General features: G+C 43.2%; 2 protein-coding genes and 1 long non-coding RNA gene across 3 annotated transcripts; 1 reads left to right on the forward strand and 2 right to left on the reverse strand.

Moving 5' to 3' along the window:
• Positions 1-21,246: 21,246 nt before the first annotated feature.
• Positions 21,247-70,383, reverse strand: KLHL15 (kelch like family member 15). The gene is made up of 4 exons (XM_025373623.1): positions 70,337-70,383; positions 68,052-68,253; positions 48,594-49,305; positions 21,247-26,561 (listed from the first exon to the last, which is right to left on the reverse strand). Exons 3-4 carry the CDS (start codon positions 49,296-49,298, stop codon positions 25,452-25,454), a joined length of 1,815 nt encoding a protein of 604 aa, XP_025229408.1. The 5' UTR covers positions 49,299-49,305; positions 68,052-68,253; positions 70,337-70,383; the 3' UTR covers positions 21,247-25,451.
• Positions 70,384-77,904: 7,521 nt separating this feature from the next.
• Positions 77,905-78,375, reverse strand: LOC112615845. Its single transcript, XR_003117482.1, has 2 exons — positions 78,306-78,375; positions 77,905-78,206 (listed from the first exon to the last, which is right to left on the reverse strand). It is a non-coding gene; the product is annotated as an uncharacterized LOC112615845 (long non-coding RNA).
• A 16,955-nt stretch (positions 78,376-95,330) lies between these two features.
• EIF2S3 (eukaryotic translation initiation factor 2 subunit gamma) lies at positions 95,331-120,856 on the forward strand. Its single transcript, XM_025372787.1, has 12 exons — positions 95,331-95,719; positions 96,292-96,355; positions 98,338-98,465; positions 98,550-98,671; positions 100,904-100,998; positions 103,726-103,884; positions 105,544-105,678; positions 107,352-107,446; positions 110,029-110,173; positions 113,557-113,726; positions 115,109-115,281; positions 118,770-120,856. Exons 1-12 carry the CDS (start codon positions 95,651-95,653, stop codon positions 118,831-118,833), a joined length of 1,419 nt encoding a protein of 472 aa, XP_025228572.1. The 5' UTR covers positions 95,331-95,650; the 3' UTR covers positions 118,834-120,856.
• Positions 120,857-122,219: the final 1,363 nt, after the last annotated feature.

Raw genomic sequence — 122,219 nt, forward strand, 5'->3', positions numbered from 1 at the left:
TTATCTTTCTTCCTTCCTTCTGGAACTCTAGTTGGTACATATATTGGACCTTCTCACACTATGCTCCATGCTCCATTTCTCTTAACCCCTAATGAATATTTTCTGTAATTCTGTCTTTTTTGTCCTATATTGATAATTTATTTATGTCTGTCTTCTAATTCTCTTTTCTCTTCAGTTCTATCTGCTGTTTATAACATCTTTTGAATTTCTAATTTAAATAATTTTTTTGGGTGGGGGACAGAGTCTTGCTCTGTCACCCAGTCTGCAGTGCAGTGATGTACTCTTGGCTCACTGCAACCTCTGCCTCCCAGGCTCAAGCGATTCTCCTGCCTCAGCCTCCTAAGTAGCTGGGATTACAGGCGTGTGCCACCACGCCTGGCTAAGTTTTTTGTACTTTTTAGTAGAGACAGGGTTTTACCATGTTGGCCAAGCTGGTCTCGAACTCCTGGCCTCCTGTGATCTGCCCGCTTTGGCCTCCCAAAGTTCTGAGATTATAGATGTGAGTTACTGCACCCAGCCCCTTTAATTCTTTACACACTATAAATGTTATTTTATACTCTATATCTGAAAGTCTCACTATAGGTTTTTGTGTGTGCCTTTTTCTGAAATTGATATTTCGGCTTATTCTCACTAATGATGGGGTATTTCCCCATGGGTTTAGTGATTTTTTTTTAATCCTGAATTTGTAACTTTATAGCAATTCTTTTAAGTCTGTAAAGTGCATTCCTCCAAAAAATTTTTTTGTTTGTTTGTTTTTCTGGTGGTTTTCTCTACCAAGGACCACTTTGAACTCTGTTTTTGGCATAGTGTTTATTTGGGGCCACAGAAATTCAGGTTTAGGTCTGTCCGATGCTGGTGTGAGTTTGTTTGTGCTTGGCTAGTCTCGGGGAGTTTACTTCCATCACTTCCATCAGCAGCATGGGCTCTTTCCAGTTGAACTTCTCTGTTTTTGTTTTGTTTTGTTTTGTTTTGAGACAGTCGCAATTTGTCACCCAGACTGGAGTGTAGTGGCATGAGCTCCACTCACGGCAAGTTCCACCTCCCAGCTTCAAGCCATTCTCTTGCCTCAGCCTCCCAAGTACCTGGGACCACAGGTGTACGCCACCACGCCCGGCCTAATTTTTGTATTTTTAGTAGAGACGAGGTTTCATCACGTTAGCCTGGCTGGTCTCACGCTCCAGATCTCAAGTGATCCGCCCGCCTTGCCCTCCCAAAGTGCTGGGATTATAAGCGTGAGCCACCATGCCCAGCCCCAGTTGAACTTCTTGAGGATGTTGCTCTTTGGCTCTCCTGCCTTCCTGCAAGGATCTCCAGTCTGACCTCGTACAGTGCTTGGACTCTAGGCTTTATCTCCTGTCCCCCACAGGAATGACTCATTAAAACCTGGGGCCAGAACCATAGGAATCAGCAGATAGCTCCAGAGTAAATATGGTCTGCACCTCTCATGGATTTGTGCTCTCCTCTCATTTCTGGCCCCACAGGAATGTCCATACTTTCTTGCCACTACCCTACATATTAAAATATTAAAACTTCTTCTGGCTGGGCACAGTGGCTCATGTCTGTAATCCCAGCACTTTGGTTGGCCGAGGCAGATGGATTACTTGAGGTCAGGAGTTTGAGACCAGCCTGGCCAACATGGTGAAACCCCGTCTCTACTGAAAATATAAAAGTTAGCCAGGTATGATGGTGCATGCCTGTAATCCCAGCTACTTGGGAGGGTAAGGCCGGAGAATCACTTGAACCCCAGAACTGGAGGTTGCAGTGAGCCAAGATTGTGCCACTGTGCTCCAGCCTAGGCAACAGAGTGGGACTCTGTCTCAAAAACAAAACCAAACCAAACCAAACCCTTTTTTTTTTTTTTTTTTTTTTTTGGTATTTAATGTTCTGAACCAGAAGGAGTTTCTCTGAACATTTCAACAAGTTGTTGGGAACAGAAGTCCTGCTATTAAAATATAAAGTGCATTCTTTTTCAGAAATTTTTTCTATGCAGATATATAGTCTGTATACTAAGAAAACACCATGCATACTACTTTATAACCTATCATTGTGTCCTTTAGCAATATATTTTGAACATCTTTTTACATTAATAAATATGTCACTGCTGTTGTGGGTGGGGTTGCCCAGGAAACAGACTCTGAGACAGAGATTTGTGAGCACAAAATTTATTAGGTTGTGCTTTTGAGGTCGACACCTACCGTGGAAGGGAATCAAGTAGGATTAGGCAGAGGGGAAGCTGGGAGGGCGATGCAGAGCTGTCTGGAATTGAAGAAAGAAGGCTGGGCCTTTATACTCCTGCTGGGATGCTCCCGGGAAGGGATTCGGGGTTACATTGAGCAAGGCAGCGGGCTACAGCTGAGTGCAGTTCCTAGAGGTAGCTCCCAGAGGAAACAGCCCACAGCACTCCAAGTATCTGGCAGCCTTGAAAGGAGACCTGGGCAGCACATCACAGAACCCACCATGCTTAGGGACACTTTTGGCTCCAAATAACAGAAAATACGAATGACCCCCTTTCCTAACAAATACTTAATTTTTCTCATTTAACATAAAGTGTGCAGTAGATGATTGTTGGCATCGACATCTGTCCCTGTCATTAGGAAAGCAAAAATCCTTCTCAAAAGCCCCCAGTAGACCTCTCTATACATCTCAATACTAGAACTGGACCACATGGTCACTCCTAGCTGTAAGAGAAGCTGGGAAAGTGGGATCAGGATTGTCCTAATTTTGTGCCTTGAGCAGTGAACATTGCTGCCCTGAGCAATATCTGGGTGCTGTTAGCATAGAAGAGAGGAAAGGATCTTAGACCTGCAACGTACAGAGTCTGCCATAAGATAGACCTCTACCAAATTTTTTTGAATAATTGAATACAGATGTAAGTTACTAAAACAGTCCCCATATTGCTGGATGTATTAGTCTGTTCTCATGCTGCTGATAGAGACATATCCAAGACTGGGTAATTTATAAAGAAAAAGAGGTTTAGTGGACTCACAGTTCTACATGGCTGGGGAGGCCTCACAATCATGGTGGAAGGCAAAAGGCACGTCTTACCAGACGGGAGAGAATGAGAAGCGAAAGGGGAAACCCCTTATAAAATCATCAGATCTACAGGAGGCTGAGGCAGGAGAATTGCTTGAACCCGGGAGGCGGAGGTTGCAGCGAGCCGAGATTGCACCACTGCACTCCAGGCTGGCGACAGAGTGAGACTCCATCTCAAAAACAAACAAACAAATTATCAGATCTTGTGAGACTTACTCACTACCACGAGAACAGTATGAGGGAAACCGCCCCCATGATTCAATTATCTCCCATCAGGTCCCTCCCACGACACGTGGGAATTATGGGAGCTACAATTGAAGATGAGATTTGAGTGGGGAAATAGCCAAACCATATCATTCCACCCCTGGCCCCTCCCAAATCTCATGTCTTCACATTTCAAAACCAATCATGCCTTTCCAACAGTCCCCCAAGGGACTCAAAAGGCCACAGTCCCATTTCAGCATTAACTCGAAAGGCCACAGTCCCAAAGTTTCATCTGAGACAAGGCAAGTCCCTCCCACCTATGAGCCTGTAAAATCAAAAGCAAGTTAATTACTTCCTGGATACAATGGGGGTACAGGCATTGGGTAAATACAGCCATTCCAAATGGGAGAAGTTGGCCAAAACAAAGGGGCGACAGGCCCCATACAAGTCCAAAATCTAGCACAGCAGTCAAATCTTTTTTTTTTTTTTTTTTTTTTTGAGACAGAGTCTTGCTCTGTCACCAGGCTGGAGTGCAGTGGCGTGATCTCAGCTTACAGCAACCTTCACTTCCCGGGTTCAAGCAATTCCCCCTGCCTCAGCCTCCCAAGTAGCTGGGATTACAGGCACGTGCCACCACGCCCAGCTAATTTTTTGTATTTTAGTAGAGACTGGGTTTCACCATGTTGGCCAAGATGGTCTCCATCTCCTGACCTTGTGATCCATCCACCTCGGCCTCCCAAAGTGTTGGGATTACAGGCATGAGCCACCGCGCCCGGCCTGCAGTCAAATCTTAAAGCTCCGAAATGATCTCCTTTGATTCCATGTCTCACATCCAAGTCACACTGATGCAAGAGGTGGGTTCCCATGGTCGTGGGCAGCTCCCGCCCCTGTGACTTTGCAGGGTACAGTCCCCCTCCTGGCTGCCTTCACGGGCTGGTGTTGAGTGTCTGTGGCTTTTCCAGGTGCATGATGCAATCTGACAGTGGATCTGCCATTCTAGGGTCTGGAGGATGGTGGCCCTCTTCTCACAGCTCCACTGGGCAGTGCCCCGGTAGGGACTCTGTGTGGGGCTCCAACCCCTCATTTTCCTTCCACACTGCCCTAGCAGAGGTTCTCCATGAGGTTCCTGCCCCTGCAGCAAACTTCTGCCTGAACATCCAGGCATTTCCATACATCCTCTGAAGTCTAGGCAGAGGTTCCCAAACCTCAGTTCTTGACTTCTGTACCTGCAGGCTCAACACCACGTGGAAGCTGCTAAGGCTTGGGGCTTGCACCCTGAAGTCATGGCCCAAGCTGCACATTGGCCCATTTTAGCCACGGCTGGAGCAGCTAGGACGCAGGACACGAAGTCTCTAGGCTGCACACAGCAGGGGACCCTGGGCTCGGCCTACAAAACCATGTTTTTCCTCCTAAGCCTCTGGGCCTATGATGGGAGAAGCTGCCATAAAGATCTCTGACATGCCCTGGAGACATTTTCCCCATTGTTTTCGGGACTTTTTGGCTCCTTGTTAATTATGCACATTTCTGCAGCCAGCTTCAATTTCTCCTCACAAAATGAGTTTTTCTTTTCTATCGCATCTTCAAGCTGCAAAATTTTCAAACTTCTATGCTCCGTTTCCCTTTAAAACTGAATGCTTTTTTTTTTTTTTTTTTGAGACGGAGTCTCGCTCTGTTGCCCAGGCTGGAGTGCAGTGGCCGGATCTCAGCTCACTGCAAGCTCCGCCTCCCGGGTTCATGCCATTCTCCTGCCTCAGCCTCCCGAGTAGCTGGGACTACAGGCGCCCGCCACCTCGCCCGGCTAGTTTTTTGTATTTTTTCAGTAGAGACGGGGTTTCACCGTGTTAGCCAGGATGGTCTCGATCTCCCGACCTCGTGATCCGCCCGTCTCGGCCTCCCAAAGTGCTGGGATTACAGGCTTGAGCCACCGCGCCCGGCTAACTGAATGCTTTTGACAACACCCACGTCACCTCTTCAATGCTTTGCTGCTTAGACATTTCCTTTGCCAGATACACTAAATCATCTCCCTCAAGTCCAAAGTTCCACAGATCTCTAGGGCAGGGGCAAAATGATGCCAGTCTCTTTGCTGAAACATAGCAAGAGTTACCTTTACTCCAGTTCCCAACAAGTTTCTCATCTCCATCTGAGATCACCTCAGCCTGAATTTCATTGTCAGCATTTTGGTCAAAGCCATTCAACAAGTCTCTAGAAACGTCCAAACTTTCCCACATTTTCCTGTCTTCTAAGCCCTTCAAACTGCTCCAACCTCTGCCTGTTTGGAACTGGTTCCAAAGTCTCTTCCACATTTACGGGTATCTTTACAGCAGCGCCCCACTCTACTGGTACCAATTTACTGTATTAGTCTGTATTCATGCTGCTGCTAAAGACATTCCCAAGACTATGTAATTTATAAAGAAAAAGAGGTTTAATGAACTCACAAATTCCATGTGGCTGGGGAGGCCTCACAATCCTGGTGGAAGGCAAAAGGCACGTCTTACATGGTGGCAGACAAGAGAGAATGAGAGCCAAGCAAAAGAACCATCAGATCTCGTGAGACTTATTACTACCAGGAGAACAGTATGGGGGAAACCACCCTCATAATTCAATTATCTCCCACATGGTCCTTCCCACAACACATGGGAATTATGGGAGCTACAGTTCAAGATGAGATTTGGATAGGACACAGCCAAACCATATAACTGGACATTGTTTTGTTTCCAACATTTGCTGTTATCCTCTTTGCTGCAATAAACATCCTTGTCAGCCTATATCTGCAATTATTTCCTCAGGATAAAATGCCACATATGTAATTTCTGTGCAGAGAATGTACCTTTTTAAGGATTTTCATACTGATTACTGAGATGTACTTGAGAAGTCTACAAATTTGTTTCCAAGAGCAGTAAATAAAGGGGCCTATTTTCCCTTAGATCCTTGCTGACACTGGATATTAACATTCATTTTAATCAGACTTAGATTCTAAAAAAAGTACCTTGTTTTAATTTGCAATTTTGATTACTTTTTATTCATCATAGTCATTCAATTTTTGAATTATAGTCCAAAAATGGAGTTTATACGGTTTCAGCTTTTTGGAAATTATTGAGAGTCTTAGTGTCTTGCTCTTGTGCTGTAAGGGTTAATCACAGCAGGTCTGTAATTAGCCTGAGCTATTTGGATAAAGCTCCTGATTGACACTGACTCCTGGTCAAAGCATTAAACATATTGAATTTTTTTTTTTTCTTTTTTCAGACGGAATCTCACTCTGTCACCCAGGCTGGAGTGCAGTGACCTAATATCCGCTCACTGCAACCTCTGCCTCCCAAGTTCAAGCAATTCTCCTGCCTCAGCCTCCCAAGTAGTTGGAACTACAGGCTCCCAGCACCATACCCAGCTAATTTTTGTATTTTTAGTAGAAACGAGGTTTCACCATATTGGCCAGGCTGGTCTTGAACTCCTGATCTTGTGATCTGCCCTCCTCGGCCTCCCAAAGTGCTGGGATTACATGCGTGAGTCTCCGTGTCTGGCCAAAACATATTAATATTGTCTCTATGTAGCCATGAGCCTGAAGAGTTTTCAGGGCACTTTGATGGAGCTTGTCAGCATTGTTTATTGATAACAATGAGATGGAAGAGTAGCACCTGGTCTTGATGTGATACCTCTCCCCCGTAGCCTCCTTCTCCTCCCCAGGATTCTGTTGGTTATACATCAGACCTGCAAAATACAAACCACCTCCGCAAAGACATCATTTTAGTCTCCCTGGTTCTGAAGTGTTCTATGCATACATTAGTGGTTCCGGATCCAGGAGACATCTGGCCTGGCCCTACGGAGAGGATAATGGGAGGCTTCACCTGGCCTCTCCAGGCCCCTTTTTGGAGTCGTCTGCTTGGTGTATACCTTGACTTTCATGCTCTTGCTATAGTGGGTCCTTTCCCTGTAATAAAGCATAGACTTGTAAGCTTCATCATTTTGGGTCCTGTGAGCCTTCTTTAGCAATTGAACCCTGTTTTTAAGTGCCACTGTTAGTGCAGCTATATAGTCTATTTTTATAATTGTTGCGAGGGCACTAGATAAAAAAGGTTATATTGTCTGCTGTACATGCTTCTGTCCAGGAAGCTATTAAGTAAGCCTTTTTAATCGTACTACTAAGTGAGTCTCTATCCTTCATGTTTTCGCTTTATACATTTCAATGCCATTTTATTCAGGGTTTTTAAAATCTCAGATTGTACTAATTTAAGTGTTTTAGTCTTCGGTTTCCCTTAATTTGGATCTGTTTTGTATATAGTGTTTTTCCCATTCTCTAACATTGATTTTTTTTGCCACTGTTCAATTCTTTTAAATAACATATAATTGATTTTTTAAAATGCAATCTAGGAATGTTTATTTTTAAATACAGGAGTAGGCTCCATTTATATTTATCATTATTACTACTACATTTAGTTTATTATGTTTCATCTTTTTAATAGTATTTTTAATGCTTCTTTGCCATTTCTTTTGTTTTATAATTTTTTTCTCTTATAAGTATTTTTGTTGCTTTTATCTTCTTCATTACTACGGAGAACATATATTCCTTTTAGGACTAGCAAGTATGACTTTAAGTGTTCTGTGAATCTGGGGAAGAACACATATGAGATGTTTTGAGAGCAAGAAAGCTATCAAAGACTACTAGGCGATGGCAAAATGACTCAAGAGCCAACTTAAACAAGTTCCCACTAACCACAGTTGGAATAATTTGAGCATCAATAGAGATAATTGCAGTGGGACCTGGGCGCAGTGGCTCACGCCTGTAATCCCAGCACTTTGAGAGGCCAAGGCGGACGGATCACCTGAGGTCAGGAGTTTGAGACCAGCCTGGCCAACATGGTAAAACCCTGTCTCTACTAAAAATACAAAACTTAGCCGGGCTTGGTGGCGCCGTGCCTGTAGCCCCAGCTACTACAGAGGCTGAGGCGGGGGGAGGATCACTTGAACCCAGGAGGTGGAGGTTGCAGTTAGCCAAGATTGCACCACTGCACTCCAGCCTGGGCAACGGAGTAAGACTCTGGCTCAAAAATAAATAAATAAATAAAGAGATAATTGCAGTCGATTGAATCACATCAAGCAAGTGTGAGTCTGTGAGTTCATAATATTACCAGAAAAGAAACACTTATTGTTTACCTTTTGTAAAACAACATATTGTTTCCTTTAGATAAGTTTATGTCACAAACTCTATTTGGAAAACTGCTGAATAAAATATTCAAGCAGAAAAACAATAATTTTATTGTGACATATTTGTACATATTTTTGGGGTAGATGTGATCTTTTGTTACAGGCATATAGAATATGTTATAATCAACTCAGGGTATTTGGGGTATCCATCACGTGAAGCATTTATCATTCTGTGTGTTGGGAACATTTCAAGTCCTCTCTTGTAGCTATTTTGAAATATACAATATACTGTTTAACTATAGTCAGCCTACTCTGCTATCAATCAGTAGAATTTATTCCTCTTATCTAATTGTATGTTGTGCCCAATAACCAACCTCTCTTCATCCCCCGACAACTACCCTTCCCATCCTCTAGTGTCTATCGTTCTACTCTCAACCTCCATGACATTCACTTTCTTCGTTCCCACATGTGAGTGAGAACACGCAGTATTTGTCTTTCTGCGCCTGGCTTATTTCACTTAACATAATAATCTCCAGTTCCATGAGAACAACAATAATTTTTAAAAAGCATTCTGCGGCCTATATTTCTTAAATTGTCAGAATTTTAAAAATGAAATGGTAACTTTTTAGTTCCTCCTCATTTGGCTCTGTTGAGCTCACTTTTTACTTTCCTCATTCTTTGTTAATAAAATCTTAGATTTAGACACAGATTATTTTTAGACTTTTAAAATTGCCTTTGAAGTTTGCACAAGTTTCTCTTTTTTCTTTTTCTTTGAGTCAAGGTCTCCTTCTATTGCCCAGTCTGCCATCTCAGCCTCCAGAGTAGCTAGGACTATAGGCGCACACCACTACACCCAGCTAATTTTTGTATTTTTTGTAGAGACACGGTCTTGCCATGTTGCCCAGGCTGATCTCAAACTGCTGGACTCAAGTGATTCTCCAGCCCACAGCCCTCTGAGTAGCTGGGATTACAAGAGCACACCACCATACCCGGCTTAGTTTTCTTGATTTCTTCTTATTGTGGTGTATGTTTTTACTAGATTTTTTTCAAGAAGTGGGCATTGATTTTATATATATATATTTTATTTTTTTATTTTTTAAAATTTTTTAATTTTTTATTTTTTGAGACAGTCTCGTTCTGTCGCCAGGCTGGAGTGCAGTGGCGCAATCTCAGCTCACTGCAAGTTCCGCCTCCCGGGTTCACGCCATTCTCCTGCCTCAGCCTCCTGAGTAGCTGGGACTACGGGTGCCCGCCACCACGCCCGGCTAATTTTGTTTTTGTATTTTTGGTAGAGACAGGGTTTCACCATGTTAGCCAGGATGGTCTCAATCTCCTGACCTCGTGATCTGCCCGCCTTGACCTCCCGAAGTGCTGGGATTATAAGCGTGAGCTACTGCCCCTGGCCGATTATATGCTTTTTAATCCTAGCATCATAGCAATTCACAGCATAGCTCAGAAGAGTAGACTGCCTAGGCTCAATCCTGACTCTTAGGTAAGTTATCTCCTTCCCTGGGTTTTGGTTTTCTCATCTATAAAATGAGGATAATTCCTGTATTATAGAGTTGTTCATGGAGTGAATGGCTCAATATACATATAAAGCACTTAGAACAGTGCCTGTCACATGGTGTGTGTTTAATGCTTTTTAGCGATCCTGAAATTGTGAAAGACAATTTGGCAGAGTGTATGAATCTTCAGTTACAATCTTTTTCTCCAGAAAGTCCAGCTGTTGCTCCATTTTCTTCTGAAAGCTAATGTTGCAGAGAATTCTGAAACCAAATAGGCTTTGTTTCCTTAGAGCAGGGTGGTTAGGAGTCTGGGGTTGGACTGCCTTGGTTTGAGTCCTGGCTTTCCCATTTACTGGATGTGTGACCTTGGACAAGTTGATCTCTCCTGTAATGTGGGGCCACTCATAGACCCTCCCTTTCGTGGACCCTTTGCATTTGTTGGCCAAACCATCCTTCCTCCCTTTTAGTTGTTTGGGTTTTTTTCACTCCCACCTTTTGATTCAGGTGGGATTTGCAATCATAGTAGCTTCACCCCCTGACCAATATCTCACTGAACTCTGTTGGCCACTGTGCTGGATCTAAGTGTTGAGCGTGTACCCTGAAGACAACAGGAGTCCTGCTATGGGCAAACCAGGAGGGAGACTCTTTCTCCCTTCTGCGGTTCCTGAGCTAGGATTATGTGAACCTGGAGCTGCCCGGGCCTCACCTGGAAGCCTGTCTGCAGTAGGAGAGGCTCAGGCTACCACACAGAACCAACCGGAGCTGAGCAGCTGGAGAGCAGAGGGACCCCGACAACATCGGTTGAGTTCCTGCATCCAGCCAACTTCCGGGCCAGCGCCGCCCCTTTATTGGGATGCTGTGTGGTTTAAATAAGAGAATTCGTGTAAAGCACCAAGTATGTGTCAGACACAAGGCAAGTCCTCAAGAAAAGACGATCTGTTTCCTCCTGTCATCATGATTGCAGGAGTTTTTTTCCTTGTAGTTAAAAATTGTCGGGCCAGGAGCAGTGGCTCATGCCTGTAATCCCAGCACTTTGGGAGGCCAAGGTAGGAGGATCACTTGAGGCCAGGAGTATGAACCCGGACTGGCCAATATGGTGAAACCCCGTCTCTTACTAAAACTACAAAAATTAGCCAGCCGTGGTGGCATGTGCCTGTAGTCCCAGCTACTTGGGAGGCTGAGGCAGGAGAATTGCTTGAACCTGGGAGGCGGAGGTTGCAGGGAGCCGAGATGGCGCCAATGCACTCCAGCCTGGGCCACAGAGAAAGACTCTGCTCAAAAATAAAAAAGTAAAAAAAAATTGTTGCCAAATGTATGTACGTGTAGATAGCTGATTCTCCTGAAACGTGGTAAATTCCTTCAGTCTGCAGATACTGATCTTTCTTAAGTTTAGGAAAATTGTTTCCAAAGCTCTTTCATGATTGCATCTCTTGGTCAGGAATGGTAACTATCTGTGTGTTGGTGCCGCATTCTCTGTTCTCCATATCTGTCATCTCTCTCATAATCTTCTCCCTCCTCCACCTCCGAATGTGGGAATTCCTCAGGGCTTGGCCTTGGTGAAAGTATTAATTATGAGAGCAGTTGACTCCTTGTTCCACCCCAACCTTCCATCCAAGGGCCATCCAAGGGACAGGGGAGGAATCTTAAGCCACCACCTGCCTCAGCCCCTTCCCACGGGTCACCCGGGGGAATGGGTTTCTGCCTCGTCCGGGTCCCCCATTGTTTTTCTAGCAGTGGTGTTGGCAGGTGTGTGCGATATAGGACTTGGTGACACAGACTCTCTGCAAAGCCAGCGGGAAACGCAACAGCTCTGCAGGATGCCAGAGACCCCTGCTGTGCAGCCCAGCAGCTCCAAAGGCCGCACCTGAGATCCTGTTGGAAACGCAGACTCTCAGGCCCCGGCCTGGACCCCTGAACCAGAACGAGCATTTCCACCACATCCGTGGGTGATTTGTGTGCACATCAAAGTTTCAGAAGCTCTGCTCCAGGGTGCAGGCTCAGTTTAACCTTTTTCATAAACCATCTTTTGTCTACCTATGAAGTTTTTTTTTTTTTTTTTTTTGAGACAGAGTCTCACTCTGTTACCCAGACTGGAGTGCAGTGGCGCGATCTCGGCTCACTGTAACCTCCGCCTCCCAGGTTCAAGCAATTCTCCTGCCTCAGCCTCCCGAGTAGCTGGGATTACAGGCGCATGCCACCATGGCCCGGCTAGTTTTTGTATTTTTAGTAGAGACAGGGTTTTACTATGTTGGCCAGGCTGGCCTTGAACTCCTGACCTCAGGTGATCTGCCTGCCTTGGCCTCCCAAAGTGCTGAGATTACAGGCGTGAGTCACTGCACCCAGCCTCTCGAAGTCATTCTTTACAGTGAAAACCCCCAGCTCCTCACCAGACCAGATCACATAATACCGTCTTTACTATTAATACCTATTTCATTTTCATGTGATATTTTCCCTCAATATAATGTTTTTATTTTTATTTATTTATTTAATTTAAAACGGAGTCTCGCTCTGTCGCCTAGGCTGGAGTGCAGTGGCGCGATCTTGGCTCAGCGCAAGCTCTGCCTCCTGGGTTCACGCCATTCTCCTGCCTCAGCCTTCGGAGTAGCTGGGACTACAGGCACGCGCCACCACATCCGGCTAAATTTTTTTGTATTTTTAGTAGAGACGGGGTTTCACCGTGTTAGCCAGGATGGTCTCGATCTCCTGACCTCGTGATCCACCTGCCTCGGCCTCCCAAAGTGCTGGGATTACAGGCGTGAGCCACTGCGCCCAGTCAAAACTCAGAAATTCTTAGGAACAATATAATGTTATCACCAAAAAGTGAGAGGTCTGTTGCCAGGGCACTTTGACGCTTACTTCGTTTTTATGTGATGTTTTCCCTTACTCTAATGTTATTACTATGAAGTGAGGGCTTCGTTGCCAGGGCACCTAGTAGTCACGTATGCACAATTCAGAGTTCATTGAAACCTTAATTCTACTTGGTCTCTGTTACTGGGTACTTTGGCTTGCCTCTCCCTTGTGAGAATACTGAGACATGACATAGTTGTGTTAGCAGCTTCTGTTTTAGTCTTCTGTCTGTAAGAGTCACTGATTCGAATACTTTCCTCCAAGTTTAAAAAGTTAACTCATTTTGTTTGTGCCCACAAACCTTGATATATTTTCTTTCTCCCATATTGGATCAATATTGCACCCCCCAACAATAACAAAATATTACTGGCTGACATTGGTTACTGTACATCATTGACATGGCTAATCTCACTTTATCCTCACCAGATTGGAATATTCCTTTTGCAGATGAGGAAATTCAGGCTGGAGTAATAAGTGGGAGTTGGCTCCTTCTCTTTAGGAGACTTTACAATTCTCATGGGAAAATATTACTTGTACCATGATGGGTGTATGGAGAATCATTATATCATTTTACTTTTGTGTTTGACTATTTCCGTAAGGAAAAAGTACATAAAACCAAAATAAAGAAGTACTATCTGTAATAGTGGGTGACTGTCCAATGTGTCTCTCCTGTTCTGACCTCTCTTCTGAGCTTCATCCAGATTTATAGATCTAGGAGTTTTTCGACCTCCTCACTCTTGTACACCTCACAAGCACTGGAGGCCTAATGCAGCTTGTATTAGTCCGTTTTCACACTGCTGATAAAGACATACCGGAAACTGGGCAATTTACGAAAGAAATAGGTTTAATTGGACTTACAGTTCCACGTGGCTGGGGAAGCCTAACAATCGTGGCAGAAGGCAAGGAAGACCAAGTCACATCTTACATGGATGGCAGCAGGCAAAGAGAGCGAGCTTGTGCAGAAAAACTCCCTCTTATAATAACCATCAGATCTCATGAGACTTACTATCACAAGAACAGCATGGGAAAGGTATTTCCCATGGGAAATACCTGTCCCCATGATTCAATTATCTCCCACCAGGTCCTTCCCACAACATGTGGGAATTCAAGATGAGATTTGGGTGGGGACACAGCCAAACCATATCACACCTAAACCCATACTCTTGCTATTTGCTTCCCAAATTGCTCTTCTCCCCATCTTTCCTATTTTAATTGACAGCATCATCACATGCCCTGTGCTCAAGCTGGAAATACAGGAGTTGTTTTGGGTCTCTCCTCTCCAGCACCTCTGATATCCACTCTATCACCACGTTCTGCCAGTCTTAACCTCCAGAACATGTCCTAACTCCATTCACTTCTTTTTGCAGTGTCAGCCACCATCATTGTCCAAGGCATCATCACCCTTCACATTGCCCTGACCCCCTCAATGAGCTTCCCAATTCTATCCTTACCTCCCTTCAGGGACCAGATGACCTTTTAAAATGTAAATTGCAGCTGGGCTTAGTGGCGCCCACCTGTAATCTCAGCACTTAGGGAGGCAGAGGTGGGCGGATCACTTGAGCCCAGGAGTTTGAGACCAGCCTGGGCAACATGGTAAAATCTACCTCTACAGAAAAATTAAAAAATTAGCCAGTCATGGTAGTATAAACCTGTAGTACCAGCTACTCAGGATGGTGAGGTGGGAAGATCACCTGAGCCCAAGGAGGTTGAGGCTGTAGTGAGGCAGGATCGTACCACTGCACTCCAGCCTGGGTAACAGAGTCTAAAAACAAACAAACAAAAACAAAACAAACAAAAAACAAACAAAAAACAAAACAAAACACACAAAAAAAAACCCAGGTGTGGTGGCTCACGCCTGTAATCCCAGCACTTTGGGAGGCCAAGGCGGGTGGATCACCTGAGATCAGGAGTTCGAGACCAGCCTGGTCAACATGGCAAAACTCCGTCTCTACTAAAAATACAAAAAATTAGCTGGGTGTGGTGGTGCGTGCCTGTAATCCCAGCTACTTGGGAGGTTGAGACAGAGAATCACTTGAACCCGGGAGGCAGAGGTTGCAGTGGAGCACCATTGCACCCCAGTCTGGGCAACAAAGCAAGACTCCGTCTCAAAAAAATAAATGAAATAAATAATAAATAAAATTAAAGTATAAATTACATCAGTCACCTATTAGTTAGAACCCTTCAATGACTTCCCACTCTCCTTAGAATAAAATACACACTCCTCATGGCCCCTTATGTGATCCTGGATGTTCTAGCCTTAGTTCCTCTCCCATCTCATCTTCCATCACATTCTCTGTATTCCTTACCTCAACCAGATGCCCTGGTTCTCTTTAAAATTACCTCAACTAGATGCCCTGGTTCTCTTTCAGTCTCTTGGCTGCCCCAAGATTTTTTGAGACAGAGTCTTGCTCTGTCACCCAGGCAGGAGTGCCAAGGTGCCATCTCAGCTTACCACAGCCTCGATCTCCCGGGCTCAAGGGATTTTTCCCACCTCAACCTCCCGAGCAGCTGGGACTACAAGCACGCCACCACGCCCAGCTAATTTTTTGTATTTTTAGTAGAGATAGGGTTTCACCATGTTGGCCAGGCTAGTCTCGAACTCCTGACCTCGTGATCCGCCCACCTCTGCCTCCCAAAGTGCTGGGATTACAGACGTGAGCCACGGCGCCTGGCCAAAAAAAAAGTCTTTCTCCAGTTGCTCTCATGAAGGGAAGCCTGGGTATTCCATAAGGTGAACTATGGATCTGCTTCTCTCAGTCTAACTCCGCTGGCCTTAAAATTATTTTCAAGGCAGCTCACAATTTTATATGATGTTTCTGTCAATCTCTATTTTAATCGTTTTTTTTTCTTTTCCTATAAGGTCATGGGATATTTTAGTGAAAAGTTGTTAGGCATTTCAATGGGGGGCTGTAAGATCCTATTTTTTCTTATCCTCTTTTAACAAAGTAATCTGCAGATCCACAGAATATTCATGAATATGATTTTGTTTTTGCTTGACATCTGCTCCCATAGCTCTGTCAGTGAGGAATTCATCATTCCCAAAGCATTCCATATGCTTTTCCACTCTGCATTTACCCATGCAATTTCCCCTGGCACAAATCCTCTTCATTTTTGGCTGCTAGCAACTCAAGAACAGGATGTTTCGACCTTCCCCTTGTTTGGAGCCTGAGGACACTACACTGTGACTCCGTATTTCTAAGTGCAAACACTTAAATCTGAATTCTACCAACTCTGGCCGGGCGTGGTGGTTCACGCCTGTAATCCTAGCACTTTGGGAGGCGGAGGAAGGCGGATCACTCGAACTCAGAAGTTCAAGACCAACCCTGTCTCTACCAAAAATACAAAAATTAGCTGGGCGTGGTGGCACAGGCCTGCAATCCCAGCTACTCGGGAGGCTGAGACAGGAGGATCGCTTGAGTCTGGGAGGTGGAGGTTGCGCTGAGCCGAGATTGTGCTACTGTGCTCCAGCCTGGGCAACAGAGAGAGAGAGCCCATCTCAAAAAAATAAAAATAATTTTAAAAAAGTATTTATCATAATGGGGGCATGGTTAGATAAATGACAGTATAACCATATTAGGGAACACTAAGTAATCACTAAAAATACTATTTTCAGGCTGAACATGGTGGTTCATGCCTGTAATCCCAGCACTCTGGGAGGCTGAGGTGGGTGGATCACCTGAGGTCAGGAGTTTCAGACCAGCCTGGCCAATATGGAGAAACCTTGTCTCTACTAAAAATACAAAAATGAGCCAGGTGTTGTGGCACACGCCTGTAGTCCCAGCTACTCCGGAGGCTGAGGCAGGGGAATCGCTTGAACCTGGGAGGCGGAGGTTGCAGTGAGGTGAGATTGCACCACTGCATTCCAGCCTGGGCAACAGAGCAAGACTCTGTCTCAAAATATATATATATTATTTTCATTGAAATTTTAATGGCTTATGAAATTATTTCTAATATAATGTGAAAATACAGGATAAAAAACTATAATTGCACTGATCGCAATAACACTGACCCCTCAGGGGCAGTTTTCTGTTGACTCCTTATTTTCCTGAGTATGGGTCACACTTTGCTGTTTCTTTGTACATCCTGTTTCTTTTAGATAGTATGTTGTAGCAACTCTGGACTCTTCATTAACCCACTCCCAATCCAGGTGTGGTGGGGTTTGCTATTTTTAGATTTGTTGTTTGTTTAGTGATCTGCCTGGACTAATTCTGTGGCTTCTATTCCCTACTCACTCTCCCCACTCCTCAGTGTACAGCCACTGATGTCTCTGCTGTTTTTGAAATTCTTGTTTTTAAGACTCGATTCCGAGGGATCACTTCTTAGTTGGCATAGGTCAGCCAATGATTGGTCAGAAGTTGTGTTTAAACACCTTGAGCCAGTAAAGCTCTCACCTTCTGCTGATGAATGCGTGTGACCTGGGGAATGCATTCAAGTCAGAGCAGTTTCCAAGTCTATTTATTCCAGTTTTGATTTTGTTTGCAAGGTTTCACACGCAGGCAGGGACAAGTAGCTTGCTAGGGCCCTTTTAGGTCTCTTCTTGGGTGCACACAGCCCTGCACATGATGAGCATAGCCTTCTGGACCACTAGGGATAAGCAGGATCTTATCAAGCTTATTTTGCTGTCACATTCCCAAGACCTCCCTGTTAAACTGCTCGCTGCTGTCTGCCTCTCTATTGCTAACCCAAATCACTATTTGAGACCTCAGGCTAGCTGCAATGTTGGCCACACTGAGACACGGGATTCTCCACACTCTACTCCAAATAAAGTCAGCCCCCTCCCGCAGCCCTAGAACTTCTGTGACAGAGCCTGGGGAGAAGGGAGTTGGGATGGGAGCAGCCCCAGGTTAAAACATCACAGACTCCCGCTGTTCTCATAGGGGGCTTCAGTAGCTTTTCTTGAATAAACACTCCTCAATTTGCTGTATGCCTTTGGTCAACTTCCAGTCCAGTCTTAAAATTTTTTTTTTGACAAGTTTGTTCAGTTTTGTCATTGCTTTTTAGGGAGAGGATTCGCTGAGCTCCTTACTTGGCCTTCTTGGAAGCACTGCTCCTCAAACCATACGATTTGTAAAAATTAATTATACTGGCCGGGTGCAGTGGCTCATGCCTGTCATCTCAGCACTCTGGGAGGCTGAGGCGGGGGAATCACTTGAGGTCAGGAGTTCAAGACCAGCCTGGCCAACATGGTGAAATCCTCTCTTTTTAGAGACGGGATCTCACTGTTACCTGAGCTGGAGTGCCGTGGCGTGATCATAGCTTACTGCAGCCTCAAACTATCCTGCCTCCGCCTCCCAAGTACCTGGGTTGTTTTCTTTCAGTTATTCCTTAGCAAGGCTTTTTCAAGAGCATTCAGGGATCACACATATTCCATGAAAAAGAGCTGAGCTCTTGGACTGGTTTACAAATAGTCAAATGTTTGGTTTATACTGAGCTAAACAAAATCAAAATGAGTTAACAGCAGGACTTCTGGGAGCCTTTAATATGCTAATGTTGGTTAAGATTCTCCAAGAAGAGAAGCATAGTGTTTCCCAAGATTACTGTGACCACTGAACACTTCTTCCCCCAACAGAGCATTTCATGGGATTAATGTTCTGCAAAAACACCCTTTGGTCTGTCTTGATATTTTCAGCCTAGATCACAGTGAGATATTCAGGGAAGAAGTATTTGTTGACAGCTGTGAGAGCTGTATGCATTACCCTTCTAGACACAGGAGCGGTGGTAGTGGAAATGGAGGGAAATTCCTCGGGGAGGTCAACTTTGGCAGACAATCAAGCTCTCTAATACAGGTACCCCCTCACCCGGAACTTTTCATTGGCAACATTCCAAGTTTCTGGGTTCTGTTTTTAAGGAGGACTTACCATGTACCAGACATTAAGTCAGACTCTTGGAAAATAACACAGTATTCGCTCTCAAGGAGTACGGTTAAGGGTGGGATGGAGAAGACAGTGGCCGGATCTCAGCTCACTGCAAGCTCCGCCTCCCAGGTTTACGCCATTCTCCTGCCTCAGCCTCCCGAGTAGCTGGGACTACAGGCGCCTGCCACCTCGCCCGGCTAGTTTTTTGTATTTTTTTTTTTTTAGTAGAGACGGGGTTTCACGGTGTTAGCCAGGATGGTCTCGATCTCCTGACCTCGTGATCCGCCCATCTCGGCCTCCCAAAGTGCTGGGATTACAGGCTTGAGCCACCGCGCCCGGCCGAGAAGACAGTTCTAATCACGTGTTAGGGGAGATGGGGTCTGGGTATCCCCAAGTGTTATGGTAAGACCAAGGGGACAATGTTAACCTGGCCCAAGGGGTTAAAAAAAAAACCAAAACCTGACAGAGGGCATGATACCCAGGCTGGTTCTTGAAGGCCAAGAAAGGGTTAGGCAGGAATGGAAGAGGGGAAGCATGTGTGCAAAGACAGAGAGGCTTAAGAAAACACGGTCTATTCAGGAACTACAATTAGTTTGCATAGCTAGAGGACAGAATGTAAAACAAACTGAACAGGTACAAAGAGAGCAACGCACAAAGGGCCTTGTGTGGCACGCACGCTAGGGAATTTGGATCTTAGTCTCAGGGTGAAGGGAGATCAGTAAAAGGTTCCCGAGGCGGGTGGATCGCTTGAGGTCAGGAGTTTGAGACCAGCCTGGCCAACATGGTGAAACCCCGTCTCTACTAAAAACACAAAAACTAGCCGGGAGTGTCATCCCAGCTACTTGGGAGGCTGAGGCAGGACAATCGCTTGAACCTGGGAGGTGGAGGTTTCAGTGAGCTGAGATTGCACCACTGCACTCCAGCGTGGGGGACAGAGTGAGACTCTGTCTCAGAAAAAAAAAAAAAAAAGAAAGTGGATGATGGAGGTAGATGATCAGAAAGCTCCAGAAGGCCAGCAAGATGGACAAGGGTCTGAACTAGGACAGTATGAATGGAGAGGAGAGGGCAGTTGGGAATTTAAAGTGCTAGAACTGGATGAACTAAGATGTTGGGGTTAAGTGGGAGAGGCATTCCAAGGTTATACATGAACAATCATAGGCAATGGTAAAGCCAGATAATACAGAGAAGATAAAGGGCATGTTTTGGGGGAGGAGATAATGTATTCAGATTTGCACCTGTTCAGTTTGAAATTCCAATACAACACGTGAGAGATGTTCAGGAGATGGCTGGAACTCTGCGTTGAGAAATACAGATATGATGGGTATCAGAATAAAAGTTGTAGGCCGGGTGCAGTGGCTCACACCTGTAATCCCAACACGTTGGGAGGCCAAACGGGTGGATCATGTGAGGTCAGGAGTTCGAGACCGGCCTGTCCAACATGGTGAAACCCCGTCTCTACTAAAAATACAAAATTAGCTGGGCATGCTGGCGCATGCCTGTAATCCCAGTTACTTGGGACACCGAAGCAGTACAATCACTTGAACCCAGGAGGTGGAGGTTGCAGTGAGCCGAGATTGCACCACTGCACTCCAGCCTGGGTGACAGAGCAAGGCTCTGTCTCAAAAAAACAAAAGAGTAACAGTTGTAGATGAAGCCACAGGTATAGGTATGGATGAGATAGTACAGAGTGTGTAGACTGAAAAGCAGGCAGAGACAAAAACCCCAGGGCACTGTAATCTCTCATCTGAATACCTATACCATTTGTCTGTTACATACGGAATTTGTCATATGCTGCAATAAACATTTAGCTCAGTGCCTACTGTGTACAAATGCTAGATATGAGGGTACAAAGAATGAAAAATCCTTTCACCCAAGGAGACTATGATCTAGTCGTGGAGAAAGAATCATGCCCAATTATTATGCAAAATGAAGTTAAATAGAAACTGTAAGTGTGTTGAGTGTAGAAGAGGCAATTAATTCAACAGAAGAGCTAACGCAGCTTTCAGGAGGAGAGGGAAACATTTGAGTTGGACTTTGCAAAAATAAGTGGATTTTAACAAGCAGGGCAGGGGAAAGAAAGGCAAGTAATTTTAGGCTGGAAAGGAACACACGTAAAGATCACAACAGAATGGAGTGTAGGAAGTGGTGGAGAGAAAGAGGCTGGAAAGGTTGCCTGAGGCCAGGATCTAGGTGCTTGGGAATCCTGTTGCGGTTTCTTAGGTGTCCGTTTGAAAGATGGCACACATGTGCCGATGTATACCCAAGGCCTCCACCAAGTTCTGAATTTCAGAAATGCCTGGAAGACCAATGAATCAAAAATGCTAAAGGAAATCTAAAAATCACCAAACTAAGGCTTGAGGCTTGTAAACGCTTTTTCTCAGTTCTATATTTTCCTTTTGCAAGACTGCAAAACTCTGTTAGAACTTTAATTACTTGGCTTCATTATAAAATTTCCATTGCATATAAGAGTATAAATAATTTCACTCTAATGCTCTCATTTGAATCTGCGGCTGAAAGCATTGGCAGAAATCACATTTTCATGGCACTTCCTTGGCATGTTGAAGGAAAACAAAATGTATTCTGCTAATCAAGTCATTAGTGACTTTGAAAGTGATGGATTATATAAAAAAAAAAAAAACAGCAAATAATCAGAGATAAAGAGGTATATTTTAAAGATTAAAAATATTTTATTTAAACTTTTCTTCATAAACACTTTTAACATTTTTTTCAATTTAAAAACAGAATGGATAGCATAAACATGTTTGAATAGATTATATCCACGGCTTGGGAAAAATTACCTGACAAAAATGTAAAGGCTTTCAAAACAGGTATAAAAGGCAAACCTTAAATTATTCTAAGATTTTTATATCGGCCCTAGGATTATTTGACTACTGGCCCAAAATGTACCTAAAGGTCAAAATATTTTTCTATAGACAAAGTATGCCCAAGAGGTACAGGGCATATACAAGTTAGGTAGAAAATAACCTCTCCCAATCACCTCACTGGACCATTCCTTCAGAAAGCAAACACCTAATCCTTACTATATACTGATTAGTAACATTTTAAATGTAGTTGTTCCCAAAATGTAAAAAGAAAACCTAAGAATTCAAGGGAGAACAAAGCTGATGGCATTCTCCTCAATGTTACTTGTGTAATATTGAAGTTATATGGTGTACTGAAAGGATATGATTTCCATGAATTTATCTATTCCAGTCTATGCCTAGTGAATATTTGACTTTATAAACTCTGGATAAACTAATTTTTAGGACTTCCATTTTTAAGATAAATCTCTTTTTAGAAGATATTTATTCCCAAACCAACTCTAAATGTAATTGAACAAACATATGATCTCTCAAAATGTTCAGAATACAAAACAAAAATCAAAAATGTATAACAGGCAAACAAGAAAACTGGCACTAGCAGTTTTACTGCCATATAGCCCTCAATTATATCTGATTTACACTATTATCTATGTTGTATTTTACTTCAGTCTAAAACTTTAAATTATGAATTCTCAAAAGAGCTAGTCTCCTTTGAGAGATAGCTTATAAACTGAAATAACAATTTATATTATAAACTGAAATGTTATGACCTACACCCACATATACATATATAAAAATAGTTCCACTGAACGTTTGACATGTTTAGATTATGCAGCTCAAATAATCTGTTATAAAATATTTTAAAGCTTAGTTTCATGTAATTAAGACAAAACTCCATTTTTACCACTTCTCCCCACATAAAGCGTGTGTCCTTTACTATGACTCGAGCAGGCTTCCCAGAATGAGGTGTCCAAAGGTGCTGCTTTAGAAAAGATAAGTGAAGGGCTCAGTCAGTATTTCACAAATTCTAGTAACACTCACACAGAGCAGAGTAATGAGGACACAGAAAGCTGTCTCAAGAAAAGCTAGTAATTCTATTAGTTAAGCTTTGCTTTTTAAAAACCAGTAGCATTTCTTCCAACACAAAACCTTCAATGTGAGAATCTTGCATTTTAAGAAAAGGTTGTAGTGCAAGGAATTTCTTTAAAATCAAAACTTAGAAGGTCAAAGACACGGAAGAGAACAAATAGTTCTAATTAAGATGTAATTAATGAAGATCAGCTATTTTTGTGAACTCTGGCATTTAAGATATAAAGTGAAAACAACACGCATAAAGGTCGTAACAGTTAAACTGTATAGATTCAAATCTCTTACTGAATTTTTCGAAAAACTACTTTTTTGAGCGCAAAGTATATAAACAAAAATTCCAGATGAAGCACACAAAAAATAAACTTGAAAAAAATGCTATGAAAAACTTTTCCATAGTTTAGTATAACAAAAATAAATCTCTTGCAGCAATTAAACCATAATTTTAAAAGGGAATGTAAGTTAATCACGGATTTAAAATAACCTAAATTAGAACTACATATAAACAGGGAGTTTTCTCATACATTCAGAACCCAAGCAACAGCAACTATTCTTAAAGCTCAAAACTGATTACAGCTAACATCAGGTCCGACGTGACTTACGTGAAGCTGAACCCAGAGTTAGTTCAAGTTAAGATTTTACGAATTTTACAAAACATGAACTTTGATCTTGGCCTCTGTCTTTAAAATTGAAGACCAAGAATACTCAAATGTTCGCCCAAATGTCACCCTAACTAGGGCCATAAAGTCATATCTAAGCAATTAAAGAGAACCACCACTATAGTGTAAAGCCTTTGATGGGGATACCTGGCCTGATGGCTCTTTCTTGGTCTTTTCTAGCAAAAGACATCAATGAGGAAAATAATGAAGACGTTATTTTCTTTAAAGCAAAACAGCACACATACAAAGCCACTAAACTAATGTAGTAGAAAAAAAAATTAAATGGTTAACTTATTCCTAGCTTTCAAAAATAAAATAATAGTTTTTTTTAAATGTAGAAAAAGACTTTTTACCCATATTACCATGGGAAACAAGATACCAAATTTCATGTTTGGAAACTCTAAGTAAATGATAGGACTAGTTAATGGAAATTTAAGTTTCATATACAAAATTAGATTATTATTGATTTCTGAAATCAATGCCAATGGTTTTTTCAAAAGCTACTTGTGTACCTGACTTTCTTAAACCCAAATGCCTCCAATTTTGGAGTTTGAAGATCAGGTTTAATCTCATAGTATGCCTAATAACTGCCCAAAAAAACCCCAAAAACCAAAGTCTTCACATTTCCACGACTTCACACTTCCATTTTATGTTCAATGGTGGCAGCAGCAAACAAACAAACAAACAAACAAACAAACACCAAACGAACAAAGTGAAACTAGAAAATTTATACATCAGCAGCCATATAGAAGGCATTGCAATATTGCACCAATATTCTAAGATCTGGCAAGCTTTGCCAGTATAGATCTAGTCTGTATCAGATATAGACTACTCATGTGAAAATGGCATCAATTTTAATGATCCACTCCCAGGCTATTCTTGCTTAACTTTGTCAACTGTTTTTTCCTCTGCATTTAAAGAGTTGAAAGGTGCAGCTAATCCTAAAACACTTATTATAAATGCTTTTAAACAGCTATTCTTGATCCATTCTGAACTTTGTGGTTACTATCCTTCATGCTAACAGCTTTCAGTAAATAAAACAAAACTGAGGGCTTACATCCCTAGTGTCGCTGGGTATTTTGTACAAAATAAACAAGTAGATAAAACCAGTAACATTATAATTCTATTTCTTACCTCTAAGTCAAAACTGAGCTCAAATTTTCTAACAGTTTCTACCTTCCATTCAATAACAAATGCAGCAGCCTTACTGAATGTAAAAAATGGGAGTTGCACTTACTTTTAAGGGCCTTGATTTAGGAGTCTGGTATTACCTAAATGCTCTTTAAAAGTGCTTGCATGCTGCAGGGCCAGAACTTGTCATATACCACTCCGATTCTCACTAAAAACAGGGCAACGTTAAACAGACTGCAAAGAAAAACATTTTCAAAAAGAAAAGACATACATCGACAAAGAACACTAACATTTACTTTTGAAAATAAACTATAAAATGTTAGTTTTCATAACCATACATGTTTCAGAAATATAAGGAATTCAAATATTACTGAATCAGTATGGACTGAAGATAGGCTACTTTGATAGCAAATGAGGACTCCAGTTATTTTAACTTTCTAAAAATGTTAATATGTGAAAAGACGTTACATCTAAAATTCAACAAGTATGGCGAACTGTGTGTGCAAGTGCACTAGCTTAAAAATATAGAATCCTAACCACGCATAAAAGGGATGTGCCTTGTGTATTTATAGGTTGTATGCGAGTATGAATATGCTTTCACTAACACAATGCGGATAAGAGAAGGCAGCTTAGAAATAGTGTTTTGAATATAAAAAGTTAATTTTGTAGAAAATTTATATTTTTGCATTTTCAGCAAAAAGCCATGCAAAAAGGTCAAGAGTTTTAAACTTTTAAATAATAAAACCAAAAAGTGTAACAGATTGAAATACACTGAAATAAATCTTCAAAAAGGTTTCAGATAGAGACAGGGACTGAAATCACATCCAGTGACACTTATCAGGTCTTCTCTTAGAAGACACATGACTCCTACGCTAACATCTGAAAGAAATGTTTAAAGCAGAAAATCAATTTCCCAGATAAGTGGAGCATTCTATTAAACTGCTTCTGGAAGTAGTTTCAAGAGCTAGCACTTAGAATTAACTTATTGCATGAGTTTGAGGCCACTGAAAAGAAAAGAAAAAAAGGATGCTAGCACAGAATGAAAAATTCTTACGATGTTAGACCAATGGCTTTGATAGTAAAACTGGTGAGGTTTTTCTTTATATGTTTTAATTAACTACTCTGCACAAACAAATACTTTGTTTGCCTCTTTTAGGGCGAAGGATGTCATTAGTTGCAACGCCTGACCTCATCCAGTACATAGTCCGGAAAATGCAGGTTGCATACTTGTAAACCATCCAGCTTGCAGGGCATCCGAGGGTACTCATCTTCCTTCCACTTGTTTTCATCCGGATCAAAAGTGAGAATGGAATCGCTGTAATGACCATTATAACAAAGGCCTCCAAGAACCATTATTTGTTTGTCCAGCACAGTCACACCATGACCACTTCTACCAATCGGCATGGATGCCAAGATGGTCCACTGATCAGTCTCTGGGTTGTATACTTCTGTAGAAGGGCATCCCTGAGATTCGAAAGAGGCCCTCAAGATCACACAGACGCCACCGAAGACATAAAGCTTGCCATTGTAAGAAATCATCTTGTGAAAGCATCTCGCGTAATTCATCTTGCTCTTATTCTCCCAACAGTTGGTAACCACTTGAGTTCTCCTGGTCCGTTGTTCTATGGTCCCTTCTTTGCTGGGGTCAAACACGCACACTTGCTTGGAGGTGGAAGATGAGGTGATTCCACCGGTGATAAACAACTTGTTATTGAGCACTGTCCCCTCATGTCCATATTTGTTAACTGGATATGGATCCACAAATTCCCATTTATCATTGGTGATGTCATATCTCTCAGTTGAATAGAAAGTCTCATCTCTGGTTCTGCCTGCTACGGCGTAAATAAACTTCCCAATAACACCTACAGCAAATTCAGAGCGTGGTACAGACATATCTGCCATCTGCAGCCAGGAGTTTTGTCTCGGGTCATACCTGAATACTTTGGAAGAAGCATGGAATTCACCATCCGGGCCCAGCTCTTCCCCACCTAACAGGAACACAAAATTATTGACGATAGCAAGGCAGTCAGGTCGCAGAGGTACTTGTGGGCCTTCTAGTTCCCACCAGACTCTTGGTTTCTTTAAGAGAAGTATTTTACTGTTAACCATGCTATGTCCAATCATTCCTCGAAATACTGTAGTTTGTGGTTTTGCAGAACGAATGCGGCTTGACTTCATATCCAACAAAGGCTGCTGGTGAACATTCTGAAAGTAATTCAATGCTTGGTCAACTTCGTAACGGAGCTGTCGGGAGTATCTATAAAATTCTGATGTCTTAACCTAAGAACACAAGAAAAAGAATTTAACCAAAGGAAAAAGCATCAGCGACAAAAACAAATTATCAAAGCCGACTAACACGATCATCTTAGGCTCACTTTACTAAAACTGCTTTTCCTGCTAAGATCACCTACTTTCTTTTGTTTTCTACAAAGCTTTTTTTGGAGATGGAGTTTCGCTCTGTCACCCAGGCTGGAGTGCACTGGCACGAACTCGGCTCACTGCAACCTCCGCCACCACGCTCGGCTAATTTTTTTATTTTTAGTAGAGACCAGGTTTCATCATCTTGACCAGGCTGGTCTTGAACTCCTGCCCTCATGATCCACCCGCCTCAGCCTCCCAAAGTGCTGGGATTACAGGCGTGAGCCACCACATACGGCCTCCTATATTTTCTTAATTTGTAATGATCTATGCACATTCCCAAGCTTTTAAGAGTAAACAAACAATTAGGCACCTATTATGTCAAGCCCTGGGCTACAAGGAAGGAATATGAGGAAAAGTACAGGGCTTCACAGTAGAGGAAACCACATTCACAGTTTTCTTAACCACAAGTAACACCATAAAGCTGTGACTGAATCATTTGGGGAGTTAAGTTAGTGAAAATTTAAATACATGTAAAATTTTGGGGTTTTGACATAAAGACTTGGTCTGATATCAACTTCTAAAAGAATTCAGGCCAGGCTCATGCCTGTCATCCCAGCATTCTTTGGGAGGCCGAAGCAGACGGATCACGAGGTCAAGAGATCGAGACCATCCTGGCCAACTTGGTGAAACCCCGTCTCTACTAAAAATACAAAAATTAGCCAGGCATGGTGATGGGCATCTATAATCCCAGCTACCCAGGAGGCTGAGGCAGGAGAATCGCTGGAACCCGGCGGTGGAGGTTGCAGTGAGCCGAGATCGCACCATTGCACTCCAGCCTGGTGACAGAGCAAGACCCCATCAAAAAAAAAAAAAAAAAAAAAAAAAGAATTCAGTAGATATTAGGTCAAACTTTTTGTTTAATTTTTAAAATTTTATTTTAAAATTATTATTACTAGATATTTTTAGAGATGGGGTCTTTCTCTGTTGCCCAGGCTGGTCTTGAACTCCTGGCTCAAGTGATCCTCCTGCCTCAGTCTCCTGAGCTGCTGGGATGACAGGTGTGAGCCACTGTGCCTGGCAAACATTTTCCTTTTTGATTCTGGAGCTGGAGCTACCTAATTATGATGACTACCAAGATTTTATAAAGCACTTTTGGCCAGGTGCGGTGGCTCATGCTTGTCATTCGAGCACTTTGGGAGGCCAAGGTGGGAGGATCACTTGAGACCAGCCTGGGCAACAAAGCAAGAACTCATCTCTACAAAAACTAATAAAATAAAATTAAAATAAAGCACTTTTAAGTATTGTGCTAAGTGCTACAGGGAGAAACAAAATTAAGTATAAGATGTGATCCATTTCCTTAAAGAACCTAGAGTGTATTTGGGAAAGTGGAAACAAATACAAATTTACCAATAGGTAAATGAGTCAGGTGGCAATTAGGTATGAAGCCAAACAGCACATCTGTGAGTGCGGCAGAATTAGAGATAAAGATTATATTAAACTGGCCCAAGACATTCAAGAGATAATTTGTGGAAGATGTAAGAAGTAGGGGACTAAGCAGAAAAATCCTGTGTCATAATAAGACAAGGATAAGAGGGTCTTAAATTTGGGTAACAGGAATTAGCGTAGAGGTAAAATCTACAGACAACCATGACTGATTTGAAATAGGGTGAAAGAATGAGGACTCAAATGTGATTTGAGCATTTAGACTTGAGGTGATGGAGAGAGTGGTGATATCAATAGGGAAAGCAGGGAAGATGAGCTGGTTTGAGAGAGGTATTCAACTTCCCTGGTAGGATGTTGAGGTGGAAATGTCTAAGAGCCTGTTGGAAATCTGGGACGACAGCTTGGGAGGGAGTCAAAACCAGGTGTATATATTTAAGAGCTTCCTCCCCCTTCCTTCTCCTCTCTTTCCTTTCCTCCTTCCTTTCTTTAGCCCATTCATTAATTTATTCACCTTAGTCCAAAACAGTGGTCAAACAAAAAGCACCACAAATTTGTTTTAAGTATTTTGATAACTGTATTCAATATAACTGGTTTCCTTTGTAATATCAGGCATTTTATCATTAAAATCATTATTTTGAGAAGGGGTCCTTTCATGGGCTTCACAAGATCAGCAAAGGGGTAAACAGCACAAAAAAAGGCTGAGAACCCCTTGTCCAATCACATAAGAGAGAAAACTAACATTGGCCGGGCACGGTGGCTCACGCCTGTAATCCCAGCACTTTGGGAGGCCAAGGCGGGCAGATTACTTGAGCTCAGGAGTTCAAGACCAGCTTGGCCAACACGGTGAAATCCCGTCTCTACTAAAAATACAAAATTTAGCTGGCTGTGGTGGCGTGCGCCTGTAATCCCAGCAACTCGGGAGGCTGAGGCAGGAGAATCGCTTGAACCTGGGAGGTGCAGGTTGTAGTGAGTTGAGATTGCACCACTTCACTCCAGCCTGGGCAACAGAGCGAGACTGTCCCAACTGAAGAAAAAAAAAACAAAAAAACAAAAAACTAACATTGTTACTGCACTGGGTGCTTTACATGTACATCTCACATTCAATTATTCCTCCTGTGAGAGTGCAATAACCATCCCCATTTTCCTGATAAGAAAACTGAGGCTTAGAATGTGAAGTGACTTGCCCAAATTGTTTATGTAACTACAACTGGTAGAGTTGTGATCTGAACCTTGAATGAGGACAATTTTACTTCAAAGTTCATGTAATTTCCAGAACGTTACAACACAGCTTCCATTATTCTTTAGAAAAATCTTTACATTATATACTCATTTATTAAAACAACATGTTCAATGAATGAGCCTAATGACCCTTCTCAAATAAAAGACAGTAGAATTGCTCTTAATAAAAAAAAAAAAAATCAAGTCATATGAATCACAGTGATTGGGCATCCAGCCCAATTCTTCCTAGCAAAAACAGTAACTCTGGAAAAATCATAGCAAATGATGAATACTAGTAAACAAGTAACTTCACTAAAACAAATAATATAATAAAGGAAAAAAGGTGAGAACAACCTAAGATCTTCCATTTTACTACTTTTACTTCACACATAAAAAGTTAAAGTGGGCTGGGCACAGCTCACACCAACATTTTTGCATTCTTTGTTTTTTTATATATCATATTTATAAACAGAAAGAGTTCTTGCCATTCAAAAATGGTTCTAGGCCGGGCGCGGTGGCTCAAGCCTGTAATCCCAGCACTTTGGGAGGCCGAGACGGGCGGATCACGAGGTCAGGAGATCGAGACCATCCTGGCTAGCACGGTGAAACCCCGTCTCTACTAAAAAATACAAAAAACTAGCCGGGCGAGGTGGCGGGCGCCTGTAGTCCCAGCTACTCGGGAGGCTGAGGCAGGAGAATGGCATAAACCTGGGAGGCGGAGCTCGCAGTGAGCTGAGATTCGGCCACTGCACTCCAGCCTGGGCGACAGAGCCAGACTCCGTCTCAAAACAAACAAACAAACAAACAAACAAACAAACAAAAACCAAAAATGGTTCTCTATCAAAACGATTTTAAAAGCCCAGGAGTTTGAGTTGAGACCAGCCCGGGCAACACTGTAAAACTCTGTCTCTACAAAAAATACAAAAATTAGCTGGGTGTGGTAGAGCAGGCCTATAGTTCCAGTTATTTGGGAGGGTGAGGTGGGAAGAGCACCTGAGCCCAGGAGGCAGAGGCTGCAGTGATCTGAGATCATGCCACCATACTCCAGCCTGGGTGACACAGCGGGACTCTGTCTCAAAAAACAAAACAAAACAAAAAACAAAAAACAGTCCAGGCACGGTGGCTCACACCTGTAATCCCAGCACTTTGGGACGCCAAGGTGGATAGAACACCTGAGGTCAGGAGTTCAAGACCAGCCTAACATGGTGAAACTCTGTCTCTACTAAAAATACAAAAATTAGCTGGGCATGGTAGCGGGTACCTGTAACTCCAGCTACTCAAGAGGCTGAGGCAGGAGAATCACTTGAACCTGGGAGGCGGAGATTGCAGTGAGCTGAGATTGCACCATTGCACTCCAGCCTGGGTAGTAAGAGCAAAACTCCGTCTCAAAAAAAAAAAAAAAAAAAAAAAAAAGCTGGGTGTGGTGGTGCATGCCTGTAATCCCAGCTACTTGGGAGGCTGAAGCAGAAGAATCGCTTGAACCCAGGAGGTGGAGGTTGCAGTAAGCCAAGATTGCACCATTGTACTGCAGCCTGGGCAACAACAGCGAAACTCTATCTCCAAAAAACAAAAACAAAAAAACAGGCTGGGTGCGGTGGCTCATGCCTGTAATCCCAGCACTTTGAGAGGCCGAGGCAGGTGGATCACAAGGTCAGAAGTTTGAGAACAGCCTGGCCAACATGGTGAAACCCTGTCTCTACTAAAAATACAAAAATTAGCCGGGCGTGGTGGCGCCTGCCTGTAATCCCAGCTACCCGGGAGGCTGAGGCAGTACAATCGCTTGAACCTGGGAGGTGGAGGTTGCAGTGAACTGAGATCATGCCACTGCATTCCAGCCTGGGTGACATAGCAAGACTCCATCTCAAAAAACAACAAAAACCCGAAAACAAACAAAAAACAAAACCGAGCATTTTCCATTCATTTCTTCTACAAATTGACTAATAGTGTGCCTTGCCCATTTTTCTCATCTTTTTCTTATTGAGTTGTAGAAGCTCAAAACGAAATACTCTGAAAATCAGCAAGAATCATAAACCTCAAATTAAATATTTAAGTGCCTACTGTGCACAGCCAGTGGTCTGAGAGCTACACAGGTTTTCAAGTAATAGAATCCTGTCCAGCATGGTAATTAAGCACCATGTCTGGTGATTAAGGATCCAATTTAGGAAATTTCTGACTTTGGCACTCATGAGCTGTGGCAATCTTGGGCACAGAGCTCAATATCTTTAAGCCTATATCCTCAACTGTATTATTGGGATAACACATTCATAACCCTATAAGTGAGAGTACGTGAAAAGGATTTAGTATGGTGCCTGTCATGTGGCAGTGTGCAAAAAGTATCAGCTATTATTAGCTATTACTAATGACCAGGGGACATTTGTGAAAGTGTCACTCAGCTTAAATCAGTGCTTCTCATGACATGCGTTTGTCTATGTAAAAATTTAGTCTTTCAGAAGATTGAGGAGAAATGAAAGAAACAGTTACTTTGGACCTATCCTCACTGGTGAAACATGACTGGTAATGTACAAATGGGAGGAAGCTTTACAGAAAGAAGCCATGTTGTTTGGAGATCAAGAAACAAAGGAAGGAGAATGCTGCACATATTGGATAGGCAGATTTCAAGTTTTTCAAAGGAAAATTAGGATCAATTCCAAGATCAGAAACTGTGCTAGGAAGCTCAAGAAGGCTTGGAAGCTCTCAAAAGCATAACGCTGACTGCATAATTGCAAAATACACTGATAAGAGGAAGAAAAGGGGAATGTATCTAAAAAATCTGATGTGCTGCACAGAGAGCTTTCTGGAATTGAGATGTTAAAAAACCACTTACAACAGATGGTAAAAATTGGGCACATAAAACAAGTATTATAATGAGTGAAATAGAGCTATAAGAATATAGTGAATAAAGCTAAAGCCTCAGGATGAACTGTGACTTGACGAAGTAAGAGACATGGAATAAATGGCATTTTATACGTTAAAGGAAGAGTGAAGCCCACCCCCATCCCATGGGGTGGTTAATGTATTAACAAATAACAAAGAGAAACAACCCTACTCCTATTTTATTTCCATTCTCAGCTAATAATGTCTTATTCTTTCTAATCTGAGGATTAAATACAATTACTAAGAAGAAACTTAAATCCAAGATGGTTGAGAACAAAAAGAAAAACTAGCTAGTTATTCTCAGCAAGTTCAAGTCACTGGATCTCACAAATCATGTCCTGGGATCCTGAGGCTTCGTAGATAAGGCTGCTTAATTGCTTTTTGCAATCTGTGTGGAATTGTGATGAATGGGAGAGGACTAGAAGCCAGACAGATTCCTGAACTACAAACTGGTTAGCCTGAGGTAGATCCTGTATTGTTGAAAAATAGCCCTCCAAAACAAAAAAGCGCCCTACCCTTGGAGGCAGCATGACCTCACTGGGTAATGCCAAGGCTGACCCAGTTTCCTGTTTAATTTTTGATGATGTAACAGCACTGGAAGAGAATGAGAGAACCTATGACTTCAGTAATCAACAAGGTCTAATCATAAAGAAAAGAGAAACACCAGGGACCCATGAACCACCTGAAATTGCAGCAATAATTGTGTGTTAATCCATTCGGGGAGTAGGGTGAGGTGACTGGAAGTCCACAGTTTTTATCAGGTGCTCCAGGGACCCACGAACTCCGTATGTAAAACTTCAACTGACTATCCTCAAAATGAACTAAAGTGATATGGCAGCTGTAGGAACTAACAAAACTGTAAACTAAAGTAAAAGGATAGACAATCCTGGTTGGGCACAGTGGCTCACACCTGTAATCTCAGCACTTTGGGAGGTTGAGGCAGGCAAATCACTTGAGCTCAGGAGTTTGACACCAGCCTGGGCAACATGGCGAAATCCCATCTCTACAAAAAAAAAAAAATAATAATAATACAAAAAATAGCTAGGCATGGTGGCTGCATGCACCTGTGGTCCCAACTACTCGGGAGGATGAAGTAGGAGAACTGAATAGCTTGAGCCCAGGGTGAGGTTGCAGTGAGCCATGATAGTGCCACTGCACTCCAGCCTGGGCAACAGAGTGAGACCTTGTCTCAAAAAAAGAAAAAAAAAAGAAAAGAAAATAGGCAAGCCCACCCTCTCCATTCAGGTAAAACCACAACCAAGACAGTGCTAAGTTATATCACTATACTATTAAACACTGACAAAGTGGACCACATCTGGAAGACAGTGAAGGGATCCAAAGGGAGAATGGTCAAATGGGTGAGGAATGTTTCAACACAAGAGAAGACTCAGAAAGATGGCAACTATCTTCAGGACCATTAAGAGGAAGATTTTACACCAACGTAAGAAAAAGTTCTGTAGTAAGAACTGTCAAGAGAATGGATACTCATTGCATTATTGTTTGTAACAGCACAAAACCTGGGAATAACTCCAATCACCTATCAATAAGACATTGGTTGGATATACTCTGGTAATATACCATATGCAGCTGTGAAAAAGAGTGAGGTTAATCCATATGCACTAACACAGATATTCAAAATGTTAAATGAGAAAACTGGCCGGGCGCGGTGGCTCAAGCCTGTAATCCCAGCACTTTGGGAGGCCGAGGCGGGCGGATCACGAGGTCAGGAGATCGAGACCATCCTGGCTAACATGGTGAAACCCCATCTCTACTAAAAATACAAAAAACTAGCCGGGCGTGGTGGCGGGCGCCTGTAGTCCCAGCTAGTCGGAGGCTGAGGCGGGAGAATGGCGTGAACCCGGGAGGTGGAGCTTGCAGTGAGCCGAGATCGTGCCACTGCACTCCAGCCTGGGCGACAGAGCGAGACTCCGTCTCAAAAAAAAAAAAAAAAAAAGAAAACTGTAGAACAGTACGTGGCTCGTACATGGCTCATCTTTAGAAGGCACTTCTCCCATCCTTCATTTCTCACATAACAGTTTAACTATCTGTATATCAGGTACTCTCAAAGAGGTATGGAAAGAATGACATTTCTTTCATGATCTGAATTACTTTCCTTTGCCTTTCATAGGATTAAATAACTGTCATGTTTTTAAGCTTGGAAAGAATAATGTTACCACTTTTGTTGCTTTGATACTTAAAAAAATTGTATAATGAAAAACATTTTGTCTTATTCTGAATATATTATATAATTATACATATAATTTCAGTGGTCTGAAAAAAGATTTTTTAAATTTACTGATTATTTAATAAAATAGAGATTAGGTCTCACTATACTACCCAGGCTGGTCTTAAGATCCTGAGCTCAAGTGTTCTTCCCACCTCGGCCTCCCAAAGTGCTGGGATTACACGCATGAGCCACCATGCCCTGCCTGAAAATGTAAATTGGCTATTTCATCTAAACATCTTTTATTTTAATGTTAATTGTGTATGCACGTATGCATATAGTTGACAATGAAGTGTGAGAAATAATTTTGAATACAGTTCCTGTAAATAGGTATACACACACGCACACACGCATACACACACACACACACACACACACACACACAAAGTTAAAGAAATAACTAGCCATTACTGCTGGGGAAAAATGTCATGTTTCTCCATTCAGTGTCAAAATGTTACATCATAGTGAAACCCCGTCTCTACTAAAAATACAAAAATTAGCCAGGCATGTTGGCGTGCGCCTGTAACCCCAGCTACTCGGGAGGCTGAGGCAGGAGAATCGCTTGAATCCGGAAGGTGGAAGTTGTGGTGAGCCAAGATCACGCCACTGCATTCCAGCCAGGACAACAGAGCGAGATTCTGTCTCAAAAAAAAAAAAAAGAAAATAAAAAAGGCTGGCTAAAATCCTAAAATAATTCTAGACTGTAGCCAGAGTCTATATTTTTTTAATTCCAGATTTTTTCATCAAATAGTAAAGTCTGTGGAAATCCCTATTTTAATTATATTGCAAGTTACATTTTAATTCTCTCAAAATTAAGGAAGGTATATACAAATTACCTTTAAAACTTAAGAATTTGAATACTGGCCGGGCGCGGTGGCTCAAGCCTGTAATCCCAGCACTTTGGGAGGCCGAGGCGGGTGGATCACGAGGTCAGGAGATCGAGACCATCCTGGCTAACATGGTGAAACCCCGTCTCTACTAAAAATACAAAAAAAAACTAGCCGGGCGAGGTGGCGGGCGCCTGTAGTCCCAGCTACTCGGAGGCTGAGGCGGGAGAATGGTGTGAACCCGGGAGGCGGAGCTTGCAGTGAGCCGAGATCGCGCCACTGCACTCCAGCCTGGGCGACACAGCGAGACTCCGTCTCAAAAAAAAAAAAAAGAATTTGAATACCATGTGGTCAGGCTGGTCTTGAACTCCTGACATCATGATCTGCCTGCCTCAGCCTCCCGAAGTGCTGGGATTACAGGCGTGAGCCACCGTGCCCAGCCTAGCCAGCCAATTTAAGATACACTTTTTGGGAAAAAAAAAAGAAAATTTTTTTTTTGAGGCAGATTTCACTTGTTGCCCAGGCTGGAGTGCAATGGTGCAACCTTGGCTCACTGCAACCTCCACCTCCTGGGTTCAATGGATTCTCCTGCCTCAGTCTCCTGAGTAGCTGGGATTACAGGCACATGCCACCATGCCCGGCTAATTTTTTGTATTTTTAGTAGAAACGGGGTTCCACCACTCTAGCCAGGCTGGTCTCAAACTCCTAACCTCAGGTGATCCGCCTGCCTCGGCCTCCCAAAATGCTGGGATTACAGGCATGAGCCACCACGCCCGGCCACAAAATAATTTTTAAAATATCCAATATATTAAGTCAAAGAAACAAAATACCCTTTATTAGTTTATCAGAAGAGGTGGGAGTTGGGGAGCAATTCCTGAACTTAAGATGGTGCCTGGCACTATAAAAGAGGTAATCAAGACTGAGTCTTGGTTGTCAGTTTTATCTCCTCTCCACCATGATGCAATCTTCCCAAGTAGTTACTATCGTGGTGCTTTAATGCTGAAATAAACCATATCAGGTTGGGTGCGGTGGCTCACGCTTGTAATCCCAACACTTTGGGAGGCCAGGCGGGCGTATCATGAGGTCAGGAGTTCGAGACTGCCTGGCCAACATGGCGAAACCCTGTCTCTGCTAAAAATACAAAAATTAGCTGGGAGTGGTGGGGGCACCTGTAATCCCAGCTACTCAGGAGGCTGAGGTAGGAGAATTGTTTAATCCTGGGAGGCAGAGGTTGCAGTGAGCCGAGATTGCACCGCTGCACTCCAGCCTGGGCAACAGAGGGAGACTCCATCTCAAAAAACAAAACAAAACAAAACAAACAAACAAACAAAAACCCCTGTGTCAGCTACATTTGATATAATTTTGATTCTCAGTAAAACATGGAACAGTCTTTAGATGTTCCTACATTGCATGTTTAGATGTTTGCTATATTGCAAAACTATCTACCCTGGTATAAGATGTCTTTATTTGTAAAATCTTGCTCAGAACTAAAGCTTATATTGATTCACGTAAAACAAAATCATCACAAAAAAAGCTAGGTGCAATATGCCTTTAATTAATCCCTTTGTCCTGAAAAACTGAGTTAATGACCAAGGATAAAGCTATGAAAAATCAGTTCATGCTAAGCACAAATCCTTTCAGTAATACTGTATTTATAGTCAAATACCAAATGGTAAATAAAGACAAATTGTAGTAAGAATTTACTCACCCTCTTCTCTCCAAGCAGGCAAAGTCAAAAGTGAACTGAACTTCAGAAGTAAAGTGACCAGGGTAAATAGGGGTGAGGGAGAGACACCCCCACAGGGCAAGATTCTAAGAGTTTCAGCACAATTTGGTAATGTTCTCTATCCCTTCAACCCTTCTAGAGAGTAAAAAATATTTAAAAAATAAATGTGCTTACAAAATCTAATTTCCTTCCAATTTCAGTGCAATAGTAATATAACACTATTAGAAACTTAAAAAGCTGGGCATAGTGGTGTGCCCCTGTAGTCCCAGCTACTCAGGAGGCCGAGGTGGGAGGACCACTTGAGCCCAGGGATTCAAGGCAGCAGTGAGCGATGATGGTGCCACTGCACTGCAGCCTGGGTGACAAACCAAGACCTCATCTCTAAAAAAATACAATTTCTGGTCAGGCAGGGTGGCTCACGCCTATATACTCAGCACTTTGGGAGGTGGGCAAACACCTGAGCTCAGGAGTTCAAGACCAGCCCGGCCAACATGGTGAAACCACATCTCTACTAAAAATACAAAAATTACCCAGGCGTGGTGGTGTGCACCTGTAGTCCCAGCTACTTGGGAGGCTGAGGCAGGAGAATCACATGAACCCGGGAGATGGAGGTTGCAGGGAGCTGAGATTGTGCCATTCTACTCCAGCCTGGGCAACAGAGTGAGACTCTGTCTCCAAAAAAAACAAAAAAAAAAACAAAAAAAACCTTTTTTTTTTTTTTTTTTTTTTTTTAATTTTAGAAAAAGAAACTAACAAGCCTCAGCCAAGTGCCATGGCTCATGCCTGTAATCCCAGCACTTTGGGAGGCTGAGATGGGAGCATGGCTTGATGCCAGGAGTTGAGACCAGCCAAGACAACATGGCAAAACTCCATCCCTACCAAAAAACAAACAAAAAACCTTAACAAACCTCAAATGTAGAACATAATTTTTTTTGTTTTTTGTTTTTTTTTTTTTTTTTGAGACAAAGTCTGGCTCTGTCGCCCAGGCTGGAGTGCAGTGGCCGGATCTCAGCTCACTGCAAGCTCCGCCTCCCGAGTTCACGCCATTCTCCTGCCTCAGCCTCCCGAGTAGCTGGGACTACAGGCGCCCGCCACTGCGCCCGGCTAGTTTTTTGTATTTTTTAGTAGAGACGGGGTTTCACAGTGTTAGCCAGGATGGTCTCGATCTCCTGACCTCGTGATCCGCCCGTCTCGGCCTCCCAAAGTGCTGGGATTACAGGCTTGAGCCACCGCGCCCGGCCTTTTTTTGTTATTTTTTTTGTTTTGAGACGGAGTCTCGCTCTGTCACCCAGACTGGAGTGCAGTGGCACAATCTCAGCTCACTGCAACCTCCGCCTCCCAGGTTCAAGCGATTCTCTTGCCTCAGCCTCCTAAGTAGCTGGGATTATAGGCACGTGCCACCATGGCCCAGCTAATTTTTGTATTTTTAGTAGAGACGGGGTTTCGCCATGTTGGTCAGGCTGGTCTTGAACTCCTGACCTTGTGATCCGTCCGCCTTGGCTTCCCAAAGTGCTGGGATTACAGGCGTGTGCCACCGTGCCTTCTGAGACGGAGTCTTGCTCTGTCGCCCAGGCTGGAGTGCAGTGGTGCAATCTCGGCTCAATGCAAGCTCCGCCTCCTGGGTTCACGCCATTCTCCAGCCTCCGCCTCCCGAGTAGCTGGGACTACAGGCACCCGTCACTACGCCCAGCTAATTTTTTGTATTTTTTAGTAGAGATGGGGTTTCACTGTGTTAGCCAGGATGGTCTCGATCTCCTGACCTCATGATCCGCCCGCCTCGGCCTCCCAAAGTGCTGGGATTACAGGCGTGAGCCACCGCACCAGGCCTAGTAATGTATTTTTAAAAAAGACTTAGAACCATCTTTTTATTTTCTGGTTATACTAATATTTAGATAGTACAACTAAGTTCTAGAATTCACAACTTATAAGGAATTTTTTTTCCTATTTATGATAGAACAGGAAAGCCAAGTAAAGGTTTCATCCTAAAACTAACTTTTCAATGAACAATGCTTACCTATTACACAAATAATATTTTCTGAATAATAAATTTGAAAATAAAACTTAACTCATAATACTTCCCCCTTCTTCCTTTCCTGCTCCAAACCTTTTCTCCAGTCATTTCCAGACTCTCTGATCCTCTTCAATTTCTGCTTATCATCTGCTTTTTCCTTCCAATTTCTTAAAAGAGTTTTCTCATTTAAAAAAAAATTTTTCTTTTGAGACAGAGTTTCACTCTTGTCCAGGCTGGAGTGCAATGGCGAGGTCTCGGCTCACTGCAACCTCCGCCTCCTGGGTTCAAGCGACTTCTCCTGCCTCAGTCTCCCGTGTAGCTGGGATTACAGGCGTCTGCCACCACACTCAGCTAATTTTTCTGTATTTTTAGTAGAGATGGGGTTTCACCATGCTAGCCAGGCTGGTATCAAACACCTGACCTCAGGTGATCCGCCCACCTCGGCCTCCCAAAGTGCTGGGATTACAGGCTTGAGCTACCGCGCCTGGCCACGGTTTTCTTCTTTTAAATGTCAACAAAGCTGTCCCTGTTCCACACCTTCCTTTTTAATTTCCAACTGTCCTATGCTTGTTTTCATCTATCTTTTATTTAAAAAGAGAATCAGCAAGTAAGACTGAATTTTTACACTCCGATTTTCTACAGGTTCCTGTTTGTCTAATACACTCCCCAAGATCCTATCTTTCCTAGGACACTAATATAGTCAACACCTAGATTACAGGCACTCTTCAGGAATCTGTGAATCTGGAGTGAATGCAAGTAAAAGGCAGAAAATAAGAGCACTCTACATCTACACATAAAAGGCAGAAAACTTCAGAGAAGAAAAACACCTTGCGTGATTTCTAAAGAACTGAACATGCATTAATTACAGTCTTCCAAGTCCATGGGGTTGGGGAGGAGTTGGCAAAAAGGAGTCTGATGCAGAAAAAGACATTAAGTTAACTGAGAAAGTACACTTAACCCACTGACCTAGTTTCTAACAGAAAACCTGCTCATCTCTATGCTTTCACTCCAAGAGGTGAGTTGTTAATTTAAGCAATTTCAAGTTCTAGCTGTGTATTATCTGATATCTGAAGGAGATCTGAAACTTTTTCAAAAACAACTCAAGCTTATTAGAAATTCGAATCAAATTTCACATTTGAAATACAGGTTACTATCTTTAAAAAAGTTGGCCCAGCTGGGTGCGGTGGCTCACACCTGTAATCCCAGCACTTTGGGAGGCTGAGGAGGGCGGATCACGAGGTCAGGAGATCGAGACCAGCCTGGCCAACATGGTGAAACCCTGTCTCCACTAAAAATACAAAAATTAGCAGAGCATGGTGGTGCCCACCTGTAACCCCAGCTACTACTCAGGAGGCTGAGGCAGGAGAATCGCTTGAACCAGCGAGTTGGAGGTTGCGGTGAGCCGAGATTGCACCACTGCACTGCAGCCTGTGAGACTCCATCTCAAAATAAATAAATAATTTAAAAAAGTTTGTTACTGTCAAACACAGCACTGCTTATATTTCTCACGTACTTCTAAAACTGAGAGCTTATATTTCTCATGTACTTCTTAAAAACTGAGGGTTAGAGGGAAATTTCTACTTCTCTAGATTTATCTGGCTCTAGCTGAAGTCATTAGATATAAATGAACTGTTTTTCTCCAAAGAGTTTTTGGCTAAATTATGGTAACACTGCAGGTGACAGTTTGGTTCCTGGACAGAAATTTTGCATTGGTCAAGTGCTGGATTAGTCAAAACATGTTCCAATGCCTAAGTGAAGGAATTCTGGAGGGGCATACAGCACCTACACTTTACATAGATGTGGCTTTGCCCAGGCAGTTTCATTTACCAAATGGGTTGTGCCTCAATTAACCAGAACAGCATACCACCTAAGCATGAGATTATATTAAGAACAATATATGTCCTTATGTGTCATAGGCTATTGTTAATACTATATAGATCAACTATGCTCATAGAGAAAATATGTGGAAGATTATTAGTGTTTTGTGAAGACCAGTTGTGAGAGCTACTGCATTCTAAGTAATGTGTACTTTGGATGCCTAATTTGTCATTTTTTAGTTCTGTCAGTTTCAAGGTGAGTCCAAGACACCTAATCCTCATTTTAAAATGTAGCACTTAAAGCCACATATTCAGCTTGGGCAACATGGCAAAACTCCATGTCTACAAAAAATTAGCCAGGCATGGTCGTGTGCACCTGTAGTCCAAGCTACTTGGGAGGCTGAGGTGGGAGGATCGCTTGAGCCCAGGTGACAGAGCGAGAACCTGTCTCAAAAAAACAACAACAGAAAAAACTAATTCTGCTCCCTAAATTAGATATATATATTTTTTAATGTTAAAAAGCTTTTCCGGCCAGGCACGGTGGGTCACACCTGTTAATCCCAGCACTTTGGGAGGCCGAGGTGGATGGATCATCCGAGGTCAGGAGTTCGAGACCAGCCTGGCCAACATGGGTAAAACCCCGTCTTTACTAAAAATACAAAAATTAGTTGGGTGTGGTGGTGCACACCTGTAATCCCAGCTACTAGGGATGCTTAGGCAAGAGACTTGCTTGAACCCGGGAGGCGGAGGTTGCAGTGAGCTGAGATCACACTACTGCACTCCAGCCTGGGCAACAGAGTAAGACTCCATCTCAAAAAAATATATAAATAAATAAATAAATAAAAAGCTTTCCTGAGGCATTAATTTTTACAGATGCTTAGGTTTTCCGAAATAGTGAAGTCATCTTTATCACTTATCAAAATTATCTCAAAGTTGTGAATATTCTCCTAACAAAATCTCTGTAAGTTACGGAAATCCAATTTTGGGGGGATATACTGAATTACATTTAACAGACAGGGGGAAAAAGTACATTCGGGGGTCTATCATGAGCCAGTTTATAAAATAAAATATTTTGAATAAGCATGATGGCTTTATTTAAAGCAGAATACTTCTATATAATCTATTTCCTTAATAGCCAATGAAAAATGAACTATAAAATCCTAAATACAAAGCTGAACTAATGTGTTTTTTCTCTTTATAGGATTTAAAATAGATTTCTTTCCCTTTGAGAGATTGAAAGATTTTATGATTATGAAGACACTGTATTTTACATATTAATACAATGTCTAAGGGGATCATTGGGATGATGAATCTTACCTTATGCATATTTATGATACTGAAGATACCCTGGGTTCAAAAATATTAAAATGTCACTGTACTAGAGAATCAACATATGGGTATTTTAATGAATAATTTAACAATTTTCTTTAAAAAATACTTTATGCACAAAAAGTCGTATAGGCTGGAAGCGGTGGCTCACGCCTGTAATCCCAGCACTTTGGGGGGCCAAGGTGGGCAGATCACTTGAGGTCAGGAGTTTGAGACCAGCCTGGCCAACATGGCAAAACCCCGTCTCTACTAAGAACACAAAAATTAGCAGGATGTGATGGCACATGCCTGCAATTCCAGCTACTCGGGAGGCTGAGGCAGGAGAATCGCTTGAACCTGGGAGGCGAAGGTTGCAGTGAGCCAAGATCACCCCATTGCACTCCAGCCTAGGAGACAGAGCGAGACTCCGTTTCAAAAAAAAAAAAAAAAAAAAAAAGGAAAAAATATGTATCTCCAAAAAAATTAGCAGGGCGTGGTGGCGGGCACCTGTAGTCCCAGTTACTCGGGAGGCTGAGGCAGGAGAATGGCGTGAACCCGAGAGGCGGAGCTTGCAGTGAACTGAGATCGCGCTACTGCACTCCAGTCTGGGTGACAGAGCTAGACTTGGTCTCAAAAGAAAAAATAAATAAATAAAAACAAAAATAAATAAATAAAAGTCAGGTATAATATGCATTTTGCCAAATATACATTTACTTCATACAATGTTTTCAATAAAACAATAATTGTTTTTTAAAAACCAAAGACCAAAGAAAGCAGTTTCAACTATTTAAATCTTCGTATCACTGAAATTCAGAATGACAAATGTCAGGCCTTATCTGTTAACATGTGCAAAGACCATCAGAGCTAGTAAAAAATACATGCCATAGACATTTCCGTAAGTAAAAACTGAAACTGTAGTCTAGTTTTAAAACTAGGAATCCACTATAGATCAAATGAGTCATTAAAAACCCTTAAATAACTATGTCAAAAGGACAAGATCCGTAAAATTTCAATTTGATTATTTCAGTGAAAACCCAAGATTTGTGCTTTCATATCGAAGTTTTCCCACACTTTATATATATTTTTTCAGTGCCATTAAATTTCCTAGGCTATGTTTTCTTTTTTTTGGGGGGGGGGTAGGGAGGAACAGGTTCTCACTTTATCACCCAGGCTGGAATGCAGTGGCACAACCATGGCTCACTGCAACCTCGACCTCTCCGGCTCAAGCAATCCTCCCACCTCAAACTCCCCAGTAGCTGGGACTACAGGCATGCACCACCACAACCAACTAATTTTTAAATTTCTTGTAGAGACAGGTTTGCCTATGTTGCCTAGGCTGGTCCCCAACTCCTGGGCTCAAATGATCCTCCTGCCTAGGATTCCCAAAGTGCTGGAATTATAGGCATAAGCCACCCTTCCTGGCTCTTCAGCTATGTTTTGCTCATGTAAACACTTAGAATTTTTACAACTCTGTAACATACACCTGCCCCTTAGGCTATGTTTTGTTAATGTAAACAGCTTAGAATTTTCATAGCTTTGTAACAACTTCTGAATGACCCAGGCTGGGCCACAGGTTAACAGCATGCTTCTGGCACTTTAGGGTCTTCTCCCTATTCTATTAGCTGTAACAGGAAGTCCCAGATTGGGAAGCAAGCTGCCCTGGCTTTCAGCCTAGACAGTGCCACTTGGTCTGGAGTAAGATCCTTAACCTTTCTGTGCCTGTTTCCTTATCTACAAAATGGGGATAACATGTAGATGCTACCTGTATGTACAGTAGAGCACTCAGTGCATGACGTAGCATAAATGTATGTGTGTGTGCGTGCGCGCACATAGTGTTCAGATAAAGAGTATTGCTGCCTCTAAGGAACTCAGGAAATTTGGAAGCCTTGGCCTCTTCAGGGATGGTTCCACAGAATACTTAGTACAAAAATTAAGACAATCTGGCCAGGCACGGTGGCTCACATCTATAATTCCAGCACTTTGGGAGGCCGAGGCAGCAGGATCACTTGAGGCCAGCTCAAGATCAGCCTGAACAACATAGGTGAGACCCTATCTCTACAAAAAAATATTAAATATTAAAAAAGAAAAAAAGTATACTAAAAAAAAGAAAAAAAAAGTTAAGACAATCTTATCTCACCTAAGGAGAAAATCCAGTAGAGGACTACATAGATACCGCAGAAGGATAAACCCAAAGATTTCAGCACAGCTAGAGCACATGACTTGAGTCCCTAGAACGAATGGGGGCTTTTCCTTGGGTAAAGGCAGAATGCCCCCTTCCCTACACTATTAAGTCACTGCTCAAATCTGTTACTACCAAAGGAAGAATAAAGAATCTCCAGCCAGATACGGTGGCTCATGCCTGTAATCCCAGCACTTTCCGAGGCTGAGGTAGGCGGATCACCTGTGGTCAGGAGTTTGAGACTAGCCTGACCAACGTGGAGAAACCCCATCTCTACAAAAATACAAAATTAGCCGTGCGTGGTGGATCCTGACAAAAAGATGCTATACTCAGTAACAGTTATCTTCACCAGCCAATCCACAGAATCATCAGGTAGGTTAAAGTTCATTTAACACTAACTGTACATAACGTTTCTAAAGGCTAGAAATCTGGGAGAAGGGTTAAGTATGTGAGAAAGGCTATTTACCGTATGCACATTCAGACAGTTTCTACTGAACAACACATCTTAACTTCTAGAGCAGGGCTGTGAGATAAAAATAGAATCTGAGCCACAAATGTGAATCAAAGATGCAATTTTTACATTTTCTAGTAGCCACATTTTAAAGGTGAAGTTGATTTTAATAATATAGTTGTTGAACTCAATATATCCAAAATATAATCTCAACATGTAATCAATGTAAAAATTATTGAGGTAATTTACATTCATTTTATCATCTTAGTCTTTGAAATCTCAATTCAGAGTAGCCACATTTCAAGTGTTCAAGAGCCACAAGTGACGACTATATTGAACAATGCAGTTCAAGAGTCACTGACACTTTAGCTAGTTTTAATCCCAATACATTAAATGGAAGTGTTCTAAATCAAAAAGAGGGAGATTTTAGGAATCGAAAAGAAACCTAATACCGAATAGTATGAACAAAATTCTTGATTTTAGTCCTAGAATTGGGCTACTTTGCTTCATAATACAAAGTTCATAGAAACTACTTAGCTACTTTGATTAGAGTAGTTTTCCAAGTTTTTCTCTGGCAGTCAACATTTTCCTGTAACTGTTCCTGAAAAACATGGTGCTAAAAAGATGTGTTAGTAGGAAATAAAGGGAATAGAAGAAGTTAACACCAACACAAGGAAGTTATCAGAGACATCCAGAATGTAGGACACACTGAGGCAACTGGTGGTCTGGTCTCAAAAAAAAAAAGAGCGAAGAACTGTTCTAGATGAAGAAAGATTAGATAACCATATTAGGGTCTTGCTAATTTTCCTAGGTAGAATAGTATTTTAGTATTGTACTTAAGTAGGAAAAAGTTCTTACGCTTAGTTAAGTATTTAGGAGGAGGTGTCATGATATTTATAACTTATTTTCAAATGTTCGACCCAGAAAAAAATCGATATGAAGCAAATACAGCAAATGTTAACACTTAATCTTGAATCTAAGTGATAGCTGTACAAGTGGTCATTATATTATTTACTCGACTTTTTGTATGTTTGAACATCCTCATAGATTAAGAGAGACATAGGCCAGGCATGGTGGCTCATATCTCCCAACACTTTGGGAGGCCAGGTTGGGAGAATCACTTCAGGCCAGGAGTTTGAGAACAGCCTGGGCAACATAGTGAGACCCTACTTCTTAAAAAAAAAAATTTGTTTTAATTAGCCAGGCATGGTTATGCATACCTGCAGTCCCACCTACTCAGAGACTGACGTGGGGGGATCACCTGAACCCAGGAGAGGGAGGCTGTAGTGAGCCATGATCGTGCCACTGCACTCCAGCCTGGGTGACAGAGCGAGACCCTGTCTCCAAAAATAAAAACAAAAACAAAAACAAAAAACAATTATCTCTCTGTGGCTAGGTCCTTACTAAATTTTCCTAAGAAAATAATTCCAGAAGGAAGCCTTAACAACATGTTTATTCTGATAACTCCCAATGTCTGGCCAATGGGTAATAACCACCTCCTATGCTGCACATGCCAAAGGAATCCACCAGTAGTTATAACTGACGTTTTTTACAATTTGCAAAATTACCTGATAGTCTAGTGTTAATTTTCAGCTACTGTCACTTTTGTTTGCCTTGAACTGATCACTGGACTATAAGAAGGCTTTGAAGCTCAGCACTTAAAATAATTTACTATGGCCGGGCACGGTAACTCACGCCTGTAATCCCAGCTACTCAGGAGGCTGAGGCATGAGATTCGATTGAGCCTGGGAGACAGAGGTTGCGGTGAGCCGAGATAGCGCCACTGCACTCCAGCCTGGGTGACAGAGCGAGACTCCATCTCAAAAAAAGAAAATCTACTGCTATCAATTATCTATCATATTGTCTGACAAGAGGGAAAATCTCACCTTTTATTTCATAGTACCTTCCATCTAGACTGAGGTTGGAGGGGTTTTGTTCTAGTAGTGGGAAAGAATTTGCATTTAATGTATAAAGACAAAACAGGGGCCAGGTACAGTGTCTCATGCCTGTAATCCCAGCAATTTGGGAGGCCGAGGCGGGTGGATGACTTGAGGCCAGGAGTTTGAGACGAGCCTGGCCAAGATGGTGAAACCCCGTCTCTACTAAAAACACACAAAAATTAGCCAGGCGTGGTGGTGGGTACCTGTAATCCCAGCTACTCGGGAGGCTGAGGCAGAAGAATCGCTGGAACCCAGGAGGTGGAGGCTGCAGTGAGCCGAGATTACACCACTGCACTCCAGCCTGGGCGAGAGTGAGATTCCATCTCAAAACCAAAAACCAAAAACCAAAAAAAAACCCAAAACAAAACAGGATTCCCCAGGGAAAGAGAGCAATAAAAACAAAAGGAAAAAAAAAATCAAAACATCAGAGACAAATGATTTACATAATTGATGTGGGGCTGATTATCACTAAACCAAAAATAATTAAGAAATATATTCTTGGCTGGGCGGGGGGTGGCTCATGCCTGTAATCCCAGCACTTTGGGAGGCCGAGGCAGGTGGATCATGAGGTCAGGAGTTCGAGACCAGCCTGGCCAAGATGGTTAAACCCTGTCTTTACTAAAAAACACAAAAATTAGCCAGGCGCAGTGGCGGGCACCTGTGTAATCCCAGCTACTCGGGAGGCTGAGGCAAGAGAATCGCTTGAACCCGGGAGGCGGAGTTTGCAGTGAGCCGAGATCGCACCACCGCACTCTAGCCTGGGCGACAGAGCAAGACTCCATCTCAAATTTTAAAAAACATTATATATATATACACACACATACTTTAGTTTCAATTATTTTTGCTATATCAATACATTCTGAGAATAAAAGATAAAAATCCACAAAACTGAATTCTCAGTTTCACAGCATTTTGGAGGAAAAAAAATGTCAGGCTGCTGTTATTCAAAGGCGCAAATGGGTTTATTTTTCAAATGGCATAAACAACCCTCCTTTGCAGATATTTTTATAACCAGGTCTAATAACTAAAGCTGAGGAACTATTTAACATGAAAGGTGACCAACCAAGTTTTCAGTGTGCTTTCTAGAAAAAAGAGAAGATGCAAGAAGTAAACAGAGCCCCAGAGGTAACCATGTGATTAGAAACCAATTAAGTTATTAAGCAATTACTAAAACTGCTCTATGACCTTTGGGCAAGAAAGGATCACAAGTGAAACTCTGATATAAAAATGAACATGCTTACATGCAAAAAAAGGGCAAGGCTGTTTCAGAGAAAGACTATTTTTAAGAGATGGTAAAATGTGCCCAGGGATGGTTGATCAATGTAGACAGAGGATTTATAGTCTACTTGTTTAGAAATGCCAAAATGATGTTTTTAGACACATAACATGTTTTCATTGTCAAATTTAGTTACTATTCACAGTAGAACAGGGAAAACCAGAAAGTAAGAGTAGGGAAGAAAATCACCATTAGGGCCTACTGGTTTTCAAGAGCTATTTTGTATGTCCTTGCTATATTTTAGAAGAATAAGAAACTCTATTAATGTATACCATGCAGAACTCTTCTCAATGCCAATTTCTGCATGTATTACTTAAATTTATTTTTAAAAAGAGATCTAGTCTGACTCGGTTCTGATTTAATTTGTGAAATGAAAAGCTACAGCAAACATGTAATATTTTGCATAAAATAATTATGCTTCAACTTTTAAAGTACTTTTAAAATAAAACTATTCTACTACCTACGTGGTTTATCTTTCACCCACAAAATGTATTTTAGAAAACCTAAATGCACAACAAATCAGGCTTCTTACACATAAAGTACTCTTATAAGTTATTCATTCTTGGCTCCTAACTAAGTCTGTGAATCTTATCTATAAAGACATACACTGCCTTAACTAAATGATGAGTACCGTCTATTGCTTTCAAACACACTAACCTTCTCAAAAACGCTGGTTGGGGTCATCAAGCAAAACCGGATATTCTGAATGATGGTATCGGTATGTCTCCAGCGTCTTCTATCATGCCGCAGCCAAGACTGCACAGCCTCATACAGCTCTATCTCTGGGAACCTGCTCAGATGATCATTATCCAAATAAGACATGAGCTTCTCAAAGCTCAGATAGGACAGAAAGTCAGGCCTAGACATGAGTGGCACAAAGTTGTCTAGCAGAAAGGCGTCCAACTTCTCCCTGACTCCCTCGATGTTTACGCCAAAATCATCTAAGAGTCTCATAATTTCTGCACAATTTTCTAGGCAGATCTTCGCTAAGAGAAAAGAGCAGCAGAACTTCACCACTTCTATAAGTTGAACATACATGGCTGCCTGAAGAATCTCATGAACGGTATTCATACTCAGCTCTATAGTACCGTAGTACATAAATTGCAGGACGTGGCTGAAACCAGTAGCTGTTAGACCTTTTAAATGAATTTTGTCCTGATCTCGTTCCCTCATGTCTGCAGTAAACATAATTCTGAAGTAGTCACTCTGGGTGGCCAAGAGTGCTTTATGGGCCTGGAACTGATGATCTTCAATAACCAGAGTGACATCAAGAAGCAATCCCTCCTCATACAGTGCTCTGAACCCAGCAGAGACACTGGTGTCATGGATGGAGGAACAGAATCCTTCCACGTCCCCTGCCATGAATCACCTGGAAAAAAAGTAATCAAAGACAACAATGTTAAACACTTCCATGCATTCAGAAGAGAATATTAACTTGGAGTTTTAACAATTTTTGCTATTATCTCAATTCCACTACCTAAGTCCAAAATGTACAAGTCCTTTGGGAGAAGACAAACTGAAGGTTTGCAGACTAATGTTTTTGGCTTTCCTACCTAAGGAAAAGAATCTATTAAAGATACATCAATAGTTCATGCCTGTAACCCCAGCACTTGGGGAGGCCAAGGCAGGAAGATCGCTTGAGCCCAGGAGTTGGAGACCAGCCTGGGCAAGATGGCAAATCTCTGTCTCTACGAAATAACAATAATAGTAATAAAAAGTAGCTGGGCATGGTGGCACACTGCCAGCAGCCCCAGCTACTTCAGAGGCTGAGGTGGGAGAATCCCTTGAGCCCACGAGTTTGAGGCTACAGTGAGCTATCATAGCACCACTGCACTCCAGCCTGGGCAACAGAGCAACACCCTATCTCTTAAAAATATGTACATATGTCAGGCAAGCGCGGTGGCTCACACCTGTAATCCCAGCACTTTGGGAGGCTGAGGTGGGTGGATCACCTGAGGTCAGGAGTTCAAGACCAGCCTGACCAATATGGTGAAACCCCGACTCTACTAAAAATACAAAAAGCAGCCAGGTGTGGTGGCATGCACCTGTAGTCCCAGCTACTCAGGAGACTAAGACAGGAGAATCGCTTGAGCTCGGGAGGTGGAGGTTGCAGTGAGCCGAGATCACGCCACTGCACTCCAGCCTGGGAGACAGAGCGAGACTCCGTCTCAAAAAAAAAAAATAAAAAATAAAAATAAATAAATAAATAAATATATATACATAAAAATATATATGCGCACACACACATATATATGTCAAACAATGGTAAATTGTTATCTTACAAATAATATATGCCTATTCCATTGATTTCATACTGTTAATCAAATATACTTTAAATATGTTCCAAAATTAGCAACATAAAAAGGATTTCACAGCCAAACACTAAATTATGAGAAAAGAGACAAAAATGAAACTAAAAAGTATACCTGAAAACTCCTAGAAATTTACCTAAAGGAAATATTCAAATAAATAGCCAAGTTGTACATATAAGGTTTTTCTATCTAGGCTTATTATTAAAAAATTAGAAACTATTCAAAAGTCCAATAACAAATTATTAAAACATGATACGGTCCTACAATAAATTACTTTAACAATTTAAAATGATGCCAACAGTTTAACTATTTTTACAAAGAATATTTACCAGATGTTGTATGGAAAAAAAAAGCAAGTGACCGCAGTATACTGAGTACATCTTCAAAAACTAAACACACATATTATTTGTTAGCTGAGAAAAAGTCTGGAGAAATATGTACCAAAATAATGTCCCTGGGTAGTGGGTTTTCAGGAGAGGCTTTCTTTTCATTTACCTCATTACCCTTACTTTGAAAAACAATAATGATGTGATGCATATATATTTAAAAATACAAATATATAATTTTAAAGGAAATTAAACCAAATCTTTCCGTATCAGAGAAATGAAGGTGAAACAGCAGAGAACTATAATTAGATCTCTTAAATACAGCAGAATAAACTAATTCAGTCTACTTTTTTGTTTTTTTGGGGACGGACTCTAGCTCTGTCGTCCAGGCTGGAGTGCAGTGACATAATCTCGGCTCACTACAACCTCTGCCTCCTGGGTTCAAGCGATTCTCATGCCTCAGCCTCCCAAGTAGCTGGGTCTACAGGCACCTGCCACACATCCAGCTAATTTTTCTATTTTTAGCGAAGACGGGTTTCGCCATGTTGGCTAGGCTCGTCTGAAACTCCTGGTCTCAGGTGATCCATCTGGCTCGGCCTCCCAAAGTGGTGGGGTTACAGGCATGAGCCACTGCGCCCAGTCACTAATTCAGTCTACTGGGCTATTTATGAAGCAAATTAATTTTCTCCTTTTTACATACCCCCTCCCAGGCCATCTATCTTCTTAATTCTCATCCTTACACACCTCCCAGCTTCTTCCCCAATGACCCATCCTCCATCCCTGAATTCCCTCCCAAACCTTTCCACTGTGCCCCGTGGAACCTTACTTCAATGTAAACAAACTCCCCTACATGCTCAGGTTGGTCACAGAAAGTTCCCTCCTCAACTTTATTTAAATGAGACATAGTTTTCCTAAAAGTCACAGCTTCCAGGCCTCCTGCCTCCAACCTCTATCCCTACTCCCACGCATGTTAGGAAAAAAAAAAAAAAGCTGTTAGAGCTTACAGACCTACTTTCCAAGCTTTCTCTCTCTTAGCTTTTTATTGTTCTTTTTCTAAAATCTGGCCTTTTGTTCAGATAAAAATTCATCTTCTGTCACCCCTTATCACTTCCATACACATCTTCTGATCAATCACTCTCAAACATTTGATGAAGACTTCAACACCTGAGCCAGGCACAGTGGCTCACATCTGTAATCCCAGCACTTTGGGAGGCTGAGGCAGGAGGATCACTTGAGGTCAAGAGTTCAAGACCAGCCTGGGCAACATGGTAAAACCTTGTCTCTACTAAAAATACAAAAATTAAAGGCCAGGCATGGTGGCTCATGCCTGTAATCCCAACACTTTGGGAGGCCGAGGTGGGTGGATCACCTGAGGTCAGGAGTTTGAGACCAGCCTGGCCAACATGGTGAAACCCCATCTCTACTAAAAATATAAAAATTAACCAGGCGTGGTGACGGGCCCCTGTAATCCCAGCTACTCAGGAGACTAAGGCAGGAGAATCGCTTGAACCCAGGAGGCAGAGGTTGCAGTGAACCAAGATTGCGCCACTGCACTCCAACCTGGGCGACAACAGTGAAACTCCGTCTCAAAATAAATAAAATAAAAAACAAATACAAAAATTAGCTGCACATGGTAGTGGGTGCCTGTAGTCCTAGCTACTCTGGAGGCTGAGACAGGAGAAATCTCCTGAACTCAGGAGGTGGAGGTCACAGTGAGCCAAGACTGCACCACTGCACTCTAGCCTGGGCAACAGAGCTAGACTCCATTTCAAAAAAAAAAAAAAAAAAAAAAGGCGGGGGCAGGCGCAGTGGCTCATGCCCGTAACCCCAGCACTTTGGGAGGCCTAGGAGGGCGGATCGCCTGAGGTCAGGAGTTCAAGACCAGCCTGGTCAACATGGCAAAACCTCGTCTCCACTAAAAATACAAAAATTAGCCACGCGTGGTGGCTGGCACCTGTAATCCCAGCTACTTGGGAAGCTGAGGCAGGAGAATCGCTGGAACCCGGGAGGCGGAGGGTGCAGTGAGCCAAGATCACGCCACTGTACTCCAGCCTGGGAGACAGAGCAAGATTCCATCACAAAAAAAAAAAAAAAAAAAAAAAAAAAGACTTCAACACCTGGCTAAGTCATCTTTCACACCTCTTCAATGTTCACATAAGATCACCCATCCAAAAACTGTAAGTCAAAACTACCTGACCATCTCAACTGTACAACCTCCCCACTTATTCCACTGCAAACCCTACTCCCACCCCACTTGGACCTGTCCCTGATCCAGAACTGGTCTACATCTGAAATCTTAACTGTCAACTTCTCACTTAACCCTCCTACTCTCCTTTCACTTGGTCTATCATCTAACTTTACCCTCTGTCCTTCTCCAGTTTAGACCTTCCCATATCAGAGCAACCACTTTCTAACTAGGGCCTTCATCCCTTAACTCTTTGCCTGTCCTCCATCCCTGCCCTGCTAAACAAAAACTATGCTGACTGACCCTTTGATCTTGGGCCAATCTTCAGTGCCTCTGGGCAGTTTCATCCACCGAATAGTTGTGAGGCATTCCCTGCTGATATAACACTGATGCACTATGAAAGATGTTCCCAAACTAAGAACAACAGATATGGACAAATCTCTGGGATACTGCAGCCATTTTTTAAGCACCTTCTAGAATACCTCATGACTTGGGATCATATGTTGGAGGTATTTGCTAGAACACGATCTATAAACCACACCAGCCTAAAAGAGCACTAAGGATGTGGCAGCCAACATCTACGGCTCTGAATTTCCACCAGTGACACTGCAGGACCTAATCTCCCAAGTTCTGTCCTTCCCCTGGTTAGGTGTTTGGATGGACCCCGAGCCGTCCAGAGAAGCAGCTGGCACTGCAGTCAACTGCTGTCACTTGTTCTACCTCCTTCTTCAGGGAGGCTGTCACTGCCAGTGTTACCACTCTGTCAGTGCCCTCCCATTTCATTTACTAAAAGGAAGAGCCCTTCTGTGTGCCAGGTACTGTGTTAGGTATGGAGGTAAGTGCCATTTGGGAATCCCTCTGTACTCTGGGTTTGGCTGAGCCCTCAGTTGCCGAGAAGGAAAAGGTGGCATCTATGTACGCACTAAAACGATGCCACTTCTCCACTCTCATGAATAAACTATCACTAGATTTACTACTTTGTTTTATTAATATGTTGTCCATGATACCCTTTATTCAACTTCCTGACAGATTAACCCATTTATTCAATAGTTATCCCAGCCCAAAGTCATCTCAAAACAAAACAAAACAAAAAACCCTTTCTAATAAATAAGAAAAGGCAGGCATGGTGGCTCATGCCTATAATCTCAGCACTTTGGGAGGCTGAGGTAGGAGGATTGCTTGAGGCCAGAAGTTCGGGACCAGCCTCGGCAACATAGTGAGACAGTCTCTTTAAAATAAAAAAAAAAAAAAAAAGCGGGGGGGCGGGGGGCCAGGCACTGTGGCTCATGCCTGTAATCCCAGCACTTTGGGAGATGGAGGCAGGCAGATCACAAGGTCAGGAGTTCCAGGCCAGCCTGGCCAACATGGTGAAACCCCATCTCTACTAAAAATACAAAAATTAGCCAGGCGTGGTGGCACATGCCTGTAACCACAACTACTTGGGAGGCTGAGGCACGAGAACTGTTTGAACCTGGGAGGTGGAGGTTGCAGTGAGCCAAGATTGTGCTACTGCACTCTAGCCTGGGCAACAGAGCAAGACTTCGTCTCAAAAAAAAAAAAAAAATCTGGGCACGGTGGCTCACATCTGTAGTCCCGCCTACTCGGGAGGCTGAGGTGAGAGAATCACCTGAGTCCAGGAAGTTGAGGCTGCAGTGAGCCATGATTATGCCACTGCATTTCAGCCTGGATGACATAGTGAGACCCTGTCTCAAAAAAAGAAAAAAGAAAAAGAGTGTAAAAGGATAGAATGCCAAAAACATTAAAACGGTAGAGTAGGCCAAGTGCGGTGGCTCACGCCTGTAATTCCAGCATTTTGGGAGACCAAGGTGGGCGGATTGCTTGAGGTCAGGAGTTCGAGACCAGCCTGGCCAACATGGCGAAACCCTGTCTCTACTAAAAATACAAAAATTAGCTGGGTGTGGTGGCAGGTGACTGCAATCACAGTTACTTGGGTGGGGGGAGCCTGAGGCAGGGGAATCGCTTGAACCTGGGAGGTGGAGCTTGCAGTGAGCTGAGATTGTACCACTGCACTCCAGCCTGGATGACAGAGCAAGACCCTGTCTCAAAAAAATAAAAAATAAAAAAATGGCAGATAAATAAAAATAGATAAATAAAAATAGATAAATAAAACAGGTAGTTTTACTTTTATCCCTTCCTATTTGCTAATCTGTGTTTTCTAATCTATTTCCAATAAAAGTGTATTATTGCTTTTTAAAAAGTTCATAAAAATCTCTTTAAAAGGCCCTAATTGGTCCAATTCAGAGGTTACATTCTAGTCCCCATTTCCCTGGATCCTTCTGTAGCATAAATTATGCTCAGCTCATCACACTCTCAGCTCCATGATACTGTGTTCCTGATTCTCTTCCTAGTCCTGGGCTGCTCATTTCTCAATCTCCTTCATGATGAGCTCACTTTTCTTGAGCTACCCTTTAAACATTCCCCAGGATTCTGTTCTTGCCTCTTTTCTCATCTAAATACTATGTCTCCCTAAATGAGCTCACCTAAATCCATGGTTTCTACTTATATGCCCTTTCACCAATACCTTGATAATCTCTGTCCAGATCTCCATCCTTACTCCAGTCCATATATATGTGGAATCAACTGCCTAGCAGACACTTCTGGGTGCTCCATTTTGGGATGATCCCATTTTGACATCTCAAAAGCAACATGTCTAAACAATCATAATTCTATTCTGCCCCCACATCAGATTTTTCAGTATTCCCCATCTTCTCAAGAGGTCAAGAGGTATTTGAGGTTCCCTCTTTCCTCCCTTCTCTCCCCTAACCTACCTTTAAGTCCTCCTGATTCTACCACATTAAAGGTTCACTTATCTAAGACCGCAAAGTATGTAAAAGATGAAATTAATAACAAATTTTTATTAGTACTCCACTAATTGAAAGCTGTATCATTTCATTTGGAAAAGTAGAACACAAGAGGGCTATCTATAATGTGGGAAAAAATAAATTCTGGAAACTATAATCAATGCTTGGCAAAACACCTTTACTAATACATTTAAGATCAAAGTAAGCTACAAGTTTGGTCTTGTTTATCTGAACTACTGATTTAGTTTTTAGAGACAGAGTCTTGCTATGTTCCCCAGGCTGGAGTGCAGTGGTGCAATCTCCACTCACTGCAACCTCCAGCTTCTGGGTTCAAGCGATTCTCCTACCTCAGCCTCCCAAGTAGCTGGGGTTAGAGATACGTGCCACTAGGCTCAGCTAATTTTTTTTTTTTTTATTTTGAGTAGAGAAAGGGTTTCATCTCGTTGGCCAGCTGGTCTCAACTCCTGACCTCAAGAGATCTGCCTGCCTAGGCCTCCCAAAATGCTGGGATTACAGGCATAAGCCACCACGCCCAGGCTTGAATTATTTTTAAACGTAAAATTTATGAGCTTAGAATTTTCCTACACACACAAATGCATACTGGGAACAAAAGGAATCTCATACAGTGTGGTGTTTGAATAACCAGTCTAAGAGGGCTATCAACATCACACTAATTACCAGTTTTCCAAATAATTAGAATAGGGCTGGGTGTGGGGCTCACACCTGTAATCCCACACTTTGGGATGCCAAGGCGGGAGGATTGCTTGAGCCCAGGAGTTTGAGACAAGCCTAAGCAACATAGTGCGTTCCCATCTCTAAAAAAAGTAGTAATAGAAAAAAAAAAAAAAATAGAATTAAAAACAACAAATTAAACCGGATGAAAAATTTGACATTACATTTTTTTTTCAGGATCATTATGGTCACCAACGATCACTCTGCCTTGTCATGCTGTATTGGTCTGCAGGGAGTGGTGGCTTGTGCCTGTAATCCAAGCAACTCAGGAGGCTGAGGCGGGAGGATCACTTGAAAGAACAGCCTGAGAAACAAAGATCCTATCTCTAACAAAATTTAAAAAAAAAAAAAAAAAAAAAATCTGCCGGGCACAGTGGCTCACACCTGTAATCCCAGCACTTTGGGAGGCCGAGGCAGGCAGATCACAAGGTCAGGAGATCGAGACCATCCTGGTTAACACGGTGAAACCCCGTCTCCACTAAAAATACAAAAAATTAGCTGGGTGTGGTGGTGGGTGCCTGTAGTCCCAGCTACTCGGGAGGCTCAGGCAAGAGAATGGCGTGAACCCGGGAGGCAGAGCTTGCAGTGAGCCGAGATGGCGCCACTGCACTCCAGCCTGGGCGACAGAGCGAGACTCCGTCTCAAAAAAAAAAAAAAATAAATAAAAATAAAATAAAATAAAAATAAAAATAAAAATAAAAAAAAAATCAAATGGGCATGGTGGCATGCACCTACAGTCTCAGCTACTCGGGAGGCTGAGGCAGGAATTTCAGGCTACAGTGAGCCATGATCATGCCACTGCTTTCCAGCCTGGGCAGTAGAACAAGACCCAAATCTAAAAGAAAAAATAAAGATTTATTGGTCACATTTAATGAAGATTTAATAATAGAAGGCTGGAATATTAGTGTTCATATACTTGAGAGTAAACTACTTTGTGTTTCATTAATCTGTTATTTTGACAATGCCTAAAAATACCATACTTCATGTCAAAGTCACCCTCTCTGTTCAACAGTTAATCACTACCTGAAAAGGTCTAAAACAGTTAATATTCACATTTCTGAAAAATACTCCATCTAAATTTATAAAAGGAGAAACTATGCTTTCTCAAAAAAACAAAAAACAAAAAACAAAAAACCAACAATCAAGGTTCCAGATACTTACTATGGTGGAAATATTATAAGGCAGAGAAGCAGCGGGGGAAAAAACAGGAGGAGGAGGAAGAGGATTGGTAAACTGTGAGTCAAAAGACCCCAAAAACATATGTAAAGACAGCTCCTGCCTGAGTACACAGCACTCTCCTCTGGGCACCCAGCCTGCCGAGAGGGATTCCTAGCAGGCAGCCTCCCACTCTGTGATCCTGGCCACGGTCACTCATGGTCATACAGGAGTGGGAAATATGAATCAAGATGAACAGAAACTTAGCAAAGGCGAGGGGAGAGAAGAGAGAAACAGAGAAAAAGAGAGAGACGTGTATTGACTGTGTATGACGGGAACTGGAACATGTCAAAGAGCAGCTGTGGGCACCCACTTCTGTCTGCCATGTGGGCTGAAGATCAGAGAAAGGCAGTCAACTGAGAAAGAATAAAGCCAAAAGGAGGACAGGGAGCGTTCCTGAACACCTCATTCTCCCAGTCGCTAGACCCAGTTCTATGTCTGCCCTTGGGTTCTGAGAGAGCCTTACATTCTTAGAATAAATTCTTCCTCTTTACTACCTTAGGTTGATTTTTCCTACTTATAACCAAGGGTCCTAACTAATAGTTTTAGAACAGAAATACTATGTTACTCAAACTTTCTTGGCCTTCTCTCTGCATCTGTAAAAACAAGAGCACTAGACATAATCTCTAAAATATTAATTTTTAGTCCTAAAATTCTCATTCTTTTCATATGATTTTGTAAATATGCAATGCACTAAATACGCATGCCAGTTAAATAAACCATAGTTACTTTTAAAGTATCAGCAATGCATTTGTGAAGTTTACCTGATCTAAACAGACTTCTAAAACTAATCTGCGATAGCCGAGACATATGCAGTAACTTATTTTCTACCTAAAAAGCTCAGTGCATTTATTGATAAGACTAACAACTTTAGAGCAGCAGCAGTATTTTACTTTTATGGTAACCGTGTATTAAGTAGAAAACAGTGAAATACTCAGTGATTAAGTGACTAACATGATAGTCTCTAGACGGAAGTAGTAAGTAAGGGTATAGGTCTGGAGTCAGATGCCTAGGTTTGAAGCACGGTTTTACCTCTTATTAGCTCTGTGACATTGGGGCAAGCTACTCAGCCTCTCTGTGCTCTAAAATGTAAAATCTGGACCAGATGCGGTGGCTCACGCCCATAATCCCAGCACTTTGGGAGGCCGAGGTGGGCAGATCACCTGAGGTCAGGAGTTCTAGACCAGCCTGGCCAATGTGGTGAAACCCTGTCTCTACTACAAATACAAAAATTAGCCAGGTGTGGTGGCTGGCACCTGTAATCCCAGCTACTTGGGAGGCTGAGGCAGGAGAATCGCTTGAACCTGGGAGGCGGAGGTTGCAGTGAGCCGAGATCAGTTCATTGCATTCTAACCTGGGCAACAAGAGTAAAACTCCATCTCAAATTGATCAATTAATTTAAAAAGTATAAAATTGAAAACTTTAAAATTGGGGTACTTCAGGCCAGGCGCAGTGGCTCACACTTGTAATCCCAGCACTTTGGGAGGCCAAGGCAGGTGGATCACAAGGTCAGGAGATCGAGACCATCCTGGCTAACATGATGAAACCCCCGTCTCTACTAAAAATACAAAAAAATTAGCCTGACATGGTGGCGGGTGCCTGTAGTCCCAGCTACTCGGGAGGCTGAGGCAGGAGAATGGCGTGAACCCGGGAGACGGAACTTGCAGTGAGCCGAGATGGCGCCACTGCACTCCAGCCTGGGTGACAGAGTGAGACTCTGTCTCAAAAAAAAAAAAAATTGGGGTACTTGGACAGGTGCGGTGGCTCACGCCTGTAATCCCAGCTACTCGGGAGGTTGAGGTGGGAGAACTGCTTGAACCCACGAGGTGGAGGTTGTGGTGAGCAGAGATCGCACCACTGCACTCCAGCCTGGGCAACAGAGTGAGACCCTGTCTCAAAAAAAAAAAAAAAAATTGGGGTACTAATATTAATAGAACCTACCTTACAGGTTGCTGTGAGGATTAAATGAATTAAAGGATGTAAAGCACTCAGAACGGTGCATGGACCTTAAGTACACTGTAACATTAAGGTTTATTATCATGCCCCTTCATGTTGCGCTACTAGAGCCAAAATAGTAGGCCTGATCTAGTTAACTCTGAAGAAACTCCCCAGCCCACCTTTTGAGTATAGTTTCTCAGGACTCAGGACCCAGGTCAACTCTAACTCCACAGATAAAGACTGTAATGTCCACGGGTGAACTGACTTTTTATTCAAGGTCATAGAACTAGTAGTTAGAAATAAAGTTAAGACTAGATTCTAGCGTAGGCAACATATCAAAACCCTGTCTCTACAAAAATTATCTGGGCGTGGCAGTGTGTGCCTGTAGTCTCAGCTACTTGGGAGGCTGAGGCAGGAAAATTGCCTGAGCCCAGGAGGCAGAGGTTGCAGTGAGCTGAGATGGTGCCATTGCACTCCAGCCTGGGCAACAGAGTAAGAGCCTGTCTCAAAAAAAAAAAAGATTAGATTCTATTTGCAAAAAATACAAAATAGTGTGGTCGGAAAGAGCAAAACCTCTGAAATCAGAGTGCTTACTAGTACTTACTGTGTGACCTAGAAAAATGTTGTTAACTTCCTAATCTTGGTTTCCATCCATACATTACTAATAATCATCATCGTCATCTTATTATCAAGTTAGGGTGGTGAATAAATGAATTAACGTTAAGTGAGAACCCTCAATCTCCTCTCTACCAATCCCATGCCTCCCTAAGGTTTATCATAATGCAGATTGATAACAGATCTGGGTCAGGTGTGGTGGCTCACGTCTGTAATCCCACCACTTTGGGAAGCCAAGATGGGCATATTACTTGAGCCCAGGAGTTCGAGGCCAGCCTGGGCAATGTGGCGAAACACCATCTCTACTAAAAACACAAAAATTAGTGAGATGTGGTGGTGTGTGACTGTAGTCCCAGCTACTCAGGAGGCTGAGGTCAGAGGATAAACTGAGCCCGGGAGGCCAAGGTTGCATTGAGCTATAATCCACCAGTGAACTTCAGCCTGGGCAACAGAGTGAGACCATGTCTCAAAAAAAAAAAAAAAAAAAAACTGTGTACGTAACTCTTTACCTGGGTGCAGCAGCCTCATGCCTGTAATCCCAACATTTTGGGAGACAAGGCATGAGGATCACTTGATACAGGAGTTCAAGACCAGCCTGGGGCCGGGCGCGGTGGCTCAAGCCTGTAATCCCAGCACTTTGGGAGGCCGAGACGGGCGGATCACGAGTTCAGGAGATCGAGACCATCCTGGCTAGCACGGTGAAACCCCGTCTCTACTAAAATACAAAAAAAATTAGCCGGGCGAGGTGGCGGGCGCCTGTACTCCCAGCTACTCGGGAGGCTGAGGCAGGAGAATGGCGTGAACCCGGGAGGCGGAGCTTGCAGTGAGCTGAGATCCGGCCACTGCACTCCAGCCTGGGCAACAGAGCCAGACTCCGTCTCAAAAAAAAAAAAAAAAAAAAGACCAGCCTGGGCAATGTGGCTGGACCTCTTCTCTACAAAAAAATTTTTTAAAAAATAGCAGAGCTTGGTGGCATGCTCCTGTGGCCCCAGCTACTTGGGAGGCTGAGGCAGGAAAATCTCTAGAGCTGAAGATATCGAGGCTGCAGTGAACCACGATGAAGCCACTGCATTCCAGCCGGGGCGACAGAACAAGGCCCTGTCTCTAAAAAGAAATGTAAGTACAGAATTACATCAATTTAAGGAAGAAAACTATTATAAGAACTACTTTGCAATGGCAGAGACAGCGGCGGCAGCAGCAGCATGCTCAACAAGAAGTGCGTAGCCCCATTCTCCCAAAAGAAAACGAATCATTGTAAAACACAAAAACCTTAAATAAGAACTCTTTAAATCAGTGAGTGCTGGAGGAAAAATTTAAGAGGCTTTGAGAAAAAAACATTTACTGACAAAATGTTCAATGTACAAAAATTCTGTATCCTTACTTTTCACATATAGGTTTATCAACATTTTATACATGGCCTTCAGAATTTCAAATGGTAGGGTTTTTTTTTCCCCAAGAGGGGAACCAACCTAAATTAGACCAAATGACAAAGCATACTTATACTACCAGGAAAGAAATACTGAAGAATGTATCTTGTTTCATAAACTTGGTACTGACTAAAGAAAAGAAAGCCTCACATTTTTGTGCCTAAGAATGAACAGTATAGGGATTCTCAAAGCATGATCTGGGGACAAGTGAATCCAGTTGTCCTAAAAGATTCCAGTCCCCACTAAAGGGGCTTCCCAATGTCAAAATTATTATCAAAATAATTTTTTAAAAGTTATTGGTCAGCCAGGCACGGTGGCTCACATCCACGATCTTAGCACCTTGGGAGGTAGAGGTGAGCTGATCACTTGAGCTCAGGAGTTCGAAACCAGCCTGGTCAATATGGTGAAACCCTGTCTCTACTAAAAAATACAAAACTTAGCCAGGGGTGGTGGCATGTGCCTCTAATCCCAGCTACTCAGGAGGGTGAGACATGAGAATTGCTTGAACCCGGGAGGCAGAGGTTGCAGTGAATGAAGATTGTGCCACTGCACTCCAGCCTGGGCGACAGAGCAAGACTCCTTCTCAAAATAAATACACAAATAAAGAATAGTTATTTGTCTTTTTCACTTTCATTCTGTTTTCCAGAGGTTTACACATGGTATGTGATATTGCAACAGACTGAATGCAGAAGCTGATGAGAAGCTCATTGGCTTTTATTAAGCCAGACATTAAAGAGATTTGCAAAAATTTAAAACAATGCTAATCTTTTCACCAAGTTATTAACTGTTTTAGAAAAGTTATTCTTCATAAAAAAAAAAAAAAAGTTATTTAGGTTACCATGTAACAGACCTAAAAAGATTAAGATTCTATTTCCAAAAAATACAAAATAGTGTGGTCGGAAAGAGCAACACCTCTGAAATCAGAGTGCTTACTAGTACTTACTGTGTGACCTAGAGAAATGTTGTTAACTTCCTAATCTTGGTTTGTATTTGTTTATTTTTTGAGACAGTCTCACTCTGCACCCAGGCTGGAGTACAGTGGCATGATCTCTGCAACCTCTGCCTCAGGGGTTCAAGCGATTCTCCTGCCTCAGCCTCCTGAGTAGCTGGGACACAGGTGCCCACCACCACGCCTGGCTCATTTTTGTATTTTTAGTAGAGACCGGGTTTCACCAAGTTGCCCAGGCTGGTCTTGAACTCCTGGCCTCAAGTGATCCACCTGCCTCGGCCTCTCAAAGTGGTGGGATTACAGGTATGAGAAACCAAGCCTGGCCCCCACTAATTTTTTAAGAGTAAAAAGAAGTCCTGAGACCACAGGTTTGAGAACTGAAAGTATAAGAGATAAGTGACCACACACATGCACGCACAAACCTCAACCTCTTCCTACTCCTACCTGTGCCCTGGAAGACTATTACTGCTATTTATGTCACAGAAATTTTGAACACTTCAAACTCTCTAGTGACCAGTAAAAAAAGAAGTTTGGTGGGGGTACAACTGGACAGGAAATTAAAGGCAAATAAATTAAATGCTTCCTTTTCAGTTATAAGGCTGCCATTCTGATGTGAAGGCAAAATTCTAGGCAATTAATTAAAAGACATTTCAAAATTAACCTCTATGTTTATGCCATAAGCAATAATTTATTGCTTTCACATTCCTTCCACAGCTGCTTGAAAATTCATACAAAAGCTTAACGTATTCAATGCAAAAGCTAGATTCTCAGAGGTTGATATACTTATCTTCAATGAAAAATTTAAATAATTTCATACTATCTTCATCCCCAAACTGGTCTCCTACCAAAATTGATGCCTATGCAGAAAATGCCACAGTTGCATACTGAAAAGAGAATGCAAAGGCTTACTACGGATAAAAACAGAATTAATTTCTGAGTCATAACATTTCTCACTTCTGTAACCTATAAAGCAAAAAAATGTAAATTCGACAATCTCAAAGCAGCCAACTTCTCAACTCAACATACCAATCTAAAACAAAAGACAAATTTAAAGACAGACTAAATTTTTAGCTCTATTAGCGGTCACTTTACTCTCAATACACCACTCAAATTGAAAACTCTAATATGGGAGGAGCAGTTGTGTAAGTTAACTTTAATGTGTTTAATACTGGAAATTCTTGCTTGTCATCAAAATATTTTTATAACTCAGGACCAAACTGCAAATGACCATTTAACTAAGCTATTAGGAGGGCCCTGGGTCCTCCAGCCTCCAGACTGGCACCAAATTACTTCATTTTTCAGGTATGTTTAGCATTTAGTCATCCTATAATACAAGAACCCTTATAAGAAAAAAACACTCCTGCATGAATGCTATTTTTCATCAGAAGACTTTAATTTAATGCTTCTCTGCTTATTCCACACTATGACTAGTAGTAGTCCAAGAGTGATGTCATGGAAAACAGCTTCCCTTAGCCTTTAGAGATTGGATCCAGTGAGAATTCTAGGAAAAGCCTCTACTGGGGAATAAAACCCCAAATCATCTAAGTTCTATTCTAACATGAAATCACAAATACTGTAATGTTAGCCTTTCAGTTCCTCATAAGAATTATACAACCAAACTAAATATTTTGGAAGGTCTTGCTGTTATGATATAGATTTCCTGCAAATCATTAAAGTATGATATATATCATTAACTAAATTCAAAGATCTTATCAGAGCAAAGAATATTTTTTTCTATCCATTCTTGTATGTTTCAGTGATTGAGCCTGATGGGTTTTAAGGGTCTTACATTAAAAACAGAAAACCTGACAACATATTTTGCCTTTCCTAATTTCTTGTTTCCAAAGTTAAAATTTCAAATTCTGAAAAGGCCTTCCACTTTTGGACCAGCAGCAATACAACATATACCCTTGGCAGAGATGAACTATGAGAGCCTTTCCAATGATTCTTAAAATGGCAATAATAATAATAATCTTATATTACTATCTCCCTTGGTGCTGCTGTTCCTTGAAAACCAGCTACACTCCCAACTTAAGGCCTCTCTACACCCTGTTCCCTCCGCCAGGATCACACTATCCCCAGATATATATGGTTCCCTTAGGGTCTTTTGTGTCATTTCAGTGAGGCCTTCCTCAAACACCCTCTTTTAATGTTGCAAAACTCCGTCTGCCCCATCAACCAGACAATCCCCATGCTCCTCCACTTTATTTTTCTCTGCAGTATACTAAATGGCAATACAGGCTATCCATTTTACTTAGTTTCCTTTCTGCTTCAATTTGGCGGTTTCGCTTCATTGACTGTTATATCTCCAGCACCTAAAACAGTGCTTGGCACATAATAAGTGCTTAATAAATACTTGTTGGAAAGACGGATAAATTTAATCCTCACAACCTTCCATGTTTTGTATCCATCCCTGACTTAAAGATGAGAACATCAAAGCTCAGAGGTTAGGTAACTTGCCCAAGGCTATATAATTATTAGAAAGTTGTGAAGTTGGGGTCCGCCTGACTTCAGAGCCTTCCTGATTAAACACTGTTCTACAATGCCTCACCCATTGCTCCATCTTTCATTTCTCTTCCATAAAAACCACATGAGATATAGCACTCCAATTCAGAGAAAATAGATGCTAATAAAGTAATCCACCTCCTCTAAGCTAAAGATTCATTCTCCTCACAGTTAACATTATTCACTCTCAAAACATTTGCACTGGGAAAGGCCAGGCTTGACAACAGGCCACCTACATCATTTGCGGGGACTCTTGTTCAAAATCAGGGAAAAATGGCGTTAAAAGGCTGGGCGATGGCCGGGCGCGGTGGCTCACGTCTGCAATCCCAGCACTTTGGGAGGCCGAGACGGGCGGATCACTTGAGGTCAGTGGTTCGAGACCAGCCTGGCTAATGTGGTGAAACCCCGTCTCTACTAAAAATACAAAAATTAGCTGAGCATGGTGACGCGCATCTGTAATTCCAACTACCAGAGAGGCGGAGGCAGGAGAATAGCTTGAACCCAGGAGGCGGAGGTTGCAGTGAGCCGAGATCGCGCCACTGCACTCCAGCCTGGGAGACAGAGCAAGGCTGTCTCAAAAGAGAAAAAAAAAAAAGCTGGGTGCGGCGACTCCCGCAATTCCAGCACTTTGGGAAGCCAAGGCGGGCGGATCACTTGAGTCCAGGAGTTTGAGACCAGCCTGGCCAACATGGTGAAACCCCGTCTCTACCAAAAATACAAAAATTAGCCGGGCGTGGTGGCATGCGCCTGTAATCCCAGCTACTCAGCAGGCTGAGGCCCAAGAATCCTTTGAGGCCAGGAGGTGGAGGTTCCAGTGAGCGAGGATCGCGCCACTCCACTCCAGCCTGGGCGACGGAGCAAGACTGTCTTAAAAAAAAGAAAAAAAAAAAAAGTCGTCAAAAGCAGTAAAATATAAAGCTTTTTCCTTTTTTCTGTATCTCTCGACTATTTCACGGCGTTTTTTTTGAGACGGAGTTTTGCTCTTGTCGCCCAGGCTGGAGTGCAATGCCGCCATCTTGGATCACCAGAACTTCCGCCTCCCGGGTTCAGGAGATTCTACTACTGCCTCAGCCTCCAGAGTAGCTGGAACTAGAGTAGCTGGGATTACAGGCGTGAGCCACCACGCCCGGCTAATTTTGTATTTTTAGTAGAGACGGGGTTTCTCCACGTCGGTCAGGCTGGTCTCAAACTCCCGGCCTCCCAAAGTGCTGGGATTACAGGCGTGAGCCACCGCTCCCGGCTCTCATGGGTGTTTTTTAAATTTTATGTTTAATGTCGTTCTGAGTAAAGGAAAATTAAAAATTTAAATTAGCATGACTTTTACCATTCACCCTTATACTGTACAATCCCAGTTTTACATGCAGATTATTAAACCAAGTGTGGGGCCCTTCTGAACATCCATGAAGGCAAGCCTGCCCTGGTCAAGGTTAGGTTTCTGAGATAACCCGACTCGAGGTAGAGAGAAGGTCAAACCTTCAAATTCCCAATAAAGCAATGATTTGTCAAAATTTTATCTTCAAGTTAAGTGATAAATCCAATCTATAAAACCAACCACTTTGAAGTAGGCTCTTCCTTTTACTATGTTAATCCTGTCCAACTTCTATTATTCTGCCTTTTTACAAAACACAAAAGCATACTCTGAAAAGACAACTGATATTGGACTAGACGATCATAAATTTAATAAAACACCTAACTACTCAAAACCATTTGTTAGCTAAAAATAACAATGTACCCAAAAATGCTTCTTTTTCACTTTTTGTGGACCATTTAAGCCAAACCATTTTGGATCATTTTTACTTGGCACATCAAAAACATAGAAATGATCCATACTGATCTGTTACACATATAAATTCTGGCAAAATAAATTCAATTTTCAAACCACAAATATTTACTATCCTATTCTTTCCCCAAATTAATCAGCAATGAAGAGTGAAAGTTAACATCCTCTACCACTGATAAACTGTGACTCTAAGCACCTACTACATGTGATGATTAAAAATGAGAATCAAATTATATAATTACATTAAGTGCTAAAAAGTTGAAATGTTCTATACATTTCTAGATCTATTAAGGATTACTGAAACATGAATGCATTGATAAGCTCTTAACCAATTTTCAAATTAGTAGAAGTATTAGAGCATCCTGCTCCCTAGATATGAAAAACAGGCATTAAAATTAGGGTATGTATGTCTGCAAGGCATTTTCTAAATTACCACTTAATCAGATCAACAAAGGCAAACAAATTCGGAAAACAGAAAAGACTAAACAAATGTAAGGTGTTAACTAAATATTCAGAGTAAGAAAAGGGGCCTAAAGCGGCCTACAACGATGAAAAGCAAAGCGCCTACAGTAACGTTACATTTGAATTAAAGAATACCGTTATTTAAATAAGCAGTTAGCACTTCGTAGGAGGAAGGCCAAGCAACGTGACTATTATAGATCTATGGATTCACAGCACTGCTTTACTATTATTCCGTACTTATTTGCTTTTATTTGTAATATAGAAATAAAGAGGCAGCAACAGTTAGCCACTACATTAACCACTCTAGCAAAGGTTACTTTAAAAAACGGCCTTGAATTCTTACAACACTCTACAGTTAAGGATTATTTTCACATATATGACCTCATATAGTCCTCTCAACCCTGCGATGTTGGTACTACCGACTATATTTCATAGATAAGAAACCGAGGCTCGGTACGCGATTTTTTCTCAGAGTCACCCAAGTCGAACCCAGACCTTCCGATTCCTAGTTTTATGCCTCGCATTTCGCATAGTTCTATTTCAGGCATAAATTGAATTGTTAAAGGGAAGGAACGGGTTAGGGAAAAAATAATCATGGTACCTGCAGCTGTGTGCTGCAAAAAATGGCTGAATTATGCTTCTTCCTTTTTCTTTCTCGCTCTCTCTGGGGAAAAAAAAAAAATTACATTTCAAACAATTTAAGTAAACTCAAAGACAAATGAGGTCCCGGCGTCTACCCAATGTTTGACTTGGGTCCGCGTAGAGAGGGCCGGCGAATTCGTGCCTAGCTCGGGGTCGCGGGCGAAGCCCGGGCTCCGCAGGCCGGCGGCCAGGGGCGGCTACGTACCTCGGGGGGTCCTGTCCAGCCTCTAGTGGACGGCAGTCTGCATCAGGAAGAACCGGGCCGGCGGGCCGATGGGTGGGCGGTCGGGCGCCGGGACGGCACTCGGCAGGCTTCTCGGACGTCTACGAGCGGCCGCTGCCGGCACGAGCCGGGTCGCTCCGGCGGGGCACGAGCGTGCTCGCCTGCAGCACCCTCTGGATAAGTCCTGGGAAAGAAGACAGCGCTGAGTCGCGAAACCAGACAGTCGGGCTCCGCACGAGGCGGCGCGGCGTCGGGGCCCGGACCGACCTTGCCAACGCCGGGGGCCTCGCAGCACCCGGCGGGGCTCGGCGGGAGGGCCGACTGGGGCCGCGGGCGGGGGAAAGGGCTGGGGGGCAGCAGGCAGAGACAGAAGCACCAGAGAAGGTAGCGTCGAGGACGGCGTCTCCGAGCTTCTGCCCCGAAGCGCGCCGAGCCTCGGGATCACCCACGCCGGGGGTGGAGGAAGGCGGGAAAGGGGCGGGGAAGGGGCGGGGCGTGCGGGGCCACGAGCCGGGGGCCGCTCCGGGCCGCGCGCCCCCTGCGGGCCGCGGGAGCCGCCCGGGGCCCGCCCAGGGAGGCGGGGCTGGCCGGCACGGGGCCCCGTGCGCCGTCGTCTTGACGCGGAAGCCCGCCACGCTGGGAGAGAGGGCGGAGGGTGGGAAGCCGTTGGGGGCGGGGAGCTGGCCCGGGAGGCCCCCCTCGGCCCCTGCTGGCGCCCCGAGGGGGCCAGCCTGTGGCCTGGCGGGTGTTTACCTTCCCCCTGGTCGAGCGCCAATGCCGCCATCTTTCAGCCTAAAGCGCGTCACTTCCGGCGCCACGGGAGCGGGAGCGGGTGTGGGAACGGGGGTGGGGGGCTGGCGGGGAAGGCTGTCCCGCGCCCGCGGCGCCCCGCGTCCCGGCTGCCGGCCCGCCACGCCAGCGGTTTCCCACCGAGGAAAACAGGCGACCGGGCGTCGCGGCCCCAGACTGGGCCCGACGCAGCTTCCCCCGCGGCGCCGCCGTCGGGGCTGAGGACACTCAGCTGCCCTCGTCCCCTTGGTCCCTCTCCGCCTGCACGAGCGATGGGCCCCGAGCCACTGAGGTGCGCCCACCCTCGACAAGTTGAGGGCTAGGAAGCCAGGAAGGTGTCTTTTTGCATCTTGGCCACGGTAGGGGTGGGGGAATCGGGGACAACGTGGAGGGAGCTTTTCCATAGCTACCTGTTATAAAAGTGACTAGATCTGCGCCAAATGACATCATTTTTGTAAGGCAACTTGCAGTGGATTATTGCGTCACTGTCCACTTGGCTTGCTGCACAACAATTACACGTTTCAGAAATCGATTTCCCAGGGGTGGGAAAATTCATAAAAAATTGCATGTCTGCACCACCCGGAGATAATGCCGGATTTAAAAAAGCTGTTCTGTCTCCACTTGCGTCAAAATAAGAACGAACATTCAGAGGGCAGTGATTTTTGTTGTTCATTTTTAACACATCAGCTGTAGAATTCTAGCTAGTACTTTTTAAATATTACCTTTTCTTGACTTAAGAATATAAAACTAGACTATAGGACTGGTTTGTAAATGTATTATGGCATCTCTTTGTGGGAAAAGTGTAGATGACGGAAATACACAGTTGGAAGCCCGTGATTCTACAATTAATCTTAAATTAGGGCATCCATTGCCCATAGCAGATCCTAAAGTGAGGTATTTCGGCTTCCCCCACCCCCACCCCCCGCCGCCATTTTCTCTCTAGACCAATATCCCGATGAACTTTCCGTGAGAGGTGTCGCTAAAAGCGATCATTATCTCTTTCTAGCAAACTCGAACATTCTATCTTTCCCGAGGCCAAAATAGCACACGGTGTACTGTTTTGCTGAAGTAGACTACTTCGTGGGAGAGATAACAGAATCACCTCAATCTTTTGGAAAAAAGCTTCCTTATTCCGATTTAAACTTACAAGCTTAAAAAAAACTAAGACACAGAAATTCCCAAGTTGTTCACACTTTCTTTCCATCTTTTCCAATAGCTCCTTTAAGATATTTCTGTTCATTATTTTAAAATCCCTGCTTGCTGTATTTGCATCTGTGACTATATGACAAATTACCCCAGAATTTATCACATTACAACAAAATTTTAAAAATTAAACCATAAACTTTAAAAATGCATACATTCCACTTCTGAATATTTAAATTTTCATACAGTATTCCCGAACATCTAAACGCTGAATTTGGATTTTTGTACATTAACTAACAGACATTTTAAGCTATACATTACTATCTGGCACTGACCTGTCTAAAGAGAGGCTTCTGTTCTTCATTCAAGCAAGAGCTGAAACGTTTCTGCGCTCTGTGTACCAGGTATAAATGTAGTGAGTGATGTCATAGCCATTGTGTGATCACCGTGCCCCCCACCCCTCCTTATTTTGACATTGCAAGGTCTCATATGGGGAATTTCAAATGTGCTTTTTTGGATAGTTATTGTAGTTTCTAAAACTGCTGTGTCTTTCAGTCAATCTATACGTTTACTATATAACACCCCCCCCAAAGTTATCTTCAATCAATGATGCCTCTTTCACTCTTATTTCTTATTTTCATGTTGTTGTTATTATTTTTTGAGACGGTCTCACTCTCGGCCAGGCTGGAGGGCAGAAGCATGATCACAGCTCACTGCAGCCTTGACCTCCCGGGCCCAAGTGATCCATCCGCCTCAGCCTCCCGAATAGCTAGGACCACAGGCGCGTCCCACCATGCTCGGCTAACTTTTCTTGTTTTTTGTTTGTTTGTTTGTTTTTGTTCTTGTTTGTTTCTGAGATGGAGTCTAACTCTGTTGCCCAGGCTGGGGTGCAGTGGCACATCTCGGCTCACTGCAACCTCCACCTCCCGGGTTCAAGCAATTCTCCTGCCTCAGCCTCCCGAGTAGCTGGGATTACAGGCGTCCGCCACCACGCCCAGCTAATTTTTGTATTTTTGGTAGAGACGGGGTTTCACTGTGTTGGCCAGGCTGGTCTCAAACCCCTGACCTCACGATCCGCCCGCCTTGGCCTCCCAAAGTGCGGGGATTACAAGCGTGAGCCACTGCACTCCAGCTCGGGCAACAGAGCAAAAACTCCGTCTCAAAAAGAAAAGAAAAGATATTTTAACTTTCCCCACCAATTTCTGGACTGTAATGGGAGTCGTTAAATACCTTGAGAGTATCCTTTCACACTGGTAGAGTCCCACTGAGGCAGATGGAAGCAGTCTTTTCTTTCCCCTGTAGCCTAAGTATTTGAGAATACACATTCCTCAATAGCTATCTAGCAGCCAGCGAGGTCGGAAGTATGCTAGAGGCTTGGGCCTGGGAGTGCTGGTGGAGTTGGAATAAGGTTCCTCCCCAGGGGTTCTGAGGATTTAGGATACTGCATACCCTCCTCCTCCCTCCTGTTTTTGTTTTTTAAGAAATTCAGGTCGGGCGTGGTGGCTCACGCCTGTAATTCCAGCACTTTGGGAGGCCGAGGCGGGCGGGGGGTTGGGGGAGGGAGGGTGCAGCAGGGGGTCATTAGAGGTCAGGAATTGGAGACCAGCCTGACGAACATAGTGAAACCCCATCTGTATTAAAAATACAAAAATTAGCTGGCGTGGTGGCGCGGACCTGCGGTCCCAGCTACTCAGGAGGCTGAGGTAGGAGTATGGTTTGAGCCCAGGAGGCAGAGGTTGCGGTGAGTGGAGATTGCACCACTGCACTCCAGCCTGGGCAACGGAGCTAGAAGCTGTCTCAAAATAAATAAATAAATAAAGTTGAGGCTTTTCAGAAATTCCCAGTCTGCGGTAGTTGTCTTGGTAATCGCTTTTCTTTTTACTTTTTATTATTATTATTTATTTATTTATTTATTTATTTTGAGACGGAGTCTCCCTCTATCACCCAGGCTGGAGTGCAGTGGCATGATCGGCTCACTGCAACCTCTGCCTCCCAGGTTCAAGTGATTCTCCTGCCTCAGCCTCCCAAGTAGCTGGGACTACAGGCACACACCACCACACCCGGCTAAATTTTGTCACTTGAGTGGAGATGGGTTTTCCCATGTTGGCCAGGCTGGTCTCAAACTCCTGACCTCAAGTAATCCATCCACCTCAGCCTCCTAAACTGCTGGGATTACAGGTGTGAGCCACCGCACCCAGTCACCCCATGATCTTTCCACTGTACCGTGTTATTATATTAATTAACATAGTAAATGATCTTCACATCGTTGTATGTTTATTCCTACTTAATTCCATAAACTGTTGGTTTGCAATCTACTATACTATTTAGTTATTCATTCCATAAGTATTTGTGAGTGCCTAGTACATGCCAAGTCTTGTTCTACCCACTGGGGATCCATCAGTGAATAAAACATATGAAAATTAGCCCTTGTATGGATTACACGTGTCAGCCAATAAACAAAATAAATAAGCAAATTATGTGGCCTGTTAGAATGTGGTAAATGTGGCTGGGTGCGGTGGCTCACGTCTGTAATCCCAGCACTTTGAGAGGCTGAGGTGGGTGGATTACTTGAGTTCAAGACCAGCCTGGCCAACATGGGAAACCCCATCTCTACTAAAAATACAAAGAAATTAGCCAGGCGTGGTGGCGCATGCCTGTAATCCCAGCTACTTAGGAGGCTGAAGCAGGAGAAGTGCTTGAACCCAGAAGACTGGGCGAAAGAGGGAGACTTTGCCTCAAAAAAAAAAAAAAAAAAAATATATATATATATATTATTTTCATAGAAGTTTTAATGACTTATGAAGTTGTTTCTAATATAATCTTATGTGAAAATGCAGGACAAAAAAAACAATAATTGCACTGATCGCAATAACACTGACCCCTCAGAGGCAGTTTTCTGTTGACTCCTTATTTTCCTGAGTATGGGTCACACTTTGCTGTTTCTTTGTACATCCTGTTTCTTTTAGATAATATGTTGTAGCAACTCTGGACTCTTCATTAACCCACTCCCAATCCAGGTGGTGGTGGGGTTTGCTATTTTTAGATTTGTTGTTTGTGTGGTGGTCAGCCTGGACTAATTCTGTGGCATCTATTCCCCCAATCAGAATGTGATAAATGCTATGGAAAATAACAGAGCTTGGGAAGGGTGTTCCAATTTTAACTGGGATGATCAAAGTAGGAGGTATCATTTGAGCCTCGACTTGAATGAAATTAGGGACCAGAGTGTATAAAGCCTGGTAGGCAATTGTAAGGTCTTTGGCCTGTGAGAAATTGAGAACCACTGGAAGGTTTTGTGAAGAGGACCAATATAATTTGACACTCAGGCTGCTATGTAAATAACAGAATTTAGGTGGACTAGGGCAGAAGCAGGGAAATGGGTTAGGAGACTATTACGATAATGGAATGGAATGGGATGGAGGCAACAGTGGAGATGGTAAGAAGTGCTTAGACTTTGCAAATATTCTGGAGGAAGAGCCAACAGGATTTCCTGGAGGTAGGGATAAGGGAAAGAGAGGAGTCATGGATAACATCAAGGTTTTCCGTCCTGAGCAACTGGAAGGATGAAATTGTCATTTCCTGACATCGCAAAGACCTCAGGAGGATCAGTTTTGAAGGGAGTGGGGAGGAAGGAAAAGCTGCAAGGACTGGGCCCAGAGGCATGCCTGGGCTAGGGAGCCATCCTGGAGAACAGAGAGAACTGGTTCTAGGAGATCAGACAAGAGTTTGGAATGCTACAAGCTACAGAGAAAGTTACTGGAAGTTGCTAAACATCCACTATCAATAAAAGATGCAATGAATATTGCCATTTTAACGGAATATATTTACCTTGAAACATGGTGTAGACAATGCCCCCTTGTAAATGAAAACCTTAAAAAGAAAGTAATCATCTTTGTGCTCCTTATGAACCAATGAAAAATAACATTATGCTTCAGCTTCAGTTATGAGATTATCAAGGGGCTGAGTGTACAGCGAGGACTGGGCTTTGGGGCACAGCAATGTGAGGGAGTCATCTGGGACAAGATAGGGGACTGTCAAGGAGACAGAGAAGGAGTAGCCAGTGAGATAAGAGTAAGACAAAGACTGTGCTATGCTAAGCCAGATAGAAAAATACTGTAATTGCTAAACATCCACTATCACTATCAATGAAAGATGAAATGAATGTCACCATTTTAACTAAATCTATTTACTTTGAAATGCAACTTAGACAATGCCTCTTAGTAAATAAAAATGTTAAAAGGAGTAACATACCCCCTTTCCCAAAATTAATCATTAAAAAAGTTTTTTTTTTTTTTTAAAGAGATGAGGTATCCCTCTGTAGCCCAGGTTGGAGTGCAATGGTGTGATCACAGTGATCATAGCTCACTGCAGCCTTGAACTGCTGAGCTCGAGGGATCCTCCTGCCTCAGTCTCCTGAGTAGCTCAAAATACAGGCTTGAGCCACTGTGCCCAGCAAAATTAATCACTTTTAAGTTATGAACCAATGAAAAATAGCACTATGGTTTAGAAGCCTCAAGATACGAGCCATATATTCTTTTTGTTTGTTTGTTTGTTTGTTTTTATGAGATGGAGTGTCGCTCTTGTTGCTCAGGCTGGAGTGCAATGGTGCAGTCTTGGCTCACTGCAACCTCCGCCTCCTGGGTTCAAGTGATTCTCTTGCCTCGGCCTCCCAAGTAGCTGGGATTACAGGCACCCGCCACCATGCCCGGCTTATTTTTTGTATTTTTAGTAGAGACGGGGTTTCACCACGTTGGCCAAGCTGGTCTTGAACTCCTGACCTCAGGTGATTTGCCTGCCTCAGCTTCCCAAAGTGTTGGGATTACAGGCATGAGCCACCATGCCCAGCCCAAGCTAAATGTTCTTAAGTACTGCACTTCAGTAGATGTGTACCCAAACACGCACACATTCTAAGTGTGAGTGCCAGAGTTGAGGTGAGTAGCAGGAATAAAGAGCTGCTACATGGTGTTGTATGACGAAAGAAGTGGAAAAATAAGAAAGAAAGGAAGGGAGGGAGGGAGGGAGGGAAAGAAAAGAAAGAAAGAAAAGGAAGGAAGGAAAGAAAGAAAAAGAAAGAAAGAAAGAAAAAAGAAAGAAAGAAGGAAGGAGGGAAGGAGGGAGGGAGGGAAGGGAGGAAGGGAGGGAGGGAGGGAGGAAGGAAGGAAGGAAGGAAGGAAGGAAGGAAGGAAGGAAGGAAGGACGGACGGACTCACTCCAGTAATTACTGTTGCCGGCAGCACAACTTCAGGGTTTGGGGACTGTGGTTAAGGATACAGACAAGATTGAATGTAGGCTCTTAGGTTATTTATTGATTCTAAAACTAAGTTCTTTTAAAAATGCAGTGATGGCCGGGCACGGTGGCTCACGCCTGTAATCCCAGCATTTTGGAAGGCTGAAGCAGGCGGATCACAAGGTCAGCAGTTCGAGACCAGCCTGGCCAACATGGTGAAACCTCGTCTTTACTAAAAATACAAAAATTAGCCAGGCGTTGTGGCGAGCGCCTATAATCCCTGCTACTCAAGAGGCTGGGGCAGGAGAATCGTTTGAACCGGGAGGCAGAGGTTGCAGTGAGCCGAGATCATGCCGTTGCACTCCAGCCTGGGCGACAGAGTGAGACTCCATCTAAAAAACAAAACAAAACAAAACAAAAACGCAGTGGCTCATGCTTGTAATCCCAGCACTTTAGGAGGCAGAGGCGGATGGATCACTTGAGTTCAGGAGTTCAAGACTAGCCTGGCAAACATGGTGAAATCCCGTTTCTACTAAAATTACAAAAAAATTGGCTGGGCGTGGTGGCAGGCACCTGTAATCCCAGCTACCCGGGAGGCTGAGGCAGGAGAATTGCTGGAACCCAGGAAGCGGAGGTTGCAGTGAATTGAGATCACACCATTGCACTCCAGCCTGGACGACAGAGGAAGATTCCGTCTCAAAAAAAAATTAAATTAAAATTTAAAAAACTAAAAAACAGTGAGGCTGGGTGCAGGGGCTCACGCTTGTAATCCTAGTACTTTGGGAGGCTGAGGGGGGCGAATGGCTTGAGCCCAGGAGTTTGAGACCAGCCTGGCAACATAGGGAGACTCCATCTCTACAAGAAATACAAAAAATTAGCCCAGCGTGATGCTGTGAAGTTGTGGTTCCAGCTACTCAGGAGGCTGAAGTGGGAGGATTGCTTGAGCCCGGGAGGTCAAGGCTGCAGTGAGCCGTTATTGCACCACTGTACTCCAGCCTGGGTGACAGAGTGAGACTCTGTCTCAAAAAACAAAACAAAACAAAAAAACAAATAAAAACCTAGTGACTGCAAAACTATCTCTAAGACAGAATTTCTTTCTAGATACAGGGCAGAGAGGGACTTTAGGTAAGTCAATTCTGGCCTCCTCAGCTTTGTGTGTGGGTAGTGGAAGAGAAAGTAGGGGTATGATTTCACACATAGACGTCTGGGCACAGGCCTGGACAAAAGGAGGGGTGAATTTCATGCTGTCTTAGGGACTTGGGAGAAGAGGCAGCACTGTCTTGGTGAGGGAGGTGAGAATGTTAAGCATAGGTGAGGCAGGATAGCCCTCTGTGTTTGGAGGTTTTTTGTTGTTGTTGTTGTGTTTGAAACAGAGTCTTGCTCTGTCGCCCAGGCTGGAGTGCAGTGGTGCGATCTCGGCTCACTGCAAGCTCCGCCTCCCGGGTTCACGCCATTCTCCTGCCTCAGCCTCCCGAGTAGCTGGGACTACAGGCGCCCACCACTACGCCCCGATTTTTTTTTTTTTTTTTTTTTTTTTTGTATTTTTAGTAGAGACAGAGTTTCACCGTGTTAGCCAGGATGCTCTCGATCTCCTGACCTCGTGATCCGCCCGCCTCGGGCCTCCCAAAGTGCTCGGATTACAGATGTGAGCCACCGCGCCTGGCCAGAGGTGTCAATATTGTCAAGTGATGGTTCTTCCCAATTGATCTACAGATTCAAAACAATTCCCATTAAAAATCCAGCAGGATGGCCGGGTATGGTGGCTCACGCCTGTAATCCCAACACTTTGGGAGGCCAAGGCGGGCGAATCACGAGGTCAGGAGATCGAGACCATCGGGCTAACACGGTGAAACCCAGACTCTACTAAACATACAAAACATTAGCTGGGTGTGGTGGCGGGTGCCTGTAGTCCCAGCTACTCGGGAGACTGAGGCAGGAGAATGGCGTGAACCCGGGAGGCGGAGCTTGCAGTGAGCCGAGATGGCGCCACTGCACTCCAGCCTGAGCGACAGAGCGAGGCTCCGTCTCAAAAAAAAAAAAAAAAATTCCAGCAGGAGAGCAGGGTAAAACTTAATTGGGTGTGATGGCACATGCCTGTAGTCCCAGCTACTCAAAAGGCTAAGGCGGGAGGATCCCTTAAACCCCAGTTCAAGGCCAGCCTGGGGGGAACATAGCGTTACCCTGTCTTAAAAATTAAATGGCTACAGGGTTTCAATTTTGCAAGATGAAAAGGTTCTAGAGATCAATTGCACAACAATGCACATGTAACTAACACTACTGGCCGGGTGCCATGGCTCACGCTTATATCCCAGCACTTTGGGAGGCCGAGGCAGGCGGATCACAGGGTCAGGAGTTTGACACCAGCCTGGCCAACACAGTGAAACCGTCTCTACTAAAAATACAAAAATTAGTTGGGCATGGTGCCAGATGCCTGTAATTCCAGCTTCTTGGGAGGCTGAGGCAGGAGAATCGCTTGAACCTGGGAAGCGGAAGTTGCAGTGAGCCGAGATCATGCCACTGCACTCCAGCCTGGACGACAGAGCTAGACTCCATCAAAAAAAAAAAAACCAAAAAAACCCAAAAACTAACACTACTGTACAATTAAAAATGGTTACGATGGTAAATTTTTACCACAATAAAAGAAAATCCAGCAGGCTTTTTTCTTCTTCTTTTTTTTTTGGAATAACAAATGTTTATTCAGAAATGGATAAGTAATACATAATCACCCTTCATCCCTTAATGCCTCTTCCTCTCCTTTTGCAGAGGAGACACAGATGGGTAATGTAGGGGCATGGGAAGTGGAGGAGGACACAGGACTGGCCCACCACCTTCTCTTCCCTGTCTCCCAAGATGACAGCTTATAGAGTGAAGGAGGAAAACCGGTCCCCTCAATGTACCAGATGGTCACCTACAGCACCAGCTCCAGATGGCCACGTGGCTGCAGCTGGGCTCAATGAAACTCTGTGACAACCAGAACATACCTGCTTTGGGATTAGAGGGAAGGTAAAGCCATGCAAGCAGGATATTTACCATCCCTACTCTAAGCAGAGTCCAAGCAGTGAGCCCCTTGTTCCCAGTACCTGAAAAACCAGGTCCTACTGCCTTCTGGATGCTCTGTTGGGCCAGGAAGGGTAGTGTGGGAGGAATGTCTTCCAGCTCCTTATAAGAAGTCTGCACCCACTTGAAGAGGTTAAGAGAATAAAAAGCAACATTCTTTAAAGAACTGGAAGTGGAGCACCACCAGGTCCCTTCCTTGAACTTTCCCGGCCTGAGCAGCCTCAGAGCCTGCAGACTGAAGCTGGGTTCAAACCCCGGGTCCTTCCTGCCTGACAGACTGACCTCTGGAAACATGAGTCTCTGGGTTTTTCTTCACTGGGCTAGCCTCAAGCAAGTCTTGGGAACTCTAAGTGTCTCCAGCATGCGCCTTTCCCAGCACTTGCTACTGATTTTGCAGAGCTCCCAGAACCCTGCTCCCCAACTGGCTCCAGCTCTGCCAGCCTAGATTCCCTTCACTCCCAGCAAACCAGCAGGGGACCACTCAGTGACACCAGGGGCAACACTGGCCTGGTCATTCAGGGACTGCTCCTGGGCTCTATAGTTTTGTCCCAACTGCCTCCAGCAGGCTTTTTTATAGAAATTCACAAGCTGATCCTAAAATAGATATGGAAATGCAAAGGCCCCAAAAATAACCAAATAATTTTGAAAAAGAACATAGTTAAAGGACTTATACTTCCCAATTTCAAAATGTGATATAAAATTACAAAAATCAAAACAGTGTGATACTGGTATAAGGATAGACTTATAGATCAATGGAACAGAATTGACAGTCCAGAAATAAACTCTTTTTTTAATGATCCATTTATTTTTGACAAAGGTGCCAAAGCAATTCAATAGAGAAAGTGTAGTCTTTTCAACAAATAGTGCTGGGACAACTGGATATCCACAGGCAAAAAGAGAGATGGACTTAAACCCTCACCTTGGCTGGGTGCAGTGGCTCACACCTGTAATCCAGGCACTTTGGGAGGCCAAAGTGGGCGGATCACCTGAGGTCGGGAGTTCCAGATCAGCCTGACCAACATAGGGAAACCTCGTCTCTACTAAAAAAAAAATACAAAAATTAGCTGGGCGTGATGATGCACGTCTGTAATCCCAGCTACTCGGGAGGCTGAGGCAGGAGAATCACTTGAAACCGGGAGGTGGAGGTTACAGTGAGCTGAGGTCGCGCCACTGCACTGCAGCCTGGGCAACAGAGCCAGACTCCGTCTCAAAAGAAAAGAAAAGAAGCCGGGCGCGGTGGCTCAAGCCTGTAATCCCAGCACTTTGGGAGGCCGAGACGGGCGGATCACAAGGTCAGGAGATCGAGACCATCCTGGCTAACATGGTGAAACCCCGTCTCTACTAAAAATACAAAAAACTAGCCGGGCGAGGTGGCGGGCGCCTGTAGTCCCAGCTACTCGGGAGGCTGAGGCAGGAGAATGGCGTAAACCCGGGAGGCGGAGCTTGCAGTGAGCTGAGATCCGGCCACTGCACTCCAGCCTGGGCAACAGAGCAAGACTCCGTCTCAAAAAAAAAAAAAAAAAAAAAAAAAGAAAAGAAAAGAAAAAAAAAAACAAACCTCACCTCAAACCATACACAAAAATTAAGTCAAAATGGATCACATACCTAAATATAAGAGCTAAAACTACAAACCTTTAAGAAGAAAACATAAATATAAATCTTTGTGACCTTGGGTTAGGCAAAGTGTTCCTTTTTTTTTTTTTGAGATGGAGTCTCACATTGTCGTCCAGGCTAGAGTGCAGTGGCGAAATCTCAGCTCACTGCAACCTCCTCCCCCGGGTTCAAGAGATTCTCCTGCCTCAGCCTCCCAAGTAGCTCAGATTACAGGTGCCTGCCACCATGCCTGGCTAATTTTCTGTATTTTTAATAGAGACTGGGTTTCACTATGATGGCCAGGCTGGTCTCGAACTCCTGACTTCGTGATCCGCCCTCCTCGGCCTCCTGAAGTGCTGGGATTACAGGTGTGAACCACCGCGCCTGGCCCAAAGTGTTCTTATATATGATACCAAAAGCATGATCCATAAAAAAGAATATAAATATATAAATTGACTTCATGAAAGTTAAAAACTTTTACTCTTCAAAGACACCAGTAAGAAAATGAAAAGACAAACTACAGACAGAGAAAACATTTACAAATCAAATATCTGATAAAGGACTTGTATCCAGAATATTAAAAAAAACAACAACAAATCTCTTGCAACCCAATATTAAGGAGGTAAATAACCCAATTTAAAAATGGGCTTGGTGCGGTGACTCATGCCTATAATTTCAACACTTTGGGAGGCTGAAGTGGGAGGACTGCTTGAGCTCTGGAGTTCAGGACCAGCCCGGGCAATATAGTGAGACCCTGATTCTATTTCAAAAAATTTTTTTAATTTTTCAAAAAAAAATGGGCACCCAGCTGGGTGCAGTAGCTCACACCTGTAATCCCAGCACTTTGGGAGGCTGAGGCAGGTGGATCACTTGAGCCCAGGAGTTTGAGACCAGCCTGGGCAACATACTGAGACCTTGTCTCTACAAAAAAACTTAAAAATTAGCCAGGCATTGCGGCACACACCTGTGATCCCAATTACTTGAGAGGCTGAGGTAGGAGGATCACTTGAGCCTAGGTGGTTGAGGCTGCAGTGAGCCGTGATTATGCCACTGCACTCCAGCCTGGGTGACAGAGCCAGACTGTCTCCAGAAAACGAAAAAGAAAAGGGCACTAGCCTGGGCAATATGGCAAGATCCCATCTCTACAAAAAAATCAAAAAATTGCCTGGGCATAGTGGCATGCCTCTGTACTCCCAGCTACTTGTGAGGCTGAAGCGGGAGGATCATTTGAGCCCAGGAGTTCAAGCTGCAGTGAGCTATGATTGCACCACTGCACTCCAGCCTGGATGACAGAACTCCCAGCTACTTGTGAGGCTGAAGTAGGAGGATCATTTGAGCCCAACAGTTCAAGACTGCCGTGAACTATGATTGCTGCATTCCAGCCTGGATGACAGAGCAAGGTCCTTTCTCTAAAAAAAATAAACAAATAAAAATAAAAGTAGGCGAAATGTTTGAATAGCCATTTTACCAAAGAAGAGATATGAATGGCTTAATGAGTACATGAAAAGATGCTGAACACGCATTAGTCATTAAAGAAATGCAAATTGAAACCACACTGAACTGGTAGGGTGGCTCATGCCTGTAATCTCAGCACTGTGGGAGGCCAAGGCAGGAGGATTGCTTGAGGCCAGGATTTTGAGATCAGCGGAGGCAACACCGCAAGACCCCTTTAAATCTTTCCTTTAAAAAAGAAAAAAATCCGGGCACGGTGGTGGCTCACGCCTGTAATCCCAACACTTTGGGAGGCCGAGGTGGGTGGATCATGAGGTGAGGAGATCGAGACCATCCTGGCTAACACAGTGAAACCCCGTCTCTACTAAAAAATACAAAAAATTTGTCAGGTGTGGTGGTGGGTGCCTGTAATCCAAGCTACTTGGGAGGCTGAGGCAGGAGAATGGCGTGAACCCAGGAGGCGGAGCTTGCAGTGAGCCGAGATCGTGCCACTGCACTCCAGCCTGGGCGACAGAGTGAAGACTCCGTCTCAAAAAAAAATTAAAAAAAATAAAAAATAAAAGCCACTAGAATGACTATAGTAAACGAAGAGACAATTACAAATGTTGGTGAGGGGCCAGGCGCAGTGACTCATGCTTGTAATCCCAACACTTTGGGAGGCCAAAGCAGGCGGATCACCTGAAGTCAGGAGTTCAAGACCAACCCGGCCAACATAGTGAAACAACGTCTGTACTAAAAATATATATTAAAAAAAAAAAACAAAACAAAACAGTAGGGCATGGTGGTGCACACCTGTAATCTCAGCTACTCGGGAGGCAGGAGAATCACTTGAACCTGGGAGGCCGAGGTTGCAGTATGCCGAGATTGCACCACTGCACTGCAGCCTGGGCAACAGAGCAAGGCTGTGTCTCAAAAACAAAACAAAACAAAAAACAAGTGTGAATGAGGATGTGGAGAAACTGAGTCTTCTTCATATACTGCTGGTGGGAATGTAAAACGATACAGCCATTTTGGAAAACAATTGAAATGTTTCTCAAACTTTTTTTTTTTTTTTTTTTTTGAGATGGAGTCTCACTCTGTCTCCTAGGCAGGAGTATAATGGCGCGATCTTGGCTCACTGCAACCTCCGCTTCCAGGGTTCAAGCAATTCTTCTGCCTCAGCCGCCAGAGTAGCTGGGACTACAGACGGCCACCGCCACACCTGGCTAATTTTTGCATTTTTAGTAGAGACAGGGTTTCACCATGTTGGCCAGGCTGGTCTTGAACTCCTGATCTCCGGTGATCCACCTGCCTGTTGGGATTACACGGGTGAACCATTGCTCCCAGCCTGTTTCTCAAACTATTAAACCTAGATTTAACACAGGACTCAGCAATTGTACAACTAGATATTTACCAAGAAAAATGACAATATGTTGTCATAAAAACTTGCACACAAATGTTCATTCGCAGAATTATTCACAGTAGCCAAAAACTGAAAACAATCCAAATATCTATTCAACTGGTGAATGCATCAATAAAATGTGATATGAAATTTTATTCAACATCATGTTCATACATGCTACAACATGGATGAACCTCAAAATCATTATGCTAAATGAAAGAAGTCAGACACAAAAGACCACATGTTATATGATTCCATTTAAACGAAATGTCTAGAAAAGGCAAATCTTTAGAGGAAGAAAGTCCATTAGTAATTGCCTAGGACTGGAGGTGGGAACAGGAATTGAATGAACATAGATGCAAAGGATTTCTTTGGGGTGATGGTAATGTTCCAAATCTGGATTTTTGTGATGGTTGCACAACTCTGTAAACTCACTAAAAATCATGGAATTGTGTATTTAAAATTGGTGAATTTTATTTTATTTATTTTCTGAGACTCAGTCTCACTCTGTTGCCCAGGCTAGAGTGCAGTGGGGCGATCTCAGCTCACTACAACCTCCATCTCCCAGGTTCAAGCGATTCTCCTGCCTCAGCCTCCCAAGTAGCTGGGATTACACTCGCGTGACACTTTGCCTGGATAATTTTTTGTATTTTTAGTAGAGATGGGGTTTCACCATGTTGGTCCAGGCTGGTCTCCAACTCCTGACCTTAAGTGATCTGCTCACCTCGGCATCCCAGAGTGCTGGGATTACAGGCGTGAGTCACTCCACCTGGCCTGAAATTGGTGAATTTTATAGTACGTAAATTTAATCTAAATAAAGCTGTTTTTTTAAAAAAAAACAAAAACGAAAAAGAGTATACTCATACTTGACTATGAATCCCACCTCTGCTACTTACTAGCTGTAGAATCTTGGGCATGTTATTCAAACTTTCTAGGACTGTTTTCTCACCTGTAAAATGGGAATAACAATATCTACCTCATTGGATTTTGTGAGAAATAAAGTTAATACTTATTCGGGTGGTGCCAATAATTAACCATTTTTTAAATTACTAAGCATTTTATTTCCTATGACTTTTCTACTTCCAATAAATGTTTCTGACGATGAAGCATATTATTATTCTGCCTATTGACAATGGATTTTATTATTATAATAATTATTATTATTATCTTTGTAGAGACGGAGTCTCGCTCGCTCCCCCAGGCTGGAGTGCAGTGGCGCAATCCCGGCTAACTGCAACCTCTGCCTCCCAGGTTCAAGCAATTCTCCTGCCCTAGCCTCCCGAGTAGCTGGGACTACAAGCGCACACCGCCACGCCCGGCTAATTTCTTTTGTATTTTAGTAGAGTCGGGGTTTCACCGTGTTGTCCAGGCTCGTCTGGAACTCCTGAGCTCAGACAGTCCGCCTGCCTCGGCCTCCCAAAGTGCTAGGATTACAGGCGTGAGCCACTGCACCCGGCTGGATTTTATTATTTATTATTCATTTTTATTTTTGAGACAGGGTCTCCTCTGTTGCCCAGGCTGGAGTGCAGTGGCTCGACCACGGCTTACTGCAGCCTCAACCACCTGGCTCAAGCAATCCTTCCACCTCAGTCTTCCTAGTAGCTGGAACTACAGGAGAGAAACACTGCGCCCAGCTAATCTTTGTATTTTTTGTAGAGATGGGGGTTTCCCTATATTGCGCAGGCTGGTCTGGAACTCCTGGACTCAAGCGATCCTCCGGTTTTGGCTTCCCAAATTGCTAGGATTACAGGCATGAGCCACCACGCCTGGCCCAGATTTTTTTTTTTTTTTTTTTTTCTCTGAGACAGGGTCTCACTCTGTCACCCAGCCTGGAGTGCATTGGCGTGGTCTCGCCGGATTTTTTTTTTTTAATATATATAGATAAAATTCACATGTCGTAAGATTCACCCGGTTAAACTGTACAATTTGCTGGTTTTTAGCATATTTACAAAGATGTACAATCATTGCCACTATATAAATCCCCAGCATTTTAATCACCTCAATGGGTTTTTGTAATTGGCTGGTATATTTAGAATGGGGCTGGGCACGGTAGCTCATGCCTGTAATCCCAGCACTTTGGGAGGACGAGGCGGGCAGATCACGAGGTCAGGAGATTGAGACCATCCTGGCTAATACAGTGAAACCCCATCTCCACTAAAAATACAAAAATTTAGCCAGGCGTGGTGGCACACGCCTGTAGTCCCAGCTACCCGGGAGGCTGGGGCAGGAGAATCGCTTGAACCCTGGAGGTGGAGGTTGCAGTGAGCCGAGATGGCACCATTGCACTCCAGCCTGGGTAACAAAGCAAGACTCTGTTTCAAGAAAAAAAATATATATATAGAATGTAAGATTAAGGCCTGGCACGGTGGCTCACGCCTATACTCCCAGCACTTTGTGAGGCTGAAGCAGGCGGATCACTTAAGGTCAGGAATTTGAGACCAGCGTGGCCAACAATGTGAAACCTTGTCTTTACTAAAAATAAAAATTAAAAAAAATTAGCTGGGCCTGGTGGCACACACCTGTAATCCCAGCTACTTGGGAGGCTGAGGCACGAGAATTGCTTGAACCCAGGAGGCAGAGGTTGCAGTGAGCTGAGATTGTGCCACTGCACTCCAGCCTGGGCAACAGAGCACGACTCTGTCTCAAAAAAAAAAAAAAAAGAATGTAAGATTCAACGGAATACCTCCAGTTTGCACCATCACTTAACTAATGCATGCATTTACTGAAACATGACTTCCTATTTTAGGTAAATTGTTGTACCTAAAATTTACGTGATATAAAACACATATTCATTTAAATTTTACTTAAGTATTCAATGAACACACAGATAACCTAAATTCTTTTTCTTTTTCTTTTTTGAGACGGAGTCTCGCTCTGTCACCCAGGCTGGAGTGCAGTGGTGCAATCTCAGCTCACTGCAACCTCTGCCTCCCAGGTTCAAGTGATTCTCCTGCTTCAGCCTCTCGAGTAGCTGGGATTACAGGCATGTGCCACTACGCCCAGGTAATTTTTGTATTTTTTAGTAGAGACGGGATTTTGCCATGTTGGCCAGCCTGGTCTCAAACTCCTGACCTCGAGTGATTGGCCGGCCTCGGCCTCCCAAAGTGCTGGGATTACAGCATGAGCCACTGTACCTGGCCCAGAAAACCTAAATTCTTATTTATTCACTTCTCCTTATTTTTGTTTCCGGTGTGAAATAGCTGTTTATAAAAAACAAACAACCCCATTAAAAAGTGGGCAAAGAGTGGCTCAAGCCTGTAATCCCAGCACTTTGGGAGGCCGAGGCGGGTGGATCACGAGGTCAGGAGATCGAGACTATCCTGGCCAACATGGTGAAACCCCGTCTCTACTAAAAATACAAAAAAAAACTAGCCGGGCGTGGTGGCGGGCGCCTGTAGTCCCAGCTACTCGGAGGCTGAGGCAGGAGAATGGCGTGAACCTGGGAGGCGGAGCTTGCAGTGAGCCGAGATCGCGCCACTGCACTCCAGCCTGGGTGACACAGCGCGAGACTCCGTCTCAAAAAAAAAAAAAAAAAGTGGGCAAAGAACATGAACAGACACTTCTCAAAAGAAGACATACATGTGGCCAACAAACATATAGAAAAAAGCTGAACATCACTGATCATTTGAGAAATGCAAATCAAAACCCCAGTGAGATACCACCTCACACCAGTCGGAATGGTGATTATTAAAAAGTCAAAAAACAGCTGGGAGTGGTGGCTTATGCCTATAAGCACAGCACTTTGGGAGGCCAAGGCGGGCGGATCATGAGGTCAAGAGATGGAGACCATCCTGGCCAACGTGGTGAAACCCCGTCTCTACCAAAAATACAAAAATTAGCTGGGCGTGGTGGCCTATGCCTGTAGTCCCACCTACTTGGGAGGCTGAGGCAGGAGAATCACTTGAACCCAGGAGGTGGAGGTTGCAGTGAGCCAAGATGGCGCCACTGCACTCCAGCCTGGTGACAGAGCAAGACTCAGTCACAAAAAAAAAAAGAAAGAAAGAAAGAAAAAGAAAAAGAAAAAGTAAAAAAACCACACATGCTGGCAAAGTTGTGGAGAAAAAGGAATGCTCTTTTTTTTTTTTTTTTTTCTTTCCAGTTTGGTGACGGAGTCTCGCTCTGTCGCCCAGGCTGGAGTGCAGTGGCGCGATCTCGGCTCACTGCAAGCTCCGCCTCCCGGGCTTACGCCATTCTCCTGCCTCAGCCTCCCGAGTAGCTGGGACCACAGGCGCCCGCCACCTCGCCCGGCTAGTTTTTTGTATTTTTTAGTAGAGACGGGGTTTCACCGTGTTCACCAGGATGGTCTCGATCTCCTGACCTCGTGATCCACCCGTCTCGGCCTCCCAAAGTGCTGGGATTACAGGCTTGAGCCACGGCGCCCGGCCAAGGAATGCTCTTACACTATTTGTGGGGGTGTAAATTAGTTCAACCTTTGTGGAAGACAAAGTGGCAATTCCTCAAAGCCCTAGAGCAGAAATACCATTAGACCAAGTAATCTCATTACTGGGTATATACCCTCCAAAATATAAATCATTCTGTTATAAAGATCCATGCACGCATATGTTCACTGCAGCACTATTCACAATAGCAAAGACATGGAATCAACCCAAATGCCCATCAATGTAGACTGGATAAAGAAAATGTGGCACATATACACCATGAAATACCATGCAGCCATAAAAACGAACAAGATCATATGCTTTGCAGGGACATGGATGGAGCCGAAAGCCATTATCCTCAGCAAACTAACGCAGGAACAGAAAACCAAATACCGCATGTTCTCATTTATAAGTGGAAGCTGAATAGTGAGAACACGTAGACACATGCGGGGGAACAACACACACTGAGGCCTGTCCGAGGGTTGGGGGTGGGAGGAGGGAGAGCATCAGGAAGAACAGCTAATGGATGCTGGGCTTAATAGCTAGATGATGGGATGATCTGTGCAGCAAACCACCATGGCACACAGTTTACCTGTGTAACAAACCTCCACATCCTGCGCATGCACCCCTGAACTTAAAAGTCGGGAAAAAAAAAAGAGAGGTAGCAGAGAAATTACCACCTTAATGAATTCCTTTCTTCACTTCTCATGTTGCGCCTCACTTTCCCTAATTTTCCTCGTTTTTTTCGTTTATAATATTTATTTCCTAAATAATCTACCTTGATGAGTATTTATAAGTGAGTGAGCTTGGCTTCTCAGTATTCGTCATTGTGGCTTTCATACTATCCTTTCACTTCTCCTTACTATACTTTTGCATAATAGTTGTCTAATAAGTGTTTATGGAAATAAATTTATTGCAAACAAAAGAAATAGCACTTTATGATAAAATCTACAGAAATGCATGGCGATAAACAACAAAAAAAATCACTCAACTGGTTTTTTTTTTTTTTTTCTGAGATGGAGTCTCGCTCTGTCGCCCAGGCTGGAGTGCAGTGGCTCGATCTTGGCTCACTGCAACCTCCGCCTCCCGGGTTCAAGCAATTCTCTGCCTCAGCCTCCGGAGTAGCTGGGATTACAGACGCCCGCCACCACGCCTGGCTAATTTGTGTATCTTTAGTAGAGACCGGGTTTCACCATCTTGGCTAGGCTGGTCTTTAACTCCTGACCATATGATCTACCCGCCTCGGCCTCTCAAAGTGCTGCGATTACAGGCGTGAGTCACCGAGCCCGGCCTCAACTGCTTTTTAACACGACGAAAAGTGGTTTAAGAATGTCTCAAAAATCTTTAAATTTGAAAATACCGATTGATCAGTAATCGGGGTTTTCTTGGATCCGCTTCTTTTTTTTTTTTTTTAAATTATACTTTAAGTTCTAGGGTACATGTGCACAATGTGCAGGTTTGTTACATATGTATACTTGTGCCATGTTGGTGTGTTGCACCCATCAACTCGTCAGCACCCATCAACTCGTCATTTACATCAAGTATGACTCCCAATGCCATCCCTCCCCCCTACCCCCTCCCCATAATAGGCCCCGGTGTGTGATGTTCCCCTTCCGCTGATCTCATTGTTCAATTCCTACCTATGAGTGAGAACATGCGGTGTTTGGTTTTCTGTTCTTGCGATAGTTTGCTGAGAATGATGGTTTCCAGCTGCATCCATGTCCCTGCAAAGGACATGAACTGATCCGTTTTTATGGCTGCATAGTATTCCATGGTGTATATGTGCCACATTTTCTTAATCCAGTCTGTCACTGATGGACATTTGGGTTGATTCCAAGTCTTTGCTATTGTGAATAGTGCTGCAATAAACATACGTGTGCATGTATCTTTATAGCAGCATGATTTATAATCCTTTGGGTATATACCGGATGTGCTTCCTTAAAAAAAAAAAAAAATACAGGGAACTTCGGACGCTTTATTTATTTATTTTTTGAGATGGAGTTTTGCTCTTGTTGCCCAGGCTGGAGTGCAATGGCGGGATCTCGGCTCACAGCAACCTCCGCCTCCCGAGTTCAAGTGATTCTCCTGCCTCAGCCTCCCGAGTAGCTGGGATTGCAGGCATGTGCCACCACGCCCGGCTAATTTTGTATTTTTAGTAGAGACGGGGTTTCTCCATGTTGGTCAGGCTGGTCTCTTAACTCCCAACCTTAGCTGATCCGCCCGCCTGGGCCTCCCAAAGTGTTGGGATTACAGGTGTGAGTCACCGGGTCCGGCCTAAAATTGGTGAATTTTATAGTATGTAAATTTAATCTCAATAAAGCTGTTTTTATTTTAATTATATATATACATATATAGAGTCTCGCTCTGTCGCCCAGGCTGGAGTGCAGTGGCATGATCTTGACTCACTGCGACCTCTGCCTTCCGGGTTCAAGCCATTCTCTGCCTCAGCCCCCCAAGTAGCTGGGATTACAGGCGCCCACCACCAGGCCTGGCTAATTTGTGTATTTTTAGTAGAGACCGGGTTTCACCATCTTGGCTATGCTGGTCTTTAACTCCTGACCTCGTGATCTACCCGCCTCGGCCTCTCAAAGTGCTGCGATTACAGGCGTGAGTCACCGAGCCCGGCCTCAACTGCTTTTTAACATGACGAAAAGTGGTTTAAGAATGTCTCAAAAATTTAAAAATACCGATTGATCAGTAATCGTTTTTTTTTTGTTGTTGTTGTTTTGGTTTGGTTTCTGTTTTTATTTTGAGACGGAGTCTCGCTCTCGCCCAGGCAGGAGTGCAGCGGTGCTATTTCTGCTCATTTGAAGCTCCGCCTCTCGGATTCACGCCATTCTCCTGCCTCAGCCTCCTGAGTAGTTGGGACTTACAGGCGCCCGCCACCACGCCGGCTAATTTTTTGTATTTTTAGTAGAGACGGGGTTTCACCGTGTTAGCCAGGATGGTCTCGATCTTCTGACCTCGTGATCCGCACGCCTCAGCCTCCCAAAGTGCTGGGATTACAGGCGTGAGCCACCGCGCCCACCCATCGGAGTTTTCTTGGATCTGCTTCTTTAAAAAAATATACAGCGAACTTTGGATGCTTTTTTTTTTTTTTTTTTTTTTTGAGACGGAGTTTCGCTCTTATTGCCCAGGCTGGAGTGCAAGGTGGGATCTCGGCTCATGGCAACCTCCGCCTCCCAGGTTCAAGTGATTCTCCTGCCTCAGCCTCCCGAGTAGGTGGGATTACAGGCATGTGCCACCACGCCCAGTTAATTTTGTATTTTTAGTAGAGAGGGGTTTCTCCATGTTGGTCAGGCTGGTCTGGAACTCCCAACCTCAGGTGATCCGCCCCCCTGGGCCTCCCAAAGTGTTGGGATTACAGGCCTGAGCCACCACACCCGGTCTTTTTAATCTTTATTTTATTTTATTTTTGTTATTTTGAGACGGAGTCTCGCTCTGTCACCCAGGTTGGAGTGCAATGGTTCGATCTCAGCTCACTGCAACCTCTGCCTCCTGGGTTCAAGCAATTCTCCTGCCTCAACCTCCTGAGTAGTTGGGACTACAGGCGCGCCTCACACTCGGCTAATTTCTTTAGTGTTTTAGTAGAGACGGGGTTTCAACATGTTGGTCAGGCTGGTCTCAAACTCTTGACCTCAGGTGATCCACCCTCCTCAGCCTCCCAAAGTGCTGGGATTACATGTGTGAGCCACCGCACCCAGCCTAAAATTGATGAATTTTATAATATGTAAATTTAATCTCAAAAAGCTTTTCTTTTTTTTTTTTTTTTTTAAGAGTATACTCATACTTGACTATGAATCCCAGGTCTGCTGCTTACTAGCTGTAGAATCTTGGGCGTGTTATTCAATCTTTCTTTTATTTTATTTTTCCTTTGAGACAGAGTCTCCCTTTGTCACCCAGGCTGGAGTGCAGTGGTGGGATCCTGGCTCACTGCAACCTCTGCCTGCCTCCTGGGTTCAAGCGATTCTCCATCTCAGCCTCCTCAGTAGCTGGGATTACGGGCGCCCACCACCACGCCTGGCTAATATATATATATATATTTTTGATATTTTTTAGTAGAAACGGGGTTTCACCATCTTGGCCAGGCTGGTATCGAACTCCTGATCTCAGGTGATCTGCCTGCCTCGGCCTTCCAAAGTGCTGGGAGTACAGGCGTGAGCCACCATGCCTAGCCGTTATTCAATCTTTCTAGGACTGTTTTCTCACCTGTAAAATGGGAATAACAGTGTCTATCCCATTGGATTTTGTGAGAATTAATGTTAATACTTGTTTGGCTGGTGCCAGTAATTGTTAACTATATTATTTTTATTAATAAACATTTTATTTCCTGTGACGTTTCTACTTCCAATACATGTTTCTGATGATGAAGCATATTATTACTCTATTAACAATGGATTTTATTATTTATTATTCATTTTTATTTTTGAGACAGCGTCTCCTCTGTTGCCCAGGCTGGAGTGCAGTGGCTCGATTGCAGCTCACTGCAGCCTCAACAACCTGGGCTCAAGCGATCCTTCCACCTCAGTCTCCCTAGTAGCTGGGACTACAGGCGTGATTCACTGCGCTTAGCTAATCTTTGTATTTTTTGTAGAGATGGGGGTCTCCCTATGTTGCGCAGACTGGTCTGGAACTCCTGGGCTCGAGAGATCCTCTGGCTTTGGCTTCCCAAATTGTTAGGATTACAGGCATGAGCCACCACGCCTGGCCTGAATTTTTTTTTTTTTTCTCTGAGACAGGGTCTCTGTCAGCCAGGCTGGAGCGCAGTGGCACGATCTCGCTGGAGTTTTTTGTTTTTGTTTTTGTTTTTGTTTTTTGTGTTTTTTTTGAGACGGAGTCTCACACTGTATCCTAGGATGGAGTGCCATGGTGCAATCTGGGCTCACTGTATCCTCTGCCTTCCAGGTTCATGAGATTCTCCTGCCTCAGCCTCCCAAGAAGCTGGGATTACAGGCGCACACTACCACTCCCGGCAAATTTTTTTTTGTATTTTTAGTAGAGACGGGTGTCACTATGTTGGCCAGGCTGGTCGCAAACTCCTAACCTCGTGATCTGCCCGCCTTGGCTTCCCAAAGTGCTGGGATTACAGGCGTGAGCCATCAAGCCTGTCCGGATTTTTTTTTATTTAGATAAAGTTCACATGTCCTAAGATTCACCCCATTAAACCGTACAAGTCACTGTTTTTTAGCATATTTACAAAGATACGCAATCATCACCACTATATAATACCCCAACATTTTAATCACCTCAGTGGGTTTTCGTAATTGGCTGGTATAAATATTTAGAATGTAAGATTAAGGTGGGGCGCGGTGGCTCAGGTCTGCAATCCCAGCACTTTGGAAGGCGGAGGAAGGCAGATCATTTGAGGTCAGGAGTTTGAGACCAACCTAGCCAACAACGTGAAACCTTGTCTCTAGTAAAAATACAAAAAAATTAGCTGCACGTGGTGGCATACACCTGTAATCCCAGTTACTCAGCAGGCTGAGGCACAGGAATTGCTTGAACCCAGGAGGCAGAGGTTGCAGTGAGCTGAGATTGTGCCACTGCACTCCAGCCGGGGCGACAGAGCACGACTCTGTCTCAAAAAAAAGAAGAAAAAAAAAAAAAGAATGTAAGATTAAAGTGAATACCTCCAGTTTTCACCATCACTTAACTAATGCATGCATTTATTGAAACATAACTTCCTATTTTAGGTAAATTGTTGTACTAAAAATTTATGTGATATAAAACACGTATTCATATAAATTTTACTTAAGTATTCAATGAACACACAGATAACCTAAATTCTATCTTTTTTGTTTTTTGTTTTTTTGAGATGGAGTCTGGCTCTGTTGCCCAGGCTAGAGTGCAATGTCTCAATCTCAGCCCACTGCAACCTCCCCCTCCCGGGTTCAAGCGATTCTCCTGCATCAGCCTCCCGAGTAGCTGGGATTACAGGTACGTGCCACCACGCCCAGGTAATTTTTCTATTTTTTAGGAAAGGGTTTTCGCCAGGTCAGGATTTTGGTCAGGCTGGTCTCGAACTCCTGACCTCAACTGATCAGCACACCTCGGCCTCCCAAAGTGCTGGGATTACAGACGTGAACCACCGCACCTGGCCCAGAAAACCTAAATTCTTATTTATTCACCTGTCCTTACATTTTTTTTTCTGGTTTGAAATAGCTGTTTATAAAAAGCAACTCCATTAAAAATTGGGGAAAGGACACAAACAGACACTTCTCAAAAGAAGGCATACATGCGGCCAAGAAACACGGAAAAAAAGCTCAATATCACTGATAATTCGAGAAATGCAAATCAAAACCACATGAGATACCACCTCGGACTAGTCAGAATGGTGATCATTAAAAAGTCAAAAAACAAAAGATACTGCTGAGGTTGTGGAGAAAAAGGAATGCTCTTACACTATTTGTGGGGGTGTAAATTAGTTCAACCATTGTGGAAGACAGAGTGGCAATTCCTCAAAGCCCTAGAGGAAGAAATACCATTTGACCAAGCAATCTCATTACTAGGTATATAGCCTCCAAAATATAAATCATTCTATTATAAAGATCCATGCACACATATGTTCACTGCAGCACTATTCACAATAGCAAAGACATGGAATCAACCCAAATGCCCATCAATGATAGACTGGATAAACAAAATGTGGTACATATACACCATGAAATACCATGCAGCCATAAAAACGAACAAGATCATATGCTTTGCAGGGACATGGATGGAGCCGAAAGCCATTATTCTCAGCAAACTAACGCAGGAACAGAAAACCAAATACCGCATATTCTCATTCATAAGTGGGAGCTGAATAGTGAGAACACGTGGACGCATGCAGGGGAACACCACACACTGAGGCCTGTCCGAGGGTTGGGGGTGGGAGAAGGGAGAGCATCAGGAAGAATAGCTAATGGATGCTGGGCTTAATAGCTGGGTGATGGGATGATCTGTGCAGCAAATCACCATGGCACACAGTTTACCTATGTAACAAACCTCCACATCCTGCGCATGCACCCCTGAACTTAAAAGTGGGGAAAAAGAAAGAGAGGTAGCAGAGAAATTACCACCTTAATGAATTTTTCTTCACTTCTCATATTGCCCCTCATTTTCCCCAATTTCCCTTTTATTTCATTTATTTTATATATATATGTATATATATATATATATTTTTTTTTTGAGACGGAATCTCGCTCTGTCACCCAGGCTGGAGTGCAGGGGCGCCATCTCAGCACACTCACTGCAAGCTCCGTCTCCTGGGTTCACGCCATTCTCCTGCCTCAGCCTCCCGAGTAGCTGCGACTACGGGCACCCACCACCACGCCTGGCGAATTTTTGTGTGTGGTTTTTTTTTTTTGTATTTTTAGTAGAGACGGGGTTTCATATTGGCCAGGCTGGTCTCGAACTCCTGACCTCGTGATCCGGCCGCCTCGGCCTCCCAAAGTAGTGGGATTACAGGCGTGAGCCACCGTGCCCGGCCTCATTAATAATATTTATTTCCTAAAAGCTAACTTGATGACTACTTACAAGTATTGTAAAGTGAGCTTGGCTTCTCAGTATTCGTCATTGTGGCTTTCATATTATCTTTTCACTTCTCTTTACTATAATTTTGCATAATAGTTGTCTCACACGTTTTTATGTAAATAAATTTATTGCAAACAAAAAAGGAAATAGCTGTTTATGACAAAATTTGTATAGAAATGCACAGAGAAAAAAAATCACTCAACTGCTTTTCAACACGACGAAAAGTGGGTTAAGATGTCAAGAATTTTTAAATTTTAAAATACCGATTTATCGGTAATCGAGGTTTTTTTGGACCTACTTCTTTAAGAAAAAAAAACCAAAACAAAACAGCGCACTTTAGATGCTCTCACGACACCTAGCTAAATTCACTGGGAACGCAGTCTAACGTCACCAAGGCCCACCTCCCGGGCCCTAGAAATCACTCTCTGGGAACAAGCTAGGGACTTTGATTTTGCTAGCCCTGCCCCTCTGAGCCCTTCACCAAACTTCCGCGAGGGGGCGCCCGCCCCGCCACCCGCCGGGGCTCAGTACGCGGCCTTTTCCCAGCCAAGAGCCCCGTCATAGGTGGGCGCGGACCCCGAGCCGATCTCGCCTTATTAAATTACAGAAATCGGTATTCAAAAAAAAGGGCGGGGTGGACACTCCTTCTTTTCTGTTCTCACACCCTAGCTGATTCCCAGGTTTCGGGAAACTCCACAGGAAACGGAAATGGTCTCTCCCTGGCCTGCGCGCGCGCCGGGTTGCATCACCCGCCTCGCACGGGCCGGGCGGGGCGGGGGTTTGGTGGCTGCCCTCAGTATTGCCTGCACAAATATCTACCAGGTCTGCGACGAATTGCTCCAGCAACTTTGCACCGTGTTTTCCAGTAAGCCTACCGACAGGCACTGTGCAGATTCAAGCGGAGAGAAGTCCAAGTAGTGAGGCCGCTGCTGAACTGGCCATCCTGAGCCCCTACTCGGCCTTCCCGCCTCCGCTTCCCCGCCCCGCACTAGGACCCCTGCAGACGATCAGGCGGCAGCCGGGGTGACTTCCTTCCTCTTCTGGCAACATGGCGGGCGGAGAAGCTGGAGTGACTCTGGGGCAGCCGCATCTTTCGCGTCAGGATCTCACCACGTTGGTGAGGTTTTGCTTGGGGAGGATGCAGAGTGAGCTCGGGAGTGGAGATGACCGAGCCTCCCGGTGGCATTGGTACTAGTCAGTGTCGGGAGCATGGGTCAGGAGCCTGGGTCAGGAGGGAGACCTGGAGCTGGGCGCCTTAAGCCATGCTCACGCCGCCTGTACCCAGGCCAGTCCACGATCTGGGCGCAGAGGTGTACGGTCGTGGGACTTCGAGCTTCTGGAGGATTCGGCTGGAAGTCTTGATGTTGATTGTCATGGTTTCAGCCTCTTAACGTCTGGGAAGGGAGTGTCTTGTCTGCATTACTTTTAGTGCTAATGTTCCCAAGATTGGGGGAGCCTCTGATCCCCAGATATCCCATAGTTGAGTGGAGATGTAGTCTGTTGTGTAATGATGAAGGGCTCTTACAGCTTCCCAGCCATAGGAGTACAGAGTTACCGATAGAGGAAAGGCGCTTTAGAAGTAGTAGAAAGCTGTGCAGATGGTGGCGAGATGTAGATGGCAAACGTAAAGTCAAAGGAAAAGTTCTGCTTTGTTTTATGTGCGATGTTTTAAAATATATTTCATTGCAGGATGTTACCAAGTTGACGCCACTTTCACACGAAGTTATCAGCAGGCAAGCCACAATTAATATAGGTAAGAGTAACTTAAGAAACCTGATCTTCTTGATCTCCAACAATTAATTTTAACCTCACTTTTTGTGTGATTACCTGGATAATATGAGGATTCACATATTCAAGAAATAGATATTGAGTCCTTGTGAATAAAGCACCTGCTAGATTTGCGGGGGAAGGGAGCACAAAGAATGCTGCCCATGTCTAGCTTACAGACTTGGTAAGAAGAAAAAATGGAGACATAAGAAAAGTTTAATAGCATAAGGCAGTATGTAGTCATACGTAGCAGAAGTTTAAGGAAGAGGTGAAAATGTGGCTGTACTTGCCACACAGGATTATTTCAAGGGCCGAATTTATGAAAGATTTATTTGATGTACAAGCTGTGATTAAGTAGAGGGTTTTTTTTTCTTTTCTTTTTTTTTTTTTTTGAGACGGAGTCTCGCTCTGTCGCCCAGGCTGGAGTGCAGTGGCCAGATCTCAGCTCACTGCAAGCTCCGCCTCCCGGGTTCACGCCATTCTCCGGCCTCAGCCTCCCGAGTAGCTGGGACCACAGGCGCTGCCACCTCGCCCGGCTAGTTTTTTGTATTTCTTAATAGAGACGGGGTTTCACCGTGTTAGCCAGGATGGTCTCGATCTCCTGACCTCGTGATCCGCCCGTCTCGGCCTCCCAAAGTGCTGGGATTACAGGCTTGAGCCACCGCGCCCGGCCGAGGGTTTTTTTTTCTTAATTGGCACCTGGAACTTTAGAGGAGAAGTTACGTTGACCGAGTGTAAATTTTGGACATTTTGAGTTTGTACAAACAGCATAGTTAAAAAGTAAGACTAGTTTTTAACCTAGTTAAAAAGTAAGACCCCACCATGAGGCTATTAAAGTTACAGTATTACAGTCTGAAGCTTTAACTTATTAATGCAAACAAAGCCCAAATAAGCGTACAGGCCTTAAACTACTGCCCCTGCATTAAAAATTTTGGTTGGGGTGACCTCGGAGCATAACTTAATCTCCGAACAACCTATGCTAAGACTATACCAGTTAAAGCGAATTACTATGCATATATTGACCCAATAATTTGATCATTGGAACAAATTACAATTAAACTTAGGTTGTTTCCTTGTTTGTTCACAAATCCCTTTTTGTTGTGTCAGGGCCCATCATACCTGTTTACTTTAATCTGGAAATGCTGGAAGGTTCCTTAATATATAAAGTTCTGGCTGGGTGCAGTGGCTTATGCCTGTAATCCCAGCCCGTTGGGAGGCGGGTGGATTGCTTGAGTCCTGGAGTTGGAGACCAGCCTGGGCAACATGGCCAAACCCCATCTCTACAAAAAATACAAAAAATTAGCTGTGTGTGGTGGTGCATGCCTGCAGTCCCAGCTACTAAGGAGGCCGAGGTGGGAGGATTGCTCGAGCCCAGGTGGTTGAGGTTGCAGTGCGCTGTGATCAGGGCATTGCACTCCAGTCTGTCCCAGAGTATGTTTTTTAAGTAAAGCTGTTACATGAAAGTTTCTCTTCAGTCCTGTATGAGAACACGTTTCTAGTAGGAAGGGGTATGGAGGAGGAAAAATGGAAATCACTGTTGGTTTTATGTTGGTATTTACAGTAAGTTATGGCTTTGGCTTTATTTTATTTATTTTATTTTATTTTATTTTATTTTGTGGTAGAGTCTCGCTCTGTTGCCAGGCTGACGTGCAGTGGTGCGATCTCGGCTCACTGCAGCCTCCATCTCCTGGGTTCAAACGAGTCTTCTGCCTCAGCCTCCCCAGTAGCTGGGACTACAGGCACGCGCCACCACGCCCAGCTAATTTTTGTATTTTTGGTAGGATGGGGTTTCACCATGTTGGCTGGGATGGTCTCGATCTCTTGACCTTGTGATCCAAAGTGTTGGGATTACTGGCGTGAGCCACCATGTCCAGCCGGCTTTGGGTTTTCTACACTTAACACTATTTGAAAAAATATTTGGTATGTAATTAAATGCACATGAATTAATTTTTTGAACTTTGACCATAGGTACAATTGGTCATGTAGCTCATGGGAAATCCACAGTTGTCAAAGCTATTTCTGGAGTTCACACCGTCAGGTTCAAAAATGAACTAGAAAGAAATATTACAATCAAGCTTGGATATGCTAATGCTAAGGTAAGCTGTGTACTGTGGAACAAGAAACTAACTTTAATTGTTGTGCAGATAATAAATCAAAATCTTTTTTTATTGAAATTTTAGATTTATAAACTTGATGACCCAAGTTGCCCTCGGCCAGAATGTTATAGATCTTGTGGGAGCAGTACACCTGATGAGTTTCCTACAGACATTGCAGGGACCAAAGGGAACTTCAAATTAGTCAGGTGACCTCTTTTTTGCTAAGCATACTACACTTTATATTTTATTGTCTTCTGTTTTGTACTTTTTGAAATATTGAGATGTTAAACAATGAACCTAATTGCTAAATGGTTTTGTTGTTTTTCCATTGTTTTATGTTTTTATGGCAAATCTGAAAAGTCAAGCATCTAAACCTGAGTTAAAATACTTACCTGCAATTTCTCCAAACTAAAAGTATCACTTAAACAAAATAGAAAAACAACTCATTGGATTGAAGGGATTCTTTTTCTAGGCTTCCTGAATTTCTTTTAAACAGTGCTGTTTTTGTATATTAAATAGAGATGAACAGAGCCATTTCTAATTCTCTAAAACACTTGAACTTGTTCGCCATCTATTTTCTGAATATGATTGCATACCTGGTTTTTTATCAGGATACTGACATCTGTCTAGTGATGTTTATGGGGATTGGAGATGCCCTACAAGGAATGTTTAGATTGGGGCAGGGCTGGGACCAGGGAGAGACAAGTGAGGCCTTCACCTCAAGCCCAAAATTTAAGTGGGCCTGGGGGTGGAGGTATGCCAGAAAACTCAGTAATTAGGATAAATATTTTAATGCAGTTTTTTTGGAATTAATGCAAAAAATATGATAAACAATATCAGAATTTTAAATAAAGGCAGACTCAATATTACTGAATTTGTTTCCTCTCTTGCTTCAGTATCACTTTGTGGCTCAGCATGGCTTTGTATTTTGTTTATGATTGATTTTTTGCATTAATTTTGACTTTTTAAAAATATTGAATGCATATATTTTTCTTTCTTACTCTTTTCTTCTTTTTTTTTTGAGACAGTCTCTCTCTGTTGCCCAGGTTGGAGTGCAGTGGTGCGATCTCGGCTCACTGCAGCCTCCACTTTCTGGGTTCAAGCAATTCTCATGCCTCAGCCTCCTGAGTAGCTGGGATTACAGGCATGAGCCACCGCGTCCAGCTAGTTTGTATTTTTATTTATTTATTTATTTTTGAGATGGAGTCTTGCTATGTCGCCAGGCTGGAGTGCAGTGGCGTGGTCTCGGCCCACTGCAACTTCTGACTCCCTGGTTCAAGTTATTTTTCTGCCTTAGCCTCCCGAGTAGCTGGGATTATAGGCACGCGCCACCACGCCCAGCTAATTTTTATATTTTTAGTAGAGACGGGGTTTTACCATGTTGACCAGGATGGTCTTTTTCTCTTGACCTTGTGATCCGCCGGCCTTGGCCTCCCAAAGTGCTGGAATTACAGGTGTAAGCCACTGTGCCTAGCCTAGTTTTTAGATTTTTAGTAGAGGCGGGCTTTCACCATATTGTCCAGACTTGTCTCCATCTCCTGGCCTCAAGTGATCTGCCTGCCTCAGCCTCCCAAAGTGCTGGGATTACAGGCATGAGCCTCAATGCCTGGCCATTTTCCTTGATTACTGAGTTTTTTGGCATTCTCTTAAAGTTCGCGCTTGTCTCACTGTAGTCCTGGTCCTTAGTAGGGGATTAGGAAACTTTTTTCCACAAAGGGCCAGATGGTAAATATTTTCAGCTTTGCAAGCCAGAGTTTCTGTTGCTTCTGTTCTTCTATTACAGAAGCAGATGTAGGCAATATATGTATAAATAGATATGGTGGTGGGCTAGATTTGGCCTAAGAGCTGACCTCTGTTTTAGATCATGACAATGTGAGCATACGATGAAAAAAAAAATTGTGACTCTGAATGAATACCATAGTTTTGTTTTAAAAAGGGCTGCCATCTCTGTTTCAAATGGGCAATTCTAGCTTTTCAAGGTGCTACAGGTATTTTTGGAAAAAATTTTTTTTTTTTTTTCTTAGTAGAGGCCAGGTTTCACTAGTTGGTCAGGCTGGTCTCAAACTCCTGACCTCGGGTGATCCACCTGCCTCAGCCTCCCAAAGTGCTGGGATAAGTCATTATAAGTTTTAGCTTTCAAATCAATGACATTCTCAGTATATACTCTACACCATTATTCTATACCATTTTCACTTTCGTTGGATTTGGGAGTTTCTTTATCTTCTGTTCTGCACATAACTAATTTAATTTGCTTTGTAATCTGCAGTGGTTTTAATCAGCTGGTGAACTTATTTCCAAGTTCTAGAAACACCAAGCCCTGTAACCATTTTATACCAATAAGATTATTTCCTAAGTTGATTTAACTTTAAAAAAATCTATAACTAGCATGTTTAAGTAGTGATTGATGTTAAGGCTGATTGTTATTTCTCAATTGTTAGACATGTTTCCTTTGTTGACTGTCCTGGCCATGATATTTTGATGGCTACTATGCTGAATGGTGCAGCAGTGATGGATGCAGCTCTTCTGCTGATAGGTAAATACCTCACAATTGGTTTGGACAAATCAGTGTGGAGCAAATCCAAGATGAAGTATTTAAAGCGGAACTAAGGCCTTTAAGGATCATATCTATTACCTAAGGGTGACATGAATGGGAACTAACGTGTCATCCAGGATGACTTTCCTACCTACCAGCTATCACAAAATACTGAAAAAGATAGATTTGGGGCTGATAGCTTGTGAGAATTCTTGTGGTAGCATTTGAGAAAATGAAAAAAAGTCAGTAGTTCATTTTTCTCATTTAAATCACATGAGGTGATTTAGTTTTAAATGTATGTGTAAAACTTTGTGTTATGGTTTGTGTGTGTGTGTATGTCTGAACTGTCTACTGTGGAAGTATTTAAGATACAAATACCATTCATAATAAGTGCTGAAGTCTAGGAATAAGTGGAGTTTTGAAGGGTAGCGTATGTATTGTTTCTTACGTTAGCTGTTGAGAGATTTCATTACTATGGGATAAAATTTTTTTATTTTTATTTATTTTATTTTATTTTTTTGAGACGGAGTCTGGCTCTGTCTCGCCCAGGCTGGAGTGCAGTGGCGCCATCTCCACTCGCTGCAGGCACTGCCTCCCGGGTTCACGCCATTCTCCTGCCTCAGCCTCCCGAGTAGCTGGGACTACAGGCGCCCGCCACCACGCCTGGCTAATTTTTTGTATTTTTAGTAGAGACGGGGTTTCACCATGTTAGCCAGGATGGTTTCGATCTCCTGACCTCGTGATCCGCCCGCCTCAGCCTCCCAAAGTGCTGGGATTACAGGCGTGAGCCACCACATCCAGTGCTTTTAAAACATTTTACCCCAGGCTTGGCGCGGTGGCTTACGACTGTAATCCCAGCACTTTTGGAGGCCGAGGCGGGCGGATCACGAGGTCAGGAGATCCAGACCATCTTGGCTAACATGGTGAAACCCCGTCTCTACTAAAAATACAAAAAATTAACCAGGCGTGGTGGCAGGTGCCTGTAATCCCAGCTACTCGGGAGGCTGAGGCAGGAGAATGGCGTGAATCTGGGAGGCGGAGCTTGCAGCAAGCTGAGATCGCGCCACTGCACTCCAGCCTGGGTGACAGACTAAGACTCCGTCTCAAAAAACAAAAAAAAACAAAAAACATGAACCGGGTGTGGTGGCACATGTCTGTAATCCCAGCCACTCAGGAGAATCTCTTGAACCCGGGAGGCAGAGGTTGCGGTGAGCCAGGATCGCGCCATTGCACTCTAGTCTGGGCAACAAGAGCGAAAACTACATCTCAAAAAAAAAAGCGACTGGGCATGGTGGCTCATGCCTGTAATCCCAGCACTTTGGGAGGCTGAGGCAGATGGATCACTTGAAGTCAGGAGTTCAAGACCAGCCTGGCCAATAGGGTGAAACCCTGTCTCTACTAAAAGTACAAAAAATCAGCCAGGCATGGTGGTGCATGCCTATAATCCCAGCTACTTGGGAGGCGAAGGCACGAGAGTCACTTGAACCCAGGAGGCAGAGGTTGCAGTGAGCCGAGATCGAGCCATTGCACTCCAGCCTGGGTGACAGAAGGAGACTTGGTCTTGAAAAAAAAAAAAGCACCCGGGCGTGGTGGCTTACACCTGTAATCCCTGCACTTTGGGAGGCCAAGGCAGGTGGATCACTTGAGGTATCAGGAGTTTGAGACCAGTCTGGTCAACATGGTGAAACCCCGCCTCTATTAAAAGTACGAAAATTAGCCGGGCGTGGTGGGGCACACCTGTAATCACAGCTACTCAGGAGTCTGAGGCAGGAGAATCGCTTGAACCCGGGAGGCAGAGGATGCAGTGAGCTGAGGTGACGCCACTGCACTCCAGCCTGGGTGACAGAGACAGAGTGAGACTCAGTCTCAAAAAAAAGAAAAAAAAAATTTTTTTTTTTAAAGCATGCCATGTCGGTATAGTCAGGACACTTGAGCATCACGACTTGAGGAGGTTGATCATTGGAGTCCTCAACAAAACATGCCCATTTCTTTATAATGCACTGTGGGTTATCTTCGCAGTTAGCATTCTTCCCTCCCTCGGTTGAAGAATAGCCTCTGATATTAGTTAAAATTCATGGAGAGTATTAGGTGCCTTTCCCTTTTAATTAGTGTCTACTTCTCAGGAACTTGACTGGGCCAGAACATTTCTAAGACTGGAGAGAGTTAGAGGGCTATACCCCATACCTGAGCAAAAACTGGGTACAGACCCTGAGAAAAGCCAGACTTACTGATTTTAAGCTTCTTGCTCAGGACCAGGATTGGGAGCCAGACAATTGGGAGGTTCCAGTGAACGCAGGCAACAGACAGTGAAGCAGGGCCAAACGGTGGATATCTGGCAATAATATCTAGGAATGTTGCCTTCATTAGGGTTAGAACATTGAGAAGTCTCCTTTATTAGATGCCAACTTCTTTTGGCAGGGGGGGGAGTGGGTGGCAAAAGAGACTCAAAATGTACCATTTTATGTATTTAAAGTGTACAATTTAGTGGCATTAAGTACATTGACAATTTTGTACAACATAGTGTTTGTAGTTTCACCACTATCTAGTTCCAGAACTTTTATATCACCACGAAAGGAAGCGCCATGCCCATGAAGCATCCATCGCCATGTTTTCCTCCCCCAGCCCCTAGCAACCAATAATCTGCTTTCTCTCTTTATGGATTTGCCTGCCTGTTCTGGATATTTCCAGCTATTCTTATATGTATCTTTTTTATTCTTCATCAACTAGCTGGTAATGAATCTTGTCCTCAGCCTCAGACGTCTGAACACCTGGCTGCTATAGAGATCATGAAACTGAAGCATATTTTGATTCTACAAAATAAAATTGATTTGGTAAAAGAAAGTCAGGCTAAAGAACAATACGAGCAGATCCTTGCATTTGTCCAAGGTAAGAAGCCATAATATGTAATAAATCTATGAATCACTTTGAGAGGCATTTACTCTGGATACCAGATGTTAAATTAACTTTTAATATATTATCTAAACAAGGTAAACTTATGAGTCTTAAGCCTTATCGCCCTACCTACTGCTTGTTAGCAACCTGATACAACTAATGAAATCTGTGATTCTGAATTTAATATACTAAACTATATTTTTGCTGGCAGCAAGTTAGAACTGGGGTTGTTTTCTGGAAACTTTATCGATCAGATTAAAAAAAATCTCAGTGATAGTAAAATGAATAAAATAATTTTTAAAAACCTCATCTTACAGTATTTGTTACTGAATAGCTACGTTAAGATTTGGAAGTGACAGTGATTATTTAATCTCTAGAGTGTTGGCCGGGCACGGTGGCTCATGCCTGTAATCCCAGCACTTTGGGAGGCCGAGGCATGTGGATCATCTGAGGTCTGGGGTTCAAGACCAGCCTGACCAATGTGGAGAAACCCTGTCTCTACTAAAAATACAAAATTAGCAGGGTGTGGTGGCACATGCCTGTAATCCCAGCTACTTGGGAGGCTGAGGCAAGAGAATCGCTTGAACTCAGGGGGCGGAGGTTGCGGTGAGCCGAGATCCTGCCATTGCACTCCAGCCTGGGCAACAAGAGTGAAACTCCGTCTAAAAAATAATAATAATAGTAAATAAATAAGTAAATAAATCTCTTGAGTGTCCCTTCTCTAATAGCATAATGTTTTTCATTTCAGAGGAGACATGATGTATCTTATTCTTGACATTTTCTCTCTTAGTCTTGTTTTTCTTGTTAGGTTAATTTCTTATGAACTCAGTTCTGTCATCATGAAAAGTAGTAAGTGATTTTGATTAAAGTCTAATTGTGTTTGGTCTATTTCTTTGACTAGCTTGTTTGACATATAATTAATACAGAGCAAATATATATGGTTGGGCTTGGTAGCTCACACTTGTAATACTAAGACTTTAGGAGGCCGAGGCGGGTGGAACGCTTGAGTCCAGGAGTTGAAGACCAACCTGGGCCACATGGTAAAACTCCGTCAATCCAAAAATTTATCTGGGCTTGGTGGCACACACCTGTGGTCCCAGCTACTATATAGGAGGCTGAGGTGGGAGGATCGCTTGAACCTGGGAAGTGGAGGTTGCAACAAGCCGTGATTGTGCCACTGCAGTCTAGCCTGGGCGACAGAGCAAGACCCTGTCTCAAAAAAAAAAAAAAAAAAATTAAAATTATATGTGCCAGCAGTCTTTGATTAGCAGAGTCTGTAATTTTATCTTGACATTTATTGGGAGATTAATTACATGTTGTTAGAAATATTTTCAACTAGTAGAGTGTTCTTTCACAGGAGTGTTAGTATGTTCTTTATTTAAGCAAGTTTATCGTTGTACTAATATTAAGTATGTCGACTAATATAAAGTAACAAATTTTCCCTTAAAGGGATTAGTATTCATTTTCAGGAGTGAAAACAGGATATTGCCATCTTTCTGAACAGAATTATCCACTTTCCACTTGTTGCTGACATTTGTATGGGGTTTAGGCATCTATTTTATTATAGTAATCTTAATCGTTTTATGTAACAGATACATAGAATAAATTTTTAAAAACTGAATAATTTTGATCTTTCTGAATTTTGTCATATAGGTACAGTAGCAGAGGGAGCTCCCATTATTCCAATTTCAGCTCAGCTGAAATACAATATTGAAGTTGTTTGTGAGTACATAGTAAAGAAAATTCCAGTACCCCCAAGAGACTTTACTTCAGAGCCCCGGCTTATTGGTAAGTGATAGGATTTGCCTTTAACTCTTAATCTGATCTTTTCCACATTGGTGATTCCTCTTCAAGGATGTTTATTAATATTTCCTCTTTCTGCAGAGGTGATAATTCATACAATTTTTTTGAAATCAATTCTGAGATTGTATTAGTAGTGCTAGATTGTATTACTGAATGAGGGACAGAGTCCTGAACACAATAAGGAGCTGTTAACCTAGGCCGGGCACGGTGGCTCATGCCTATAATCCCAGTACTTTGGGAGGCCAAGGTGGGTGGATCACATGAGGTCAGGAGTTTGAGACCAGCCTGACCAGTATGGTGAAACCCTGTCTCTACTAACATACAAAAAAGTAACTGGGCATGGTGGCGGGCGCCAGTGATCCCAGCTACTCAGGAGGCTGAGGCAGGAGAATCTCTTGAACCCAGGAAGCAGAGGTTGCAATGAGCTGAGATCGTGCCACTGCACTCCAGCCTGGGCAACAAGAGTGAAACTGCGTCTCAAAAAAAACCCAAAAACAACTGTTAACCTTTCTGTGCTCAATATATGGTACATGATCAAGATGGAGTAATACAGTATTCTCTATGGAATCATAATGTTTTAGTCAGGGTGTTCGAACTTCCTGACTAAAACATCATACAGATGATTTTGTTGTTCAATTAACGAAGAACTGATACTGATATAATTTGATCACCTAGGCTTGTGGTTCCTACACAAGGATGTAGAAACCTTCTCGAAACAGATATTTGAGCTCCTCTGGGCCTTCATCCAGGCTCCTGGTGTTTAGTAGGAAATACTTTCCGAAGTGCAGGTCATGTAGTCCTAGTATTTTGTAGTTATAAAGCTGAATTGTTCTTACAGGAGTTACAGAGGTATGTAAAGAAAATGTCCATAATCTCTCTGTCTTCAAGTTCTAGTCCCTTAGCCCTAAAGTCAGCAAAGTTAACATTTGCTGTCCATTATTCCCACACCTTCCTCATTGTTCATATCATCATGTATAAACATATACACAGGCTGGGCATGGTGGCTTTCACCTGTAATCCCAGCACTTTGGGAGGCTGAGGCTGAGGTGGGAGGATTGCTTGAGGCTAGGAGTTTGGGACCATCCTGGGCATCAAAGGAAGACCCCGTTTCTACAAAATAAAATATAGCTGGGTGCAGTGGTGTGTACCTGTAGTCCCAACTACTTGGTAGGCTGAGGCAGGAAGATCGCTTGAGCCCACGAATTTGAGGCTATAGTGAGCTATGATTGTGCCACTGCACTCCAGCCTCTATGATAGAGGGAAAAAGAAATCCATATACAGACATTGATTAGTTTATTTTTCTTTATGGAAGTGGGATTATATTATACATATAATTTTTATAATTTTTCTTAACAGTATATGAGGGTCATCCTTCCAGATCATTACATACAGCTCCAACATTATTAATAGTTGCATGATGCTCTATAATACTGGTATACCATATATGCCACTTGTTAACAAACTTAAGTTATTTTCATTTTTCCCATCATAAGTAAGACTGCATAAGCATTGGGATAATACTAGATTTTGTTACAAAGGCACCCCTTTGGTATAAATCTCAAATGGTCACTATTTTCGAAATGTTAACTTGGAAAATATTATTTCTTCTAAAGTTAAAATTAACAGAACTGACTTTAATTTGTTTTATTTTATTTTAGTTATTAGATCTTTTGATGTCAACAAACCTGGCTGTGAAGTTGATGACCTTAAGGGAGGTGTAGCTGGTGGTAGTATCCTAAAAGGAGTATTAAAGGTAAAATGGGTTTTGGTTGTTGTGATTTTGGTTTTTTTTGTTGTTGTTGTTTGTTTGTTTTACCCTTGTCTTAATCAGGAAAAAAAGTATGGACAATCCAAATTGAAAAATAAAATTTTTTCCATGGTTTCTGGCATTTGATAAAGAGTTCTCTTTTTTAATATTCTTCTTTTCCATCTTCAAACTTCACTCCCCCCACCCTTCTAGACCTCTGAATCCACTCTACCTTCATGAGATCCACCTTTTTAGCTCCCACATATACAGATGAGTGAGAATGTGTGATGTTTGTCTTTTTGTGCCTGGCTTATTTTACTTAAAATGGCCTCCAATTCTAGATATGTTGCTGCAAATGGCAGAATTTCTTTATTTTTTATGGCTGCATAATACTCCGTTGTATATATATGCTGCCTTTTCTTTTTTTCTTTATTTCTTTCTTTCTTTCTTTCTTTCTTTCTTTTTTTTTTTTTTTTTTTGAGGCGGAGTCTTGCTCTGTCGCCCAAGCTGTAGTGATCTCGGCGCACTGCAACCTTCACCTCCTGGGTTCAAGCCATTCTCAGTGCCCCAGCCTCCCAAGTAGCTGGGATTACAGGCACCTGCCACCAAGCCCAGCTAATTTTTGTATTTGTAGTAAAGATGGGGTTTCACCATGTTGACCAGGCTGGTCTTGAACTCCTGACCTCAGGTAATCCACCCACCTTGGCCTCCTGAAGTGCTGGGATTACAGGCGTGAGCCACTGCGCCTGGCCTATATACTGCATTTTCTTTATCCATTCATCTGTTCATGGGCACTTAGGTTGATTCCATATTTGGCTATTGTGAACTGTGCTGCAATAAACATGGGAGTGCAGATACCTCTTTGATATATTGCTTCCCTTTCTGTTGAATGTATACCCACTAGTGAAATTGATGGATCATATGGTAGCTCTATTTTCATATTTTCAGGTTTTCAAGGAACCTCCATATTGTTCTCCATGGTAGCTGTACTAATTTACATGCCCTGATAATAGGTTTTTTTTTTTTTTTTGAGTGCATTGGCATGATCTCGGCTCACTGCAACCTCCACCTCCTGGGTGCAGGTGATGATTCTCCTGCCACAGCCTCCCGACTTGCTGGGACTACAGGCACTCGCAACCTCGCCCGGCTAATTTTTTTTTTTTTTTTTTTGAGACGGACTCTCACTCTATCGCCCAGGCTGGAGTGCAGTGGCGCGATCTCGGCTCACTGCAAGCTCTGCCTCCTGGGTTCACGCCATTCTCCTGCCTCAGCCTCCTGAGTAGCTGGGACTATAGGTGCCCGCCACCACGCCTGGCTAATTTTTTTTTTTTTTTTTTTTTGAGACGGAGTCTTCACTTTGTCGCCCAGGCTGGAGTGCAGTGGCACCATCTCGGCTCACTGCAAGCTCCGCCTCCCGGGTTCGCGCCATTCTCCTGCCTCAGCCTCCCGAGTAGCTGGGACTACAGGCGCCCGCCACCGCGCCCGGCTAATTTTTTTGTATTTTTTTTTTTTTTTTTTTTTTTGAGACGGAGTCTCACTGTGTCTCCCAGGCTGGAGTGCAGTGGCGCGATCTCGGCTCACTGCAAGCTCCGCCCCCCGGGTTCACGCCATTCTCCCGCCTCAGCCTCCCAAGTAGCTGGGACTACAGGCGCCCGCTACCACGCCCGGCTAGTTTTTTGTATTTTTAGTAGAGACGGGGTTTCACCATGTTAGCCAGGATTTTTTTTTTTTTAATAGAGACAGAGTTTCACCGTGTTAGCCAGGATGGTCTCGATCTCCTGACCTCGTGATCCACCCGCCTCAGCCTCCCAAAGTGCTGGGATTACAGGCGTGAGCCGCCGCGCCCAGCCTAATTTTTTTTTGATAGAGACGGGGTTTCGCTATATTGGCCATGCTGGTCTCTTAACTCCTGACCTGCCTGCCTCAGCCTCCCAAAGTGCTGGGATTACAGGCATGAGCTACCATGCCCAGCTATATTTCTTTGTTTTCCATTATGTCTTTTGTGTCTGACTTCAAAATTTATAGACTTGTAAGTATGGAGCACATTTGATGTGGTAATAGACTTGTGTGGTGGGTAGTTAGCAGCAGTTGGATTGTTCTGGTTTTGACAGTCTCGTTCACATCTTTTTTTTTTTTTTTTTAAAGAATAATTATCTTTGAAATATAGGAATGATTGCCTTTTCAGTTTTATGATCTTCCTGTTGGAACTTTATTATTATTTTATTTTATTTTTGAGACGGAGTCTCTCTCTGTCGCCCAGGCTAGAGTGCAGTGGTACGATCTCGGTTCACTGCAACCTCTGTCTCCCAGGTTCTAGCAATTCTGCTGCAGCCTCCTGAGTAGCAGGGATTACAGGCACGTGCCACTACACCTGGCTAATTTTTGTGTTTTTAGTAGAGACGGGGTTTCACTGTGTTGGCTGGGCTGCTCTCGAACTCCTGACCTCAGGTGATCCACCCGCCTCGGCCTCCTAAAATGCTGGCATAACACACGTGAGCCACCGCACCCAGTCCCTGTTGGAACTTTTGATAGGTAAATGATCATTTTGTGTAACACAGTAATTCTAATTATTAATTATATGTTTACAGGTGGGCCAGGAGATAGAAGTAAGACCTGGTATTGTTTCCAAAGATAGTGAAGGAAAACTCATGTGTAAACCAATCTTTTCCAAAATTGTATCACTTTTTGCAGAGCATAATGATCTGCAATATGCTGCTCCAGGCGGTCTTATTGGTAAGGATTTTTTCTCATCTCTTTTAATTTGTGGCTATTTATGGACTTTTAATGGGGGATGGATTACCAAAAGGGACATATTATAGATTTTTAATTGGGTATTTTAATAATAGAGTGGGGCGGGGGAACAATCATGTGGTTAAGCTCTTGTTTTAGGTTGTAAGATGGTTTCATGCATTTGTAAAAATGATTTTTAAACACAAAGGATACATTTTGGTCAAATATGGAGTAACTCCTTTTTAGCAATATAAAAAAGTTTGATGACTTACCATGTAAGGTATTTATGTACACTTATGTTTTTGTTAACACAATTTTTGTGGTAGGTAATGGTTGCCTTTTTTTTTTTTTTTTGGAGATGGAGTCTCACTGTGTCCTCCAGGCTGGAGTGCAGTGGCGCAATCTTGGCTCACTGCAACCTTCACCTCCCAGGTTTAAGCAATTCTTCTGCTTCAGCCTCCCGAGTAGCTGGGACTACAGGCACATGCTGCCAGGCCCAGCTAAGATTTTTGTATTTTAGTAGAGACAGGGTTTCATCGTGTTGCCCAGGCTGGTCTCGAACTCCTGAGCTCAGGCAATCCCCCGCCTTGGCCTTTCAAAGTGCTAGGATTACAGGCATGAACCACCGTGCCCGGCCATGGTTGCTTTTGTGTATATTTTGCAAATGGGAAATTACCTACAAATGTCAGTTGAATGATGTCAGATCGTATTTCCAATGATGTAGAAATACAAGAAAATAAATTTCTTTGAGTAGCAATTACTGAAATGATTTAAAAACTTTTCTAGTCTCTTACAACTTACTGTATTACTCAATACCCAGAAAAATGAAAGATTCAGTGAGAATTAGAGGGGGTGTATGTACCTTTAGATTAAAGAAGAAAATGTTTGGTAAGGACACAGTTTATTCTTCACCAAACAAGCTGTGTGTCTGGTTGAAAATTTTAAAAGGGAAATAAAAGAAAACAGAAAAACGAAAAAGAGTTTACCAGATTGGCTGGGCTCAGTGGCTCACGCCTGTGATCCCAGCAATTTGGGAGGCTGAGGTGGATGGATCGCTTGAGCTCAGGAGTTTGAGACCAGCCTGGGCAGCATGGTAAAACCCTGTCTCTACTAAAAATACAAAAGTTAGCTGGGTGTGGTGGCCCACACCTGTAATCCCAGCTACTTGGGAGGCTGAGGCACGAGAATCGCTTGAACCCAGGAGGTGGAGGGTGAGCCGAGATCACACCAGTGCACTCTAGCCTGGGTGACAGAGTGACACTCTGTCTCAAAAAAAAAAAAAAAAAGAAAAACAAGAAGAAAAGAAAAAAAGAGTTTACCAGGTTGGGCATGGTGGCTCATGCTTATAATCCCAGTGCTTTGGGAAGCCGAGGTGGGAAGATTGCTTGAGACCAGGAGTTTGAGACCAGCCTAGGAAACCGTGAGATGCCGTTTCTCCAATCAAATAGTAAAATAAACTTGGTTTGGTGCCTGTAGTTCCATCTCTCATTTTATCCTTTGTGTGCATGTGTGTGGTAAACAAGGGATATCTGGTAACTTTTTAAAAATTTAACTTAAGGAACTTTTTATTTATTTATTTATTTATTTTGAGGCAGAGTCTTATTCTGCCACCCAGGCTGGAGTGCAGTGGTATGATCTCGGCTCGCTGCAACCTCTGCCTCCTGGGTTCAGTTAATTCTCGTACCTCAGCCTCCCGAGTAACTGGAACTACAGGCACATACCACCACAGCCAGCTAATTTTTGTATTTTTAGTAGAGATGGGGTTTCGCCATGTTGGCCAGGCTGGTCTCGAACTTCTGTTCTTAAGTGATCCACCCTCCTTGGCCTCCCAAAATACTGGGATTACAGGCGTGAGCCACCACACTTGGCCTATACTGTAATGATAACCCCCATAGAGCCATTGCTCAGCTTCAGCAATTATTAATGTTTTACCAATCTTGGCTGGGTGCGGTGGCTCATGCCTGTATTACCAGCGCTTCGGGAGGCCGAGGTGGACGGGTCACCTGAGGTCAGGAGTTCGAGAAACCTGTCTCTACTAAAAATACAAAAAAAAGAAAATTAGCCATGGCAGCACATATCCGTAATCCCAGGTCGCAGTGAGCCGAGATCATACCACTGCACTCCAGCCTGGGCGACAGAGAGAGACTGTGTCTCAACAACAGCAGCAAAAAAAAGTTTTCCAAATCATTCTTGTTCCATCTATGTATCTTCTTTCCCCTACTCCCCTCAAGACACAGCTAGAATATTTTGAAGTAGATCCCAGGAATCATATGTAGTCTTTTTTTTTTTTTTTGAGAGTCTCTCTGTCACCTAGGCTGGAGTGCAATGGCGCGATCTCGGCTCACTGCAACCTCTGCCTCCCGAGTTCAAGTGATTCTCCAGTAGCTGGGATTACAGGTGTCTGCCACCACGCCCGACTAATTTTTGTATTTTTAGTAGAGATTGGATTTTGCCACGTTGGTCAGGCTGGTCTTGAACTCCTGACCTTAGGTAATCCTCCAACTTGAACCCCTCCCCAAGTGCTGGGATTATAGGCGTGAGCCACCGCGCCCAGCCCATATGTGGTCTTTAATTATCTTTTTGATCAGTCTTTCAGGGGAGAAATGGCATGTAAATACTCTGCAAACTACTCATTTAAAATTTTGTATTCTTTCAGTTTTTGTTAAGGATATTCAGACTCATTTTGAGTTCACTTATTATCTCTATTTGCCCTTTGTTTAGAATTTATTTTTGTTGTTTTCAAGACCAGGTCAGTAATACTTACATCTCCTGCATTAAGTTCTCAGCCAAGCCATCATTCCTAGAAAATCAGATTTCTAAACCCTTTGTTTAGAATTTAAATCAAGAGAATCTTTCTGTTCTCATTTGCCCAGTCATCTCATGAGTGTACATTTCTCTTTGTCTAGATAAAACAGGTATTTTCTTGTGCCTATATAGCTATTGTATGAGTATGAAAATAAAAGTATGAAAGTGTGTAGGTATGTGCTGTGCTTATATGGCTTTGGGGTATCTAATTCACTTTTTTTTTTTTTTTGGGAGATGGAGTCTCACTTTGTCACCCAGGTTGGAGTGCAGTGGTGCGATCTCTGCTCACTGCAACCTCTGCCTCCTGGGTTCAAGCGATTCTCCTGCCTTAGCCTCCTGAGTAGCTGGGACTACAGGTGCACACCGCCACACCTGGCTAATTTTTTATATTTTAATAGAGACAGGGTTTCACTGTGTTGCCCAGGCTGGTCTTGAACTCCTGAGCTCAGGCATCCACCCGCTTCAGCCTACCAAAGTGCTGGGATTACAGGTGTGAGCCACTGCACCTGGCCGACTAATTCACTTTATAGGTGTTTTAGGAAATAAAAAATTGAGCTGTATACATCTTATTTTTATATTAGGAGTTGGAACAAAAATTGACCCCACTTTGTGCCGGGCTGACAGAATGGTGGGACAAGTACTTGGTGCAGTCGGAGCTTTACCTGAGATATTCACAGAATTGGAAATTTCCTATTTCCTGCTTAGACGGCTTCTAGGTGTACGCACTGAAGGAGACAAGAAAGCAGCAAAGGTAAATGCTTTTTATAATTCCTGTTTGTAAAAAAGTGACAAATGGGAGTGTTAAACCAGTGTTGAGTTTTATTGTTTTGTAGTTAACATGAAATTAAGAAAAAAAGAAAAGGTAAATAAATTTGACCTCCCCAAAATTGAGGTTTTTTTTTTTTTTTTTTTTTTTAAGGAGTTGGAGTGTTGCTCTGTTGCCCAGGCTGGAGTGCAGTGGCGCGATCTCAGCTCATGGCAACCTCCGCCTCCTGGGTTCAAGCGATTCACCTGCCTCGGTTTCCCAAGTATATGGGACTATAGGCATGCACCAGCACGCCCAACTAATTTTTGTATTTTTTAGTAGTGATGGGGTTTCACTATATGTTAGCCAGGCTGGTCTTGACCTCCTGACCTCAAGTGATCCGCCCGCATCGGCCTTCCAAAGTGCTGGGATTACAGGCATGCGCCACTGTATCCGGCCAAAATTGAGAACTATATGGCAGTCAGTTTAAGAAAGAAACTTAAAAAACAGGGAAAAGTATTTGCCATTTATGACAAAGACATGATATTCCTAAAATCGATATGATTTTTTTGTTGTTTATTTTGAGAGTCTTGCTCTGTTGCCCAGGCTGGAGTGCAGTGGTGCAATCTTGACTCACAGCAGCCTCGATCTCCCAGCTCAAGCCATCCTCCCACCTTAACCTCCTGAGTAGGTGGGACTACAGGTGCGGGCCACCACGTCTGGCTAATTTTGTATTTTTTGTAGAGACGGAGTTTTGCCGTGTTACCCAGGCTGATCTCCCAACTCCTGGGCTTAAGCAATCTGCCCACCCCAGCCTTCCAAAGTGCTGGGATTACAGGTGTGATCCACTGTGCCCAGCTTCATGATTATTAAAAAATGTCCCAGATTAGGTTGGCAGAGATGGGAAATTGCTGACACCTAGTGTTGGCAAAGATTTAGGAAAATAAGCAATCATACCTCTCCCCCCCGCCAAGTGATCTGCTCTCCTCAGCCTCCCAACCAAAGTGCTGGGATTACAGGTGTGTGCCACTGCGCCTGGCCCATGTTAACTCTTATATAGCCGTAGTCCTCCCCATTCCCCACTTTGGGAAATTTTGTACCTCATTTGTACTAGGTAACTGCTTCAGAATTTTAAGAGGTTCTTTGGTATGGTTCCTACCTTATTTTGTACAGGTGGATCTTGTGTAAGTTCAGTGGGTGCCAAATAAACCTTCCTTTTGCTGTCTTTAGACTGTATATAGTTCAAATTCCTTTACAATAAAATTTATATAGAATTTTTTTTCTTTTATGATTGACGTATTTCCCATAGTATTTGGTAAATTCTTACTTATATTTGGAAAGCATTTTCTTGATCTTGGGATTTATTTTTCCCTAATTTATTTTTCTAGGTTCAAAAGCTGTCTAAGAATGAAGTGCTCATGGTGAACATAGGATCCCTGTCGACAGGAGGGAGAGTTAGTGCTGTCAAGGCCGATTTGGGTAAAATTGTTTTGACCAATCCAGTGTGCACAGAGGTAGGAGAAAAAATTGCCCTTAGCCGAAGAGTTGAAAAACACTGGCGGTAAGTTTGTTAGTCTTTGCCACTGTCTAATTAGAAAAAGACACAGTCTTGTTGTACAGAAAAAAAAAGCACATTCTTCCTTGAGGACAACAGTTACTGTGGCTTTCAGTCTCAACTATTTATTTGGATGACTTTGAAAACTATACTTCGGCCGGGTGCGGTGGCTCACGCCTGTAATCCCAGCACTTTGGGAGGCCAAGGCGGGCGGATCATGAGGTCAGGAGATCAAGACCATCCTGGCTAACACGGTGAAACCCTGTCTCTACTAAAAAATACAAAAAATTAGCCGGGCGTGGTGGCGGGCGCCTGTAGTCCCAGCTACTCGGGAGGCTGAGGCAGGAGAATGGCGTGAACCTGGGAGGCGGAGCTTGCAGTGAGGTGAGCCGAGATGGCGCCACTGCACTCCAGCCTGGGCGACAGAGCGAGACTCCGTCTCAGAAAAAACTACAACTTTGACTGTAGTCCCATATTTTAGTCCAAATACTGTGATTGGCTTCTCTGCCTGTTAGACACAACCTATGCAAAACCGAATGAATTTGGGTTCAGTATTTCTATTGTCATTGACTTTGGAAATCATTTCACACTTAATAGAAAAATTGCAAGAATTTTACAGAAAACTCCTCTATAGCCTTTTCCTAGATTGACAAATACACATACAGATTTATTTACAAATGTAAGTTTTTTCCTGAACCATTTGAGGGTAGGCTATATATGTTATGCTTCTTGATCTTTTAATACTTCAGTGTATATTTCCCATCAAAAAAGGATACTCTTATATAAGCACTTAGAAATTTAACATTGGCAAAATACTGAAATCTACAGTGCATGTTTCAGTTTTATTACTTATCCCAATAACGTACTTTATGTTCCTCCTGTTTAAAATCATGCATTGCATTTAATTTTATGTCTCTTTGATATTTAATCTGGAGCTTTTTCAGCCTTTGTCTTAATTGACATTAACAGTTCTGAAGAATACAAGCTAGTTACTTTATAGAATATTCCTCAATTTGGGTTTTTCTTATGGTTCGGAAGTGTAACATTAGATTCAGGTTCTTAAGTTAAATACACTGTGAAGTCTCCTTCTCAGGAATCACAGCTAGAGGCACATGATATCTGACTGCTCCTCTTTATTAAGGTTAGTTTTGACTATGTAGTCAAGATGTTGTCCAGCCTCTCTACTGTGTAGTTACTCTCTACCCTTGCAACTAGTAAGCAATCTGTAGGAAGATCTTTTCAGCCAATACGAATAGCCTGTTGCTTATCGAATCCCACACCCCTGGATGTAGCATCCACTGATGATTCTTGCCTGAATCGAACTTGACTATAATGATTACAAAATCATAGCACCTCTACAGGTCACAGTATCCTCCCTCAACTCTACCACCCCACATTTATCATTTGGCATTTTTTCTTTGCCGTTATTTATTTCCCTATCTAGTTATAATATGGACTCATGGAGTCCCATTTTATCCAACATGTTATGATCCATCACTGTCTTCCTTTATTTTCATGTGCATTTTTCAACATTTGGCCAGTGGAGGTCCTTCAGGCTGGCTCTTGTGTCCTTTTGACATGTATTCATCATTTTTTTTTCTTTTTGTTTTTTTTTTTTTGGAGACGGAGTCTCGCTCTGTCGCCAGGCTGGAGTGCAGTGGCGTGATCTCAGCTCACTGCAGCCTCTGCCTTCCAGGTTCAAGCGATTCTCCTGCCTCAGCCTCCCAAGTAGCTGGGACTACAGGCACGTGCCACTGTGCCCAGTTAATTTTTGTATTTTCAGTAGAGATGGGGTTTCACCACATTGGCCAGCCTGGTCTCGAACCCCTGACCTCAGGTGATCCGCCTTCCTTGGCCTCCCAAAGTGCTGGGATTACAGGCGTGAGCCACCATGCCCAACCTCTTCTTTTTTGGGAACATTTCCTTATTTTCTGGCACAGTATCTTCCAGACTCATCTTGTACCTTCTCTGTTCCAGTTTTAGAACTGGCCATTTCTCTTAGAAATGAAAAGCTGAGTGTTCAGGTGTGCTCATTGCTCCTAGGGTGCTATTGCTTCTAGGTCTTTTGAGAGCATAGACCCAGGAAGCATACACACATTTTTGGCTCCTGACTTTTTGCTCTTTCCAGGTTAGTTATTGAATTTGCCCCTTGCTTTCCATTCCTTGTCACATCATCACAGTCCATACCACCATCACTTTACACTTCACAGTTAGTGTGAAAGACCCCTAGTTTGCCTCTTTATTACTTAAGAGCTTGGTCAAAATTAGTCTTCTTAAAACATTTTCATCATGCTGTGTTTAATAATTTCTAGAGGCTTCTCACTACTTTTTGATATTTGGGACTTTTCTAGAAACCTGCTTCAACCCATTTAACCTTTCCTTCTGCATTGTCTTATATAAACCCTCTAAATTAGACTATTTTGTGCCCTGACTGTCCCCATAATTATTCAGATCACCCCTGCCCACTATCTACTTCCTTAATTATTTATTTTATATTTTTTAGAGGCAGGGTCTCTCTGTTGACCAGGCTGGAGTTTAGTGGCTTGATCATAGCTCACTGCAGCCTCAGTGTCTAAGTAGCTAGGACTATAGGCTCACACCACCATGACCAGCTGATTTTTTTGTTTTTTGTAGACACTTCTCACTGTCTCGTGTAGACACGTCTCACTGTGTTGCCCAGCATGATCTCAAACTCCTGGCCTCAAGCCATCCTCCCACCTCAGCCTCTTAAAGTGTTGGGATTATAGACATGAGCCACCCCGCCCAGCCCTGTTTCCTTTGTTAAGGCTTCCATGCTACTGTGCCCATGATGGTCTCATCACTTGTCCAGGAGATTTATCTGAATTATTGCCCTGTAATTTAGAAAGTTAAATTTTTGTTCTCTCTTAAGTAAATAATTATTTGTGGTGGTTTATGCCCTTTTGATTTTACTCTCTTTTGTGATTATATATTTTTTTGCTATTGCAGACATACGACTTCCAGTGTATTTTAAAATAGATTTAAACAATAAACTTTCAGGCCGGGCACGATGGCTCATGCCTGTAAGCCCAGCACTTCGTGAGGCTGAGGTGGGCGGATCACTTGAGGCCAGGAGTTTGAGACTAGCCTGGCCAACATAGTGAAACCCCATCTCTACTAAAAATACCAAAAAATTAGCCGGGCATGGTGGCGCATGCCTGTAGTCCCAGCTGCTCGGGAGGCTGAGGCACGAGAACTGTTTGAACCCGGGAGCCGGAGGTTGCAGTGAGCCGAAATCGCACCACCGTACTCCAGACTGGGTGACAGAGTGACTGTCTCAAAAAAAACCACAAAAACAAAAAAGCAAGAATAAAAAAGAATCTAAGAATATAATGTAGGCTTTCTTTATGGAGGAGCAGGCTTTGGGAACAAATTTGAATTCAGAAGATAAGCAGGTAAAATTTATCATACGATTGTGTGGTAATGAGAGTGAAATGGATGTAAGATTTATGATTTCTTTTATTTTCATTTTGCAGTTTAATTGGTTGGGGTCAGATAAGAAGAGGAGTGACAATCAAGCCAACAGTAGATGATGACTGAAGAATACCGGTTAAATAATACATTCGGATGGAGTTGGAAGTTGGAATTTCTCTTAACAGCCAAGGGGTTTATTTTCAAAGCAATATTGGGGAATTGATTTCACAGTTCGTTACCTTAGTAGGTAACTGTAAGGTTATTCTCTTTTTTTTTTGGTTATGAAAATTTAGGGACTACAGTGAATATAAAAATTGGCATCATATTGGATTGAATCTACATTTTGGCAGAAGTCAAGCGTTCCCACATAATGTCAAAATTATACATCATGCAGTTTTGGTTTTTTTGTTTGTTTTATTTTCTTTTGTTTTTGAGTCTGGCTCTGTCACCCAGGCTGGAGTGCAGTGGCGTGATCCACAACCTCCACCTCCCGGGTTCAAGCGATTCTCCTGCCTCAGCCTCCCGAGGAGCTGAGATTACAGGTGCGCGCCACCACACCTAGCTAATTTTTGTATTATTAGTAGAGACGGGGTTTCGGCATGTTGGCCAGGCCAGTCTCTCCTGACCTCAGGGTGATCAGCCCACCTCGGCCTCACAAAGTGCTGGGGTTACAGGCGTGAGCCACCTTGCCCAGCCCACATCATACAGTTTGAAATGAAACTTTGCCACAACCAGCCTTTGCTGTAGTACACACATATATCACTGAACCTGCTTGAAATAAAGTTTTTTTTTCTTTTTCATGATTCGTCTTTGAGTACCTCCAGGCTGAAGGACTGTTGTACCAGTAAAAACTTAAAGGCACAAATTCTCCTTGAAGACCTTCTCTCTTTTCTTTGGCCCCATATTTTATGTTGCTTTATCTTTGAAATTTTGCATGAAAAGGAAATGAATGGGTTCGAATGAAATTGTCCTTTAAAGCATGATTACTTGTTCCCATGGACAGATATTTTTCTCCCCTTGCTCTTCCTGGCCTGAAACACAGGAAACCAGAGTCAGAAGTTATCTCCCTCTCCCTGTGATGCCTTGAGATTTTTTTCTGCATTGTTTTATGCCTGAAATCCAATAGTCTTCCTCCATTGGAAAATACTGTTATACCAAATAATTCTAGATGAGTAACAAAGATCTTTCTAGGCCTTCATTTTATGGTTTTTCTTAACTGTTAAGATTGTGACACAGATTATATTACTAATTTTTGGATGTTTCGAAAGGTCAAGAAGTAAAAGATGTTAGAAAGCAGTGAGTGAGTCCTTTTGATTTTTAACTTATTCCCCATGTCCCTATACTTCGTGTACTTTTCCTTTTTTTTTTTTTTTTGAGACAGAGGCTCACTCTGTCACCTAGGCTAGAGTACAGTGGCACGATCTTTGCTCACTGCAGCCTCTGCCTCCCTGGTTCAAGTGATTCTCGTGCTTCAGCCTCCCATGTAGCTGAGATTACAGGCACGTGTCACCATACCCGGCTAATTTTTGTATTTTTAGTAGAGATGGGATTTCACCATGTTGCCAAGGCTGGTCTTGAACTCCTGACCTCAGGTGATCTGTCCACCTCTGCCTTCCACAATGCTGGGATTACAGGCGTGAGCCACTGTGCCCGGCTTATTTTTCTTTATGTTTTTGCTTCATAAGAGGTTCTTTTGAGCAGTGATTTACAACTCACTGACAATAGAATTGCTGGGGAAGCTTTTAAAAAAAAAAAAAAAAAATGCCCCACAGAGATTCTGATTTTAATTGTTCTGATTTAATTGGCTTGGAGTAGAATTCAGGTATTGATATCTTTAAAAACTCTCCCCAGTGTTGAGAAACACATTTAGAGAGTTGAGAAGTAGATATATTAAATTACAGAATCTTACTGAATTTTGGTAGTCTGGTAATACAGTTTGCTTTGCTTTTCTTAAATTTGCATTGAGATGGGATTTGAAGCATATTGTGCTCTTGGGAATGTTGAAGTTGCATTGTAGAAGTTTAGAAGCTCTGGCTATGGGTTATCTAAATTGATGTTTTGAGGAAGCATATTAATGTTATAAACTTCGCTGACTTTGAAGGTTGTGTTGTAGCATGAGGAACACAAATAAAACAATTCTAAATCAAACATTAATTTTATATCTAACATGTCCCCATGTGTTTTGAAGGTACCTTCTACCAGAAATTTTGGAATAAGACTTAAAATATAGACTAATTTATTGTAATTAATCTCATGTAAGATTTGAAACCAGAATTTATTATAATGAATTTCAGACATCCACATGAATTGTCAGCAAATTTGTAAAGCACTGTACTGAGTGTAATGGGCATATACAGATAGGAAGAAAATGGACTTTATTTTCATAGAACTTGAAGCCAGCACAGTGATTCTTATCAAGAGATGTACCTAGTTGAGAATGTGCCTGTAATGTTTCTGATGAAAGTACATTGCGGCCAGGCGTGGTGGCTCACACCTATAATCCCAGCACTTTGGGAGGCTGAGGTGGGTGGATCACTAGGTCAGGAGTTCGAGACCAGCCTGGCCAACGTGGCAAAACCCTGTCTCTACTAAAAATACAAAAATTAGCCGGGTGTGGTGGCAGGCGCCTGTAATCCCAGCTACTCTGGAGGCTGAGGCAGGAGAATCGCTTGAACCTGGGAGGTGGAGGTTGCAGTGAGCCGAGATTGTGCCATTGCACTCCAGCCTGGGCGACAAGAGGAAGACTCTGTCTCGGAAAAAAAAAAAAAAGTATGTATTGCATATGTAAATTCTCTTGGCTCTACTGTCAAGATATTTTCAAAGTCTTTAGTTCTCATCACTTCCACTGCTACCACCTTAGTCAAAGCCATCACTGGCTCTCACCTGGACTAGCCTTCTAATTCCTGCTTCTACACTTGCCCTGCTGCAGTCTGTTCACAACACAATAGCCAGAGTGCCTGTTTTTTAGCGAATACTACATACAACTCTGTGATAGTAAGGTGTAAAAGTTAGCCTTTTTTAGCCTCACAGAAATGGGAGGTATGAAGACAGACTAGCTGTGACATCTTCCAGGTGATTTTGAAGCCGACCTGGAAAGCCATCAGTACTTTCCTCCTCCTCGTATCTAACTTCCAAAGAGGATGCCTGTGTGTGCTTGTTTTTGCAGAGGCAATGTGACTTTTATTCTAATAAGGATATGCAAATAACCACTCATAAAATCCCATTTCTAGAAAAACTTGATAGGGTGATGCTTCCAGTGAAATGGGTGATTTTCTGGAGATATATTTTGAAAATTTTAATTACCTAAAATGAAGCAGATAAAAGATTAATAACCATGAAACAGGTGATTCAGAAAGTACCCCTGCTGGGGCCGGGCACGGTGGCTCACGTCTGTAATCCCAGCACTTTGGGAGGCCGAGGCAGGTGGATTACCTGAGATCAGGAGTTCGAGACCAGACTGGCTAACATGGCGAAACCCTATCTTTTTTTTTTTTTTTTTTTTTTTTTTTTGG

Source organism: Theropithecus gelada, chromosome X (assembly GCF_003255815.1).
Source record: "Theropithecus gelada isolate Dixy chromosome X, Tgel_1.0, whole genome shotgun sequence".
Taxonomy (NCBI): Eukaryota; Metazoa; Chordata; class Mammalia; order Primates; family Cercopithecidae; genus Theropithecus; species Theropithecus gelada.

Excerpts from the sequence above, each read along its gene's own strand:
- EIF2S3 (XM_025372787.1), top strand. The coding sequence starts at position 95,651 with ATGGCGGGCGGAGAAGCTGGAGTGACTCTGGGGCAGCCGCATCTTTCG. Across the intron at positions 98,672-100,903 it reads GGGAACTTCAAATTAGTCAG|ACATGTTTCCTTTGTTGACT; the intron begins GTGACCTCTTTT and ends CTCAATTGTTAG. Across the intron at positions 115,282-118,769 it reads AGAGTTGAAAAACACTGGCG|TTTAATTGGTTGGGGTCAGA; the intron begins GTAAGTTTGTTA and ends TTCATTTTGCAG.
- KLHL15 (XM_025373623.1), bottom strand. The coding sequence starts at position 49,298 with ATGGCAGGGGACGTGGAAGGATTCTGTTCCTCCATCCATGACACCAGT. Across the intron at positions 26,562-48,593 it reads CAACCAGCGTTTTTGAGAAG|GTTAAGACATCAGAATTTTA; the intron begins GTTAGTGTGTTT and ends TTGTGTTCTTAG.